Source organism: Chroicocephalus ridibundus, chromosome 8 (assembly GCF_963924245.1).
Source record: "Chroicocephalus ridibundus chromosome 8, bChrRid1.1, whole genome shotgun sequence".
Taxonomy (NCBI): Eukaryota; Metazoa; Chordata; class Aves; order Charadriiformes; family Laridae; genus Chroicocephalus; species Chroicocephalus ridibundus.
Genome location: NC_086291.1, coordinates 16,246,447 through 16,348,004, shown reverse-complemented (window position 1 = coordinate 16,348,004; position 101,558 = coordinate 16,246,447). Strand labels below are relative to the sequence as shown.

Here is a 101,558-nt window from a genome sequence, read left to right as displayed (position 1 = left end):
AATACCCTCTGTTTTGTCCTGATGGGGAGTACCTAAAAATCTTTGCTTTAGTATGCTAAGGTCCTTTTTACACAATAAGCATTATCCAACCTTTTCTTTGGTAATCATATGAATCTCTGGTAAGATGACTAGAGTTGCACCCTCTTCACCCAGGCTAAAAATAAATGTGAACAGCAGCCAACCACAACGCAAGGCCAGCGGTACCTTTCTGCTTTTGCTTCCGCTGGTTTCCAAGACTGAATTGCTTAAATAAATCTTCCTGCACGTGAATTATATCCACTTCACCGAGAATTTCCTGCCCTACTTATTTTGTTGTGCTCCTTCTTATTCTGGTAGTTGCTCATATTTAATAAAGCTACTGTCCAGACTTAAACCCTTGTTGTTTTAAAGCTTATGCTTTATATCAAAAAAATCATTGTATAAAACACAACTCATTCTACCCATACTAGCAGTAGTACCCGCCACATATTTGCCTAGTTTGTGATAATGCAGCTTATAAAAAGTACCCGTACGAAATACCAACATTGTAAAACAGAATCTGGCCTCATAAAAAATATGTTCTATCAACATGGCTCAGACATCTCAGTGAAATAGCTGTTAAATCTATGGGAAATCTGAAAGGTAGCACTTCGGTTGTATGATGTGAGGCAAATGAAAAAGCACAACATCCTGATGCACACAAGAATAGAAAAATACAGTTATAGACAGAAAAACGTCAATGAAATACAACCAGAAATCTCAGCTATATATCAAACACTACATTAAGAAATTAGCGCTATTTTTTTTTCCCCTCACTTTGCTGGGAAGCTTTTTTTTCCCCCAGGAGTGCAGAACCTGCATGCCACTGAAAAACCATCAAAAGCCTGATTTCAATACCTTGGTGGCCCGGTGTCCCGCTTGGTGACTGGTGGCAACAGTGCGATTCACAGGTGCTTTCGCTGCAGGGGAGGCAGGAACCCGCTTCCCACCAAGCAGCTTTCCCCTGCAGCTGTGCACTCCTGCTCCTCCTCCTCATTCTCCAGACAACATTTAGAGGGGTGAGGCTGCCATCTTCTTAATTACAACACAGTCTTGGCTGGAAAGTTGACTTCCGATACCTCACCAGCTTCACGTATGAACTTTTACTTCCCCGGACGCTGTGCCTGGGAACTGGTCCCAGTACAGACCCCCGCGGAAGCCAGCGTACCCATGAGCCCGCGCAGCTCTCACACACCTTTTCAGGAGGCAGAGGAGACCCACACTCAGACTGAGGGAACGTCCATCATAGACACCTAGTCCACAAGCTGGAAAATGTTTTCAAGTTATTTCAACCCCAAATACCTCCTCCATTTCTAAAAATCCTAACTTATGCATTATTTTTACAATAGATAAGACTAACATCTAGTTTCCTCAGTAGCCACCTGACAGCAGCAATCAAAGTGTTCCAATGGAGTTGTGCTGAGCTCTCCCCATTTTCAACGTGGGGACATTAAGAGCCTTCAACGCCTGCCCAGAAAGGTATCTAGTCCTACACAGACTTTCTGGGGTGTTGTGGATTTCCCCTTAAAAGCACCATTTTAACATTCTTACATCATCTTTACACCAAAAGGTTTTCTTAGAAGCCAAGGTCAGTAAGATTCAGGACCACGTACGCACTCAATAAAGAAAAGAGCAGAGGTTTAGTTGCAAACCCACCTTGGTACCAGGAGTCCAGCCAAACCAGTCTGTTCCTTTACGGTTTTCTTCTAAAAAAAATATTCTGGGTATGCACAGAGATCTACCCAACACTTGGAGAGCGGCAAGCTCTTGAAGGGTGTCCACCTTTGCTAACCATAGACATTTTGGGGAATGATCATATTTCAGAGGCATTCAGGCGGATCATGTGGTGAGTTTCTAGGGCGGTGAAGTTCTACCACCAGCGGAGTTAGCCAGTAGCAGGCAGTTTTAGCCTGCTTCAGAAACATCCAGATTCCTAAGATCTGTAAAGCACCCATGTCCTGGTAAATACTGGCATCTTCTTTACACATTACAGTTCTGGTATAACTGCCAGATCTGATACCAGGTGTGGAAGACCAGCTTATGGCACTTCTTCCATGGACCAGGCATGGAGGATGCTGCTCCTCAGCCCACTGGGAGCACCCTGGACCCAGAGAGGAGTGTTCTCTGCAGTTCCCAGTCACTGGTGCCAGGGGGAGCTTAGGGATTCTCTGTCTGCTCATAGGCACTGAACTGTGAGGAAACGAAATCACAACAACCCGATGCTTTGCGTGTAAATATGAAGGATCAAAGGATGCGCCTGTTGTTTGGCAGACCGTGGTTGCAAACAGTACCACCGACTGCAGGAAAGGAACACCCTTACGACAGGGTAAGCGTTCCAGTCACACATTAGATGACCCTTTCCCCCCGCTCTACGCTCTCCTTTGACATAAACCAAAATGAAACATATTCACACGTGAACACGAGCAGACCTGACAGTCAAAACTTATGCATTAATGTTACAACAGTTAAACTGACCTTTTAAAAATTTGCTCAGTTCTAAATGAGTTGATGAGTGTCTGATCAGAGATGCTCTCAAGAACATGTTTGCTGTAACTTTACTTTCTCTCCAACGGCTCTAGTGGTCACATAATTCAGAAAAATATTGAACAATTTTTTCCCCTGTAAACATTACAACTGTAATTAGTAGAGATACATGTAAATTTGATCAGCACCCAGCTCTCTAAAAATGTACACCCTCTCTACTATAAATATTATATATTTAATGAGCCAGCTTAGAAGCACTTTTCAATCTTTTTTTTTGTGTGACAATTTTTGATTAAAAGCAGTGTATTTCTGAACTTTCAAGTGCACATAGTACAGAAATGTGATTGTGTGCTATTAAAACAGACCCCCTGATTCTGGCCTCTAATAAAAATAGGATTTATCAGTAAGGGATTTTTAGTGGCGTTTTCATACAGCTTGTGCAATAATACATATTATGAAAAAAAATGCCTTTGTTCAAATTAGTGTCAAAAGCTCCTGTTTTGCTGATGCTGATATGAAAAGCAATAAAAAAAAATGCAAGTATTAATAATTAACTCCAAAAGGATTTAAAGGCAAAATCTACTAATACATAAACAGCAAATACTCGTGGTTGGTATTACTTATATTATCTGCCAATATTACGTGTATTTTCCAAGTCTCTTGTTCTTACTACGCTCTGCAGCTGACATTTCTTACGCATGCTGTTCCACGCCATGCAAACGTGCCATCTACTGGCAAATGGATGCAACTAGAGCATTTTCTTTCAGCGAAGCTCCGTGAAGGTGAAATCATGATTCATTATAGTTTTCAGGTTTTTGTAGTAATTTGGAACAAAAAAAAAAAGTTCAAGAAAAAGCTCTAGGTGCTTTGGCCATGGGAGGTGGCGCTCTGATGCGGATGTCCTCTGGGAGCCAAGTCCCTGGGTTATGTCCTAAACCACAGAGCAGATACTTCTACAGAAGGAGAACCACACTCCTGTCATGAACTAACGCGCTAACATTAACAAACTCTATCACTACCTTATATACCTGTTGTGTCATGCAGCCCTTAGAATGATTCTGCCACCATGACCTTGTTTCTGCTACAACATAATGTTTTTGCTAAGGCTACCTGCTCAGCTCCTCTCTGTTTCCCCCACCAGTAAGCAAGCTTCCCAGATGCGTACTTCCCAATATGTATGTTTAGAGAATAAGGGGAAATATTATTGGGGACACACGTTTGGGTTTTTTTTTTTTTTTTTTTTTTTTTTTTTTTTTTAAGGTGGCAGTTGGAAGAGAGATTCTTTTATAAATTCTAGGCATTTACGAAATAACCAGATATTGATTGCTTAACCTCAATTAACACACCTGTGAGATAGGTGAATTACATTGGTTTACTCATCCAAGATGTTACCTATCGTTAATGGAGCCCCAACGCCTAGATCCCCACTTTATCCAAACATCAAGTAGAAAGATGACAGTAAAGATGGAAGAAATTGAAAGGGCATCCCAATCAAGCATTCATTTAGTTGAAGTATTACTTCGATAACTATATATACATTCAAAGTAGCAATATAGATACACAGTAAAGAACAAGACTTCCAGTAGAAGACAGTTCTTGTGATATTGCTGTATAGACCAAAGCAGTGATATACCACTAAAAGTAAATGAGAAGGTGTTGAATCTTTAAAAAAAAATTAAATCAAGTTATCTTGATGGTGGAAGAATTTCAGAAAGTTAACCAAGCCTTTCCAGCACTCCACTTTTCTCTTTATTGCACTAATCACCAGTACTTCTTCTGTAACCAGTCAGTAACTGACCGGACACACTCAGAAGGTATCGCACGACATGCCAGGCTGCTGAGACCTTGCTCCGTTTGAGTCAATGTACCTCCAGCTGCGTCCCTTCCAATCTTCCACAGCACCTTGGAAGCAAAGGCAAAGGAAGAAGTCTCCGACCTCTACCTCCCAGCACAGGTAAACATCTGTTACCGAGTCTGTATCGGAACAGATCACTGACCTCTCTGTCCTCGAAACTCCTTCCAACTAGAACAACCTCTGCATCCGGAAGAGCTTTTGTGCTGCAACCATGTCCACGTGTTGGGCAAAGTGTTTTCTCTGTCTTGTCCTTAGCAAAGATGCCTCCCCCTAAGACAGCCTGCTTCTCCACACAAGGAGCAGAATTTGCAATTCGATACTAGATTGCTACTGTGGAATCTGTCAAACCCTAAATCTTGTAAACTGAGCACTAACAGGGAACGTGCAAGTTTGTCGCTGGGTCTTTCTCACTTGCTTCACTGACCATGAGCTAATGCAAATCAACACCACAAATACATTGCTTTTAAATTTTAAAGGAAAGAGCCACATAAACACAATTTTTAGAAATACATTTTTGCAAAAACATTTGTATTTGACCCTCTGAGGGAGGGAACAGGACAACCAGACTGCGAGGATTCTAAAGAAAATTTTACTGGCTTTGAAATAAGGCTATTGGTAACTCATCCCAGTGATTTCATGGAAACCTCAAGCTGCTGTTATCCAACTAAGGTAGGAACCTTTTGTAGCAACGGATTAATAAGAATAAACTACATTTTCAATATATGCAAGTTTCCTTCAGGCAGGCATCCCTTTTTGTAGTATACCAAAAAAAACCCAACAAAAGGTCAAAATGTGACTAGACCGCAGATTTAATCAAAACTTTTATTCAACATCCAATTCAAAAGTTAGTTAGGGAAGCTATCTTGAGATCCTACCTTGCCTCAAGATACCCTTCTTATCCTTCTAAAAAACCCAACACATTACATAATTCCAATCTAAGATATTTTATATCTAGAAGACATTTAAACATCCTTGTGGAGCTTTAACCCTTCTAATGGAAGTGATCACTGCCCTACCTGATATTAGAGACTCATATTTTACCCCTTCTGTCAGAGGCCTCAAATCAGTTGATTCCTCAAGCTGTCAATTAAAAACATTTTTAAAATGTGTGCAAGACCCACACTTGTAAAACTATGGTGGTCATACAATCGTTTTTTGTCAAGCACACCCAGATCAGCTATACGCACCCCAGCTGGAGCATGGAGTCGTCTTTTAACCAATTTCTTATGGGATGGTTCTCAAATTCTTATCTGGGATAAGTCTTCCTTACACACAGCAAATTGGAGCAACAGATTTGAATGACGCCTTCAACTCTGCAGCTCAACGTGCTGTGTTTGCCTGGGAGCTGTAGTACAAGCAGAAGACAGTCTTTCTGCAGTTTCTTATCTCAGCTTTAGAAAAAGTACAAAGGTCTTTAAAAAGCAATATAGCATTTGTACCACTAAACCGAGAAGACAAAACCACAGCGGCAGAAGCAAAGAGGCCGAAGCTCCGCTCGGGGAGCAGGAAGAGGAGGAGCTGGGTTACGGAGGGCAGGGGCCGGAGCCTATCCCAACACCACTTGCAGAAAAAGCCTCAAGACAGACAATGCCAAGACCATGAACAGTCTTTACTTCTATCAGTTGTTTCACAGCACAAGCAGACACGGCACAAAGTTTGTACAGCGGGATCTGCAGACAGTTTAAAAACAGGCAATTATCTTGAATAAAAAGCAACGAGTCTGGATGAAAATACGCGGACAAACAATAGTGCAGCTCGTGATCACCTGGCTTGCCTTTGATTGTCTAAGTCGTCCAACTCACTGACTTCTCATAGTGCCTCAAATGTTCTCCACACCATCTTCTCCAAGCACCCTAGTTAGCGCAAAGCTTAACGCCTCCCAACTAATAACGCGCACTGTGTTTCATACCCTTTTCCTCTTGCTTTCAACCCCTGTTTGCAGTGTGTGGGGAGATGCAAGGACTCTCATCACACAACATTCTGATTCACAAAGAAGCCGCACAAGTGTTGTACATAATTTAATTTGCACTTCTGTATATAAATGTTTACTATATTGCACACTATTGCAGCACTTAAAAACATCTAATTATTTGCAAAAATTAGTAAAATACTTTAAAGGATTTAAAAATAAGGGTTTTAATGCAACTGACAAGATAATAAAAAAGCAATTTACTTAATGAGATACAATCCTTTATGTTGGAAATGAAAGTTACATACAACTAGAGTACAATTAAAATATACCATATAGTTCAACACTTAATTCCTCAAATGTGTAAAATTAACAAGCTTCTACTGTCATAGATATACAATTTTTCCATATTGTGAAAAGGATTTTTCAAATTAAATACAGGTAACAATATTCTGTAGTTATATTTTATGACTGTGTTTAAATGAGAGGGTTGTATAATACTCACATTGTCAAATGTACTCACTAATGCCTTGGAAATTGCACACTTCCCCTCCTTTTCCAAAATAGAATCTCATTTCCATACTGAAGTCTATTATGCCATATTGGAAAAGTGTTTTACTTTCTAACAGGATTTTCATAAAATTAAAAAATAGCATAATATCATGGCATTAAGATGACTTTTCCACTTATGCCCACGTAGAATTTAATCTGGATATCAGACAGACATGTCAGAACCAATTTCCTAGACTTTTGTCTTATTGTACACGCAAGATGAATGATTACAGTATTTTACAAAACAGAAAAATCTCGGAACCTTACTAGAATTATAAATGTAATGATTAAAAATTAAAATCATAACAGAATCAAATTGTGATCTCCAACATTTATTAAAATCTTTTAAAGTTCATAAACGACAACAAAGTTACTGTAGAATTTATCGCATACAGCTAGCATACAGCAGCATGTCCTTGGTCTAAATGAAATACAAAAGATTTTAACATTTTCATACAAAGGATTTCTTTAAATTTATTAATGTGACGATATATTTTTGTTACATAAAATTTGCTACAGCAAAGTATCTTATACTTTTCTTGCACATATGTAAATATGGGTGGACAAAGACTGCATTCAGTGTCAGCCTCCTAATGACGTTGTGCAAAAATGCTCAACAACCTAAACATACAGAATGTTGGATGGGACGTTTCATACTCTTTTGTAAAATGTCTACAAAGGCTTCTCTTAAAGGAGTGTCATACAGATTAAAAGGAAGGAATGCCAGCGGTTTCTTTGCACTGACATCCAAACAAATACAATGGCTATGTATCAAGATAGCTCTTTTTTTGTTTAAAAACAATTCATCCTCGTATGCATGTAAATTTATCATAAAATGTGAGTCTAGTTTCAACTGTTTAGATGTGCTGTTTTAAGACAGGTCACTGAGACAGCCAGAATCAAGTGTACAAATAAAACTACTATGAATAAGTTTAAAAGCAACCCCCAAAAAAGTGCTGAGCCACTGATTATTAACATTGAAATAAATGTGTAAAAGTGCCCAAAGCTAGCACATGGTAGCAATACCTTTTAAGTCAGTTGGTGAGAGTATACAAAACATAATTAAGCCCAAATACTTATATCTGTGTGACCATACATTCTGTTGGATTGAAAGAAAGTAGGTTAGAAATGAAGACACAACGCAACTAAAATAAACCCAGCTGTTGCAGTTTTTAAACTTTGTCTCTTTTCTTCGTGAATGAAGTGCTGTAATTAAAAAGAAAATGATTGTAGCAGTACTCCATCCTCAGTTTACTAATATAGTATACCAGAATAAAAACTTGGCAATTACCTCTTATTCTTAACAGCTAACAAAAAAATAACCGTGTTCATCCAGCAATGCATCTAGAACATTACTTTGCATTTGCTAAACCATTTGTTTTTCATAGCTAATGGCAGAGCGCATTTTGCTTTTTGTGGTGTGGTGGTTTTGATTTTAATGGATGCCTTTTTTAATCAAAAAAGGCTCAAAACAAGGAATACTTTGGGAGCCCAAATATTGGCTTTTTTTTTTTTCCTAAAAAAACCCAAAACAAAACAAAACAACAACAAACAAAAAAAACAGTGAATCGAAATGAATCATATTGTCTACAATACTGACCAAAACTTCCTTTTAAGAGTTTAGGGTTCATGTTCTTAAAAAGCCATTTCATACCTGCCAACTGAAATGCTGGTAAGTTGACTTGGTTAAATATGGTCCAAAATCCAGACCAGGTGGAATTACTCCCTCTCCCGAGACTGTAAGCTCTCCGTGGTACAGTCTGGTTATGGCAATTTACCTACTGCCTAGGTGGGAAATACAAAGGAAGGAGGCAGTGACGAAAACTGCAGGGATGTAGAAAACCAAGGCACGGGGTCTAGCTACTGTCCCCTACTTAAGCCATCCAATTGATTCTACTGAATTTTGGTCAGTCTCCAGGAGAAATGTTTTTAAGTTAATTTAGCAGACATTTATATGGCGATAAATACTACCTTCAAAAATGCTAAAAATGTTGGCTAGGTTTAGTCTGAGCTACTAAAAAATTATTATAAATTGTAGCATCAGACACAAGACAGACAAGAATTATTGGCTGGCACAGACTAGAAGCAACATTTATCTTTCACTTCAGTCTAAATCACACTAGCCGCAACACCTTCCATTTCACTCACACAAATAATACATTATTCAAAATAAAATGGAGCGTTCTTGGGTAAAAAACTACTTCATTTTAAAGGGGGAAAATGAACAATACACAGAAACGAAGAACGACAGAAACCAAAGTTAAGTAGGAAAGTGGTCTATTATTCTGTGTTACTGCACAAACAGTGCTTGCTTAATTGTGCCTAGTTAGAAGGGTTGGTGCAAACTGCACACATGGAAGATGGCAATAAAGACCTCAGTCAGCTTTGTGGAATGAAGTAACTAGGTAACTGTTTTGACATATGATGGTCTCAGCTCCACCTCATCTGTTAACAGAGTGCAAAGATCCCAATGTGAGCCCTGATGTCATCTTGTCCTCTTACGCCTACTAAAAATCAGCAAATTCTTTTGCACATTTTTCTGTTAGAGACGCACGAATATCTTCTTCTTCATAGTCATCAAAGTTGCTGGTATCTCCAGGGCCTCTGCACTTTGGTATGAACGGAGCTTCTACCTGTATTTCGTGAGGAAAAAAAAAAAAGCACGTGAAATATTATTGGCCTAATATCTTTAGATTGAACACCGTGATAATGAGCACAACAATACTCCCATTACTCCTCAAATCCTGCCAAGAAAACTGCTATTACAGTGAACCACCTTAAAGTCGTGGCACATACATAAAACCAGCCTAAGAAGGTGCAGGCCTAGATGTAGGAATCCAAATTGAAAAAGACTAATATCTCACAGACAAACATCAATAAAAAATTATTTCCACTTCAAAGTTTAGTTCTCTTCTTGCAGAGGAGACCCTGCTCTCAGCCCATCAGCTGTGTGGTGCAGGTCCCGGCGTGGCGAGGGCTGCCTCTAACAGTCGCACGGCCACGGCAGAAGCGGAGAAGTAGACTGATTGCCATCAAGACTGCTCAAAAATCTCAGGGATGTTTAGAACCCCTCTCCTCCTACTTACCAACAATCCCCTATTTCCAAACAAAAACTAACCTAATACAAGTTTAAAACAATTTGTTCTGCTTCTCCTACAAAGTTCCTCCGAGGACCTAACCGTGAGAAGTGAAAGCCTTCTCAAAACTAGGTCGCAACTGAGAGGCAAGCAATGGCTCGAAGGGGTCACTAAAAGATTGTACAGAAAGCCAGTGCAGCTCCAATTAATGATGGAAAACCCCTTCTGGTAAAGACTGCCTGCATATCCTCTCAAATCCACATACACGCTCGATTAGCCTTGAGATTTGGCGCTTCTCGCATCACCTGTACGGCAGTGAGCCATTCACACTCAGGTATTGGAACCAGTCGTCTTCCAAGGACCCTCTTAACTGCTGCTTCTTAAAGTTTAGGGAACCTGCAGCTTTTTGAGGTTGACCTCAAAAATAAAATCCTTGGGTCTAGCTACAACTTCACAGTCTCAATCTCTCCGTCCCAATTGGTGCACTTCAGTCTCTACTCATCTTGGAAGTTAAACTAAAGATGACCTTAAACAAAGGCACAGGTCTGCGCAGGGAAATACCTGCATTTTTACTGGCTGACAGCTTATACTGTCCCTACACAGTCAGGGGGAAAAAAAAAAAATTGAGAAAAAAGAATGAAGAAGGAGTTGTTCCCAACTTGCAGACACTTAAATGCTATTTTAGGTAACAGACTACTAAATTCCACCTTCACTCAGCTAATATTAATTAAAATCTTAATCCTCCTAGTCTATCACACCTCAAAGTTCAAAATGAAGCTTAATTATTTTTTTAAATAACCTAAATTTTAGAGTCAACTGCATGCTGAAAGAAGGAATAAGCAGAGTTCGGGGTTGATGGGAGGCAAAGATGAAGAATGGATGGTAAGGAAGGAACCAGAGAGAACGGACGACCAGGGAGAAGGCGAGATACTCTACTGAAACAGCGCTAGGGCAAACTGGAGTTGGAGGCATGATTATCAGTACCACAGTCCTCCTTCTCATTTGACAGGTGCCTGAGTTATGCACCTTTATGGTAGGCAAAATTATTGAGGTGATGCAAATTTAAACCAAGGTGTGCGTGAATCAGTAAATTAAAGAGGTACAGCACAGACTAACTAATACAAATTGAACTCTGCTGACTTTGGGTGATAACACTATACAACCCCAAGAAATAACACCAACTTTCTGCACGTATAGTGCTACATACAATTCTGCATGCATGTGCTACAATTGTCATGCATGTATCCTTTTGTTCCTAAAACAATAGATGTGTTTAGGCGATTTATGCTGAGAGAATACACAGCCTGTGTACATACCCAGCCCACAAAGCCACACGTTTACCATTACCTGAATTATGTCTCTGTGTCTTCTCAAATTGATTTTCAATTACTACCTTACAACAAAGCTCAGGGCACAAGAAATCTCTTATTTACTGCTGGAATTTTAATACATGCTTACATAAGATGCCTCAGACTTTTTCCTACTATCTTCACTAAGAAAATCGCTAAAGAGAGATAGCAGGAGATAATACTGATTTATAGTAGAAATACCTGTTTGGCCCTAAGTACAGCTGTATTATCAGGCAGCATTTTAATCAACAGCTACGCAAACACACAAAGAAAACAAGACTTGATCTTATCTGAAATATTAAGTAATTGGCTGGTTCACTTATGACTGTAGCATAACAAATTATTCACATTCCATTAGCTGCCAAGGAACAGCACGTTTATTCAGAAAAATACAGGCTGTGGTAACAGCCATTGTGAAAACCTGGTATAAACCCAAAGTTTACTGCTGTATTTCTATGACTGTTTAAATGACAGTAACCCATGCTGTTGTTTCAGACCCTTAGTATTACAATATTTATTCCTTATAATTAGGAGCTTCAAACTTACTCAACATCAGTTTTCACAATCCTTTAAAACTAGTAATAGCTATTCTGAATGTACTACTAGTTCACGTTTTAAAATATTTCTTGTTTCTGTGAAAGTAATTCTCTACAGCAGTGCACTAGCAATGCTAAAAATATTTAGTACACTATTAAAACACTCTGATTTAATATTATGGGGCCTGGGTGTCCCCTAACGGCATACTGGGGAATGAAACTCAGCACATATAAAACCGCCCTGTAAACAGGCATTAAGAAAGCAAAGAACAGATAATTACAATTCTGCAATGGGGAATCTTTTCTTAACACATCTATACTTAATAAATAGAAAGAATACAAGATGTGTTAATTCTACCCTGTCTTCTAGTAATTAATACATTAGTGAATACTACAACAACTGTACTGTCAGTTTATGTAGCCAAACAACCAGTTTCTTTTTAGAAACTATTGTTAGTATTTAGGTCTGGCCTTTAACATACTGCTGCTACAGACGAAAGTTCATGCCTCTATAATCAAGGCTGTTAGCATTTCAACATCATCAACCAGTTCCTTAATGTGTTACCGCTTGACTCTAACCTTTTACCAGTATCTAGACATAAAGTTATTTCTCCACCTGAGACTTCTGAGACACCACCAATGAAGTTATTTTAGTCTTTTATTGTTGTCTATTGAAAAAAAAAAAGAATTCAGAGGTTGCACCTGAGAGAAAAAATAATTTCTTAAGAACCTGTTTCTAGTAACTCACTACTATACAGATACTTAACTTGGACTCTACCTTGAAGGGGAAAGGGAGCTTTGGAGCTACTGGAAGACAGACCTAGACTGAACTGTCATCATCCTCATCCCTTTCCTCAGTTTCCTCTCACAGCTCTGCTTCACTCATCCTGGCAGCCACTAATGTGCTCCTCTCAAACCAATATGTTAATGGCTGCTCGTGCTCTGAAAATATTCTCAGTTCTCTCTGTTGCTTTCATTCCTATGCAAGCCTGAAGTTCATGGTGCAAACTGGGCACAGACTTTCTAAAAACCACATCGCAAGTCATGTTGGTAAAGCAGGGCAGAAAACCATTCTAACAAATGCCAGAAGACAGCGTTCAGCAGGGCTCTCTCCATTACCGCAGCTTATGGAACCGCAGTCAATTCAAGTGCGGCGTCAGAAGGGAAAAACTCCTCAGTAGATGGTGAGGACTGAATAGACACTCTTGACATCTGACCCTGTCCCAATCACAGATCAAGGAAGAACAAGGAGGAGGGAGCATACTTCTTTAGCAGAAAAAGAAAAGCTCCAGCTTTGGCTAGAGCTCCTCCACACTGAAGCACAGTCTGACTGCTAAGAACTAGCTGGAAAGGAAAACAGATTCCTCTCTGCTGTGGAGGAGTATTTATAGATGCCACTATAGCAGGGGTTAAATAAAAAGCGAGAGAGGCGGGAGATGGCTCCTTCTGAGATATTCCAGAAATAGACTACAGCACAACACCTGTTAGGAGAACACGAACGTGCACAGAGGTCCAGGATAAAATACCAACAAGAAACAAACATAATTCGATCAATATAAACTCTTCAGAATGTTGAGGACTGAACTACTTTCACCTTTTCTTACTTTAATTAAAAGTGATAGATAAGCAGAATAATTAGAAATTTTACTTCAACCCCGTAAAGACCTGTATAATAGTTTTGATCGGTTAGGGTCTTACCTTTCTCTGATAAATGGCAATCCAATCTGTAGTTGCAAACCACTTGTGATTCTTTATGTCATTTACACCATTCTTGAGATTTCCATATCGTTTGGTCAAATCTACCTGGAGTAAATTTCTTAGAAGATCCTTTAGGTCTGAACTGAAGTGTGATGGGAACCTTACCTAAAAATATACATCCACAACATTAAAAACAACATAAAAATTTGATTCTTCCCCCTGTGAAATAAAACAGCGTTCACACAGAAGGAAACATTAGGGCCATTCTCTGTTCTTCCTCTAAAAACAAATCAAGCAGGAATGCATGAAAAGAGAGATGATTATTGTTGCACATGTATTTCCGTTTCACAGAGCCTTTATCAGTAGCACTACCTTGTGCATTTATTGGCTTTTGAACTGAAATCTAGATCTGATTGAGTTGAGGAAAAATATTCATTTAATGTAATGAAAAAAAAAAGCTAAGTTTAACTTGGTGTCTCACCTCAGATCATTCTCAACTATTTTCTAGGAAAAAATTCTTAGATTGTATTACATACACACAGGAGATACAGTACAGCAGAGAATATATATAGCATATAAATATATAGACATAATTGGAAATAACATTCAGCAATCGTTACAATTTAATCTGGAACTTTATGCTGTACTGTAATCTATTTCTGATAACTAAATACACCAACATCAAAAGTCTTACGTAAATAACACAGCACTATCTGAAGATAGCACGAGTGACTTGCCAATACAATTAATTCAAACCTCTCTAAGAAATATTTGAAGAAGATTTATGGGATGTAATTACATAGGGTTTTACTAGCAAAGGATCTACTGACACCATTTGAGATGGACGAGAGAAAAAAGGGGAAAAAGAAGAGGCAGAAAGCTGTATTTGTCATTCCCATAGGTTCAGCATTTGACACTCCCTGTAGTTAGCTGATCAGTTACGACATAAATGCAGAACATGCCATTATTTAACATAAAAAGGTGTTGCAAAAATCAAGAGGTCTGATAATCGAGGACACCGCTTCAGTTCACTTGTCAACATGGCTCTACTGTAGCACATGAGAAACTCACAGGTTTTTATGAATGTAGTATCTAGACGGGCGAGAAGTAAGGAAATATTAACTCCATTCTTTAAGCAGAGAACTAAGTGCATGAGGTAGATTAAATGAAAGACTTAAGGTTATAAAGGGAACATACTGCTAACTGAGACCCGAATGTTAGTTTCCATAGTTCAAGTCCAGTGCTGTTTCTGCAAGCATCCGTCCACGGACACAGTAAAGGCGGCAGATGATCAATGGTACAAATGTCAAACAAATTAGACAGAATTGCAAAAAATGCCCAAGTTTTTTTTAGTTTAGGAGATAAATATTTCTTTAAAAATATATCTTCATAAACGAGTTCCCATATATTCATCGAGACAGCTGAAGGGTCACAGTATTACAACCTTCAACCACCTTCTTGATTTGAATAAGATCCTAGACAGGAATGTATCTCCTTGCAGCGCACCACAGGGCCTACTGAGGCATTTCTCTTGATTAGAATTACAGAAGTTCGTACGGCGAGGCATGGCATGTGTTTATGTAGGGACAAGGAGGAGAAGAACCTTAACAACTCAAGCACAAAGAAACATGAAGAGACAACACTGGCTAGAAGGAGAACCGACAGAATGATCACATTTTCATGCTACCTGGCACACAGAGATATTCATGAAAAATTAAAGGGAAAAGCTGGAAACGCTTTTTAAAATTCTTATGCAACAATGAAAGCTGAACAGAACATTAGACACATCTTGAACTACAGGACTAAAGGTGTAAAGAAACCTACTATGAATTATGGAAACTCTTTAGAGCTTCTCAAGAGCTGCAAAAATACTTCTAGAAAAGAAAATAGCTAAGCTCATTATGCACACACCTAAATAGTTGTTGGATCATTTTTATCCAAGCATAAAAGATGTAATACCACAATGTCTGTAAATTTAATAACTTGCGTTTCAAATTTGAAGGCAGGGAACAGATTTTTAGAACTTTGATTTTTAATATTACTGCAACAATGTCTGCACTTAAGAAGTATACATTACAAACTTTTCCCCATATTCTTTCCAAACTGCTCACTGCCTAGTAGCCAGCAAATTCTGCATCTACTCCACGCAAAAACCACGTTCTGCAAAGACAAAAAACCTGCATTTGCGAAAATACACAGAGCCTTCACTCACCTTGCCAGACACAATCTTCTCGTAAATTTGAATGGGCTGATCTGCAAAGAATGGGGGATATCCAGCTGCCATTTCATAGATTAACACTCCTAATGCCCACCAGTCCACTGCCTTGTTGTAACCCTAGATAAAATGAGAAATACCACTGCTAGTACGTTTCTAACATAGTTTAAGGTATTCATCTATGGAATACAAAGAAAGCAAATGCATTATTGCTTGTTTCATACAGAACTTACAGCCTAGTTCAAACCAAAATGAAGCTTGTAGATCCCAACAACAATTTACGTAAAACCTAATACAGTGATGAGTGAAACAGTGATGAAAGTGAAACATTTTGCACACATTCCTGTGCTGAGCTTCAGTGATGTCTTTACACTGATGTGACAAAACTCCCTAACTGACAGAAATGGGCACTATTTGTTTATTTAATTATTTAAAGTAAAAATAATCTTGTTACAGAATGATTGAAGCTTCTTTCAAATCTTAGATATTTCATTAAATATAACAACACTTCCTATCTTGTATACCATCACCTTTTTGCTAGATTATCCACATTTCAGAACATTCATTTTCATATTTAGTAAACTAGCTACGAGAGCTTAAAAGTTTAGTTTATTAGCTGTTATAGTCATTTATGACCTGATCTTTAAAGCCTGAACATAAAATCATCAGTAAATCCTATTTAATATTAAAGAAAAAATAACCAACCACAAAACCCCACCAACCCCATCAAATTTTATTTGTGCTCTCTGACATCTTTTACAAAGCTCGGGGCTAAGACTGTCTTCCCTGAAAAATCTACTATGGAGAATTGGTAGTAGACACGTTGCAGTTTCTTCTGCTGCTTTAGCTGCATAGGGGCAAAAAGTCTGCAAATAATGAACACTTTCTCCCCAAATAAAAAAAAAATACATCGGTTTACTTTTAAAGACCTGCAAAGGGGATTTAATTAAACCACATATTAAATGCATAATTTAACATTAATGATTGTTTATATCATAAGCACTTCCCTAACCTATAAGGATATTTTTCCTTCGCAAAACATAAAGGGTTCAGCGGAACAGCTATACGATAAATAGTATTTCTTCTATGTTCGAACACTTAGTGCAAGTTCCAGACACAAAATGATCAACAGTAAGCTTAGACTGCATGTACTTTATGTGTAAACCCAGAGGTTTGTCATGTTTGATTTCATGTAAAGTGCCTTAAACCTGAAACACTCTGCAACTAGTTATTTAATGACGAGTGGCGCTCCTCAGGGGTGGGTACCGGGACTGGTGCTGTTTAACATCTTTGTCAGTGGGATTGAGTGCACCCTCAGCAAGTTTGCCAATGACACCAAGCTGTGTGGAGCGGCTGACACACTAGTGGGTAGGGATGTCCAAAGGGACCTGGGCAGGTTTGAGAGGTGGGCGCATGAGAACCTCATGAAGTTCAACAAGGCCAAGTGCAAGGTCCTGCACCTGGGTCAGATGCAAATACAGGCTGGGGAGAGAATGCATTGAGAGCAGCCCTCAGGAGAAGGACTTGGGGGTGTTAGTTCAATGCGACCCAGCAATGTGCGCTTGCAACCCAGAAAGCCAACCGCATCCTGGGCTGCATCAAAAGAAGCGTGGCCAGCAGGTTGAGGGAGGTGATTCTGCCCCTCTGCTCTGCTCTGGTGAGACCCCACCTGGAGTACTGCATCCAGCTCTGGGGCCCCCAGCATAAGGAAAACGTGGACCTGTTGGAACGGGTCCAGAGGAGGGCTGGAGCACTTCTCCTATGAAGAAAGGCTGAGAGAGATGGGGTTGTTCAGCCTGGAAAAGAGAAGGCTCATGGGAGATCTTACAGTGGCCTTCCAGTACTTATAGGGGGCCTACAGGAAAGATGGGGGAAAGACTCTTTATCAGGGAGCGTAGTGATAGGAGGAGGGGTAACGGTTTTAAACTGAAAGAGGGGAGATTTAGATTAGATATTAGGAAGAAATTCTTTGCTGTGAGGGTGGTGAGGCACTGGAACAGGTTGCGCAGGGAGGTTGTGGATGCCCCATCCCTGGAAGTGTTCCAGGCCAGGCTGGATGGGGCTTTGAGCAGCCTGGTCTAGTGGGAGGTGTCCCTGCCCAGGGCGGGGGGTTGAAACTAGATGACCTTTAAGGTCACTTCCAACCCAAACTGCTCTATGATTCTGTGACTACTGATTCATCCAGTATGTGGTTCTTGTTACCTCTGGAGCTCCTGTTCTAGTCTGTTAACACTTCAGAATGTAATCATTCAGATCTGCTGTTCTGATGCTAGTTAAAAAAAACTAATTACAGATTCTTTAAATACTTTTTTACCCGACAAGTTAAATGGCAAGCATATGTAGAAAGTTCTGTACAGTTATGTGAAAATCCATGCTTTGAAGTAAGTTTTAGTATACCAACAAAATATTTACAATGCAATTTTGTATTGCATTTTGTATAATTCATAAGGAGTTGTCTAGTCAAGATTTGAGTTTAAGTATCAGTAATTGCTTATCCCTCAGAGCTTAATAATTGGATGCTAAGTTTTAACTGCATCAAATGCATGGCTGAACAAGACGACGAAGTACCTTGCTGAGAATTATTTCAGGTGCCAGGTATTCTGGAGTCCCACATAACGTCCAAGTTCTTCCTTTTACTCTTTTTGCAAAGCCGAAGTCCGTGACCTGTGATCAGAAGAAATAAGTTGACTGTAAGTGCACTTCTACAAACAAATTTAAAATTAAGTACTTTTGAAATATTTTGGAAAACTATTTCATACAGAGTAAAAATTCGTTTCTCAAATCACATAGTATCATACAGTCAAATGCACGTTTAGTAGCCAGTCCTTTTGGTACTTCTAATGCAGACAGATAGAAGGTTTCTCATGATAAAAATCGATAAATAACACAAAACACGTATTTTCCCCCTGACACAAGCTCCTATTTATAATTTAAAAAATCAGTGGGAACTATGTCTTACTAATCTTCCACATGTACTGCAATTACATTGATAATTTTTCTTATGCTTTTCACATCAGTCTGTTTATACTGCTGAAAGTTTAAAGAACATGAATATGAACAAGTTATTTATCTTATCCTTAGTTAACAAATAAATGAATCGCAAAAAGGGTCAAGATATCCACCAGTCTTGTAAATTTAGAATTTTATTGCATAAATGTATAAAGGTTATACGTAAAATTAGTGTGGGAATAAGACAACATAGAAGAGGTCTTCCAGTAACTTCTGGTTCTGAACATCTCTGAAAGCATCACCGGAGTCAAGCTTGTTTATTTGAGGACTGGGGGAGCGGGGGGGTAAATGTATTCACAAATGGCAAGTTCTTGGCCATTATAAATTCTTCATTTCACTTGTCATGTTTTCTGCAGTAAGTTTTCAGAACTCTGTATGCAGTATCTTCCTCTCTGTGATTTTTCCTGGACTGTATTGTGGAATAGATATGGAGGCCAGGGAGTTACATGTGAAATTCTGGGATCAGTTTCAAGATACCAAGTCTATGCTTGTTTGGGGATCTGTTTCTTTTGTTTCCTCCTTCCTGGTATCATTTTCAACCCATTCCCTGGGAAAATATAGTTTACCACAATGACAATCATTGCTAATTATGCAATAACATGTGCTGATGTTTCTGATACACGAATGTCACGTTTTAACAAGCCAAACTCCAAACTATCAAGGCAGCTTTTGCTTCATTTTTGGTAGAAACAACAGCAATCACAGCTGGAACTGAATGGAGAGGGTGACGTGCTGACTAAACAGACCTGCTTCAGTCAGCAAAGAATCAGTTCTGTGTTTTTGAATGCACATCAGTCTACATAAGAAGAATATACTGCAGACATGGGACAAACGGTAATGGCTTTAAAATTCAAAAAGAAAATGAATGGAGTTCCTTAACAAAATTTAATTGGAGCTGCAGTATCAACATATGAAGACAAACGCCCCCCTCTGTTCAGAAGCAGAATCGAAGCAGCCTCACACGGGGAGAGGGACTGCTGGACACATCAGCGTTTGCAGTTTGCCCACCACCACAAAAACACACTGGCGCATATAGAGTCACCAATTCTGGACAAAGCCAGTCATAGCTTGACGTTAATGGTGCTCCCTAAACACATTAATAGAACTTCTATTTCTCTTCTCCCTACAGTGTTATTTTATTCTCCACGCAAAATTATTTCACAGTTATAAACAACCTAAGATACGACTCCTTTCCAATTCACTCAAACATTTTTATTATGTATTTTCCTGTTAGATTCTGCTATGGCAAAAGGTGACACAATGAGGAAAGAGGAGCTTCTATAGTTTAAGGACTGCAAAGCGTTGCAGAGTGCTTGTTCCTCTATACCACCTTTGCCATTTAGAGCAAAAACAAAAGCACAAAAACGGAAGATGAGGAGGTGCTGTGAGAGGCTGCTGTAAAAACAAAGTCATCATTTGCAGCACTGCAATCCTGATCTGATCTCAACTCAGCTCTTACTCCAGATGTGCTGAGAAAGTTAGGATTCTCCAAGGGTAGGATTCATCTAACCAAAATTAAGTACCATAGTGCCAGTGTTCACATCCAAGCTGGTTATCCTAAACTGCTTATTTAGACAATGCAGAGAACCAGACATTTTATGGCACCTTCCGTCTTGTTCTAGGGCAGAGGTATAAAATAGGTCAGATGAACAGAGCCATGTAATCACCTACTTCTCACCACAGACCCCAAGGGAAACCTCGACAACTCGCTCCACTGCAGAGAGCTCCATTGCGCATACCTAATTTTAGTCAGAGGGAGGACAATCCAATGGTTTTAACCATAAGTAAGCAGCAGGGTATTGTAATGCTCCCTGAATACATGCTAACATGCCAACCAGCTTCAGACCATTTATTCTAAACACATTTACTAGAAGTACCTAACCCTACACAAGACTCCACTCCCTAAATATATGAAGAATATCATACCTGGATGTATCCTTGCTGATCAATTAAAAGATTTTCAGGCTTTAGATCTCTGTAGATGAGGTCTAATGAATGGAGGTACTCAAATGTTAGCACTATCTGAGCTGCATAAAACCGTGCATGTGGTTCACTGTGAAGAATTAAAAGAACATTAAGTACCCCGATACTATGCTAAGATACTAAAACAACCATGTAACTGCCAGGGACAGACAAATTAACTATCTTTTAACTGGTTCTTTTACTGTGTAACAGGAAAAAGAAAAAAGCACAAACAGCAAACATCTTAGAATTTATACACTTATTCCCTAAATTTAATTTAAGTCTTGCAGCTAAAATACACATGCAAATCACATCCCACAATAGAGAGCTTAAACTTTAAATTTTACTTTTAGAAACTATCGTCAGTTTCAGTGACAATATGCATAGGAATTCCAAGATTCTATTGTGCGCAGATCACAAATGCCTGCTTTAACTAACTGAAAAATAAGAAATAATTACAACTTTTTCATTGCCTGACTAGTTAAATCCACTGAAAGAGGGGTAAATTAAATGCACTTACCCCTTCAGAATTTTTTCTTCAATACTGACAAATTTTATAAAACCCTCTTCCCAAATTAGCGACATAAGCCTTTTTAAAGGAATAATGTCATTAATACTCTTACCTGAACCTTCCGATTCTTCTTAGATGTGAAAACATTTCACCACCAGGAACATACTCCATTACCATGTATAAATTAGAATTGTCCTAAGGAAGCAAGTAAACACACAAAATACATATTAGGCATCCTATAGTCTCTGTAATTCCTACACAGAGTATATTTTGTTAAAGAATGAAAATGAAAAATTGTAGCCATCCAATGACCTTAACAAATACAAAGCAACACAGTTAGAAATTCTCAAAAAAGTACAGACGCGTGACAAAAGGAGCATCACATACCTCAAAAAAATCTATTTTAAAGTAAATTTAAATAAAGATAATTAGTGAGTTCTAGACACAGAATGGTGTGTAAGTACCCTGAAGGAAGAGAGGATAAGATGCCTACTGCAAGACAAGACCTTGCACTCTTCAAAATTCGAAACTGACAACCCGAGGTTTGTCATCTCCCACAGCCCCAGCCCCAAACCCGAAAACTGTAAAGATTAAGGTAGAACATGTTTGTTCATTTTAAATGGTATTAAAAAAGGAAAAAAAACGTAAAAGAAAACGGAGAAGGAAATACACAGAGGACACCTACCACACTATAGATTAGGAAAAGACTCAATTTCATTACAGACTGACTAGCACATACTGTCATGAAATCGGAAGCTAACCTCAAAGTTCTCTCCTTCGTGGTTAAGACTGTCATTAAGACCTACCTGCCGCAGGTATACATCTCAAGGAAAAATTTGCAGAACAGCTACAAATTTACCATATATTGGTACAGAAATACATGCTTTGGTTTCTCTCAAAGACAGACTGATGCCTAAAAGCTCCCTGCTGTATACAGAAGCCAGTTTCCCCCCCCCCAAAACAGGGGAAATTTCTAAGAGTTTAATTTAATTTTTATTTATTTATTTGGAGATATCCTTTCAATCATCACCTGGTGAACTGAGGTGCGTGCAAGTGTGCCCACAACTGCAAGGACTCCTGGCAACGGTGCCAAGCGAAGCATCTTTGAAAACAAAAATAGTTAAACTATTGTACTGTAGAAGTTAAATGTTTTAGTATCTAAAGTTTGAGCATCTCTTTCCCTGAAACCCAAACAACTACTTTCAAAATAGTGATTACCTTAAAAGAATACTCCAGTTTTACAAGGAAAGGAAAGTTCACTGCTTGTAATATTCTCTTCTCATTCAGTGTGTGTTCTATTTGCTTCAGTTTGACAACCTGGGAGAGAAAAAACAATCTTCAGTTTAAGTGTGACATTTTATAGTTATGGATAATTTTTTCAGTGCAAAACAATTAGTTGAAAACAAGCTTGTAACTTTACAGATAATGAAAAACCTTATGGATTACTAGCACAATAACAGTGCCGAGAAAGGATTAAGAAGTCTAACAACATTTTAAAGAGTAATATTCATGCAATACGGTTTGCATTAGAAAACACTAGAAACAGTGTTTCCTACTACATGCTGAGTATAGAAATCAGTAAGGAAAACATCTCTTTACATTTTCTTAAGAATTGTTTGTGATTGTAATGGAGATACTTTTGCAGCAAGATAACAGTTCAATAAAATCCATTTGATCTTTGGACCCTTTGCTAAGAAAGGCAGGACACTGTCAGACACATTTCATTGTGAATTTTGTTATGTGTGACCAGTAGCAAACTGACTTGTTCTACACAGCTCACACATGAGTGAGGAGAAGACTACAGAGAACACAAATTCAAAATTTCCGTTCTTATAAACAATAGTTCCTTCTGCTAGACCTTTCAATGGGTCTTTTGCTTAGCAAACTGCTTAGCAAAAGTATTAAAAAAAAATTAAATGCCACCTTCTTGGAATCCGTTATAATGTTATGCTGCTAACAAGGCAGCAAGTGGCAGATTTCTGATCATTGCTCTCTCAGTAATTAACAGTTGGTTTCCTTGTATTAAACCCCAATGTTGCACAATCAATTCTTTCCATTTACTTAATCCCTACTGCAAAATTCATCTATGTCTCATTTTGAGAATGGCATGATTTCCAAGTTATGTTTTTTTTGTAGGAAATATGCAGAAAATGTGCAAGAGTGATCAAAACAAGTCTGTTTTTCCATGTTCGGAAATCAAATCCAACTGCTATAAATAACAGATAACCAAGATATTCCAACCCTGACTGAAACTGTGTTTAAATTCAACTTTTATATGCAAAAGGTAGCACCTATAAAAAAAAAACCAAACCACTGCAAAAGAAATACTGAGTTACAAATATTAAGTCTCTTTTTAATCATGGATCTTTAGCAACAAATAAAATTTTTGCTCAGATCAGCTCATTTGTGGGAAGTATCCCCTTCATCCCTAAAATGCTATGGTACTGGAATGATCTTGGCCATCAAAGCAAGCTACGGTTTTAATATGCTGTTGTGAAGTGTTCAGCTGCAATGCCGGACAAGACTTTACCACCCTGCCTGCATCTTCTGCTGGTTAGACACTGGAGGGTGATGGCAGCAACGCCACAGGCTGAAGCTGCTGTTTAACACTTCATCATATCAAACTGGAGCCTCAGATAACACGGCTTTGCTCACGTTTAAGCCTGAGCTCAGGGCACGTTCAACGACAGCTTCCCGTAGATCAATCAGTATCTGGTAACAGCAGATTCTCCAACATCTTGTTTGTGTCGGAGCTTTAATTAACAAAATTTTCTTTACAAAAGCAATTACGTAAAGAAGCTAGCCACAGCAATGTTATGTTTCGGCCTTCCTAAATCAAGGCAGAGAAAGGAATAACAACCCTACACACAGAACTATTGGCTACATCTATTACTTTTTTTTTTTTTCCCATATCCTGATAAACCAAGTATAAGATTGGATAACAAAGGGACCCACAATATGCTTTCTCTTGTTTTGAGTGAAATGTAAATGAAAAATTATAAGCACACTGCCTAATTTCAGACACCGATATGCTTTCTATAATATACAAAGTGACAGAAATGCATTCTCCCTAAACCATCTCCTACTTTTTGATCAATTAATACAAGATACTAACAGAACGCTAATATAATACATAAATATACCATTATATATGCTAAGTTGAGTTGTATTTCATAAAGGAACACTTCAGACTTCTGATTATAGACTAAATCATCTGATTTTCTAATAGAAGACCGATACGTGGATGCAAACATATTTAATCCTGTGAATCTTTTACTGCAAGTCCACTGCAATCATTAAAAATGTGATTTTTTGCTTTACCAGATAACTTTATAGCTGTGGCTTTCCAATTTATTTTAGGCTGAGAGGTAGTAACGAATTTAATTAACATTTTTTTTTAAATCCTCAGACTATTTTTATGGCAACTTTCTGAAGTAAGATGTAATTTCCTAAATTGCTCCAGTGACAAAGACTCAGCTATTCATGAAAAAGGGTTCAAAGAAAAAACAGCTGAAAATCTGAAATTTGACGCTGGGGTCTCTGTGCAGCAGTGGGCTGCTCATCACACCTCGTGTTACAGCAACACTCCCTGCGGGATGCCACCAGCCATACTGAAGTAGTGATGAGGTAAATTTTCACATCGGTGCAAATAGTCTGGGTTCTCTTTCAGTTGTGCTATGTTGGAATGTCTTTTTAATTCAATCGTATTTTTTTTTAAAATAGAAGTTAGAAACCATTGTTATAGGAGAATTCTGAAGTTGCAAAAAATTAAGCTTTTCCAAGTAAAAAAAAAAAAAAAAAATGCCAGAATTGACACTAAAAGTTAAGTTTACTTCAGTTTCTTCTTGTCTGGCCATTATAAAGCTGTCTTTAATTAAATGACACATTATTCAAGTTCCAGGACCCCAAATCATACACAAAGAATACTGGAACTGCAACTCAGGGAAAACAATTTGATTACGTCACTGTCATAGTTCCATTATACAAAATTACTCAGGAATTTAATAATGCTTAAGTGCAAGAGCCCACATTGCAGCAATGCTGACTTTCATTTTGTCAGTTGCTGATTATTAAGTTCTCTTTGCCAGATTAATATTTTCTTAATATGACCTTTGTTATACTGCAAAGTTCTGTATACTGCCTTATAAGAGCAGCTCTTATATTGAGAACCTTACAATCTACTAATCTAAATAATGTACGTCTGAAAAACTTGTCAAAACCATTAAAAACTAACTGTACCGATACATTTCTTAAAAATACTTAAAAGTTTTGGAATTCTATTTTATTTCAAATTTAAACTTTATCAAATGACACCACTTACTTAATATAAGAGTAATAAGCTGTTAAAAAAATCAGGCTGGAGTAACAATACAGATTCAGCCTACTGCACCTAAGTTTTCAACACAGAAAACGTCTATTACGTGACAACTGTTCCGGGAGAGAGAGACTACTGTTCTATCTATGCAGTTACTCAAGATGCAACAGGATTATTATATAATTATGCATACAAAGAGTAATAACTCATGGGATCAAGAATGGAAAAGAAATTACTCGTGCAAACAATTTGTTAAATTGTGGTTCACAAATGAAAATTCTGAGAACTTCTGATCCAAAGAGTCTTCCAGAATTTTGAGCTACCCTGCAAAAGCGTATTTATTTATTCCTTTATTTTAACTAGAGCACTACCTTTTGCTTTTGCCAAAGAATATATAGGCTACCTTACAAAAGGTAAGCAAAGAATTTAACTGATAACATTTAATTAATGCCTTGGATACTACTTAGAACCTCTTTAGCTCACCATTAATGTTATTGGCCATTGTAAGAATTCTACACAATCCCAACAACTGAATCTGCTGCCTAAAAAAGAAAGTCAACTGTTTAAAGTATTACCAGTATACAAGTGAGATAAGCAAAAAAGCACAGTAAGTGCAACGAAGTTCAGCCAGTTACCAGATCTTTGTCCACATCAAACTTTTGTACCACAAAAACCAGCACAAATTACACCAACCTTCTGTTTGTCCAGTATCTTCATAGCGTAATACTGTTCTGTGGCTTTGTGTTTCACCATCATAACTCTCCCAAATGATCCTGTTCCAAGGGTTTTTTGCCTCTCAAAATCATCTAGGCCAGCAGTATTCTACATGTACAAGAATATAATGACATCATTTACCATTTAATACCCAAAGACAATTTTAACTGTATGAACAGAATTCATTTATGAAAGAAAATTGAGTAAAATTATATTTACTAAAGACAACTATAGCCAACATTACTGCTGTTATAATTTCATGCCTGGCAAATTTTAGCAAGAGATTTTTATATTGCACTCATTAAAATAGAAAAAGACTTAACTGATTTGTATCAACACTTCTATAATTTGTCCATACAGATGACACATGCTTAGTAAGAAACATTTAGGAGTAAACCGATCATGAATTCAAGATGCAGATAAATAACCCCCTCACGCTTCACAAACGAGAATATTAGAACATGCGAAAAACCCCAAGCTCTGGAGACAGCTCTACATGAGAGTTGTCTGGAGCGTATATCACTGAGTAAATTTTCTCAGATATTCATTACCATAGCATTTCAAATGCTGCTTTAAAAACAACAATGACCCTTCCCAAAACCCCAAGTTTAACTTTTAAAAGATTTCTCTCTAACAAGCTCCTTAACCTGCCCCCAAGCCCCATGCAGTAGACTTAATGCTCTTAATTCCCCTTAATACCATGGGGGAAATAATTAAACAGGGCAAGTTACAGATGTGCCAACACTCTGTGCTATAAAAAGCCAGCTAAAACATGCCAATAGATTTTTAAGTCTTGTCATGTTGATGGTGAACATCATTCTCAGTAAGAGAAAGCTGTTGTTCAGTATGAGCATTTCATCAGCTCAAATCCGGAGAAGACCCGAGAGCCTTTGTTGATGAACTTCAATGACAAAACTGACCTTAAAAACGGAAAGGCCTTTAGAAACTGCATTAAACTTATTTCTCTTCTCTGCACCGGTCATTACAGACTGATAACACACTGATAACATCAACAAAAAAATGCAACTGAGAAAATTATTGAATGCTTAAATGACTGGTACCTGAGGGGGGCTTTCCCATTTTCTTAAAAAGTCTTCTTTGGCTTTGGCTAGGAACTCTTTCACTGAAAACACAGAAAAACAAGTGCATTTTAATCAATGTAATTCATCACGGATGCAATGGAGATGCTTTGTTAGTAAGATATGTAAGCTTCATTATCAACTTATTTCTTCAACTTGTAATATGCAATTTTCACCGTGTATAAAAGCAAGCACCAATGCCTCTAGAACTTCTACAATATCTCCAGGTGGTCTCTAAGCTTTCTGGAGTATCTACATCATTCTACACAAATTACTTAAACTACATCAGCTCTAATAACTCACAAAACTGTATACGCAAGCAGGCTTTAAGGTGATGTAAGATGCTCTTAATTTGACTGGGAAAAAACCACAAACACCTGACATTTATAATAGTCATTCCACAAAGACAGACTTTTTATCTATTTTTGTTAAATAAAAGTTACATTTTCTTTCAACTGATTGACCGTAATGTCAATCTCATTGCTTTTTCCCCCCATCACCTTTATTTAAAGGCTGTTTGCAAGCTCAAGTACCAAATGGACAGCAGAAGCAAGCAAAGACAAAGCACAGGGCTACAACGACACTGCACATTAGGCATGCCCACAGTCAGAGAATATATTTTTTATATTGATTTTCCATTGAAATTGAAGGAATGTATAATAGCAAAATTCTGTATGACTGTTTAAAATGTGCACCAACATATTTTGTTCAGATCGTCTTTCAGCTGTTCTATTTTTTTTTATATCAATTATTAGCCAGATCAATACAGATTACTTAATGCACAGTCATAATCGGGAGGAGTTTCAGACATTGCTGTGGTTCTGAAAGAGTAACAGAATCAAGAAGAAAATATCATGCTGTTTTTGTGTTCTCTGAATCATTTCACATAATATAGTGTTAATAACAGTGGATTTTCTGTACTGCGATGTTCTGCCACAAGCAATTTCTAAAAATACTCAAGCAATGTGCCAAGATTATTCTGGTCAATATCTAGAAATAAATATGTTAGCAATTGTATTTTACCTTCTGATGGTCATAAAAAATTAGCTTTACAAGGGATTGTAAACAGTCACCTGATGAATCAGAATTTCTTTTGTACTTTTCAGAGAATACTAGTGTCTACACAGAGACCTTTTCAAAAATTCTCTTATCACTCTTCTATTACCAGGACAGTTGCAGCAGCAGTAAAAGTAATGGCAGCCCTGGAGAAGGCTGTTCGTGAATTTTTTTGTTTTCCCTGTTCCCCGCCGCCCTGCCAAGTGCGCTATGGGACTCCACTATCACAAAATACTCAAGGGAAGTTTATGGCTCCCACCATCACTGGCTCTATAATAGAGCAACACCAATAAAATAGAAATTTCAGAAAGATTGTCAAAAGTTCTGGCAGACCTCAAGGTCAGAAAAGTGTTTAAAGCATGATATCCACTCAGTTATCCACAGCAGATATCCACAAATTTTATTTTAAGAGAGACAAGCAGTATCAGAGACGAGGAAAATATTTATTACCCTAAACTTATGGTGAAGTAGAGTAAGAAAAACATAGTTTATATCAAAGGAAATTTTTTTAATTGGCATTAAAACTTAGAGTTAAAAATATTTCAGTGGGATAATCAGTAAAATGTTTGACATATTCATCCCATATGGGGAAAATATTTCCATTGTTTTTGAATTATGGGGGTTACTCATGTAATGACTTTTAATGATCCCAATTTGAGAAAAGGACAGGATTTCCTGTGGCATGAAATAATTTCTCAACACAAAAAAGGGAAGCTAACCATGTCCAAATTCATGCCTGATGATCCTTCTTCCATTAGAACAGAGATGACTTGAGAAAGTGAAAACTATCAATAAAGTTTTTTAAACATCAATTTATGTCAAAGCGACATGAACATTATTTTCTCTTAATGACAAGAAAAAATCCTGGGATGATCATTAAGATTATGAAAAAGCTGAGCCTTCAAACTTAAGTGGCTGTAGCTTAGAAATAGTTGTTAACTTTAACACTATATAGCACAACCTAAACATGAAATAATTGGTTTCTTTTTTTTCTCATATTATTACAGTACGTACGTCTTAAACATCCCTCATGCTATCTCCATTGTTCAGATAAAAAATACTTTAATTTTCCACATATTTCGCACTGAAATATAATTGTTCAGTATTTATAAAAATATACGATGACATTTACATGTAGTCATCTCTGTCTCCGTTCTACTTACGGAATAAAGAATGCTGTTTATGAAAAAAATGTGATCCAGCTGGAAATACTCAAAGTGTGGAAGCATGAGAAAAATATCTCATTTCTAGAATATCAATAAGCCACAAGCTCTCCTTCAACAAAACTTCTACCTTACTCTACTTTACTTTTGCGTTCTTTTCTTGGAAAGCAGCATTGAACATGTATTTTCAAAATAAACCTACCTAATGGCACTCATTTATCTTAAAATAGCTATCTTTTAAAAACAGTGTCATGTTCTGTGGTGTTTTATTAGAATTACATTTCCTTCCTAAAGAGAAAGTGGGCCAAATTGGGCCTGGTTCTCATTTTCAGAGATCACCTGGGCTCCTACACCACAACACAATTCAGCAGGTGATTTCAAATAGAATTTAGGCAACTTAAGCATATACACTTGAGGCACTTCTGAAAACAGGACTTAGAATTTGAAACAGGATAGATACTTCCGAAAATTACATCTTGATCACAAAACATTAGCTTTTTATATGGGAGAACACATTTCATTTCTGCTTTTCGAGCACACAATCAAAATTTACACCAACTAGATAGTAACGGCCACTGGTATTATCGTGGTGATGCAAACAAATAGGTTTATTAGATGATGACTTAGAAGTTTTCCCACAAGTGCACATTTTTAGCCACTTTACATTGTTTCAATGTGACTCTTGTTTGCTTTTCGAGTCTTTAAACTGTTCCTAGCATCCATGACTTTGGGCACTAATGAAGGAATGAGCATACCAAAAGTCTCTATAGGTTCCCCAAAGGTTTGCAGGAACATTCACCCACACAGATGAGATGATGAAGAGAGGAAAGAAAGAGAAGAAAAAAAAAAAGTTTTATGCATTTCCACAACAAACACATAGAAAACACAAATACATTTCACCCGTTCCCCTCCCCACTCCAGAACGGACCCTGTAATAAACCAGCCCTTTCCCACACAGACAGAATGACTCATGCTAAATCACAGAACGTTTGAGCAAAGAAAAGAGAAAAAAAAACACAGAGGCAGCTAAATTCAGTATGAAAAAAAGATGATGCACCACAGAAATAAGCACAGCTTACAAAACTTCAGGAGATCAAGTTGGCATCTTTAATAGTTAATCTATTCCAAGACACACACATTCAAGGGACTGTTGCTAACAAAAGTGTATCTATCTTCATCGCAGCATGCTGGATCACAATAAAACCTGCAATCGGGTGATCTTCCCACTCCTTAGCACTTTGTTCCAAAAGACAGCATGTGTGAATTGCACGGCATGTGGTAGATAGCGCAGAAATGGCAAGTAGTCTCAAAAAAAAATAATTCACAATCGAATTTCAGTCCCGTTACCCAACAATAGCAACAAAATCCCTTGAAAAGTCTAAACCACACAGCTGAAGTGGCTGTATGCAAACTGGAATGCATACAGGAATCCTGTACAGTCGCCATACAAGTACGATTTAATTTTGTAAGACTGTCAAAAAACCAGAACCCAGGAATGAGATGTTGACATACAGGTTCCCAGAAGCACTGAAGAGCAAGGATCGCTCATATATGGCTGAGCGAAGTAAAGACGAGGATGCAAGGAGTGTATGCAAAGACCAGCAAACAGACCCTATTCAGACTGGTTTCACTGGTATAGCAGAAGCTGGAGAGAAGGAAGCTGAAACTGAAGGAAGAAAAGCTGTTACTCAAGAAAGGAAGGTGCTGGAAGGAGAGGGCAAGGCAGGAGTAACAGCACGGGCACAATGAGGGCTGCAGCAGTGGCCAAAACAACTGGACGCGCCAGTACGGGCACCAGCAGGAACTGGAAAGGATGCACAGGTAGTCCAGAGATTAGGTAAGCACAACTACACAGCGCAAACCTAGCCCTTCGTCACCAGCAAGAGCAATGGTTGGCAAGAGAAGCAAGTTTTACACAATGTGACACCCAAAGCATATAGTAGGAAATGTGGTGAGATTCAGAAAAAGGTAGTAAGAAATGGGGTAACGGCTGAGCAGTCACAACTGAAAAGACTTCAAGCAGGTTTATAACTTCTGCCTGCTTCAGTTCAAAGCCTGGTGAGAAGACAGGCTCAAGGTGCACACAGAGCTGGACAGGGTAAGCTGTCCCCTTGCGTATCACCAGTGGCATCAGACCAGGCCCACCGAGAGCTGTACTCCGAACCAAGGCAGCATGGCGATAAGCAGGAAAGCCTGCTGGAAGAGATTTCTAAGGGAAGTGGAACTCAGGATCCTTGGCAATACTGACATACAAGAAGGTATCAAAAACCAACCCAACCCCAAACAAACAAAAAACCCTACCACACACAAACCCCAAAAGACTCTGAACCCACCCCCAAACAGCAGGACATCTGTTATCTAACAGTATAGTCACACAGCGTACAATATTTTTGTTTGTTTTATCGATTAACTTTTGTATGAAAATTTAGCAAGCTTATAAAAATAAATTGTTAACAAACGGTGTATTAGTACTATAAAGACTACTCTGGTCTAAAACACAGTTTAAGAGTGAATCGGAGGAAAGCTCCTGAAACAAATAGAAAGGCTCAGGACCTCTCAATTGCAGGGGTGCAACGACAGCAGAGAGAAAAGGGTCACAGATGGAGCAGTCCTGAAGAGTCACCATGAATTACTCTGCCTTTCTCCCACCTCCCACGTCCACTGTATTTGTTATTCTCAAGCACATCTCCAGCAAGAGCTAGCAAACCAGAATTTAATTTTTTGGGGGAGAAAGAAAAAAAAAAAAAAAAAAGTAGTATTTGAATAGGATTCATGGCAAGAAAGCAAGAACTAAACTGATTAAGACTAAACATTGGGCACCACTACAAACCCCCATCTGCTATGCTAAATGCCAATCTCTGCTTGGTATTTAAAATGCCCTTTATCAAAATACAATTCAATTTCTGTTCCAAAACTGTAATATAATCGCTTGAAGTCTGGAATCAAATGGGTTATTTAATTAAATCTCTAAATTTCATTTAACAGAAAAATAAGTACGTATGAAGAGATTCTGGTAAATATATGTCTATATTTCATTTTTATAAAAACAATATTTACAGCCTTAAACATTATGAAGATGGATACAGATGCCTCAGTGAACCCTGTGGTTATGGTACTGCATTTCAGAAGGTAAGTGAGAGGCATACGATTCAAGTTCTAAGTGCCACTCTTCTAGCGTTAGCCTGTTGTCTTAAGTATCTTTAAATTTCTCTTTTGATTAGCAGGAAAAACATCCCAAGGCTTACAGCAAGATTCTTCTACCCTGGCAAGTCTTTGAAAAGAAACACAAACAAGTGTTAATACTCTCAAAGGAAGTAGCATGAGCACCAGTTAACATTTTAATAGCTGCGAAACTCGACAAAACACAAAAATGGTATCGTTGAAGCAGACGGTCAACAAGAACAAAACACTTTGTTTCTCACAATATGAAAATGGTGGGGAAAAGAGCCCAATGTGATATAAGCCAGGCAGAGGTGCAAGTCAATCTTGTCTTAACATCGTGGTGAGACAACTTAATGGCTCTCTTGTGAAAAACTGACCAGCGAGGATTTTGTCCTGTTTCTGCTCCAACAGATGCAAAGTCACAAAGGCTAAATTAATAAACTGCATCAATTTAACATCTCACTTATCCCATTTTTTACCTTCAGAGCAAGGTTTGGATCTTATATTTCTGCTTAAACATTAATTATGTTAAAAACTGGGGATGCAGAGCAAACTAACTTACCCAGCTGCAACAGATAAGAACATCCAGATAAAAAAAAAAATAAAAAAAAATAATCACAAAACACACCAGGCAGTTCTGAAAAAACTCATTTGCTAGAATAAAAAAACCTAAAAGTTCTTAGTAAATGAAAGATCATGTAAGAATTATTAATTGCATACAAATTTGCTATTAAAATGGAAGCCCTATTAATAAATCTAGCTGCAAACACTTCTGTGGAATACTGCGAAGGACTGGGAAGAAGTGGAGAAGGGAAGGGCATAGAAAAACCATGGAGAAAAAGGGAGAGGAACAAGATAAACAGTAAATTAAGAGCAAATACAGCTGCAGCGCCTAAAGATTAAAAGAGAGCACTAGAACCTAATTTTTGGGGGAGCACATTCAGGAATTAATGCAGCAATTGTAAAATACAAATTGTTCTTGTCCATTACAACTCAAAACTTGGAACGTAGTCAAAAATCTTATTTTAATCCTGTCCTCGACTTTGAAGTCTTGAGCTAGATAGTATTTTCTCAGACTTACAAAGCAAATTTACAACAGTTAAGAGCTCTATCAAGGGCCCAATTTTTCTTTTTTTTTCCCCCCTCCTTAATTTTCAGTGCTACAGGCTATAACTTTAAGCTGTAAGTTAAACAAAGATGAAGTCTTACTTAATTTTCACCTCTTTACTTGGCTGGCTAGACAGCAACAGCCTGCATAAGAGATGTGACAGATTTAGACAAACCAAAAGAGAAGCGAGGTTTTCAGCTACTGGAGATAATACCTATCTTTGTTGAATTTTGAGCAGTAGATATTCTACCGCACACAACTGCCACAGTCAGACTGGCTTTCTTCTTCCTTCTCCTATTTTTATTAGAGATAATAAAATCAATTTTATTTCCAAATCCAATTTTCAGTCTTTACCCCTTATTCTTTTTCTTAATTCATAAAGTACCGGTCTAAACAGGGGCAGTGAACCCTGCTAATGCCAAAAGTACAACTTTTTTTGAGATCACTCCCAGGAGACAGGACCAAACCCAACTAACACCAAGTCACTTAAAATGTGATCCCTGAAATTTTGGTTAAAATCCCCCAAACGTGTAATGTAAATCAGTAAATTTATTCAGTCACAAACACAATCAAGCTCAGAGCTGTACATGCATATATGTCCCAATTCAATCATTTTCCACCAAAAAAAAATTAGATAAAAAACACGCTTTCTTAATCTAAAAGATAATCCAGACCCAATGCTCATCAAAATTTATAAACAAATACACTTATTGACTCCTCCCTCAGGACACGTACAGAATAAATGCTACATTTCTCAGTTACACCAAAACTGCTTCTCTGCCAAAAACCCCGAAACAAACAACAAAAACCTATGAACCAAGCTGGGATTTATTATTCAAATCCTAAATTATGGATCACATGCAAGACTTCTCAAGGCAGACAAGCAGAATACCTTATCTAACGTCCAAGCACGGGACATGACCTGAAGTCTCTTGCAGACTCCTGGTGGGTGAGAGCTGTTCCACCCCTTTGGGTCTTTTGGTCCTTCAGGGTGGCACCTCTCTCTCTTGCCCAAGCTTCCCTTTCAAATTAAAGAATTATTAGCAACCTTTTGCTGATTGATTGGCGTTGATTTTTTTGTTTCAGTTCTCTAAAACAACCCATTAGAACTGGCATACAGTTAGTTCTGGAATATGTTGAAACTAATTTTTGCCCTAAGGGAAGGAGTCCCTCTCATACCTTCTTCCTGCCCTTCAAGTGTTCATTGAAGGGAATTATTCCAGACTGCCGGAGACGACACATTCATAAATCTGCTTCCTCTCTTGCAACAATCCACATGCTCTGAGGCTTAAAAGTCCAAGAAATAGCCATTTGGTTTGTCAGGCTGCAGTTCAGTGTTCAGTATGGGCTGGTATAAATAAAAAAAATCCCCAGTCCTGTCCTTCCACGGTCACTCTTTCCTGCCTCCCTGTCGTGACCTTCCTTGAAAGAGCAAAAGCATCCTTGTGGCTGACTGCCAAGCCAGGTCAGGGAATTAGGCCAGATTAAAAAGTAATGGACAGAAGGCAGGGGAGGACATGTGAAGCTAATTTTAATGCAAAGCAGCACCCCGTTCTCTTCATCATGTGAACGCTCCTCCTGGGGTGAGGGAAGGGACAAGTGGGGTGGAAACAGGCAAATACGCGGGGCAGAGAGAAACACTCCTTTTCTGAAGGAATACTGGTTTGTGCTAGTGTTACATGACCATGGAAGTACAGCATTGGACTACTGAAAAGGCTTTGAGCAATAATTGTAATTTTAAGTTATTAATCTATTAATTATTCTATTAGATAAGTTAATTCTATTAACTTAAAATTTTAAATTAATACTTTAAAGTTTAATACAATTATGTTCGATTGCGGTACTTAACACTCCTCACATATAAAATTAGCTCTTACACAAAAGGTTATGTGAAGAAGTGTTAACATGTAAAATCCTCAATTATCATACAATGATGTGCTTTGTGAGCAATTAGGAATTAAGCTTCATCTGTGCAGTACCACCCTCTATAGCTGTAGCTGAACTTTATCCAGCAAGTAATCTAAAATGTTGCAACTACTACAGGACCTATAAAAGACTGCTTTCCTGTGTGAAATGTAACAGGTATTACTTCACAAAGAAAATAGAAAACTGTGCAAAAATTGTGAAAATTCAAACACTTCTATTTCTGCAGTGCATATATTTCCATGGTTACCATGTGGAGAAAAAAAAAAAAGAATACATTTTAAGAATGAATTCCAAGAACAAAATTTTCTAGGGCACTACTATAAAATATCTTGTATATGTATCACATTCTTGAGTAAAGGTTCTTAGAAAATTCTAGTAGTTCAATATAAATATGCAAAATAATCAGATTTTCCTCTTACAGTCAAAACCACACACCAAGCAAAATGTTTACGGCATCTGCTGCAGTTTCCCTCTAATTAAGCTATCCACCCCTCTGCACTGGAAGATACTGGATAGCACCAACTTTCCAACCCATATTACCGCCCCACCTTCCCTCCGCGTAAAACTTCAGTGGCTAAAGTGGGTAACATGTTACTGGGCAGCCATCGCTGAGAGTACGTTTTATGGTTAGATTATTAGAAGCGATAAACAAAAATCTGCAGGTAGTTGATGTGATCTCCATATTGACTAACAAATTCCCTGCAAGCAGGCAATGTCTCTGACAATACTAGATACGCTCATGCACAAATAATACCCTTTTCTTAGAAGTAACCCGAGTTTTACTAAACTCAGTTCTTCCTTACACTCCAAACCAAACTGCAGGGGCTGGTCACTGTACGGATGGATTTCACAATTTACTTGAAAAGAGCAATTCTTGGGTTGCTTTTTCTTTTTTCAAATAATTCACTCAAGGCATCAAAATACTGGCAGATACACCAGTCTTGGTTTAACTGCACTCATGTCTGCGTCCGCTTCCCACAAAGCTACTTTAACCCAGCCCTCGCACTAACAAAACCACACAAACTCTCAAATACGTGTGCTGGGATCAGCAAGACACATCTTCACAGCTGTCAGGGTAAATCAGCAAAATAGCTCTTCATCTCTTTGCAAGATTTGAGATTCTGACACATCGCTATACTGACATATCTCCCGCAGAGCACGCTTTCAATACTTACAGGAAAGGGTTGCCTGCAGTAACTAGCCAAGCAGGAGAAGTTCATTTATAACCTTAAATAGCAGAGAGACTGACTTCCTGAATAAGGAAGTCTTATGTAAATAAACACATTTCACAATTCAACACATCGAGTGAACAACAAGTTTTCGGTTGCCTGATTATGGCAGGCAAAAAGTAGGTAAGAGTGTTTACTATCCATCCTGATAAAGAATGTGACTTTATAGAGAGAAACTGGTTAAAGTTATTGCTTATTTGGATAAAAAGCAGGCATAAAAATTGCACAGAATTGAGTTGCAAATCCTGCAAAAAAATTTAAATGAAAAAACCTAAACCGCATGAATTCTTAATGGACAGGAGTATCTGTCAGGAACTAGAATGAATAAAGGAAAATCATCATTCAAGTTATGAAACTGCCCATAAGAACTTCAATAATTAAAGCTGGGAAACTCCTGTTGTCAACTTTGGCTTGCAACAGCAGCAGCCACTCTCAAAGGAACCAGCAACCAAATAATTATGTAAACAATTTGAGATGTAAACTGAAAACCAAAGAACGAAGAAAATCTGTCTGGTAACAAAATATATGTAAGAAATGTAACAACAGGGACTGAAGTAAGAGAAGCAAGATTACAACATACCCTTTTCCTTTGGAAGAAACCTCTATTTATTAAACTCATTTTTTGCTTATGCCCCAAACAAAGCACCCTGAAGGACTGTTCACTGAATGGTTGAATTTAAGAACTACGTCAACGCAGCAACTCTTCTGTTGCCTTTTTTCAAGTATTTTGTACAAGAATCAGAACAAAACACAAACTCAGGTCAACACCTAAGAAATTATCCTCGTCCGCTGTCAGAGCATAACGGGTAACACTGGGGAATTTTTGAAAGGAAGAAACCATTAGTCCCATGAGATTTATATAACAAGATGTATAGCTCTGGCACCTGGAAATCCCATGGCATCCATCCATTTCCTATAGTCTTTTCAGCAGCAAGAATAATTAGTTGCTACTTGTTGTCCCTTGCCCTTAAAAGATGTTCACAATGCACGTAACTAAAATATTTACACTACCTCCCTTCACTCTCACTCCTGAAACACTCCTGTTCTCCAGTGCACGCAGAGCTGGACAACAATTCAGCAGAGTCCATCAGCACTGCTCATACTCTTTTCTCATACTGCTCCATCTGTCTCCGTGCACCTTTGGTGACTACTATCTTACACGTGTAAGTTTCTGTATTCCTAATGAAACAGATGTCTAGTAGAGCAGCATCTTGCAGAACTGGGGCTATTAAAGTTACTTGGCCTTCCAGCTGTAACTGTTCAAGAATGTTCTGCTGTTCAAAACAAAAACGCTAAACCAAGAAAAACAGAAAAACAGTTTTTCCTTCTTTCAAGTCTTTCCAGAAGAAAAAGTCATATAACTGGAGCTCTCCTGGGGTTAAAAAAAAAAAAAATAAAATAAATCCAATTGTATTTATTGTACTTGCAATTGAAGAAAATATATCACTTTTTCATCAAGGTTTCACTTGCATCTTGGTAATCTTTCACAAGGAGAGCATCCGATTTTATCCACTGACAGGGTGTAATGTAACACTGCTGCAGTGAAGACAGCCACAAAGGTGCAACGAAAAGCAGAAGTGGTTTAAACGGGGAAATGTTTAGAGCGAAGACTTAATCTAATCCTCACTTGATGGAGGAGGAAATAGTCACCTTTCCCTTGTCAAAATTAGACTTCTGATTTATAAATCCTTTTGACTGAGAACTGACACTTGGTAAAAGTTGCAGCTATTTATTTCTATTTTTAATGGAACTGGGAGCCTGGATGTCAAGATGAATGAAATCTACAGATGCAAATTGCAGAATAAAGCCCCAGGGAAAAGAAAACAAAACAACACAACCACCACCACCACCCCTCCCCCAAAAAACCAAAACAACCAACAAAACAAAACAGAGCACCTGTAACCTCTTTTTCACCTAGTTTGTAAGAAAATTCTTCCCTTCAAATGACTCAATCATAACAGAATACCAAAAAAACCCCAACAAACCACCAGGCAGCAAATTCCTAGAGCTGATTTCCACAAACCTTAATTCCTGTGGAAACTACAACCTAACTGTAAGAGAAACAGAGAGAAGGGTGATGGGAAACTCGGCCCGGTAACCGGTGGGAAGCAGACTCTGACCCAAGGAGAGACCTCTCCAGCAGTAGCCAAAGGCGGCCGCAGGGCACCGAGAAGTGCAAGGAGGCTTGAGTTGCCCCCTCATGTTCCGGAGGGGCTGAGCAGGGGCTGGTGTCAGTGAGGAGGTCGGACTGCCATCGCATCCCTGCGGCAGGAGCACAGGCCGGCCATGAGCCTGCGGGGCAACACTGGCTCCCACCAGGCTCTCTCCCGCCTGCCAGCATCCCGCCGGGCGGCTGGGAGCACACAGGGCAGGCCATACCACCTCTTTCAGGGACAGCCCGTGTTTAGGTTTACTTGAACAGCCATGATGCTGTAACATATACCTCAATGTGCGTACAAAGTTCTGAAACCCTGTCCTGTATCTGTACTGGTTTTGACACTTGTGTATTGCTGTACTTTGTATACCGAGGAAATGACAGCCACGCTTTTCATTTCAGAGAAGATGACCTCAACGTATTCGTATGAGATAAGTATACATACGCTGATATTAGATAAGGCAGTGGGATGACTCCTCCCACTCTTTATCTCATGCCATGTACAAAACTGAAACCTTCGTAAAAATGGTCCTTTCAATTTGCCAGATAAAGCAAAACCACACACACACACACACCCTGGATACATGATCGACTGTTTTTTCTTTTCAAGCAATCTCTAACCCTCCAAAGTAATTTTCCAAAGCTCCAGACTACCTGCTTGAAACAAAACAGAATCATTTCAGAAATTAATATATTTGGGCTTTTTGCAAACAATTTTCAAAGGTTATCTGTTTCTAAGGAAATAAACGTACCTAGTTTATATAATTAGGTACAACTTCCAGTAATATTCCAAGTACAAATTAAGTACTTCATAATTCAAATAAATTCCAAGTACGTTATAACAAGTAGTCACAGTGGTTTTGGAAAGCAAACACCTGCCTAATAAGTTTACTAGATCTATTATATCTCATTTCAAATGAGACTCTCCTCCCCTACTTCCATGAACGACCTCAACTATTCTGCTATCCCATCATTTAGAAAGAATAAAAACCACAGAAGAATAAGCTGGTTCAGATGAAAAACAACAAAAGCCAGTTCAGAATTTTTAGGTAATAATTATATCAATTTCAGAAGGCCTCACTATTTGAGTCAATTCAGATAAAATAATTTATTATGAGCTGCACAGAAAAATTAAATGAACTGACATATACATCATTCAATTATAAGATTTTCCAAATCAGATTCTGTGCCTTATTTACTGATAGAATAGAATACTGATAGAATTTCAAATACCAAATATCAGTTATGCAATGCAAAATGTTTAATTAAAACTGCAAATCTTTAATAGTAATATTTTGCAGAAATCCACAGTGAGTCGATTACAAAAACAAAGAGATCAGTAGTCGATGCAGCTATGCAGACGAGAAAGGAAAACCTGGTAGATTTATCCTGATTGTGAAGACAGAACAAAAAAATAGTGCCAAAGGTAATAGAAAAGACTTACCATTCATGCTGAAAAGCTAGTTTTCAGAAACATATTGCTCCCAATATTAATCCAACAGTTGATGAAGTATGTTAATCTCTGCAAAATCAGTGCTTCAATCTCTAAACACGCTTACACACTAACTGGGAAGAGAGAGAACACAGAATCCAGAGCCGCTCTTTCTTACGAGCTCCTTGTGATGAAAAAAAAACTATGAAGCACAAGCTACCAGTAGTAAACCAAAAATCAATATTCAGGACACGGATATTTGCTTTTTCTCATTAACTACTTCTGCTCTGACCAATGCTACCTATTCATGTCTAAAGCAACTCAAAATGGCAGGGGGGAAAAAAAGCATGCAAACACCAGGAGGTTTTAAGATGTTCTCAATTATATCAAGCACTGGTTGTTTCCATGGCAACCTTAGACCAGAATTATCTGTTGACTTGTACCCAACTAGTAGTTATTCTAAAGCTTTAATCAATTCACACAATGTACTCTGTACATTATTTCATATTTCACATGCATTTTTCTCTATACATATATATATATAGTGATTATTCAGCTATATCTCTGTAAGACATTCCACAGTATTTGAAAATATATTGATACTATTTTGAATCGGTTAGAGACCAAGTAATATTCCTTTGACTATTCATCACCCATCCATTTGCAATTTAGAGACTACAAAGACGACAGAAAGATGCAATAGTGGTGACTTCCCTGACCATTTCAGCCAAGTTGTTAATGTGTTCTCTTATTATGCACAGATTTCGAAAATATTTGTTGAAGAACAACAGATTGACACTGATCTTACTGCCTCAACATTCAAAACCAAGCAGCCTCATTCTCCTTTCCTTTCCCATTTCTACCTTTCAAAGAGCAACAAGCAACTAGGGAAACAAAACAAAAATCAAAATGTAGTTTCCATATAGTTGCAAGCGGTCCCAGTCAAGACATCTAAACTAAGAATGAAATACATTGTTCTGATGACTACCATCACATCCCTTTCATCCTCTGGCTGTGCAGCACAACTGACCTGGTTTCCAGTTCAGGCTGTACAATCACATGTGCGCTCAAGTCAGCTTTTTAAAACAGATTCCAAGGCCCGCGGTGTCCTGAGCCATATCTGCCCTACTGGATCCTTAGGATCTTACAACACATTCGTTTCACGCATCAACCAAGAATCCAAGGCACATTAGAAAAACCTCTATGTTTTACATAACAAAATAATGAAGCAAAGATGTTAAATTACAAAATCAACCGCTGAAAAAACCCTACAGCCTAGAGCACATGGCCAATTCCTCACACCCCGCAACACTATGACTGACATCACAAAGAAAACGTCCACCCAACAAGCACCAGCTCCTTCCCCTCCAGCAAACCCACACCTACAGCAGTAACTGCTTGTAAAGGGACACACACAGAAACAGATCTGTTACAGAAATCTGTTACATAAATATATTAACTTTCCTTTCAAACCCAAACCTAAACCAACAAAAATTCTGAGAAGTCACTTTCCAAACTTTTTTTTCCAGGAATTACAAAGTATGCCTTTGCCTCGAACTTCAAGAGTAGCTCACGCTGTCGCCTACGGAGCTTCACCCGAAACCTTACACCAACATTTCACAAGTTGGAGTGATATGGGCGGAATAGTTACAAATATTCCAATATCCTTACAAGAAAAACACCAGTATGTTTCTAAACCACTGCTTATTCATTAAATCTCCTGGGAAATTAATCTACAACCTGAATTCAGTGACCCTCAGTAAAAAACCCAAACCAACAAAAAACCAACCCAACCCACCTACACCACCCCACCCCACCCCCCCCCCGAAACACAACAAACCCGAAACAACAAAACAATACTGTTTCTCTTTCATTTTTCACAAAGAAATTTCACAGATTATGTATTTTTTCTGAAGAAATAATTAGGAGTCAGTAGCAGACAGAAATACTCCCTCCATTGTACTCCTTATCTATCACTCCTTGGGCTACTGCGGGAGTGAAACAAGAATCTTGAAACATAGACTTAGTCCATATGTACCTACAGTATTTTTATTTATTATTTAAAAAAAAATTAAACTACAAATTGAGACTAAAGGTTCAGGATAGACATTCAGAATTTCACCCCAAAACCAAAGCCACGTAAATCAACCACCATTCAGCTGCCAGTTCTGTAACTTTGGTCACAAAAATTGCATGCAGCCACTGTGCTTAATTATAACTTAAAATAGCATTCACGGAACAGCCATTTTCACCATGTTTATCATCAAGAGACACGACAGTCCATTTCCTCATCAAGCATGTCATACAAGGAAGCCTGCCTTAAATAGAGGGGAAAAAAAAATGGTAGAGACTTGTACACAAACAGGTCACAATTTGTAAGTGTCAGTAGGTCAATACCATCTTTTTCTTTACGTTATATAAACAAAAATGCCTCAGTGTTATTTTTTTCAAATAGCTATGTACATAAAAAAGAGCTTCTCCATAAACACACGCATGCCTCTATTTTTACCAAGCTGAAAATATTTTGGAGAAGCGGAACCTCAGAATTTATGCACTTTCATTCTTTATCTTACCAACAAAACTCGTTGATCCTTCCCCATCTCATCTGGGAGACCTAGATTGAATCTATTTTAGGTCAGTGCATTACACCTTCTCCCCTCCCCCCCCGGCCCATGTTTATTGCTTATCCTCTGAGAACAGATTCACTCCCTACTCATATAATATTTTAAATTGCACGCAAGGAGATGTATAAACGCTGATTTTCTTCATGGTAACGCTGCGATGCTAAGCATTTCCAATAAGGCCTATTATTCAACTGAAATAATTGTGCTATCTCAAATCCATCAATGAATCTTAAATCTGGAACAAAATTATCATCAATTACCATATTGTAACATTTTTAAATGAGTATTTAACCACAGAGACAATAATTGCTTTGCAAAATAATGCATGACTTTAAAAGAAAAAAATCAAAATGAAACGTCAATTTACTTAGATTGTGATATTTTTTGAAATCTCTCACTTATTACCCAAAATGCAATCATGAAAAGTTTTAATTCATACAATACTGTAAACTGTTCACTGAGTAAGAAATTAAAGCTAATGACAGTCAGCATTCCCATACTAAATTAATACTTAATAGTTAAAACCAAACAATTTTATATTGTTTACCACTGTATAGAGCATTCTGATGTATATCTCCCTTAAAACAAAATTACAAATTACACAAAGCCCTACAATTAGAAGTTTAATCTGTGCAGCAACATCCACCTATTCCAAAGTTTAAACTCTTTAATGAGTTTTCTATGTCTGCTGAACTAGCTGATTTAATTTGAAAATAACGGAAGTAATTTAGAAGTAAAAACTGGGGTGGGGTCTTGCCAAAACAAGTCAATTGTGTTTTAAGAGAAAAGAAGAGATGAGGGATAAATTCTGCTGCCAGCCACCAGTCCAGGAACCAGCCGCCCACCTCCCCCCGCCTGATGCAATATGCTGTTCTCCAAATTAATAACTTTAGGTAATGAATTGTAAAATTGCCCCCAGAACGTATCACAGATCAATGTCCAGATTCAATTACAAATATGCACGTTCTTCACTCGCTAGGGAAGCTGAAGAGTGAACATCAATAAAACAAACAAAAGCCCCAACTTACTTGATTTGTCCCATAGGACAGCAAGTTCAGAGCAGTGTTGGCTCTCATTTTCCAGAGCCGCTCTCTGTTCATGTGCGCCGCTCTTTGAATGTCTATGGAAAAGGCGATTTGCAAAACCTTCCAGTCTCTGCAGCGCCGTGGCCGTCCCTGTGCACTGGTTACACGGTACCTCCTTCTGAGCTGCCATGTATACACACCGCCGACTTTCACAAAAGGGAAAATATCTAAAGGGAGCTGGACAACCCAGAGCCACTAAGAGCGATGCATGTGTCAAGCTTCCTGTATGCAGTGTTTTCTAACCACTACTCTCTTCTACTTCCTGTTAAGAAAAGCTCTATAATGTACTGGTTTATACTGCTAAAAGTCTCTTTTCATGTCAATCGAAAAGTGGGGTTTTTTTAAAAAAAAAAAAAAAAAAAAGCAATAATTGCTCTAGCATGTGTTTTCACAGCTTCTTAATGCATCACATATTTTATATTTAAATATACATTTTACGTTCAAATACTATAAACAAGTTGTTCAGAAGTAAAGATCAGAAGGCAGATTATTTTTTTTTTTAATTTACCACAACCATGTGTGAAAAAAGTGACTGTTCTGCAGTTCTTGCCCTGTTACGGAGTACTACCATCACCATAGCTAACATAGCCAGCTGTAATGTAATCATTAGTAATCTCGTGTTTTCAACCAAACAACTTTCTAAGCAAGGAAGTTACTTGCAAAAACCACTGAAGAAACGATTATTTTTTTATTGCGGGGGGAAGTATTATTTTCCTCCTTTAGGGCAAATCAAACTGAAGAAGCTGAATTCTGATGTACATATAAACATGACTGCATTATACTTATCCAAACTGGGTTCTACTTACTCCAAGAATGAACCAAATGCATTTAACTTTTTCAGGAATAAATTACCAGAACAACCAGTGTTGGCAGATCCTTATCTAGCAGAATGCTCGATCTTCCAGCCCAAAAGGCAGCCGGAAGGAGAGTCACAAAGTCACGGTCACCAGCTCCTGACACTGCTTATGTAAAAGCTTTGCATGCAAGTCTCCTGCAATTGCGTAAGAAACCTTTTTTCATTCACAAGAAATTCAAGTATTTTCAACTGTGGAGTAAGTTTAGAAAGCACCATTTTTAATGGCACAAAACCTAGGGAAAATAAACTGAAAGCCATACTTAACATTAAATTACATTACTTTTCAAATTACATAATTTTGCATGCTTACAATGGGTAATAGTTTTTTTTGTGAAAACGGAAACACATAGATTAGGCAGGTTTCTCAATATATCCTCTGCACATATAAGATGTGGCTTCTGAAAAATGTAGTTTTTTCTTAAGAAAGATTGAAATAACTTTTCCACAATCTGTCTCCTGTCTTACAGTCAACACGCGTTAAAGACATACCTCTCATTTTTCACCACCATACTTCTCACTGAATAGTTTTCAAATGTCAGCAGATCTCCATCCTTGGACATTACATAACTATTTCATAACAGCTCTGTGCTTCACAAAAAACCCCATGATGACAAACTGCCTATGATAGTGATAAACCAATAAAGATGCGAGGGACAGACTTCACGGGTTTGGCTATATTCCGTCTAACAGGCACTTCCAGAGTTGTAACTGGCCTCAGTCAACACAACAGTTTAAATTTCTAGACTCTGTGCAAAGCACAGAAGCGCCCTTTGCTGCCAGGCTCCAGATACACTCTGGAAACGTAATTTCTTTCTCCAGCACCTGTCAAAAATTGAAACCAAATGTCTAGACGCTTACATTTTACACACCGTTCTGCAAATCTGGATGAGCACCTGCTGTCTTGTTGGTGACCAGGCTGCTCTCCCTGGTAAGGGCCTGGTGCTGCAGCCTTCCCTGGAAACCATTACAGGTCCTTTTCCACCTTACGCCCTCCAGCCTTTTACCTGCTTTGTCGCAGGATCAATGCTGACTTCCATGACGCCCTGTTGGTTCAAGGCTCTGCTGACAGAGACAAGAGCTCACGAAGACCATGGAGATCCATTTGCACGGTCACAAATAGGCAGAGGGGATATATTATGCGGCATATATAACCAAACACTTTACGACAGAGTAACACTAGGCCACCTTCCATACAGCAGCATAAGAAATACTTAGACAACAACACTGTGTTTATTTCCCTGTCTGGTGAACTTCTTGAGGCTGGAAGAGCCCCTATGGAATTGTTCAGCCGTGCTACCCTGTAGCTCACTGCAAGTCTCCGGGCATCCAGGGAATCCTTCCAAGGGGCTATTATTTTCTCTGACCTTGGCTGTTTTCTCCAGTAAACAAATCCACCTCATATGATGGTGTGCTCATCTTGTTCCTCCCCCCTCCCATGGTTCTGAGTCTTTACACTACCGCTGCCTTATTTTTCACACAAATCTTCAATGAAACCATTTTGTTTCCCTGATCTCAAAGAGGGTATTTTACAAAATTCACATCACATTACGTAAATTAGTCTGCCAACCCTCTAGAGTCAATGGAGAGACGTGGGAACTGCTAGAGAGCGACTTTGCCCACCAAAATCCAGAGCTCTGAATGCATCCAAGTGACTAACCTGGACACTTGAATTAGGTGCCAAAAATTGGAAGAAGAAATATTCACCCTCTGAGACCATAAAAGCAAACTGGTTGAAGTGAAAACAGGTCATCAAAAAAGGGATTATTAAAAGATATCTTAAGAGAAAACCTGGATTTGCCAGACTTTTACAAACTACTGCCAGCGAACTCTGCTATAGAAGTTCTTCTCCACATGCAAAACATGGAAAAGAAAGTACTGGTCATGTTTATACACAGATAGTAATACAATTGCCTAATCTCAGAAATTTTTGGCATTGATTAGCATTAGGGAATGATAATACAAAATACTACCACACTGACTTTCTGTGAAGCCCACATCCAACGTGGACTTCAATGTTTCCATACGAATTCCATGATTTTCAAAGGTAGAATCTCCTATTTCCTTTTATCTAACCTTTCATTTTATTGACGTACTAATCTCCAAATCAATGCAATATTATTTTATGCACATCAAATATTTTATATGTTATATATGAAGCACAGAGTCCCTAAGCTCTGAGACAGTAGTTTACCACTCAAAAGCTCTGTAATCAGCAATGGATGATGCTTTATCAAAGGCAAAATTCTGTGGCTCTGCTTGTTTTAGGATTTCCACTTGGCTAGCCAGCACTGCTTTTCCTTAGAAGAGTTTGTAAATCTTTAAACAAAATTAAATGCTTATACAGACATATGCAAACAGACTTGAGGTCATTTTACTCACGCTCCAAGCTGGAAGAAGAACCCGAGCCAGCTTTGACCTAAAGCTGTGCAGTTCTTTTGGTTAAGCCTGTACACCCTCCCAAAAGAGCAGAAGCTGGCTCTACTCCATCCACCCCATGAACATCCAGATGTTCTACCCACTCTGTGCAGCAAAAGTCACAGAGAACCGCAGAATCATAGGGTTGGAAGGGACCTCTGGATATCATCTAGTCCAACCCCCCTGCCACAGCAGGTTGCACAGGAACGCATACAGGCGGGTTTTGAATGTCTCCAGAGATGGAGACTCCACCACCCCTCTGGGCAGCCTGTCCCAGTGCTCTGCCACCCTCAAAGTAAAGAAGTTCCTCCTCATGTTTAGGTGGAACTTCCTATGCTCAAGTTTGTGCCCATTACCTCTTGTCCTGTTGCCGGGCACCACTGAAAAGAGCCTGGCCCCATCCTCCTGACACCCACCCTTTAAGTATTTATAAGTGTTGATAAGGTCCCCCCTCAGTCGTCTTTTTTCCAGACTGAAGAGACCCAAATCCTTCAGCCTTTCTTCATAACAGAGGTGTTCCAATCCCCTGATGATTATCTTCATAGCCCTTTGCTGGACCCTCTCCAGCAGTTCCCTGTCTGATCAGCTGTGTGCACAGGTATGACCCATACAATATCAGGCCTGATTAAGATGTGTTTCATTTTCACAGAATAACTTTTACTCTACAGACAGTCTCTGTGGCCTAGGAAACCTTTCTGTTACAAAAAAACCCCCACCAAAATAACTTTACTTCAAGTCAGTTATTGTCGTGATTTAGGCCAGATTGGCCAATGACGGATGACAGATGCTCTCCCCCCTTTTTAAAGAAAAATAAAATTAATGTTTGAAGACATTAAGACTAGCCAGTTGCCATGCAGGTCTCCTATTAGTTTCTACAGCCAGGCAGTGCTGAAAATACCCTCTTTGTTCATATTTATTGCAAAATAAACCCAAACTGTGCAGGCTAGACAGTGTATGTGGTACCTGGTGTATGCCGTAGCTCACAACCCCGGTGCCTGACCGAGCAACATCAGCGCAGGGGCTCAGTGCTGGCGCGGTGGTGCCCTTCGCCTGCAGAGCTCCATCTCTTCCAAAGTGCTCCCAAACACACTCAGTTCAAACTGGCTAGGCACACAATTTAAGTAAAGCATTAGTTACATAGAAAAATGTAAGAGTTGCTTCAATGTTTCTAACTCGTTTCTAAAATTTCTGATAGTGAAGCTCCAACTTCTCCTTGCCACCAAAGTCAATACTGAAATGTTAAGAATTTCCTTTAGGCAGATATTTTATTTTCACTAAATTCTAGCCACTAAATCTTGGCAATATTTTAAAACACATTAAAACACCCAGGGAGTGGGTAAGAGATTCAGCTATGAATGTGAACACCACATGTATAAGTTATAGTATTTTCATAAATAATGTTTCAGTAAAAATTTTTAAGGTATTCTCCCACAACTTTATAAAAAACAACATAATGATGATAGCCATAGAAAAGGACTAACACTGTGGTTGTCCTATCTGATAAAGGCAACAAAACCATTTATAATTTTCCTGATGGCCACCCCATAACCTCACGTGCATTTCCCAGCAGCTGATGCCCAGCGTACCTCTCTCAATCGTAACTAACACACAGCACTATAGCCCAGCCACAGACTCTTTCAGCTTCTTGCTGAAAAAGAATCAGGAAATAAATGCATGTGGACATTTTCTTTTTAATAATCTCTGCTAAAACATCACTTCTCAATTTCTAAGAAGCATTTCTACCCTACCAGTCAAGCCTTAAAAATTAAGGATTAAGAAAGGGAGTACCCTCCTTTCTTCAAAGAATCTGGATGGTTGAGTGATGGCATGATTTGTACAGGCCTACTTTTATTGAATGCTGAAAAATGCCTACATTATAATTTTAAAATATTTAAGATGTTTCCCAAGTAAAGTTACTGTGAAATTCCTGAATTTTAAAGACGTATAAAATAGAAAAATATTTAAAAATACAGCACATCTATATGTTTTTTGAATGTATTTATTTTACTCCTAGGATCGAATGCCATACTACTTCATTTCGTACACAGAACTGAAATTCCCCCACACTACGTCAAAACTGGAGTGTCTCCTCTAGCGTTTAACAAAGGTTAACTATGAATATCTGGCAATCAAAAACATACAGCAGTTTTTAAGACAATTAACTGTATTCCTTGACAGGACACTGAAAATGGATCTGTGATGCAAAATAAATTTCAGATTACCTACAGTAAATTAAAATCTACGTCTTAATTCCAAATCTTGAAACCTAGTATTGTCCTGGTTACCTATGAAGCTGAGTCTCAATCTGCCTGTTGCTGTACGTTCTACTTCTCTTTAAGGGCTAAATAAAAATATTATTTTCTATCTTCTTATATTAAATATTTAAAATTAGCATTTCTCCTTTTCAGCACTGGCCTTCACCCACAAGTAGAAGAGACATAGTGTGACATTTTCTGCATAATTATTTTGTTTGTAATCTATGGAAAGATAACTTCTAAATGCATAATAAAGAACCTTTTTATAGAGGTTAGAGAAAGTTTATTTCCTTTAAAAATTGATGACTTGATAAAGCATATCTCTTCCTTTATGCATGTTATTTCAACAATGAAAGTCCAATTTTAGTATTTATTATTTATTACAAAAGGAGTGAGCAATTATTTGATACGAAGTGTTAATGAGGGTTCCTCCTTTTTTAAAGCTTGAAGATCTTGATGAATTTAGCAGGTCTTTTATTGACCAATAAAATATTTAAGTTGAAAGATGCAGCCAACACATTTAAGAAAAAGAAAATAATTTAATTGTCTAATTTTGAATTAGAAAATACAGGAGTTTATAAGCATTTATTAACTCTAAAATTTTTAAAATAATATATATTAAGGAAACTAGAGTGTTCTGTGCTATAAGCCTGAGGAAATATGTGATATTTTTCTAGTTGTTATATATAGCTTGAGAGAAAAGGACATAAAGCAAAGTATGCAGATAGCCATTTCATAACTAAAAAATAAAGGAACATTTTCATCAGAAATTATATAATTAAACACAATCCATTTTAAGTCTTGCCAGGCATGCATATTTCAGAAAGAATTATGGGTAGAAACAGAGGCAGAAAAAGGCTTCTTGAAAAAGCAGATGTATTTTGATTTTCACTACACATCCAGCACCATGCCACTAGCTTGCATTTCTTTTTAAAACACACGGAATAAAGAGCAGTATTTGCTAATTTCTTACAGATTTAATGGCTTTCCATTTTGAAACAAAGATTTTTCAAAATGTATATAAACAAAATAAACACAACCAACACCTTCACTGTTTAATAAACCACAAGGAAGTGAACTCATGCAGTCTTAGCGTACCTTTATGTGCACATTTTTTCTAAAAAGGTTAACCCTTACTAGAGAGCCCCTCTGAGAGCAGTGCTAAGGCTGGGACTGCAGCACTTCTATAAATAGGACTGCCAAGAGGAAGTTGTTGCTATGGAAATGCTGGTCATATTTCTATTTTGACTCAGTAGACCTCTACTGGCATCTACTGTACAAAAGCTTAATTGCAGCAGGCATCTAATACTTAATTTGTGCTTCCTGATGAGAGATTAAGGCTTGCATGGTCCAACAGAATAATTTATTCTTTATCCATGATGATACAACAGGAATGAAAAAAAATACCTAAGAACTTGAGAGGAGGTAGAAGTCAAATTCTGCACTGGATTTTTCACATGCAAACTAAAAGCTCTCACTCTTCCCATCAGTTTTCTTGTCAAAATTTGACAAATTCATCATTGAAGATAATGTGATTTTTCATGTACGTATACCATGCCAGCAGATCAAGTTTTCTCATTCCTATCAACACATTATCTGGTTATTTTGAAGTCAAATAGCTTGTAGCCATAGTCCCAAATCTACTGTTGAGAAGAAGGAGACAGAGAACTCTTTCATTACAAGCCAAACCTTCCACAAAACTGCCCAACTCACCAAAGAGAACTGGATTCCTCTCCTTTCTAACTTGGCTCCTTCCTCCTTGCTTTTCTTACACCTTCCTTCAAGGTGATGTGCTTGCTGGCGCTTACAGTTTGGACTGTCACATTGCAAGATAAGAGGTTTTCTCAATGTGAATTAACATTATACAAAAGCTCCACCATAAAACGAAGTTTAGCAATGATCCATTTTTAAAATAGCTGCTTTCACGTAAGTACAAGAAATCTTGTGAAAGTACTTGTAGATATCTGCTTGGTCCACGCCCTTCCAGATCATAAGCTACTCAAATAACCCTTCATGGTTACTTCATAGCACTATTTAAGATAGTTTGACATACAATCAGAAGTTTTGTACAAATCCTGTCACTTTCCAGCAAAAGAGAAAGTACCCAAACACCTGTGTAAGTGGGTTTTGTTATACTTGCATAAGATAGTTGTCTGCCAAGACTAAGTAAGATGCTCCTGCCTTTGGACAAATGAGTCTAGAAAAAAAAGATAAGTAAATGGACACATTTAAATTAAAATCCAAGGTTAAATGTTGAAGAAATTAGCATATGACCTCAGTTAACCCTGCCTCTCTGAAAAAACTAACAGCAGACAAAGGTTTTGATCCACTTAATTTACAACAAAATATACTGTTGATTAATAATAAGCATTAATGTGTTATCCATCAAAATAAGTAAGATGAACTGCCTAAATTAGAAAGGAAAAAAAACCACACCACTAAAAACTTGGACATTTTGCTCAATATCTGACTGGGTTGAAGGAGAAGCTACCTGCTTGAATTCTGGCCGATCTTCCATCAGAACAATAATCCTGAAGATCTGTCTCTCTCACAGAAACCATAAAGGCTCCTGCAGGTAAGCAGCTGCTGTGGAGGGGATCTTGGCTACAGAAAGCTTCAGGCTGATGAGCTCTACTTTTTCTAGAATCTGCAGGTTTGGTCTGTTGTTCTTCTGTTTAGCCACTTAGCTATATTAAGGAATTGCCCCAGAAGAGGCACGTTTATGTTTGAAACATGCTGCTCAGGACAAATTAAAGCGTTACGTGTCCTGAGTCGAGTGTCTCACATAAATTAAACCTGAGAGATCTGGGGTTACATTTAGAGTTACTTCTTGATGTGGGATAATGGAAGGAAGTAAAAGAGGGGACAATGGTTAAAATACTCACCAAACTAAAGTCCCGTAGATAAAAGTTCTTCACTATAGTAATGGCTACACTCTACTATCACAATCTGTATTGTATGGTAAAAGACCAGAATGATATATATTAGAGTAACTAGAATCATTTTAGTACCTCTTTCAGGAAGCCTGTCTGCATTTTAAATCAGGAGCACATTCCCTAGAGGAAAAAAACCAAACAAAAACAACTGACTCCACTTTGAGCTAAATATTTTACATTAATATTTTTGTTTTCTTCCAAAACTGGGGTGCTCCTCAATTATATGACATTTACGTTCAATTAGGAAAATACCCAAATAAGAAAAAGAGCAAACCCAAAGTTACTTCACAGGAAGATATAGTGCTTTTTCATAGAATGAAAGAGTACAGAGTGCAAATTAGAATCCAGCAGTGGCTTTCATAAAGTATGGTCTAAAGTACAAAACACCTGGTCACGTGATGCGGAGATGTGCGCTCCTCTACTTGTATTAGGACCAGATCCTGTATTCCTGCACTTTACCGCCAGACTTCAACCTGCCCTGCTCCCTCCACTCCTACCAGCCTGCCCAGCTTCAGATGTTCTACAAAAGAGGGGAAAGACTGACTTTGTAAAGATCTAGCACTATCCGCCACAGCAGCTAGAGGGGAAAACTGGCACTAAACCCTGAAAAGCAGAGGGGACGCTGCTGGCCCCAAGACAAGAGGCTGCAGAACATTTAAGAGGGTATTTTGAAGTTTGTTAAAGCTCCTAAAACACATTGTGCTAAGTAAGCAGTAACCCGGTTACAGGAACTTGCATTAATACAGAGGCATCAGATGTACAGCTCAGACAACAGCATTTCTCTACGTACTAAAGTTAATTACATTAGGTTTACAGAATTTATGTTCGTAATTATGACACTTAAATAGAGTAACAAATGCCATCTGCTAGTTTAAGACCAAACAAAGTGTGAGGTATGAAAACTGTAATCCCAAACAGTAAGTTTCAAAAGTACTCAGTCACTCATCTGTAATGTATTGTATAAACACAAATAAATATCTCAGATTTTTTAGAGGGGAAATAATTCACACACCAACTTTCTCATTACTGGTTATTTTTCTTAGTAAGGTAGCAGCAAAGTGCACAGATCTTTTCCCCCCCCCCTATCTGTGATGGGCTCTCATTTATAAGTTAGAATTTATATTCAGTTCATTTCATGTAAGGTGAATTTATCTATTACCAGTCTGGATATATTCTTAAACAGTATTTGCACTTGGATGTAACAGAAATCACTTACCAAGTTAAAAAAAACAACTAAAAATGAAACATTTCCCTTTTGCTTTATGAATATGTTTTCCGGCTATTGGTAATCAACCAATACTGCTCAGTCCATAGGATCCTTTAGCATTCCCAAGTGTTACTTTACAATAAAGGCCAAAACAACTAAAGCTCTGATGGGTATCTTAAAGTTAAGAAAACTTTTTACTGCAAAACGCAATTGCCAGTAGGCAGAATGGCCAGAAGATTTATCTTTCACTCATGCTTACTGACTACAGATATATTTAATTTATTCTTATATTTGTTTAAAGCACAGGAAAGCAGAAGGCACTCTCCAGGATAGACACATTACAAGATTAAATGCATAGTTGACCCTTTTCTTTCTTTTTCTTTATGTAAACTTGCCAAGATGTTATTTCACTTGATATTTATTAATACGAGTAAAGACAATTTTAAGAATAATAAGAATTCATAAAACAAAATTCTAAAAGTTCCTATATATTTATATCTTTATTCACAACACTGAACCCTGAAAAAAGCTTTAGAAGCAAGTATGGATAAAACATACCATTACTTGTAATTCTCTGAAGAAAATTAAACAATTCTCATGGCATGCCAGCTCAGCATGCCGCATGAATGACAGCAGAGGAAAGATACAACTCCTTAATCCTGTGTCCTCAAGCAGCCATAACCTTGCAATTGCATTATCACTCTCAAAGCAGAACGATCAAAGATTTTTTTTTAATAAGATCAAAAGAAACCAGTGATGTCCTTCACCAGCTTACAGAGAATAAGTTACAAGCTGTGCTGAAAATACAAATTTTGCTTATTTTTACTGCAAAATCAGTGCTTGATAATACATAACATCTTTATTCCAAGAAGTTTGACAACTCTGCACTTTGGTCAAAAATCAAAGATTTTCTTTCTAATAAGCAGGTTTTCATGATGCTGGCTAGCTCTACTAGACTGCGCAAAGAACAAACTTTTCCACAGTTCAACAATATTTAAATTGCTTTAAAAGGATTTCTTTTCTTAAGTGTAACGTAAGCTTTTAACTGACAGGTGAACAACAGCAAATATTCTTGAAGTTATTTTTTAACTAGATACAAGAACATCCATTAGTTGCAATTGCATTTATCTTTAATTTGCTTTAAAGAGAAATAGGAGCAAATAATAATGAAAGACACATCCTGAAAGATCGCTGTATTTCATGCTGTAAAATGCCACTAAGAGCAGCTTCTCACGATAGGTCACCTCAAAGCACTGACACTCAACTTCACATTCTCCTCAACAAGGATACTGCAAGACTCTTTCTATACCACTGTTATCCAAAGAATTCCCCAAACTTGTATTCAAGGAAAATTTGACCATGCAGTTCTTTGCCTACAGGGCTAATCAACACTCTAACAGCTACAGAAATTTTTGTGGCATAGATGCAATGCATTTGGTACCGAACAATACTAACTATCAAAGCTCACTCTCCAGTTTTCTTTCATTAGATTTCTATTTCCGATATTTACAGAAATTAAATGTTTGTGACAACGTAAGTCCTCTCAACATACACAAACCTTCAACTTCATTCTCACCTTAGTCTCAAAAGCCAGGAGACCCACCTGATAAGAAATGGCTCTCACAGACCCAGGAGCTAACAATTCCCAGGGCAGAGAGCTTTCAGTCTTGCTCTGACCTTCCACAGATTAATTATAATTGTTTAGGCTTATTATGTGATGACTGCATGTGTGAAAGCAAGCCAAAAAAACCAAGTAACTACTCAAAGACAGTTTTTTGGTTTGTTTCTGAGAGATGCCACTGGTATTGGTATTGATTTGTCCTCATCAGCAGAACTCTTGCAAAGAAAACCCACCCCAAACCGCACGCAGGAAACCTACGCAGGTCACAATTTGAGAATTGTGACAAGTGATAAACGTCCCAATATTTTCATCCGTAAATGCAAGATCTCTGCCAAAAAGTTTGGAGTCACAGAAATGTGCACATCTGAAGTAACTGACAGCTTCACCGCACACTTCCACTGCAGACTGCACACAGGAAAAACAGGGAATTTGCCTACACAGGCCTTTACCATTTGGGGGGATTCCTGTTAAAGTTATCCTTAATCTTGCAGTAATATCGGCATCCTATTCATGATTACTACTAAAAAAAAAAAGTTCTGATTATTCCTGTTTTGCATAGGTAAAGTCTACCTTATGATAGCATTGTGCGGTCCCTTCTAATTTCTGGGAAGCAAAAATCCCTCTAATCTGGCAGAGCTGGAAGACACATTATCTCTTGAATTTATTATCTTAATTTACTTGAACCACTTTTGAGAAAAACACCTAAAATTTTCTAACTAGCCAGAGACTTCTTTTTCTTCCTCCTGGAAGAATAAACACATTTCACTTAGAGCTGCTCTCAGATGCTTATAACTTTTCCTAACAACCTCAATACAGAGTTGTTATTTCTGGGAGTCACATGGCATGTGGGAACATCCTGGTTTTCTTCCAATTCCTCTCAAGTTAAACTCTACCCAAGAAAACTGCCAAAATGACGTACCAGTTGCAATACACTGGGCAAATTTTTAAACTTATTTCCACTATAAGATCCACCTTCCTCCACTCTTGAGGGGCGGAAGGGGGAAGAAACCCACGTGGCATCCCATTTAAGTGAAATATCGAAATAAGGTACTTAGTAATCGCAATTACTGAGTCCTCTCCTCACTTTTCTTATATGATAGAAAAAACCCAATATTTAAATTACGTAGAAATAAAAGTCTAAATGAATACTTCTCTGAAGTGAAAACAACTGCTTATGTATTATTCTGTAACCTACTTTGACATTTCCATTCCTTGCCTCTGTAAAGACGACACTTTCAGAAGAAAATATCAACTGACTTATCTACCAAATAAGGCAAACGATGTATTATGGCAATTTTTGAAAACACTGCTAGTATCTAATTTTTCTGAAAAGTTGCGAAAGGTTAACAACACTAGTAAGCTGGCTAATGCAACTCTGCAGGGTTCCTGGAGGGTTTGTTGGGCGCTCAGGATGTCAAACACGGCCAAGTTCTGGAGATGAATGGCTTTTGCGACTCCATGTTGAATGCGATTATAAGTTCTACTCATTTTGAAATCTATATTTGAATTACCTTTTCAGGTACACTTTAAATCCATGCAACCCCTACTATATCCACCGAAGTAAAATACTATTTTGTCACACTGAATACAGTCTCTTACAGAACATTTTGGAGGGTAGAATGAATAGATAGGACCTGGAAAACACATCAACACGAGCACGTATTACTTTAGTCCTAACGATCCAATTCTGAATGTCACAAGGTGCTAAGGATGTTGCAGGGCTAAAATGCGCATATGGAAAGACGGGTAGGAAGAGAAAGGAGGAAACAGCCAGGAGGTGATTATGAAGAAATTTATTTGAACTAACTCAAATCATGCTGCTCCTTCCTTAGTTAAAACAAAAGCAGCACTAGAAGACTCATTACTCATCTGGATTTTGCTAACAGTTAATAATCTGCTCATTTATTGATCTTTCTGGAGATTCACTTGTCGCAATCACTGGGCTAAGTATATCTCTGTACCCTCCTTATTATCTTCAGGTATATGTTCATTAATAATCTCTGTCCATCAGCTAATTAAGAGCAGATTAAATAAAACAGTAGTCCATACTCCAGTAATGATGACTGTTTCAGTAACTCTAAATTACATCCGCCAGCAATTGGGCTAGCCCCTATGGAGAACAGTATTCCAAACCCAGTAAAAATACACCATATGAATGTCAAGCTCTGAAGGTATCTTACCTCCTCATTTTGCGTAGGATAACCCAACTCAAACTCTAGGAACAGAGCAGCATGCTCGTGTAACTGAAAAGCTACACCACTAGTTCAGATTCAAGAACGGTTTTTATCAAAAGCACCTCATCAATGTTCATCACCACCCTCCACCAAGACTGTAGCATTTAAAATTGTATAAAGTTCATCAATCTGTTAATTTACAGAATTAACAAAGAACACTTGGCAAACTGTCCAAAGCAAATACAGGATATCAAATTTGTTTCCGCCTTCTCTTAACGCTTGCTTCACATGCATTCACTTGGATGTAGCTTATTGAGTTCCTTCCTAACACTCTACCCAGCCCACACAGGAAAGATTTCTAAATCTAACCTAAAATCAGTTTCTCTTACTCCTTAATTGCAACAACTTCAGCTAGAAGATCAAAGTTTTACACTTCGATGGAAAACTTGCAACCTCACAGCCATTCATGTTGAAACACAGTTTCTCTTCCTTCCTTCCTCTAAGGAAAAATAGATATGTATATACTCACCTTAACAAAAAGAAAAGAAAAGCTGATATCCTGTGTACAAATTTTGTTCTACTTAAAGCAACCCGCTCAAGGAATAGAGATAAGAAAAGCATACTTTGAGTAGAACTCCGAACAAAACCATAACTAACAACCTTGATAACAAAATGCCGGCAGTCACCTAGAATAGATATGAAAATAGCAGGGCAAGAAACTCTGCATGAACCTTTAAATCCTCTCCTTGTCTACAAAGACAAATTCTTCTCAATATTACAAAAAAAAAAAAATGCAACCCATGTTTCTTGGTAAGTATTTTAATTCTGGACATCATATGTAACCATCATTATATGAATATGTATGCCATGCAGTGTTTTTGAAAAACTATCTCTCTTCCTCACTCTCAATTGGATGGTTCTTACCGAAATTATTTGTTTCACTCCTTTAAAGGAGTGAATTCATATCTAGAGATACAAGTATATAGACACCCGACTGGGACACAGCCATTTGGAAGACAAGAAGAGGCCATGTACTCACATCCTGTACAGTGTGCAGTGGGGCCAAGCTCAGATGTTCTCTCTGCCTTTCTTCAAAGCATCTTTTTTCACCCTTGATTTTGAAATCAAATAGCTCTTTGATATAATTTTGTCCCACATATTAAACATTCAAGTATTTTTCAGTTCAGCCTGACTGCTCAATATGCCAAAATTTCTAATCATACATTCCATCTGTTTTAATTAATTTATAAGTGTAGTCTAAAAATAATTGGTAGCCTGTAATTTAATCTGAAACTAAGGTTTAAATATGGAAACAATTTCAAATAAAATTGGACTGGGTTTTGTTTAAATTAAAAATAAGACTTATTTTAGTGGTTCATATGCTTAAATTGTCATCCCCAAGTTCAAACATCGTTGTTGATATTTATTTTTTGCATCAGCTAAGAAAATGGACTAAAAACAGACTTCTGACAGTAAACAATTTAAATTAGCGGTCACAGTACAGATTAAGGGAATAAAAAGTATACATAGTCACATTTAAAGGAAACTATGCTTTCTTCTTTGCTTAGATGTAATTAGTCAGCTCTTAATACACAGCTCAAAATTATTTTCCTATTCTTTGCCACCAAGTGTCCACTTCAGGAACAACTACGATACAAACATGGAGAACATACGATATTAGTATTCACCAGAACGTCTCTGACACTCAAGTCAAAAAATAAAGATTTCGCAACAGAACTGGGGCGAGGTGTTAGAAGAAAAGCAGAGGAAGGGCCAAGAGGCAAGGAACTGAGTCCTGACGCAAGACTGCATTAGGGAGCTGACACAGGACAGAGGTAAAACAGAAAGGAGGAGCTAAGGAAGGACAGGATAAGGCCTCTGCATGTGAAACAGCTACTGCAAGTGGAGGCAAAACCCGAGTTTGAGTGTAAGGTACAGAGCAAGAAAAGGCATCTTGACCAGCATTTCCCCAAACAATTCTTTCATGTTAAAAAAAAAAAAAAAAAAGAAGAAAGAGTCAGGTGCCAACTGTAGCCCCATTAAAAAAACAGAATCAGACAACAAATGAGAGATGCAAGTCCCCAAGTGCATAGGCAAAACTTTTACAGATGAAAAAGAGGTTTGCTCTATCACCGTTCACGGAGAAAAGGAAAAAAGCCTAACCCTTCACTACCCTAATTTTTCAGCCACTTAAAGGACAACGCTCCATGTCTATATACAATTCTACCATTAATTCTTTTTAGACATTAATTTTAGAAGGTCAAAGGCCAAAAACTGATTCAGTACAATCTCAGTATCTCTACTCTTTTCATTACAATTCTCAAATTGAAACGAAAACTTAATTTAGTTACTGACTGCCAACTGTACATAAATGAAAGATGAAACACCCACTTCTTTAATATTCTTCAATATTTTAGCGACTTCTGACTTAGCAATAGCTGACTCAGGATAAGAACACCAAACTACAGATACACTTTGGGCATGCTGAGAAAAAAGAATGCCTCAATCACTACTGTTGGTTAAATCTGTTTTGCTATCATCCTTAATTTATATCCCATGCTACTACATAAACAGATTGAGTTGTTTAAGTTGTAAAACTTCGTGGCTGCAGTATCACTAACATGTTGATGTCTTTATATGAAATAATAATTTAAAAGAAAATATGACACTGCGGTGCTATCTCTTCAGCCAGAGACAAGACTACAGCATGAAGAGTGACTACAGAAAACCCCCACAGCACTACTGTTGTTTGGCTCATACGCTAAGCAAACAAAATATCCACAGTCTGTTGTGGCTTGTGTTTGTCAACGTTTGTCACCTAAGGGTACTCCCTTGGATCCCAAATTATGATGCAGTTCAGACTGCAAAGATAATTAATGTTCCTTTATCATGTTTTGTTAAATACTGACATCATCTCTGTGGTGCTGCTTGCCGTCGGTATTTTTGTCTTTGTAACTCTCAGACTGAATTATTACAAACGGCAATTACACAGATTTCCACTCAAAAGCCAAACTACAATTAGTGTACAACACAACTGCATACTCAGATGCAACCATGAAACCAACCAGTTCAGTAACATTTCACCTGCTCTCCTTAGACTTATCTGTCTTGTTTTACAGCTGCCTTCAACCTAGAAAATACTAAAATTCTTCACTGCCTTGAAGATTCTCTCTTACTTTATTCATTTTCATGACTATGATAATTTGCTGAGGTGAGATCCTGCTACAAGAGTCCTAACGTTTAACTTGGACCACACCGGGAGGTAGAGATCCCAACTGACCATTATGAAAGAAATATTAACTTATACATAACTTTTGAGCCATGAGTCCATGATTACAGAGGAAGAAAGGAAGAAAGGTCTGTTTTCCATTAGTCAATATATTTTTAATAAGAGACATTTAATACGTTTTGAAAAAGCTTACGACATACACACAGGCAAACAATAATTTTTTTTTGGTGTTGAATGTAAGTCCACAAAGAAAATATTCACAAAACAAAATACCACACTACACCTCTGAGCTCATGACTTACAGCACACAGCTCATTTTCCTTTGCAGTATCAGAACGTTTTCAGGACTGATATGAAGAAGATGGAGTTTCCCCAGCTTGCTCACTTTGGAAAAGGACTTACACAATTCACCTGAGTTTTATTTCATTTTTTTTTTTATTAATAACCCTAAAAGCCTTGAAACATGGCCAGAAAGACCAATGGATAATACAGGACCCCATTAAGAGGTACTTCACCCAGAAATACATAAGAAACCTGCTCTGCAACAGAGGCCAGAAGTTTGCAAAGTACTTTCCCAGAGTCCATTTAGATTTAAAAATAGATAAGTAGTATTATGATACAGCAGTCACATGTGGTACATTTGATCTATTTTGAGCTAAAATTAATAAGCACTTTGAGAACGTGAAGTAAATTGATATACTAATTGCTATAAAATAAGGTATAGTTTTCTCCCTGTAACAGACTTGCCAATTTAAATGTATGACTGGCGAAAAATGAAGATACACATTATTTTAAGTTACTAGAAGAGTTACTATAAGCCTACGGTAATTATGAGAAGTCACTTCACTGTACTGCAGTATGCCCAAGTCTTCTAAAAAGATAATTTTTTAACAAATATTTGCAGTTAGTTGCCAGTCTTCAGATGAAAGGTGCTTAATAGTGTCAAGTAATTTTATAAAGCTCATGATTTTTCTAAAAGCTGTACTTTCCCTAGCAGAAATGCAGAAATGGTTAAAAGCAATAGGACTTTAAGCCTGATTGCATTGCCTCTGCCTTGTTTTTCTGGAACATCGCGACTGAGAAGTAAGGATTTAGACAATCATATGACTCCCAAGTTTAACAGCCCAGATTTTCAGTGCATCAAGCCTAAGCAGGAAGGTCAACAAATACTGTGGTTTGACCTTGGATAAGAGCCAAATCGTATCTACAAAGAATTTTCATCGCGTGATACCACAGCCTGACACATTTCTGTTACTCTTACAAAACACAGACGGGTGGGCTTTTTATGGAGTTTTGAAGAGTACTTCTGAATTTAGCAAAAGAATTTCCTAATAGTTCTGGCGAGCAAAAGCAGTACATATTCCCTTCTTACAATCCCAAGTTTTCTTTTTAAACTTAAGGTAATAGCTATACAAATTGATGTCTTCTCAAAGTTTTTAATAAATTAATAAAAGATTTTGATAAATTCCTCCAACTTGAGCATAAAAATATACAAGCTACAAACTTTGCCATTGAAAAAGCTATTGTATTACCCTTATCCCTTAGATTTATTGTACGTTTGATAAATAATAAGCAGAAATTCAACTGACATTGCACAAAGTGAACTAATCCATTATCAACCAATTGCCATACTAGTTATGAATAAAGACAATAACTGACTAGTAAAACTTACTGCCTTTTTACAGGAAGACATTTACAAATCAAACTGTATAAACAAGTACTTGTCTATGTAACTTATCTCAAACAGTAAACTATGTTTTAAAACATTAATGATATTTCATATTTTGGTATTCAAAAGCATTTTAAAAAAGTCAGAATTAGCATAATGTTAGTAACCTCAGCATGGCCCTCTTACACATGCTTTGTAACAACAGACAGACACGTATTCATTTTTCCATGGACTGATACCTCTGCAGCACAGCGTACTGAAGTGCCCTGGCAGTCATTCAGGATTAGGCGGTGAAGGAAATGTAGCTGTAGGGCTCCTTGCGTAGGGTGGAAAGATCTACACAACTCTGGGAAGCAGCAGGACATGCTGATGATGAAGGCTACTGAATGCCATCCTCGAGGAGTGGGCACTATCCCTGCTCCGTGCAAGTTCCTTAAACCGTACTATTTTCAGCTGCACGTACTGCTGCTGTTCTATCCCCCGTGATGACCAAATGGTATTTGGGTGCCTGTTTCACAAAGAAGCAGCAGCAATTGTTAGCTGCCCCAGAAATCTATATAAACAGCACCTGAATACTTCAGAGGATTTCATGTATTATGTGACCCAAGAAATAAAGCCTTTATCACATCAAACACGGCTTCCTAAATAAAGGGAAACATTTTACCTTCATCTCACTGTGCCTTAGTTCCCGATTCGTAAAATAGGAATAAGAAAACCCTCCCCATTTAGCGGGATGTTGTAAAGGTACATTCAGTGTTTGCGAAACAGTTGTATACTTAGATGATAATTTCTATAAAAAGCTCCCGAGGAAAAGAATAATGTTTAATAAATAAGGCAGAGAAACATGCACTGAAAATAAAATATAAATAAAACTTGCGTAATGAGTACTGCTCAATGTCCTGTGCACTGAAAGTAGCAAGACCCTTTGGGGGTGGGGGGAAGAAGGAACATATAATGCAATTTTCTCTCCTGCAACACATAGGTGCAAGGGAGCTAAAATACAATGACCCAATTGTAAAACACAATACACCCAGGATTTTAATTCTGCATTTCCTGCCTTTTAAATTTCATTTTGCACCATTACTATTTTTTCTTTCTTTCTCATTTTGATTACAGAAACTTAGAGGTTTTTAAAAAGGAAACCTAAAAGCCAAGTATCACCTTGTGGCATCATCTAGGTTAAGAGGTGGTTCATCAGCAGACCCTCCCATAAATCTCTGTCACATCAGCACAAACGGTCTCTCTCTCAGAAAAGTTTTCAAACAGAAGAATGGCAAATTTTGAAAATACTGGGTTCCTTTCATATTTATGATGACAAAACAGTCCTGTTGATCTCCCTGCCTTCTTTTCAGATTTGTTCCTAATCCTTACATCTACTTTATCTGCAGTACAGTTCTGAATGGTACCCACTACATCTACAGTCACAGAATCTTACGATTCCCTAACTGGTAACAAACACAGGAATAAACCAAAGCTATACCATACCAACTTAAGAACCCTGTAATGTCGAAATTACTAAAATTTCAAGATTACTTGAACATTTCACTTTATAAAACAATGGAGAAAGCTAGGTCGATACCGAGTTTAAGAATAATTTTTTGTTCCACAAGGTGATTAGAACAGTAAGAACATAAGCAGTGAGGAAACTACTGTTTCATTTTATTCTCTATCCAGTATTGCTAAACTTTTAGTAACATATCAAGTCAAGTAACTTTCACATAAAACTTCAACAGAAAATAGTCTGAAGTGATGGGTGTGTGTTATTGTATACATTCAAATCTGAACAAAAACATAACAGAGACATAAAACTAATCTGGCTGAAACAGACTTAAGATAGAAAGACAGCTTGAAAAAAGGTGCAAGAAGAATCGTAAGCAGAATACACAGGAATAAGAGAAACAAGTTCAATTCCTTAATAAAAACCTTCCCCATCTCCCCATGATGCTGATTTTAATTTGCCCAAGGAAGGAATCCTCCAATTGTTATCAGAGCTCTATGACCATTTCTTATGGTTTGAAGAACCCACAACAATTTACTGTCATTCAGACAATTATTCTATCACCCGATGAGCCCTCACCACCCGGGAAGGGGAATCGTGAAACACAAGGAAACCCGAGGGCTGAAATATAAACAGATTGAATAGAGTAATACTAAGTAATTAACATTAATAATATGAAAGAACCAATATTGATCCTGATACCAATACAAAATATGCAAGGATTATACCCAGGGTCCAACACCAGGGCAAGAAGTTCTCTGGATCGCAGCCACCATAGACGAGAAGAAACTTCTCAGCAAGCTCTCTAATTTATATGGAATGTGATGTTCATGGTATGAAACAATCCTGTTGGCCAGCTTGGGTCAAGTGTTCAGGTCTTGCTCCTCCTTGTCCCTGCACCTGGCGAGCTCGAAAACACTGAGACCTTGAAACCCGCAAACCACAGCTGGCTATAAAGTAAATATCTTCACCAATTCAGACACTAGAGACTTCTAAAAATGCAGTTTTCCCTCGCACTAGAAAAGACCTTACTGAAAAGTAAAATTACTGAAAGACAACTTAAACTTGTATTCATTTCTAAGTTGACTCCATTCATCGACAATAAAGGTCTGACAGAACTGGAAAAGTTGCACCAGAATCTTTTTAAAGCTTATAAATTTATACAAGAATTACAAACTTTCTTAGCAGCAAGAAAGCATCAGTTTTGCAAAATAAACTGACACACTGCATATCTGGTGGCATGTGACCACAGACTCCAAGAAGCAGTTTCCATAGAGAAAGCATATATTGGTATTTAACTGCCCAGGAAAGGAAATGGATGTTGAAAGTTCATGTTTTATCTTGTTGATATAAACAATAATCCATAAATCAAAAGCAAAGAAATATGACGAGGTAGTACAGCAAAAGAATCTTCAGGACTGCACGTATCACTACAGCTGTAAGTCAGTCAAGACAGAAAACACCCACGCTGCTTACACAAATGCACATCACTACCTACTCGACCTGAGCTGGTCACCTGTTCCCATCATCCACGCACCACTTGAACAGAAACAGGTGAGATGCTGCTCTCTGCAGATTATCTCAATTCAATCTCAGATATTTACAAAGAATGCATAAAAGCCTACCTCTACAAAGAAGAAACGAACCTAAGTAGTCCATAATAAGGCTTCTTTAGCCATGCTCAGACAAAAGATACCTTGCCACATTTTTCACAGGCCACGTTCCACTGTTTGCTCAAACTGTATCTGGGGCTTTCTTGCTGGGTCTTTGATTCCCCTTTCGGAAACACACATACACACACCTTTACCAAATGATATCCAGCTACACTTCTCAAGTGCTATAGTTCTCATTCCTGAAATATTTCACCAGTGTGATGCCTGTTGGTTTTTTTATATTTGAAAATATTAATTTCATTGGTTTGAGTTTTGGTGGATTTTTTTTTGTTTGTTTTATTTCCCAATAATAGGAAAGCTGCATTTCCATCCTTCCCTTGCACTGAAAATTTATCCAACCCATACTACCACAAATGCGACAGCAAGAAGGGGCAGCAAAAGAAACATCTCCACAGGGTTTGATTAATCGTATTTTTATCAGACAAACTAAGATACCAAAACCAGCACTGAAATAACATAATCTTTAAGCTAAGCAAATTTTAAGTAATATTAGTACTTAAGAATACTAAAATGCAAAGTTTTTAATCTGAAATAGACACCAGTGTTTACCACTTAGAACATCGCTATTACCTGAAATATGAGATAAAAATATCTTCTTGAAATACAAAGAGTTAAAAAGTCCCCCATGACACCTTGTTTCAACAAGATGTACACGTCCTTTTTTTTATAAGTGGAAATGTCTTCCTGATTACCTGAAGAGGTGCAGGATTTGAGGGGTAAAGTTCAGCAAGAATGACAATCTTGGCAGCCTGTGGTCATTTCTACACTAAATTTTAGAAGACAAAACAGAAAGAGACAGACACGTGGTACATAAACACCTGTTGGCAGGAATGATACACCCCAAATTCAAAATATTTTCTTTCAGTGAGAACACTAATAGTGCTTGTAATTAAAATCACTTGATGGAAAGAACTTAACAGAAAATACTCTTCAATAAAGGAGATACATTTTTTTATGTTGCTACATATACAAAAATAAAAACACTGAATCAGGACAAACTGTCTTGATACTCATAAAATAATTTGTTCATAAGCTAGACTCTCTTTGTTAATAAATCGCCAAGTAATACCGCATCACACAACTTGAATTAATGAAAATGTTGTACTTGCATTGTCTAACAAAACACAAGAATATTGGATTTCACTGTAAAAAGCTTTTCAGTTTCTTAAAGTGAAAAGGACTTCTTAAAAATGCTTTTGTTAAGAGGCTAAAAAATTCATTGAGGGAAGAAAAAAATTAATTGTACTATACTAGCATGAACAAGCACCAACAGAAGCAAAGCAGATCCCTTAGTCATTAGTGAAATACTTTAAAAAAATACATGACTTTGAACATAAATGTCCAATTTTTTTCTACCCTTAACCAGACACCCAAGTTACAAAATACAACTACCTCACCACCACCACTAGACTGCCAGTGGTTTATGGTGTATTTACAACGAGGCTACATATCTACCATTATCTTCTGATTGAAATTACTGCTGTTTGGAATAGTAGTATCATCCATACATTCTGAGACTCAAATGAAAAAATAAAAAATTTCTGTAAAAGTATAAATATTTCAAATACACTTTACTTCCTTTTATATAAATGAATAAAGTATATATACCTGACTAAAAAAACCCCACAACATATTAAAAGCCCTTCCCTTGAAACAGGCTTATTATTTTGGTCACTTTGGACAAAACGATGAGTAAGATGTGAATGCAATAACTGGTGATCATCTCCACTCTTTTGTGCATTTACCTGAAAAAACGTAAACTGATCTCCAATTTCCTGTAGTATCTTACATAACTCTACAGAATCTTCATGTATATTACAGAATTTTAAGGTACGAATACATGAATGCTTTGAGCTGTTAACTGTTGATACATTAACTACTATTTCTTCCCATTTTTCTAACTTTAACTCAAATATATCAGTCAGCAACATCATATTTGTCAAAATACAATAAAGTATTTACAAGCAATGGTCTTACCTAGAGCATAATTATCTTTTTTATAATAAAACTATTATCCTTCTTCTCACTTTCTCTAACCTGAAAAAATCACGGGGGGGATGGGGGGTGGGGATGGGGGGTGGGGGTGGGGAGGTGGAATTGTTGTTCAGAGATTTTCCTTCCGTTAAGTGAATTCCATCTGCACATACAGTATGCATACCTCATTATAAAGAAGCTATAAATATTAAGCTACTGTTATGACTACGTTTTTGCCTTCTTAAATTGTAACAACTTGAAGGACCAGATTTATATCTGCTTGCAGGTCCTCTTTCAAAACTGTTCTAATTTTGATATCCCTTCTTAAATACTATCACCACTGAAGAAGTACTTGAGAAGAACAATTATCTGGAAGTACTTTTTAAACAGCAACAATGTCTAGTTCTAAGCACAGTATTTTAGTACTTCACATAGCAGTTCTCTAAGTTCAGTTCTAAATTATCCAACGCTGTGACAATTAAGCTGTGTTTAGACCACAAAACCACACCAATAAGAACAGACATCTATAAAAATGAAGTATTGTTTTCGTTTGTGATTCCAGATTGTCTCCTATTAAAGGATACAGCAAAGTGGTTGCTGCTGCAGCAGACAAGTAATTATGATTCGGATAACCCTCCTCCAAATACATAAAGAAACAAGAACCTCCCAAACGGTAACAGATGTCAGCAGCATCTGCAATTTAATCTTTCATGAGAGAATACGCTCTGCCATATGATGAAACACCAGAAAAAACGGAGTGCTACCTTTTATTCAGTAGATCTTGATGTAACCACTAATGGGGAGATTTACTGTTTCATCATATTCTTGGAGCGCAAGTAAAGGTCCAACAGCCTCTTGTCAGCGAGGGTCCCAAAGAAGAGTAACATTAAGAGATTCATGTAACAGCAGATGATCAGACCTGTTTTTCTACCACATCAAGAAGTTAATGCTCCTTATTATAAATAAATAGAAATTGGGCTTTTGTGTGTGTCAACAGTTCTCTTTTTTTTTTTAATTTTTTTTTTTTTAACACACAAAACACTAGTGTACTTCTGTGTTTTGCAAGAGGAAAAATATTCCTCATTGTATAATGCTATTGCTGCTACCTATATCATTAATAAATACTTCATAAGGACTAATAATAGTATTTATTTATTCCCTTGCATCTTCCTTCTTCAGTATTTACTACTACAACTCTCAGAAAACTGCCAATATTGTGTCTTACACCCCTAATACTGAATATATTCCGTCTTTTGTAACTCAAGAATCCATTTTCCCCAACGTCACTAAACGTCTCTCTTTTTTCATGATTAAATATGCATTCAACGAGAAATCAAAATTGCTTTTCATATAACTCTTGCCCTCTTCAGGCCATCCAACCACCACCACGCCATTTGAGAGAAATCCAAATTCTCACCACTGCTCTATTTCTCATAAATGTACCTGATCTCTGTTCTCTCCTCTCCAACTTGCAGTCACTTTCTATAAACCCCTCTCAAGTGCTGCAAAAGTAACACTCAATCTCAAGAGACTTGCTTTGCTACTCAGCTTCTCTATAACACGTCATAGAATCACAGAATATGAGGTTGGAAGGGACCTCATGGATCATCTGGTCCAACCTTTCTTGGCAAAAGCAAGGTCTAGACAAGATGGCCCGGCACTCTGTCCAGCTGAATCTTAAAAGTGTCCAGTGATGCACAATCCACTATTTCCCTGGGGAGATTAGACTCACAGAATCATTTAGGTTGGAAAAAACCTTTAAGATCACCAAGTCCAACTGTTAACCTAGCACTGCCAAGACCACCGCTAAACCATGTCCCTCAGCACCACATCCACACATCTTCTAAATACCTCCAGGGATGGTGACTCCACCGCTTCCCTTGGGCTGCCTGTTCCAATGCTTGATGACTCTTTCGGTGAAGAGATTTTTCCTAATATCCAATCTAAATCTTCCCCTGGCACAACTTGAGGCCATTTCCTCTCATCCTGTTGCCTGTTACTGGGGAGAAGAGACCAACCCCCATGTTGCTCCCACCTCCTTTCAGGTAGTTGTAGAAAGTGAGGTCTCCCCTCGGCCTCCTTTTCTCCAGGCTAAACAACTGCAGTTCCCTCAGCTGCTCCTCATAAGACTTGTTCTCCAGACCCCTCATCAGCTTCCAGTGGTTGATTGTTCGCATTGTGAAAAATTTTCCCCGTGTCCAAGTCCGAAGGGACTGCGTGTGAAAGGCCTGCATTTATATGCTTTCCATACTGAACATCTACTACTCTCTTTTCCCAGCCACTGAGTTTTGAGCTAGTCCTCTTAACAACAAGACTGGCAGTGAAACAAGTAAGTTTGCATATATTAGTGGAAACAAATGAGTCAATTTAGTTGGTGGAGAAAATTACAATGTTCTGAATAGAACTGTGGAAAACCAGCCAACTACTATTTTCTGTTTGGGATTATTTTCACACAAAGAAAGGCAGAACTACCATGAGTTATCTTTTGAAAGAAAGGGCAGTTAAGGCTACAAACTTTATTTTCACTTTAAATGAAAAATACATCCTGCAGAATATTGGTTGTCTTCACCATTAAGTGGAAAACTCAGTTCAACTGCAGGAGATAAATGCCAGAGATGCCTTCATTTTTCTTGTTGAAGATCATACTAGATTTGCAGTGGTTACACCTCTAGCCTTACTGTATCATATAGTCTAGCTTCGATATCTCGTTCCTTCACATCTCTCATTGTGCTACTGCACAGATCTGCATGTCTCTCTTCTTCCTCCTGTCACTCCCTACTCACTTGCTGTATCTAAAATGAGTGTGCACCTATTAGTCGTCTTCCAGTTTTATTTGTCCTAAAAAATACTTGAATACATTCTGGAGTAATTAAAAATACGAAGAGGAAGGCTGGTGATCCTGTCGATAACTTTGTCAAAATAAATTTTGCTCTGATGACCATGAGGGCAATCACATTTGACAGAACTAAAATGTTACAAATACTATTTTAGTCTCAGTAGTAAGCAAAAATGGACAACTTTTGCTTCTAGTATTTGAGAATGGCATGGTGATGCACATCATTACAGACGTCAGTCAGCAGCACCTCTACTTGAAGCGAAGGCTGCAAAGAGCCCATCAAATTAAAAACCATCTCAGGTTAACACTTCTAAAAGCTTAGACCAACACCATGAGACACTAGCATTTCCTCCTCCCCTTCAATAAAATGCTTAGTACCTTTTCTTCAGTGGCAAAATCCACTTACAACGTTTCAACCTTTCCTTCACATCCCTCCTTTGTATCAGTCCAACACAAGATGGGGCCTTGAAAGTGGCCCATGAAATTAATGGGTTAAAACAGCAGAGCCTGGCAGGAGCAAGGGTTGTAACCATTTGGGTGACACTTCAGAGCAGTCCGCAAACAGCTGTATCAGCACAGGAGGAGCAGCAAATTGCAGCTGCAAGGAGAGCAGCAGGGGTGATCAGGGCAGGAATTCTTCAAGTCAGCTTTACTGCCAAAGAAAACCAGTCATGTAACTATTCTGTAAGCGGCAAGTTGAAGAAAGTTTCATAATTACAGCCTCAAACCTCAAGCTGGAGACAATACAAACATATTTTGTTTTTTTCTTCAAAAAGCATCCTACCAGCTAAAAACAGGTTCTACTCTGAAAACACAGCTCTTGCCATGCAGAAACTATAAAATTGCTTCTAAAAGAGGTCCTGAAAAAACATTCTAAGTAATGCCAACAAATAATTGTAGCTATAACTGGTTTAGAAAATCAACCACATCATCATACAACACTGTCCTATGGCTGAAAAGCACAACAGTTATTTGGCCAAATTATGTTCTATATTCCTGCTGTCAATTACTTAGCAAATGCTTTTCTTTAATAAATGACATAGTTTCAAGCATCTGCTTAAAAAAAGAACAAACAAAACAAAACCCAAAATCCAGCATCACCAAAAAACCCCTACTCTTCTGAAGAAAACAACTTTGTAAAATCAGTGTCGCTCCTGAAAATAGCAAGCTTCTAAAGAGACACCATCCAGTAAAAAAAAGAAAATGCTGTTTGAAGGAATACAGGTAGCACCTACAATTATCATGACAGATATCAGACAAAAAGTACCACCGCCTTGGTATAGAAAACAACGGGCTTCTTCAGTGCCATGTAAAACTGTCTTACATCTGACCGCAGGAAAACATAAGAGAGGACTGCAAGGAACAGAGCTAAGTGCAAAAAGAAGATTAGGACTGTAGGTAAACAAGGGACTCCACAACAGGTATCAAAGGAAAACGCTAAACTATACAACATGCCAAGTATACCTGGCATCTGTGGCAGAACCAAAATAGGGAATGTGGCTTTGGGTATCTGGCATGAAGCTCATCACTGGTGCCCTGACCTGCAATGCCACCTCTACAGCAACAGCGTAACTCCAGGTCGCAACACTGAGGGAACTGTAACACCAGCACAACATTGTTGTCCCTGTGATACATACCTGCTTCCCCACACAGTATTGCAATAGGCTTCATGACATCCAGTTCATCTTCACGCCTTGTCTTGGAAAATTCCACTATGCACTCGTACTTCACTTTCTCACCTTTTGCCCTGCCCAGACAGCAGGAGACATGATCTCTTTCTATCAGAAGAGGCAAGATGCCAGGTGGACCAGCTTGTACTCTGGGCTAAATCCAGAGCCCAGCCAGGAAAAATACTTTAAAGAGATGGGCACATCCATACTGCTGCTGATGGGCTCCTGAGAGTTTAGCTCCCTCTGGGATAAGACGGAACACACATGTGTGCCATGGCCCACGTGGGACAAGTGGCAACCCCTCCTCCAGCGTCTCTAAAACCTCTTACTAACATGCTCTTCACTCACCTTTACATTTATACACTTCCCCTCTAAGACTTTACATGACAGCAGCCTTCCAGTACCTAAACGGGGCCTACAGGAGAGATGGGGTGGTACTCTTTATCAGGGAGTGGAGCGATAGGATAAGGGGTAATGGTGTGGATGCCCCATCCCTGGAAGTGTTCAAGGCCAGGCTGGATGGGGCTTTGAGCAACCTCGTCTAGTGGGAGGTGTCCCTGACCATGGCAGGGGGGTTGGAACTAGATGATCTTTAAGGTCCCTTCTATGGTTCTATGCAGGCTCACTTCATCAACTCCACCGGCTCTGACCAAGCTGCAACTAGGAGTTAGAAACTTCACAAGGTGACCCTGATACCCATGGCATCTACTTTCACCTCCTTGGGCAGAGCATCTCTGGCCAGCGTTCATCAGCTCCCTCTTCCCGGACCGGAGAGCATGGACAAAGACCCAGACCATACTCTGCTTAGTGTGCCCTTTGGCTCCCTGTTTTCACATTTTTTGACGCACACTCCTCCTTCTTTTACCAGCTGTTGCCTGGTTTCTCTCCATTCTCTTTTCCTGTAGTACCTCATTCTCAAGGAGGGCTCTGATGTTTTATAAGGAATAAACTGTAATCCATCTCTAAGGAAAAAGCCAACAGAAACAGTGGCTCAAAATGACTACTTAAGAAAAGCAAGAGGAGGGCAAGCATAGGGCACTTCTCACTTGCCATGCCACACACAATTCTACAGATCATATCCTCTATCTATTCTAGATAGAAGAGATGTCACTTACATAGTAATTCTTCATATGGAAATAATTCACTACCTTTTGCCATCCCTGCCAAGCTTTTCCTGAGTGTTTACCTTGGATGCAGCATGTTTGATATGTGTGTCACTTAAAAATGGTAACAAATGTTACTCAGCAGTGAAAACAGAGGAAGAAGAGAACCCCAAACTGTGGACACATTCAATTTGAAGTTCAAATATGTTCTACCTTGGAGTTCAATATAAAAAAACCCTAAGTTTATATGCAAATGAAATAAAATTCTGTATTTTAATACTAAATGAGCAGTTGGATAATGATGTAGGTAGAACAGAAAGAGCGATCTTTTGGCAGAAAGCGTGTCATAACAATAGACAAAATTTAGATAGAAACTGAGCTGTTCTTAGGTATTAGAGCAATCTGTGAAAAACTGAAGGTAATTTGGGTTTTGTGTCAGTTTTGCATCTGATCGTTAGTCCTCAAGAAATTTAAAGAAGAAAAAAATCTGCTAATTTGCAAAAGAACCAGCAGACATCATACAAACCATTGCAAAGCACTACACACCCTGAACCTCCCAGGCGATTCCACATCCCATGAAGCTGCTGCAGACTTGCACTAATTGCACAACTTACTTGTTTTGCAATTTGATTTTCATATAGGCCATTAAATTAAGCAAAATTATTTAGCACCTTTTTTCACTCTGAAGTTCAGTTCACATAAACAAGTACCTCTAAGATGTATATTTTTAAGGCAATGGAGAGGAACGGGCTTGAGCACGGGATGCAGTGTTGCAGTCTGCTGTTTAGGATGTTTAACCAAAGCAGAATACCAGTGCTGGGATCTGCAGTGCATGCATAGTCTGGATTTCAATGAGACCCCCCCCTTCTCATCGCTCAAGTTTTCACAAGGACCAAATGTATGACTGAAGCACTGAATTTTTAAAAGCTGTCTGATATAAAATAGTCCTCGACAAGTCAATGAAAACATATCTCCTTTCATCATAATGACACCTGTTAGAAGGAAATACCACGATCTTTCAAGTTGATTTGGCATGATTTTAGCTATGTAAGGCTTTTTCTTTCTCTCTCTCTCACCACCCACCCTGTTTTTCAATGAGAAACCCTGATTAAAACCTCTGGGCTCCACATTAATCTATGGACCAGTTAATAAAATGCTTGAATACAGGTAATTTGCATTAAAACCTTTGTGTTAATGATAGACTTTGGTGCAGTTAAGTCACATTTTTCCCCTGTGCAAAGTAAGGCTAGATTATCATATGCTTAACAATTAGAATTTAAATATACAATAAACCTATTACTGTTACCTGCTACAAGACAAACAAAGGATTTCAGACTGTCTAATATCACAGTAATCAAAACTAACCTTAATTACTATTACAATGCACCTGCTGGTGTATCTGAGTACATACACCCTTAATTATGTCATTTCATGAGAGGGAAGAGCAAATGGATTCTCGGCACGGGAAAAATAACAGTCTTTCCTATCTTGAAAGCTTCCTTCTCCGTGCCAGAAATGCAGCTTCCTTTGTTTTTAGTTTCTTGAACCTCACTGCAGCCGTGGAAGTCTGTGGGTTTATAGACAAGTGCTAACAGCAAGTGCAGTAGGTTAACAAGTACGTACTTGCTGGAAGTAGCTTAACTTGAATGAAATAAAACATACAAAAAGTTCCCGACGTCCTCTGTTTAAACATCGCAGTATTTTACCAAAAGGATAAAAGTTTAGAAGAGGCAGAGGGATAACAAAACTAACGCTTACCTTTACAAATCGCCCACCAGATTAGATATTCATTCATCTAACAATGTGTTGAAGGAGGATTTTCTGTGCCTCTTGTTTTAACATCACAGGTAAGACATCTTACTATTTCAGTGTTAGTCTATCACACAAATACTGTAGCTCTCAGAAGAAACAGTCAGTGCAAGGTAAAACAGTAATTCTCTGCCCTTCCTATGGAGAGACCTTGGCTCAAAATGCTCATCAGGCTTTCTCTGGTAGAGAACAGCTATGTCATGGAAAAGATTTTTGCTGTCTCAGAGTCTGGAGACCCATTTATCTCTAACATGCAGAGTGTATTTATACACCTCTAAGATTTTCTGAAAGATTTTCTAAAACACTCAAAACTATAGATAGATGATATCCCAACATAAAAAAAAAACCACTGCAACCAAACTGGTTATTTAGTATGAAATCACAAAAATTGTGACTTTTTAAAAACAAACAAACCCGAAACAACAAGGCCATTCCACACCTTTACTACATGGTAAAATGTTAAGTAACTCACACAGCTAGCCTAACCCTTACTACATGTGTATCTATCCAAAACTCATTATATCACAAGGTACCAAGCCCTCCAGGATTATAGATGAACCCCTCTGGGCAGTGAATAGTAGAAAACAATTTAACGAATGAGAAAATGATCGAATAAAACAAAAACTTTGGCACATTTCTTATTTTGAATATCAAATAGTCACAAAAAGATAACTGAAACTAAATACAAAATGAAAAAAAATAAACAAAAAACTCTTCTAAAATATTATTGTCTTAAAGATCCATATGATAAGTGTGAAGATGAAAAGAATTAATTTTTTTGCTGTCTTTTCTCTGTCTTCATATAACTCCAAAACCTTTAAAAAGCTCAGTCCAACTGCTAGGTGCTACATTGCTCACTAAAAACTTCAAGCCTTGAAGTAGCTCATTATATGAATAAAGGCAGACGGGAAAGGGGTAGTAGGGTTAGTTAGAAGAAGTTAGTAGGGTGAGGTCTTTGGAAACTGTTGAGTTAATGTAAGGGTTCAATGCTAAGAAAAGAGACTCCTTTTTCTTGCCACCTCACTATTTCATTGCCCACAGTGCTTTCATCGCTTCCTTTGCATCTGTCTCTTGCCATCTGACACCTCAGTGAATTGATTTGGCGTGCAAAATAATTATAGATAACCCAAAGCGATAAAAAAACCCACATAGTTTCCCAGCCATATAAAACAGCTTATCAATGGATCAGAAAAACACTAGAACTGCGACCTGTGAAGGGTCTAGGAATAAAAACGTATTTTTCAACAGTACAAGCCACCAGATGGGATCAGCTGTTTTGTGCAACTTTACTCTTAGTGGATGTTGTTTTGCTGTGACCCTGAAGAAACAGCAAGCAGGATGCCAGAGAGACAAGAGGCTCAACCAAGCACTGAAGAGACTGTTGTCTACCAGTGCTGATCCCAAACACGGTAGGCAGGGCTACCCCAGTGTCTTCCTTCTATCTTCCTGCACAGCAACATACCCTCAAATTGCTTTATCCCAATTCTCCTGCTACACAAACTACTAGTCTCACTTTCGTCTTGTATTTCCCATCTGTCTGTACTCACCTTATTATCCAAAACAGAACATGTGGGTTTCGGAGAATAAATTGTCTGGTTTGTGTTTGTACAAGCAAAATGGGGTCCTGATTCACAACTAGCCCTCCTGAACATCAGTATAACACAAATAAATAAAATTACAGAGGAATGTGCGCAACCCTTTGCCAACCATAACAGAGGAAGAAAAATAAAAGGAAAAAGGAGGGTGATTTTATCTTTCAGTTTTGCAACTCCTTAGACAACACATTTCTCACTTACCTCCTCACAGCTCCACTGCTACTTTGTCCTCTCTCCCCTTCTCCAGGAAGCATTTCTATCTCACAGCGTAGAAACCATGTGTGGTAATAAAAGACTTGCAGTACAGCCTGAGGCCACAGCACCACAGCTCTCCTTTCGGCAACAGCAGTAGGTCAGGCAGCCCCTATTTTGTGCGGGCTATGCATTCTGCCATAGCCCACCCGCAGTGGCACCACCATTAGCGTAGCTGCAGTGAACTGGATCAGGAAGCCAACCCAGGTTAACTAAAGTCCCTTCTGCTTTCCCTTTTCTGCAGGGTTATTTTTAACCTAGATCAATCTCAAATTCAGTCCACCTTGTTGTCTCATAAATAGTTGCTCCAGCACCCTTGAGGGCACAGAGGCAGGAAAAAAGTGGTAGGGGACAGAAAAGCAGAAGTGCAACTGAAAGAAGTGCTTATGAAATAACACCTTAGACCTGTAACAAAGACCAAGCTCGAGAGCAGCACTGCAGGGCAGACTCTCTGCCAAGTTTTAGCCCTAAGTTTCACAAGTTTATACGAAAAATCCTCAAGGATCCTAACACTGAAAACTCTGCAAACTTAAATGACCAGGAGCATTGATTAAAAAAATACACTCTACTTGGATCTGATCCAGAACCCACCTTCTCTGTAGCAGAGACAATATCCTTTATTAAACTACCTGCTGTAATTTAAAAAAACAAAGCTTCTGGGCAAACAAGGCCTTCATCATGTCTATAGTGAGGATGCAGGCAAAACGCACAAAATCTGACAGCCATCCAAAGGCCTTTCCACAGCTCTGTCCAAAGGAGAGATGTGTCAGTTACGGAAGAACTTAACCAACTAGAGACAACTCCCTGACAGCCAGACACACAGCAGGTAGCACAGCCCTCGGCTCAGGCAGGGCAGCCCGCGACACCGTAACTTGCAGCATTGTGTCCTTACAGTTCTTCCACTTGCTTCTCTGTCCACGTGCGTCTCCCCATACCAATGAGATAGTTAACTTTTCCAGCACAGACACAGCCTTAATTACACTAAGGAACTGCATGACTGTTGCCAAAAATATGAGAAATCTGAGTATTTTTCAAGATAGTATTTTTGATTGTGTCATTTCTACAAATGTGGATATATGGGTAAGTGAATGAACACTAAAGAAAACCACTGACAAGGGAATATCAAGTAATTTAAAATATTCTGTCTTTAAAGCAGTCTAAGCCTATAATAGAGGCCTAACTACAACAGCTAAATATGTAAACTAATTTATCACTTAGGGGTCCCTTCTGACCTTTTGTTATGCTACCAGGTGGCTATCATTTACTGACGGATAACCTCTCTCTTTGCTAGTCCAAGCTGTGAATAAGCATTTTGGTTTTAATTAAAGCAGAATTTTCAGATGGTGCCTCTTTTCACATGGTGCATACTGGTAGTCTTACACTGGTGATTACAGCAAAGGAATTTTTAGATATTTCTTCAGCAAGTAATTATAACTACTTCTGATTTCCAGACGAAGGCGTTCCATATTGCTGAAACCTAACGGATCAATAGTGAGGCAAATCAATCTCAAAAATATAAGGAAAGAAGCTTTAAATGCACTGTTTAGAGATGTTATCCATACAGTCCATTCCAGATCACTGGAATATATATTGTTAATTACTCTTTATACAATACATACTACAGCTGATGTTCTAAAATGTGTAAACAAGGCTCTAAAAGCTATCCATTTCAAGATCAGAGAGCATAAACACAATGAGCAAAAGAAAAAAAGACAACAGCTGTTGAACAAAACTACACTCAGATCAAAAAGACCGAAACAAGGGTCTCTGGAAAAGTGACAGGGAATCGGCAAGGTTGGAATAGTAACGGACACAGAGCTTTTCACCTCTACTTCACCAATTTTAATTGAATCAATGTCAGCAGTGACAGAGCTTTCCCTCCTCTAGTCTTGGCAAGAAACAAACTTCTGGTCTCTTTTGGTCCTCAAGGAGTAAATACAGCAGAATGACCCAGCACTGAATGCACATGAAAAATAGGGGGGGAAAAAAAAAAAAAAAATCTCAGTTCTAAGAAATGCCCCCTGAGGAGGTTAAAATCTACTGGCAAAGGAAAATTAAGAAGGCTGCATCTTCCTGTCAAGCGCATTTCACAGGAGCACTACTTACAGAATAATTATAACAGTTAAAAAGAGGAGAATTGACTATAATAGGAACTCTGACATACTGAAGATACTGTAGTGGGAACACTTTGAGGAGGAGGAGGAGTGAATGAACATAAAATTCACATGCAGAATACACATCACACATGCTGTACTCAGCTATTTAAAGACCACAGAAGTTGAAGTTAGTGAAGTCATGTTAGATTAATAAATTCCTAATGCACTGGAAGCTGGAGATCTCACTACTAGGTAAGACGATATGTGTAAAGAATTATGTTTTGAAAATCACGTATAGTTTAATTTTAAACATACATTTTAAGAACAATTTACTACCACATATTGCTACAGGAAAAGCAGCAAGGACCATCTGAATCCTGGTTAATGCCTCAAAAGCCAAACCTGTGTAGTTTCAAGATCTACTGCAGTAAGAGAAAGTACACAAGTCTTCCAGTCACCAAAGAGTGTATTCTAGTCACCTGGTCTCTAATCCAGTTTGGTGATTAAAAAGAAAGAGACAATAACACAGCTAAGTATTCTTGAATCTAGGGAAAAACAAAACAAAACAAACAGAACACCAAGTGAGATTACTATTAATTTCTAACGAAGTTTCTTGCTGTTGTGTGACATTACCTTGCATATCTAAAGGCGCAAGTAATTCAGAGCCATACACAGCAATTACTTTAAAAATCTGTATTATTGAGTTATCTGAAGAAAAAAACTCCAAAGCTTTCTACAAACTTTACAATTTGAAGGGCTGACATTCATTCCTGTTTAGAAAACAGTCCTAGTAAAGTTAAAATATTCCTGTCTCATATAAAAGCAGCAATAATCTTGAAAGTAACAGAACTGCTCGCTGAATTAAAAAAAATACTATGTGACCTTTTTTAAACTCAGAGATGTGTTGTAGTTATGTTTCTTTTACATTGTGTGTTACTTTAACAAATTATTCCAAGATAATGAAATTAATAAAGCTAACATTTTCCTACATTAACTGCAACAAGTTAAGGTAGACTCCCTGGGTTGTTTTTTTTTTTTTAAATGTAATTTAAACCTTGACATTTTTAACTCATAGACTGCAGAAGAAGTTTTCTCAGCTACTGTAAATTGAGCGGCTGGAAAAAACACCAAACAATGAAGTGTACAATGAAATCACTATTAGAATGAGGGATCAAACTTAGAGAAACTTTTGTCTTAGAGACTTTGATCAAACTTAGAGAAATTGTCAGACAACTGACAATTGTGTCTCTTGACATTTCAAATGAAAAATACTTATATTATTACTATTTTAAAAGACCCTAAGAATTTGTAGGCTGCTGTGCCCTGTGCAAAACCGTGAGCCCATTTAAAACAGGTACAGAACCCTTGAGCTTCTCCTTATTAAAGATCACTGTTAACTTTGGTCCTCCAAATCAAAATCCAGTGTATATTAGGAGAACCTGGAACAGAAAGGAATAGAAAACAAACCCTAACAGACTACACTGAAGCTTTCCACCTTCTGTATTTATACACCGGCATCTTGCCCTCCCTGCTATGCCAGCCTGATTCACTTTGTTGGTGGCTAAGCTTAAGAAACCTAACCAGCACCCAGACTTCATTCACCTGTAACTTCTGCCTAGAAATACTCTGAAACATTTGCTACATTCTACTGCTAGTGTTCACATACAGTTGGTTTTATTCCTCCGAGTGAAGTAACAAGTACTGAAGATATTTGAATCTACATGGAAAGCTAAAATAAACAAGAAGAATATAAGGGCCACGGTTAGGTGAACAGCATTTACAGTGCAGACCACAGACAGTGAAAGAGGTCTCAAATTACACTTCATGAACTAGTAAGCACAGTTATCAGTGGAAGCTGCGTTACCCTTCATTGTTCTTTCAGGGACCTTAGCATGTCCTTGATCCACACAATACCATACGCTCCATGCGTGGATCAAGGGTATAACATCCCTTTTACAAGTCAAACCTGGATATTTTTCTGTTATCACTTCATAAAACTTCATTTTCAGTGTCCTGAGGTTTGGAATATGTGCTACTAAGGCCACTTAACACATAAAAGAGGAAAACTGGCTCAACAATGCAAGTATGTATCAGAAACATTAAAGCCCCATTGCATTTTATGTTTCCTTAGTGTTCAGTTGCTGTGTATTGTATGAATAGATTACACACCAACTTTCACTGCCAGTAAGTCAAATATTGCTTCGAATAATTTATTATGTGTATAGTATTCATATATTATTGATCCTTCATAGTAAGCGAATCCTGGTCTTTCCCAGCAGTATGTCAATGATGATCAATTTCTTCTCCTAGTTACAGAAGCTGTATCATTACGGAGCTTTTTGCTGCTAAATATACTGAGTAATTGAACATCTGAGCTTGACGTCTCTAGAAGCTTTTCATTTTTAAACTCTAACAAAGGGAGAGGACATCTGAAGCAAACTCCTTCTGCAACTCAAAAATCACTGTATTTGGTAATATGAGAAAAGAATTAATTAAAGTGCAAGTAAACACTTGTTGGTGTAGTGTTATTTACCTGCACAGACTAACAGCAACACATCTACTGTGAAGTACAAAATGCAATGTTTTGTCATCTGAAGTAATTAAAACAATCCATGCTCTCTCTCTTCACACGTATCTTTACAGGTAGGCTAAAATACTTCCCATCAAAAATTAATGCACTCAGCTAAATAAATAAAAAATAAAACCACTAAACAATAATGGTCAAATACTCATAAAACATCTGGATCGTGAAATCCACAATAATAATAGTATAAGATGCAAGAACTGAAAGGCAAAACCACGCAGCAGAACTGGGTAGGTCAAGCCGAGCCCGTGGTCCCACAGCTGGAGACACCCATGCAGATCCCCGGTCAGCCAGAGGAATGCTGCGTGGGCAGGCACTGGCCTACGCAAATTGGGTTACCTGGTTGTACCCCAGACCTCAGTAGTAAACACACAACAAATAAAGAAACTGGAAAAAAAAAAGAAAAAAAAAGAAAAAAAAGACCAAAATGTAACTTTGATATCTAAACTTATTTCCATTTTAATAACGCCCAAGCAATTTCCAATAACAAAGGCTACTGTTGTAGGAACACTGAGCTCGCACAACTGGCGGCTCTCTACATCTTGTCTTTTCCCTTATTCATCACAAACATACCCAAAGTTTTCCACTAGAAGCCAAGTAAGGAAGTTAACTTACTAAAAATAAACTCGGGGGGTGGTTCCCAACAATCGAATCGGCTTTATACTATTTAAAGATTATGCTGAAATACGTAGACAGGAGGGGGGAAAAAAAAAAACAACAGCAAAAAGCCCCCCGCGATGGCAAGTTCAGCTCAATGCTTTTGTCTTCCATTTTACCCAGGGCTCGGGAGAGCAACGTTTGCACCGCGGGCTCTCCCGGCGCGCTGCCGAACGATGTAAACAGGCGGCGGGGCCGGGGCTGAGCGGCGGGGCGCGGGCAGGACCGGCGGGGTCACCGGGGCCGCGCCGCCCGGGCGGGCCCAGCGGTTTCTGACCTACATTCCCCCCGCAGCGGGATGAAAACCCTCCCGCCGCAGACGGAGCTCGTCGCGGCGGGCGGCCTCCCCCGCCGGCAAGGGTGTGTTCAGGGGTGGGGAAAGCCAGCCGGCCGGGGCGAGGATGGAGGCTGGCGGAGGCGCTGACACCTGCCCGCCGCCACCCCGGCCCCACCAGCACCTCCTCCTTCGCCGGGGACGGACACCTGCTGCGGGACAGCCGGACGCCCGGCCCGACGACGGCCTCGGCCCGGCGGCCGCAGGCGGATTTATCCCGCTTATTTCCCGAGACGCTAAACCCCGAGGGAGGCGGGCGGGCCGGGGCCAGGACCGGGGCGGGCTCTCCGCGGCACCGAGCAGGCCGCGCCGAGCCTGGGGCCGGCGGGCGGCCGGGCCTGCGCGGGGCGGGGGGCTCGGCGCCTCAGCCGCTAGGCCGCGGGGCCTGCGGCGGCGGCGCGAGGCGGGCGCGCCGGGCCCGGCCCGCCGGCCCCTCCTCGGGGAGCGGAGCCAGGTGCCAGGCGGAGGCGGCGGATCCCCTTCACTCACCGCTCTCGATCTCGTTGCCCTTCTTGGCGGTGGCTGCGTTCCCCATGGCCGGGCCGGGGCGGCGCGGGGCGGGGGGGGGGAGGGGGGCGGGAAGGATGCCGGGCAGCTGCGGCGGGCGGGGAGGGGGGGGGGGGGGCAGGGCTCGGCTGGCGGGGCGGCGGCGGCGGCTGAGCTTCCCCCGGCCCCGCGCTGGGTCTCTGTGTCTCCGGCCGCCGCGGAGGAGGAGGCGAGCGCTCTGCCCCCCTCCCCCACCCCGACACACGGCGGAAATGACGGCCGGGGCGGCGCCTCCTCCCTGCTACGCCGCCCGCCAGGGGCGCGCGGGGCGCGGGACGCCGCCGTCCACGGACCCGGCCGCCGCCTCGGTGTGGCGGGGGGGGGACCGCCACCGCCGCCCGGCCAGAGGGAGGGGGCTGCGGCAGGCCGGGGCGCCTCGCTGAGCGCAGGGGCGGGCTGCCCTCAGCCCCCGCGCCCGCTGCTGTGGCGGGGGCGGCGGCCGCCTCCGCGCACCGCCGGTCAGCTCCCGGCCTCGCAGGGCCGGCGGCGTGGGAACGCTCCCGGCGCCCTGCCCGCCGGCCGCAGGGGCCGTGCCGCCCGCCGGGAACGGCTGCTGAGGCGGGGGCCAGGCGCGCCCTGCCCAAGGTGACCCCGGGAGGCCGAGCGCGTCGCGGCCCTGCGGCTGCGCCCGCTGCGCGCCGGGGGCTCGGCCGCCTCCACAGCCCCCCACCCCGCCCCGAGCATCCCCGGCGGCCCCGGGACACCCGGGACCGCCATCCCCGGCCCCGGCGGCCCCCTCAGCGTCCCCGCCGGGCCTGCACGCCGGGAGCGTAGACGGGGAGATTCGCACTTGCCGCCTGTTCGCAAACTGTATTTACATGGCTCAACAGACTATAGAAAAAAAAAACCTATAGAAAGGAAGCGAGCTGCCAGGAAAGATTATTTTTTCCTCCCCCCTTTTGCTGCCACTCATGTCATAAATAGCTACAGCTACACGTTTTCAAACAGTATTGTGACTTTCAAGTTGATGATAGCTCTCTTTAAATATATATATTTACCATGTGAAATGCTTTGGGTGTTTTAGGCCTGGAAGGAAATGCTTATCAAAAAGAAGGCTCTATTTTATATGCCTTCAAGCGGGGAGAGTGGAGAGCAGAAGTGCTAATCTTATGGATCACAAACTGTATATATTCTGCCAGGACAATTTATGCGATACCCAGCCTCTTCTGGCAGCATTCTTTCCCCAAGGCTGCAGGCTGCATGAGTTGTTCTAGCAGCAGCCATCCTGGCTACCGTCTTTCACAAGGGCTATCAAAATCCTCTCCTGACACCCTGGGCTGCCTGCCGGTGGAGAACATGCTGTCACGGCCTGATGCTGAATTACCTTGGTCTCTGTAAGACAGGATTTTATACCTATGCACTAATGAACACTAAAGCAGATACCTTTGGGAAATTCCCAATCTCCCGAGTTGGTGCAGGGGAGTACATTGCATGTGAACACTGGGCAGATGTAGCCAGCGTGTGGCCCTACCTTGACAGTGGATTATCCAGCTGCAAACTTTTGAGAACACTTACCTGAATGATCTTGATGTTTTGTAGGTTGAAATTCTACCGATGGACACTTCAGTTAAGGGACTTTTTCTTGATTTTCACCTTTTCACTTGCATTATCCTGATCTGTGTGATACTGCTTGCTTCAGAGGAGTACCTGTGTTTTTAAGATTAAAGAAGCAGTCTCTGGGGAAGCCAGGTCTTTATTGCTTTGAAGATCAGAAGCAAGACATAGTGAGGAAATAACCTGCAAACCATTGGGGGCGGTGAAGCTGCTACTATTGAAGAGGGCTGTCGCATTTTGCCAAAGCCAGAATCTCTGCATTCATTACACACTTGCCCAGAGGTTCAGTAAGTTACCGGTAATTCAGTTTGCCAGGGAAGGGCATGTAGATTGCAATAGCCAGGTCTGCACCAGGAGGAGAAGTTAAGCGTGGGAAAAGAGGGAACTTTTGCCATCGACCATCTTGATCACTCAATGACAAAAAATAGAAACCTGAGGTGCTGTAGTATTTAAATAAATGGCTGAAGACGCTGTCACACATATGTATAGATGTTACCCCACTTTTAAACATTTTCCCCGCTCAAGCCATCATCATTTTCATTTTGGCCAGATTGAATCTGAGTCAGCTGATTTTCATCCAGGTGCTGATAGGCATTTTGATATCCTTGAGAAGACAGCAGTAGCATCACTAACAAATGAGATACGCAGCAGCATCTTTAGCATATTCTTGGCATCACAGCTCATCCCTTCACTAGCAAATTATGCTGCATAGGCTCCATATGTGAGGATCCACCAAGGTTCAATAGCCATTACTCTTGGGATTTGCTGGACAAAGATCAGCAGGTCATTGCACGTACTCCAGCAAAAACCTATATATACACGCAGAGCACTGCATATATGTGTGCAGCAATGCATGACGCAAATTAGCACACGCTCTGAATACACATGCAGCACCGATGGATTTGCATAACTGCTTATACCCAAACACTCTCATAACAAATATAAGTCAACAGCGCTGTGAAACATTAAATGAACCACAATCCTAGCATTACACGTCAAGCAAAGATAACAGAAACAAGGGCTTAGGGCTGGACATTTGCATTCTTGTTCATGCCACTTACACAACTTATGCTATGTTAACAAGTTAGTACTCATTAATTAATTGCAGAACATACCAATGTAGTATTGCTTATATATGTTATGTATATATATTTGTTTAGCACTCAGAGCATCAACTCTTATTCTAGCCCTAATCTTCAGTTTGCCTTAATTTTCTTATATAAAATCCTTTGGTTTTCTTATATAAAATCCTTTGGTGCTGAAATGTCTCATATCACTGCTCATATAAAAGTAGTTTGTCTTCTTTCTTTCAACAAAATTGGTTAAAAATGAAATGATGCAAATATGAAAAATGTTCTGTGTGGATGTTAGAGTATTTCAGTAATGGTGCAATCTAAAAAATTCAGATTTCATTTGTTTTGCTGATCTGTGTAAGAGTTAAAAAAAAAAAACTATAAGAAAGTCAGCTCAGCAGTTTTAGAACTATGCACATTTAATGATGTAGTTTCAGTGACTCACAGCGGGTTTTAATCCATTTTCCTACATATTCGGTGGGAACTATCGATTAGGAATATCCTAGCAAGACCAATCTTTTTCTCTGATAAAGCGTAAAGCTCTGTAGCAGATGTATAGTTCCCTGATGAAACTTGTATATTCTACTCTATGTGGACTCAGAACTAGAAATGAGAGGGTCATTTCAGGACAGAAAAGATAAATTTCTGCTAGATCAAAGGCTCTCATGTGCTTTTAATGGAAATCACTTTTTCATACGGTAATTACTTCTGGAGCCACATATCATTTCACTCCATAATCATTCCAATTTCTAGACGAGATAGTGGCATTTCTGTAGCAACTGCAGCGGTTGTTTTCAATACACATTTGAAACAAGTCACTAAATTTAAATCATTAGGCATCTTAATTTTTTTCCCTCGCATTTAAGGTGTGCCTGCATTGCAAGGGATAGGCAGATATAGATGGATGGGTTTGCCCATCCGTACTGATGATTCTTGCCCTGAGGATGTAGGCTTTGCTCAGGTTATGAATATGTACCTGCCTCTTATGTACCTATGTCTCTTACCATTGCAGCAGTGTCTGTAAATTGCCGGGTTTGACTGCTATTCCCCAAATCCCACATTCCCGCATCTTTGAATACCCCTGGCAGCCTCCTTCTCTACTCCTAAGCAGACTGATATATTTGGCATTTAACTCTTTGTTTTCCTTTCAGGTCGTTTCAGACTACTGGCACATTTCCTGCTCTTAGCTAACCCCTGCTCTGCCAGCGTGGGATGTTTTTCTAGCAGGCTGCTAACGTGCCAAGAAGCATATGGATCTCTTGGTGACTATGGAAGTTGTTTTCCAAATTTTACAGCATCTGACCCAGAAACAGGAATATTCATCACTGCAGCATAATTTCAGGCCTGCCAAGAATACATCAATTATGTCATGTAGACGTACTAAGGGAAAAGATGAAAGCTGGAGTACAGCAGTTCCCCCTGCACCCTGCACTAGCTATACAGAGAGTGATGAAGTACATCCTTGTGCCGGTAAGACCAAATCCAGTGACACCCAGTTCGTTCCTGTTGAGGACCCATCCTCACAGAGAGAAGTAAAAGGTCTTACATCGTGTTCCCACAGTACCTGAGATTGCCAGCCCCTGAATCCATGATGAAACTAGAGCAACGTGGCCAACAACTTGCTTTGCCAGATCTTCTGAAAAATATTCTCTGATGCCCTTCGACTGTGAATCCAGAAGGAATATGGAGCCTCAGGGAAGTGTTCTGCACACTGTGACTGTTACAATTTTGAGGGACATTTTAGTTCAAAGGAGAGATTCCTAATTAGGGGTAACTTGGGCTTCCTTCAATGTGATTAGGTACACTTAAAGCAAGAAGCTCCAAAGGAAGTTCACACCAGCAGCCAACACTTCACCACTGTCACCCTTCCCTTTTCGGCATTAGATGTTTCCCAAGATAGACAGTGGTCAAAAAAACATGTAAACATAGAAGCAAAGGGTTTATATATTCCCTTATTGATTTTTAACTACACTTATTTCACCGCAAACCTCTCAAGAGCCATAAAGTTGCAAGGTGGGGTTTTTTTCTGATGTTTTAAACATAATTTAAAGAAACAAGTATGTTTGGGCTATGCCTTTGCAGTCAGTATTGCCCCTTGACAAGATAGCATTTGTCAAATTTTTTACGGATAATGGCTATATATTCATTCATAGGAGGTGGCAGGTGCTCTCTCGTGAACAGTGTCCCGCTGAGTAGACATGTTTTTTGCAGAGATAAACTCCAGACCTCCTTAATGGCCAAGTCCAGCTGCTCAGTTCTTGGCCTTTATCTCCTGCGATCATTTGGGAGAGGGGGTGTAGTCTCTTGCTATCAGCCAAGCAGCACCGTTTTCAGTTGCTTATAATTGTTCTGCAGATTATTGCATATTTGTAGACGATACTGCCTGCAAATTTGTGATTCAGAAGAAATTGCTAATTACTGTTAAGGAAAATTCTTACTGACCTGCCTCTGTAACAGACTTTGTGATCCTTTTGTGGGTATCTATCTGGCTCATTTTATAAGTTTCCTTATCCACATCAAGAAAAGTTCTTTGCTTTTCTACACCGGTGTTCCAATTTTTTTTGAACACATGATAGATCGCTCAGCCTAAGAAAAGCGAGATATTTTATATTATCTTGATTTGCTGCACTTCTGAATAGTTGATTGTGTACAAAAATCGAGTAGAGAAAAAACAAAAAAAAATAATTGCACATTTTGTTCTTAGTAGTTTTTAGTTTTTTTAGTAGTTTTTAGTAGTTCAGCAATGTGTTTGAATTGCTGCACATGATCTATGGAAGGAAGGAAACTTGAATCAAAATTGATGGTGTAGTTGTCTGACACTAAATTCTAGTCTAGTCACACAGATTTGAACAGAAATACTACTTGTGTAGTCAAAGTTATTCAAATGCATAGCTGTTTAAAAAACTATATAGTAAAACACTTTCAGGGAGTTGACTTCATTATCTGCATGCTTCCCATAATTGAAAGGTGATTGATATTATCTTGATGTTCTTACAGTATATTGAGATTCTGAATCACTTTTACAGAATGAAGACGAATAAAAACAATAATAGTGATATGTTTTAATTTCTTTTTTTAGGTCTTTTCTACAGAGGTCTCCATGTTAATTACAGCTGTTAATTTAAAGTAGACTAAGCTATATTAAATGCCTCAGTATGTATTTTCCTTCAGAATTAATGACCTTAATTTAATTTAGCCTCACTCACCTTAAAAGTGAAATAAATAGACTATGTTAAATGAAGGTCACTTTAATTCTAACTAAGGGAGCTCCCACAAAGAGTTCACCAGGCTTTTGTACATACTCTGCACTCAATAAATTAGGAATGTTGAGGACTAGTAGTCACATATCTAAATCTAAGCTTCACTGTATTCTGCTCAAATGCATGTCCTGTAAATTGTGTCCCAGTGTCACGTATCACTGTATTGGGTAAAGATGTCTAGTTAAAAATTTTTTTAATGCATAATCACCTCTTCAGCTGTAACATCTTTAGTAGTGCCATCTAAAAATAGAAAAACAGTCTAAGATATTTTTCCTGCTTTATTATTTATATCTAGAAGCATATTTTTTAAAAGAAACAAAATCACTTTCTTAAACCTGGAATTTTACCTGTTTATCTTTCTGCAACCTGTTGGTTTTCTCTTAGGGTTACAGCACAATTCCTAGAAATACTACAAGATGTGCACATATGACTAATTGAAGGTAATACATGTCCCATTTGCTGTCATGATTATTATTTCTTCTGCACACACCATCTTTTTCTGCAAGTATCCTGTGCTCTTAAGAAAATGGTCATCCAAGGCAGAGGTGTCAACAACATGCAGTTTGTTCATGGTTCAGACCCCTGGCGCTTGCTGTCAAATTAATAGAAGCTTTTGCTTAATGTTCAGCTTCTCCCTTCTGCTTTATTTGTGTTGTTATTCCTTGCTTATGATTTCAAGCTCTGCATGCCTTTCTGCCTCTAATATCTTTGTCTTATGCTATTTTGAGCTCTTGGTCATATCTAAGGTGTCAGAGCACTGTCCAGACCAACACTTACTCAAGTACCAGTTTCTTGGCAGATTCTGAATTGCCTCATCTGGAGTCTGCTTCTACCAGGAGTCTATTTCAGTATTATTTACTCCCCTTTCTGTTGAAAACCAGTGGCTTTTTAAAATTGAAAGTTGTCTGTTGTTTTGTTTGTTTTTTTTTTTAATCTACAAATCTTCATTAGATCTTACCCTAAGGCAGGCTAACTCCATGCTTCATCGTAACACCTGTAGCACATAAAATTGTCTCCCCAATCTTATAAACTACAAAATACTTTAAAACCTTCAGGTTCAAAGCATATAACTTTCATATGCTTCATTTTTATTTCAAATGCAATACTCAATATTTTTTGTAACAGCTTCATGAATATCCTCCTTTGCTTGGATTGCCAAAAACTGTTAAATACGGCAAATGCATCAGCACTTGCTATTTTCAGAAGGAAAACCTCCTTCTGGTTGACTTGCTTTTAAATAACACTTACTGCTTCCAGATATACATTGAAGTGTTCTTGCCTTCTTTTCTAGTAGTTTCTGGTATTTCCAGAGTTTGAGCCTTTAAATGCTGCAATATCTTCTTGGTGTTTTTCTTCGATTTCTTATTATTGCTGGTGCCACGAATGAGGCTCAGAGGATTACAGGAGATGTTCTTTAATCATGTGTGTCTGCAGTGCCTTTTCCTCACACTTACAAGCCAGAAAGCTAAACGTCTACTAGAACATTTACACTGGTAACCTTTCATTATGAGGAAATAATAAGCAAAAAAAATTATAGTATCGTATTCATAGACGTGAAACCCCAAAACATGCAAGAAACAAACAGCAAAAGCCACTTTGCATCTGAAAAAAAGCGCCCAACAAAACAACTTAGAAAGTTTATTTAATATTTGTAGATCTATTTTTGGTTTGTGTTTGACTGACAAAGCTAGAAGGAGAAATATCTATGGTGCTAGCCAAGAAGAACATATTAATCCTCAGCAACACAAAGAAGTGGCTATTTCAAGTGGTTGTAATGCAGATGTCAATGTAAAAGCTTTTTCGTCTCAACTCCAGAAACTGAGAAGCAGATTGTGGTTTGATATGAGTAGATGTTCTGTATATTCGATAGATGCATGACTGATCCACCAAGAGAGAGAAACTGAATGTTTTCAAGCATTTTTTTCTCTCATGAAACAGAGATCTTTGACTTCTACTTGCATTTAGTCCAAGCCAGATTTTCTTTAAACTCAGTTTCAGATCTGAAATGTTGAGCTCATCTTCTAATAATAGTTGAAATAAATACAGTGCTCCCAGTGAAACTTTTTATTTTTTTTTACTCCACATTAAAAAATGGTTACCATGTGAAATACAGTTTTTTTCACAGGAATGTGAAAGACAGGGCTTTTTAATTGGTATTAGGTATTACCATTTTAATCATCACATTTACATGAAAGAACTCTATTCATTCAATCTTGTGCAAAGGGCAGATCCATTCCCAAGTAACACGTTAACCAATAAATGCCTACATACAAAAATTACCCTCAAGCATTTCTCGTTTCCAATGCTGTAATTCCTTTCAAATAATTTCTGGTAAAGAAATCAAGGTCTCTAATATAGAGGATAAATAGAAGTCTGACTGTGTTAGGGATAATGTCTGCACTTATTTATGTTATGTCCAGGTGCAACATTTTAACTCAGATGTGATGGGATTTTATGTGTAGATTGCTTGAGACAGCTGCTTTTTCTCCTTTAATATCTCTCCTCTGAAATATTCCCTTCTGTCTACTTTATTTTTATCACAAAAAAAAATATCCTCTGATTTAAACATAATTTTCTTTTGTTCCCTCTAGTTTTAGTTCTTTATATTGATAAAATTAAAAAAAATGAGTTAATGAAGTTAATGAAATTCAGCAGCACACTTGGTGATGTTTAGCATCCCTTGCTTCATCCAAATAATTGGGACATTAGATCTTATTTTCATTAATAGGGCTGAACATATAGACACGGACGTTTCTAAATCAGCTGTGGCTCTACCTGGTCATTACTGAAAAGACAAACCACAGCTGAGATTTCTAATCCCCTGAGTGCATGCACACAGAGGGAAAGGCCATAAAAGCCATTGATGAGGAGAAAATTATTTTTGTAAAGTTTTGAATGAAATCCTGTTTTCTTCACACCAATCGAAGTTTTGCCGTCAGTGGCATTGGGATGTTACCTGCAACATTTGGTTTTCTATTTTTGCAGCTGTTACTTCTCATAAACTATCTTAAAGGAAATACTTTGCTTACATGCTCTCTTTCATTTCTGCCATAACATTCCATCAATATATTGCAAAGACAAGAGTACGATCAGCCATATCTAGTCCCTCAAGGTTAGCCTAGGACGGTATACTGAATGGGCACAAAAGACATGTTAGAAATGGTTCTCCTGGGCAAATAATTTATTCCTATAATTTCTTATGAATGATAAATGCAGGTTACATTGTTGTCCTTCAGTTACAAGCGCTTTCCCTATGGAAGGACAGGGGAAGGATATTTCCTTTCCATCCGTTACCTGTTTGAAGGGGCAGCTAAGTGTTTTGTATGATGATCCTTTAACATGCAAATATTTTTAATAATATCAATGCCAATACTTATCATTTATGCAGTGCTTTTTCATCCGTAAGTCTCAGGGTGAGGCAGACAGATGAAGTCAGAGGCTTCTGAAGGTTTTGGTGGTGGTGGAGAGCAGCAATCCCATGGCAGCTGGGATTTCAAGGGAGGAGAGAGGAGAAAGGCTGGGGGAGGTACAGGGTACCCTGCTGCGGAGAAGAGAGTGCAGTCACAGGTAAAGGAATGGAAGAATGCAGGACAGAAAAGAAGAGGGTCTGACAACGATAAAGGAAGAGGAAAACAAAGCCAGAAGAACTGGAGCACATACACGTGCAGAGGAAGGAAAACAGATAAAGTCATTATGGAAGAGAACTTGTAGAACTTGCCTCATTCAACAGGAAAATATGCAATATGGTCTTTTAAGACGTAAAACAGTAGGGGAGGTGACCTATTTCATTTGTACAGTAAAAGTGCTTCTTACGACTAGGAGAACCTGTGATTTTGTTACAATCTTGGCAATGCACCTGTGGTCCAGTTTCATCCCTGCCTGTGTGCCTGCTCCATATGTAGAGCTCTACTCACTCCCTGATCGCTCTGAGTCTAATAATTTGCAGACCTCTGGTCTGGACACAGGCTTTTAATGTATGTTTGGACAGCTGCATCACAACAGGGTCCTAATTTTGAATGGGGTCTCTCTTTTCTGCCATAATTGAAATAATAAATCATAACAACTCAATAACGTTGTCACTATCACTTCTTAGACATCAAAATCCCATGAAATCATAAGGAAATGTAAATTATGTTAATATTATCTGTTGTGTTTACAAAAATTACAATCTATTGTCTGAACTAAAACTGAAAATCATCATGCAAAATATAATTGCGCAGTCTTTTGTTTCTTTGCTACAAGTAGTTGTGAAGAATTTGAAGGCTCCTCCTACCCCAGGCTGTGCGTTTCCCCGTAGGCAGGCCCTCTGCAACCGTCCTTTCCTTTCTGTGATTTTGGAGACTATAGCAGAGACAGGACAGGCCTCTTTAAAGCCCTCTGGTTTATCTGGGTGCTTAGGACAACCCCTGTAAACATCAGTGCAACAACACGTGGCCTTCAAAAAGCTGGGACGTTGAGGAAAAACTAGGTTGTTTTGGAAGGGACAGATCCCGTAGATCTGTACCTGTATGAGAAAAAATATACTTTTGCGGAGACTTGTTTTGCACATTTCTTTTGGAATGCTTCATGCTTTTATGGTCTGTTTTAATTTGTGATATATGGCAAAAATAAACATTTTCTGGCAGCAGCTTTTTTTCTTGTTTTCTATATTGCTTTCTGTTGCGACATCAATATTTACTGATTAAATATTTATATATAATGAAAGAAGAATAAGAGAAAGAAGACTTTGACTATACAAAAGTGACAACTGCTTATCATTTTATTTTGATAGTGTGATTTATTGTGCCTTTTGAGGCGATAGCTTTAGAAAGGTGAAAAGCCTATTAGAAAGCTAATTAAAAATGCTGGGGAAATTCAAATAAGAGTGAAAATGTTACCCTTTGCAATATGAGTTGCCAATTAGACATGACAAGTAGAGGGGTTAAATATTAGCTAGCTGATAAATATTTCAAAGCTTGTTCTTACTGATAGGAAACAGCAGGTTCTTTCTTATATACAATTCTGAGGAATTAAAAAAACCCAACAGTCCGGCAGTTCTGTGTCCCTGATATTTCAGAACTCAATTTTTTTTTCAGATAATGTTTTAGAAATGAGATTAAAAGTTTATGTAGTTTGTCTTCTCTCCTGGCAGTGTTTCATTACAATGAGTTGCTTTAGAAAATTATTACTATTACTGCTATGTATGTTATTATACTACTACTTTTCCGGATTTAAAATGTGATATTCTTCCTATATATCCCTCCTTTTCATTGCTGTCTATAAAATAATTGCTATCTGTGGGAGATATATAGACAGGTGAACTTGGTCATACATGAACAACAAGGTAACTTTGAGCTCATTTTATGTCTGTAATATTTAAGATTAAAACCTCCATTAGTTCTTGTTATCATTGTAGCTCTTTAACTTGTACTCAGTATAAAAATACACCTCTAAAACTTTAGCTATGAAAAACTCGTGGCACAATGTCATATATAAAATCTGTGGTTTTGTGATTAAATGATGAAAAAAGTCTGAAGGAGTAACTTTTATTAGAGTAACTGATTCTCACAAATGAATACTAAGTTATTTGGAACTTTTGTTTGAATCCTGTGCATGTCACTATTCCATTCATTTTTTCTGAGAGAGAAAAAGGAATTTAAAGCAATTCTTGCCTATGTAATCCAAATTCACATAATCTTAAATCTTATACAGTCTTTCAAATGAGAGCAGAGTAACCAGAATATGCAGCTGAGTCAAATAGGGAAAAATGCAGAACAACTAAATAGAATGTAAATTTAAATCTTGTGTAACTGTGGATGGAACTTTGAATGGTAAGATCTTGTCAGGTCTTCACGGACCTGCTGATTCCAGTGCACGTTTTATAAAATGTGGAGTTGTACTGAGTCATTTCTCTTCTACCAACTTCGTTGCAATAGATTTTTAGTCCAACGTAGGGGTGGGTTAGGATTTGGAGAGTAGCAAACCTGTAATCTGCCACTGTTGGCTCTGGATCATCAGCTGAAAAACTCATTTATTTTTAAACAGAAGCACAATGCTTTGAAGAAATGAGGTTTATTATCAGGCTGTCTTTCTACATCTGCATCCTACTCATTACCTTAAAGAGGAATAAAACAACTTTCAAGACATGAGCTATTTTTTGTATTGGGAAACCATATAAACTCAGTGAGATCGTTTCATAGTGTGGTATTCCACAAGTCCTCACTCCACGTATTTCAGTTCATTTTATAATCTCTGCTAACGGTTCCTGTCGGTGAATGCTACACAATCAAGACAATTTTTCAGTCTCTAAAAACAACATGACAAGAGTGAATAGGCGTTATTCAGCATGTAGAAAATATTACCTGTGTTGGTGTATTCTTAGTTCTCCTGCAGGTTAACCCCTGTATTGTTTATCTTTTCTAGAACCAGAAATTCCTGTTGTAAATAGCAAGCGAGATCTGACTGAAAGTGTTAGGTAAACAAAACTCTGTTGCAGAACAGGGAAGTTCCTTCTACAGCCTGAATTAAACCTCACATACCTATCTGGGCAAATATTGATCAAGCTCACAGGAGACAAGCAATAAAATTTCCTTGTGAAAGATAACACAAAATGAAAAATACTACAAACTCCACAACAGAATTTCAAAGAAAAGATACTCAAGATCCTCTGAATCCTATTGCATTAGGGCAGTGGGGGCACTAATAAACCTCAATAGCCCTGAGCAGCCTCACCTGGAACCTCCCCCACACCCATGGGCTCAGGAGATCTATATAAGTTCAGCCCTGAGCTATCACTTCTTGTTAGAGCTGTGCTGGAGGACTCCTGATCTGCACAGTCACAGCCTGGCCCTGCCCCTGTTGGTCCTCACCCCTAGCCTGTGGGGTGGCCTCCTGTTCAATATCAGCCCTGCTTTGTCGCTGTGGATCTGTCTGACAATTGCTGGACCTTGGCCTTGCCTATGGACTGACTTCTTGGCTTGACCTTGGAGCTGCCTCATCACAATGGTATTGCCTTATGATACAGGCTCTTGGTTGGGTCTGTCCACCATCTCCAGGTTTGTCTTGGTTACCTTGTTTAGGTACTGTGGGGCTGGTTGCTGTGACATCTCTCTTGGTTTGTGTTCTCTTAGGGAGCAGCTTTGTTCTTGCTGTCTCCTGACATGTTACATCTCTGTAATATAAATCTGAACTCTTAAAGGTTAACTTAATTTGCAGAAGACTCAGACTGCTGCCCATAGCCCGGATCCAGTGAGTACTTCTATTCAGTGCCTTCCTGTGTTCTGTATTTCTTGTGTGCAGAGCTGTCCCACCTAAATAGCCTCCGATCCTGCGTTATTTATTGCTGTATGGCACAAATTCAGATTTGCTAGGATTTACTATATGTTGCAAAAGAGGCTACTATAATTCTAGACTTAAGTATTCCTATAAAAGCAAATGGCTACTCCTTGTACCCCACTCCAATAACTTCCACTTTTTCTCTGCAGAAATATCTTCCCACTTCTGTCACTTTTATGTCATCTGCTGTGACATTCCAATTTGCATGGGTGAAAAACGATGTATGCTGACTTCACGCTGCCCAGCTTGCTGGGCTAACAGGCACTCCAGGAATCTGAATTGCAGTGGGGAAGTACCTGAGCATCTGACTCTGTCTAGGAAAGTCATCCCTGATGGATGTAGTTAGATGTTCTTGAATTTTGCAGCCCAGTGCATCTTGCAGTACTGGAATTAGGAAGATTTTTCCACTGTTAATGCAGTTTCTCTATCTCCCTGCCCTGGAGAAGGCTGTATTGATTCTATTGTCATTTCACTATGTTGGTTTCTCTCAAACACCTACCTAGTAATGAAATGACTGATTATGGAAATATTTTATCAGTGTACCCTATGGCACAGATACAGCTACCTGCCTTTGTAAAGAAGGCTATAAGTATTATTTCTATTTTATAGGTGGAAAAAAATGAAGCATGTATACTAGGAAAAAAATCTAAAAGAATTCTATAGTCCTGTCATTAAAAACTGTTTGTTGCCATTGCAAAATTAATTTACAGTGGCATAAAAGAAAAGTGCTTTCCCCTATGACCCAGAAACTATTATCCATGCAGCTGGAAACTGCTTTGAGGTACAACAGTAGTCCCAAAAAAGAGGTTCTCATATCACCTATGGGGTTTTTTTGAGAAATTTCTATGTAGAAACAGTGAGAAACCACCGTGTTTTAATGGTGCATATTAATGAAATCAAAACTCCAGTTTAATAGTCTGCATACAGTTTTATTCTATTTAAGTAAAGATCAACTCTTTGATAGTTCTTTTAATATGAAAAATATTCTATTTCTGTGGTATGACATTCTCTGTAGTTTAGCTAATGTAAAGACTTGTATCTAGAACTAAGATTTTTGGAAACAGATTTGATAGTTTCTCTGCAGTACACAAATTCTCTACTATTGTATGAAAAAATAATTCTATTTTAAACAGTTTATTAAGAATCATCACAAGGCTATAAATTTGTACATCTCAAGTGTGTTAAATTTTGTAAGTCACTCTGACATCTAATCTATTGAGCACATGAAGGGGAACTGGGAGGACTCGTGCGCTCTGTTCTGCCTGGAACTCCAGAGTTCGTAGAATCCCAGAATTGCCTCATATTCCAAGCAGTGTACAAAGTGTGAAGTAACTTAGACAAATGCTGAAAATAGATTTTTCTCAACCTTGTACATATTTCAGATCACTATCTCGTGTGGCTTTTGACAATGTACTTATCTGATAGGCATGAATTCATTGCTCACATGACATTGAACCAATGGCATTGGAATAAACTTGGATCTGGATCCATTGCCTTAATGGAGATGCATAATATTTACCTCATAGGAACATTGTGAAAGTAATTCTTGTACAGTTAAGTGAGTAAGTTTTGCTCATGACAAAGGCATACTAGCCTATCCAAACAAATTCTAATATTCTATGCAAAAAGCTTTTGTACTTTTCCTCCCAGCCCAAATTCAAATTGACAAAGCATCAAGAGACCCTAATAATGAAAAGTGAAGACTTTTCTGTCAATTGAATCAACATCTTCGAAAGATTTAGAGCTCCTTTAGGTCAAAAAGCTTAGATACCAATTATCTTCCTTAAAAATGGTTATAGTAATACAATATAAAACACAATAGATGTCACATTGCTATATATCAAACTAATGAACTGATCACTTCAGATGTCTTTCAATAAAACTATGGAACAATTTTCAGTTGTACCTGGTAAGGTGTGGCTTGAAGGGATACTGACAACTTTTGTACTGTGAAAGGACACATTAACTATGTGAGAAACAGCACAACTTTGCTGGGGCAGAAATCTCTCTCATTCCCACTTTTCTCAGTGATTCCTGACCTTATTAAATAATGGTTAAATTGCTACGTCCAACTGCAAAGGAGGAACAGCCCTCTGCTTGGGCCTGCAGGTCATCAATAGCATAGGTAGCCTTTAGTAACACTGTATGATCTTCCCCCAGTTTGGGAATACTTATGAAAACTGTTCTTATTTCCTGGAGAAACACATTAACTTAGTTGACCAGCAGATATAAATTTCCAATTTTCTTCAACTTATGCCTCATTTGCTCTTACAGCCTTCATAAAGCAGAAATAACTTATTTTTTTTTACTGGCTTGATGGCTGCTCAATAAAAAGAAATGCCTCTCCAAACTGCTGAAGTTCTGGGACTCCCTTTCTCAGGGGCAGGCAGCAGATGGGAACTTGAAGAGATTATTTGAAAAGGAACCTCCAAGCTTTGATTACTAAACAGATAAAGACGCTCTGAAATGATATTTTGTGTGGTTAAAAATAGAAGTGCTCATGTCTTAAAGCTGGTCAAAAACATGCCTGAACCAAAGGGGCCCCATTAAGCTTGAGTGTAATTGACTGTAGTCTATGGAAACCCTTGGTGTTACGGTATCTGCTTACATCAGTACCGAATTTCACACAGAGCATGTTTGGAGTGATGAGAACTATAAAAAGTTATTATATGTGAAAAGCTATGTTATGTCAATATCACACTGCTACAGCTTGTAAACTCACATTGATCTGTATAATAAAAGATGTTTACAGCAGCAATGAACTCAATCAAGCACATGTTTGCTGATATATAAAAAAAAATAACAAGCCATCTTGCTGGGCATTTGATTTCCAGGAGATAATCCCAGACAGTGCTCTGAAGATTAGAGAGATAGGAGATAAGAAGCTGTGACAGGCTGGCAGTATCTGCCTGAAACACCATCCCCTATTAGCAGGTGTTGGTGCTGCTGGGAAGCTGTTGCATGGATTTTACTAACACAGTGAGCAGATGGCTTATTATAAAAGAAATGGGTGTTGCTCTTTGAAACAAAAAAATATGGTTGGGCTGAGAAGTCTTGTAGCGAGAATCCTGAGGGAACAGGGAACCTGAGCTAAACCTTGTTTTTTCACTCGTAACGTTTGCTAGTCAGTCGCTAGGAAATGGGTGATTTTTGACTGCACAGACTATGTTTGGATGTAGTTTTTAGCAAGTGGGAAACCTGTTCAGAAAAAGCCTAATTAACTACTTTGTAAATATATTCCAAGGTGATTGTTGTGCAAACAGAAGAAAACACGCTTGGAATAGCTAAATTTCATATTGTACAGCTACTTGCTGGTCCTGTTTGAAACTCTGTCTTTTTGGCATTCCACAACACTAATAGTTGCATGAAGATACAACCTGTTTCAATAGCAGAGGCAAAACGCAACTTCAAGTTTTTCTGGACCATATCAGACTGTACATCCTACTGCTACTCTGCAAGCTGATGGTGGAGTGGACAGGAGAAATAGGTTTGCAGTTCAAAGCCTATTTTGTAACTTTGTTCAAAGACCAATATTCTTTAGAGAATTTAATAAACTCTTTGTAATTTGGAGAAATTATGTTTACTGACTTTGAGATGGATTACGCATACGCAGCATTACAGCGCTCCTAATTATTTGGGGAGTATGTTACTAATAACAGGAAAGGTGAAATAGGAACTGTGCTCAAATACATAGCCAACCTTTCTCTCAAAGACAGGATTGATCTGATTGCCCCCATCGTTCTTCTACTATAACAATTAAAAGTCATAAAGGTACCCAGGATCCCTGGTTGGAAAACCGGGAAAAAACCTAAGAAAATTCATAAAAATATGTAGATTTCTGAGAAAGCGCATTCTTCCTGGTCTTTAGTTTTCCGTTTTGCCTATGTTGGTTTATTTGTGAAATTCAGAAGATGATCTTCATGCCATAAAAATGTATTTTTATTGCTAGTCCTGTTTACAATAATTATCTAGGCACATCTGTTGTCTCAAGTGCATCAATGTTCAATATTTAAACTAGCTCAATTTAAAAATAAAACTCTATTTAATGTTCCTAATCAAGCATCTGTGTGTTTAATACCCTGTTTTGGTTTCTTACTAAATTTTGTTAGCTGTAATGTTTCAACATGGAGGTAGGAAACACCATCTACTTTCAGAGTGATTCAGAATGCAGATCACAATAAAAAAAAAGTAAATCTGATCTGCTTCTGGGAAACAACTAAAAGCACATTCTGAAAGAGATTAATGCCTCCTGCCTCCCAGGAATGGAGATGAGAAAAAGCATTTGTGCTGTCAGGCTCTGGTCTTTGCTGGGAGCTGTGTCACAGGTTGTGATTTCCCAGCTGAGACCAGCGTCCGTTTGTACCAGCCCTCCCCTGGAAAGGGGAAGCATGAGCTGCACCTTGGAAGTGAGGCTGTTGGAAAAAGCCTCCCAGGAGCAGAGCAAGGGCACAGTCGTATTGCCAGGCTCTGGGTTTGCCTGCGATGTATAAAGCTACAGCTGGGTACAATCTCTCATCGTGAACTCTCATGTGTGATTTGCTGTTCTTCCCAGCATGTAACATAATTAGCTCAGAGAGAGGTGCACCTCAGACTTCGGGGTGCAGAGACCTGGTTTAAGGTACAGAACACAGACACACGGCTAAAACAAAGCAGGCAGGATCTGCTGTAGGCCCAAAGCAAGCTTTGACCCGGAGATAACATGCAATGCATGTAAGCCTTGTAAATGGTTTCATCTGCAGTCAGTGGCAGCATTCCAAATGACTAACGGAAAGAAAATCAAACCTTTCCCTATGAGCATCCTGTAACACAGCTTTCTCACAGCTGTGAGAAAAATAAAAAATGCTTATGTGGGGACAAGCTTAGATCCCATTGCCTCTGCTTTAGCATGGGCTTTCTTTCATTAAAATACATAGGTCTGTTCCTACAAACACCTACGCAAACAAGCATGTGAATTTGCATGAGATTAAATGTTTGTGGGCAGAAATTATACCTCTGCTTCTTTTTTTGACAAGCTTAACAAAGGTTTGAGCAGTAAATAAATGATAATTTCTGCATATCAGTAAAAAATACAATATAAACTGTAATCAAACCCAATGAAAAATACTATGTTTGTAAAAAGTAAGAAATTCTTCAACTTTACAGGCT

At 38.6% G+C, this 101,558-nt stretch overlaps 1 protein-coding gene and 1 long non-coding RNA gene across 7 annotated transcripts; one reads left to right on the top strand and one right to left on the bottom strand.

Annotated features, from left to right (window-relative positions):
- Positions 1–6,534: 6,534 nt before the first annotated feature.
- PRKACB (protein kinase cAMP-activated catalytic subunit beta) lies at positions 6,535–83,394 on the bottom strand. 3 transcript variants are annotated; one of them, XM_063345353.1, is made up of 10 exons: positions 83,156–83,394; positions 27,266–27,327; positions 26,184–26,312; positions 22,394–22,492; positions 21,288–21,370; positions 20,629–20,755; positions 18,262–18,357; positions 15,691–15,813; positions 13,479–13,643; positions 6,535–9,451 (listed from the first exon to the last, which is right to left on the bottom strand). In XM_063345353.1, exons 1-10 carry the CDS (start codon positions 83,199–83,201, stop codon positions 9,326–9,328), a joined length of 1,056 nt encoding a protein of 351 aa, XP_063201423.1. In that variant the 5' UTR covers positions 83,202–83,394; the 3' UTR covers positions 6,535–9,325. The 3 variants fall into 3 exon arrangements, with proteins under 3 accessions (XP_063201423.1, XP_063201421.1, XP_063201424.1); XM_063345351.1 differs by lacking the exon at positions 83,156–83,394 and adding an exon at positions 44,167–44,364; XM_063345354.1 differs by lacking the exon at positions 83,156–83,394 and adding an exon at positions 40,527–40,865.
- A 544-nt stretch (positions 83,395–83,938) lies between these two features.
- On the top strand, positions 83,939–93,756 carry LOC134520234 (uncharacterized). Of its 4 annotated transcripts, none has more exons than XR_010072379.1 (4): positions 83,939–85,053; positions 86,991–87,309; positions 87,401–87,852; positions 89,484–93,756. It is a non-coding gene; the product is annotated as an uncharacterized LOC134520234 (long non-coding RNA). The 4 variants fall into 4 exon arrangements; XR_010072380.1 differs by having other exon boundaries at positions 86,991–87,852; positions 89,484–89,539; positions 92,506–93,756; XR_010072381.1 differs by having other exon boundaries at positions 86,991–87,852; positions 89,484–89,539; positions 92,488–93,756.
- Positions 93,757–101,558: the final 7,802 nt, after the last annotated feature.

Excerpts from the sequence above, each read along its gene's own strand:
- PRKACB (XM_063345351.1), bottom strand. The coding sequence starts at position 44,353 with ATGGCAGCTCAGAAGGAGGTACCGTGTAACCAGTGCACAGGGACGGCC. Across the intron at positions 18,358-20,628 it reads ATCAGCAAGGATACATCCAG|GTCACGGACTTCGGCTTTGC; the intron begins GTATGATATTCT and ends TTCTGATCACAG. Across the intron at positions 13,644-15,690 it reads AGAAGATTGTGTCTGGCAAG|GTAAGGTTCCCATCACACTT; the intron begins GTGAGTGAAGGC and ends GTATATTTTTAG.